The sequence below is a fragment of the Arachis hypogaea genome, chromosome 5, assembly GCF_003086295.3.
Source record: "Arachis hypogaea cultivar Tifrunner chromosome 5, arahy.Tifrunner.gnm2.J5K5, whole genome shotgun sequence".
Taxonomy (NCBI): Eukaryota; Viridiplantae; Streptophyta; class Magnoliopsida; order Fabales; family Fabaceae; genus Arachis; species Arachis hypogaea.
In genome coordinates this window covers 22832612-22976790 of record NC_092040.1, presented here as the reverse complement: position 1 = coordinate 22976790, position 144179 = coordinate 22832612, and the positions used below count along the sequence as shown (strand labels likewise).

Genomic DNA, 144179 nt, shown 5'->3' with positions numbered 1-144179 from the left:
AGGTTGAGAAGAATTGTGATTTTCAATTTCGTGCACAAAGTTTTTGGCGCCATTGCCGGGGATTGTTTGAGTTTGAACAACTAAAGGTTTATTTTGTTGCTTAGATTAGGAATAGAGTATTAATGCTATAGAGTCGTTAAATTTGAGTCCTTTAATTTCTCTTCAAAAATTTTTCAAAAATATCACTTTTCCTTATTAGTTTTTAATTTTTCGTGAGTTAGTGTCTTGTTCTAAGTTTGGTGTCAATTACATATTTTATATTTTCCTTTTAAATTTTTGAATTTATGTTCTTTGATCTTTAAGTTGTTCTTGTTTATTTTTCTTGTTTGATTTTTAGTTTTTCTTGTTCTGTGTCTTTTCTTGTTTTTCTTGTTCTTTTCCAAAGCATTAGTCTTCCAAAAAAAATACATATATATACCTCTTCAAAACAAGTGTTACCTTTACTGCCCAATTGGCTAGAGCGTTGGTCCATGTTCTTGATGATTGGGCACCGGTTCTTTTAAAAATCTTTTTCAAAAATAATTTTGCTTGATTTAATCTTGTGCCAAACTTTAAGTTTGGTGTTTTATTGTTAATCTTTTTATAATTTTCGAAAATTTTATTGAAATTTTCTAAAAATTTTAAGTTTGGTGTTCCTTGGTGTTTTCCCTCCAAAATTTTCGAAAACAAGGAGCATTAGATCTAAAAAATTTTAAGTCTTGTGTCTTTTGTGTGTTTTTCTCTTTCATCATAAAATTTAAAATTCAAAAAAATTATCTTTTCTAACTATTTTTAAGCTATATTTTCGAATTTTTTTTTAAAAATTCAGATTTCAATTTCAAAAATTTTCAAATCTTATCCTTTTTTAAAAAAATAAAAAATAAAAAATAATAATAAAAAATATCTTTTTCAAAAATATCATAACCACTTTCTCTCTCTTCAATTTTTCGAAAATCTTAACAAAATATTTTCAAATTTTTATTTTTTTATTTTTATTTTTATTTCATTTTTATTTTATCTTATTTTATTTTATTATTTCGAAAATAAATTTTTATATATAATAAAATAAATCCACGTTATCTCCCTTTCTCCAAAATGGACCTAAGTGGAAATGAACAGTCTAGAAGGACTCTGGGGTCATATGTTAACCCCACTACTGCTTCATATGGGAGTAGTATCTGTATACCCTCCATCGGAGTCAGTAGTTTTGAGTTGAATCCTCAGCTCATCATCATGGTGCAGCAAAGTTGCCAGTATTTCGGTCTTCCACAGGAAGAACCTACAAAGTTTCTGGCACAGTTTTTACAAATTGCTGACACAATACATGATAAGGAGGTAGATCAGGATGTCTACAGGCTATTACTGTTCCCATTTGCTGTAAAAGACCAAGCTAAGAGGTGGTTAAATAACCAACCTAAGGACAGCATAAAGACATGGAAACAGCTGTCAGAAAAATTCCTGAATCACTATTTTCCTCCAAAATGGATGACACAGCTAAGGCTAAGCATCCAAGGCTTCAAACAAGGAGATAATGAATCTCTTTATGATGCTTGGGAGAGATACAGAGAGATGCTAAGAAAATTCCCCTCTGAAATGTTTTCAGAGTGGGTGCAGTTAGACATCTTCTACTATGGGCTTATAGAAAGAGCTCAGATTTCTCTAGACCACTCAGCTAGTGGATCTATACACATGAGAAAAACAATAGAAGAAGCTCAAGAACTCACTGATACAGTTGCCAGAAATCAACATCTATACCTAAGCAGTGAACCTTCCATGAAAGAAGAGGTTAAGATAGTAACTGCTGAACTGAGTCCTACAGAACAAGTTACTGAATTCAATCAGCAACTGGATTTTCTAACAAAACAGCTAGCCGAATTCAAGGAAATACTACAAGAAACAAGAATGGCTAATATAAATATGGAAGTACAGTTAAAGCAAACAGAACAGTAGTTATCAAAACAAATAACAGAAGAGTGCCAAGCAGTTCAATTAAGAAGTGGGAAAACATTAAATACCTCACTTCAAGATAGCAGGAAGCCAAGAAATGAGCAAACTAACCAAAATTCCTCTGAGGACAGTAAGAACCCAGAGAGAAATAATTTTGGCGCTCAAACACCAGAGAATGGGTGGAAAGCTGGCGTTGAACGCCCAAACCATGCTCAGTCCTGGCGTTCAACGCCAGAAACAAGCAAGGATTTGGCGCTGAACGCCCAAAAGGAGCACAGTTCTGGCATTCAGTCGCCAGAAACAAGTTAGGAGTTGGCGTCTAACGCCACTCCAGCTTCCACCCCTGGCATTCAAATGCCAGTGGGGGATCAGACACATACTAGTGCTGATAATAACCCTTCTAAAAAGGCTTACCAACCCACATCTATAGGCAATAAACCTGCAGCAACTAAGGTTGAGGAATACAAAGCCAAAATGCCTTATCCTCAGAAACTCCACCAAGCGGAACAGGATAAGCAATTTGCCCGCTTTGCAGACTATCTCAGGACTCTTGAAATAAAGATTCCATTTGCAGAGGCACTTGAGCAAATACCCTCTTATGCTAAGTTCATGAAAGAGATCTTAAGTCATAAGAAGGATTGGAGGGAAACTGAAAAAGTTTACCTTATTGAAGAATGCAGTGCAGTCATTTTGAAAAGCTTACCTGAGAAGCTTAAAGATCCGGGAAGCTTAATGATACCATGCACATTAGAAGGTACTTGTACCAAGCAAGCTCTATGTGATCTTGGGGCAAGTATTAACCTAATACCTGTAGCTATTATCAAAAAGCTTGGGTTGACTAATGAAGTTAAACCAACTTAGATATGTCTCCAACTTGCTGATGGCTCCATTAAATACCCATCAGGCGTGATTGAAGACATGATTGTCAAGGTTGGGCCATTTGCCTTTCCCACTGACTTTGTGGTGCTGGAAATGGAGGAGCATAAGAGTGCAACTCTCATTCTGGGAAGACCTTTCCTAGCAACTGGCCGAACCCTTATTGATGTTCAAAAAGGGGAAGTAACCCTGAAAGTCAATGAGGATGAGTTCAAGTTGAATGTTGTCAAAGCCATGCAGCATCCAGACACCCAAAATGACTGCATGAGCGTTGATATTATTGACTCTCTGGTAAAAAAAGTCAATATGGTTGAGAGTCTCGAATCAGAGCTAGAGGATATCTTTAAAGATGTTCAACATGATCTAGAGGAGCCAGAGAGAATAATAGAACCTCTGAAAATCCCTTGGAAAGAGGAGAAACCTCCCAAACCCAAGCTCAAACCATTACCACCATCCTTGAAATATGCATTTCTGGGAGAAGGTGATACCTTTCCTGTAATCATAAGCTCTACCTTAGAGCCACAGGAAGAGGAAGCACTAATTCAAGTGCTAAGGACACACAAGACAGCTCTTAGGTGGTCCATCAGGGATCTTAAGGGCATTAGCCCAGCCAGATGCATGCACAAGATCCTATTGGAGGGTGACGCTAAGCCAGTGGTTCAACCACAAAGGCGGCTGAATCCAGCCATGAAGGAGGTGGTGCAGAAAGAGGTCACTAAATTACTAGAGGCTGGGATTATCTATCCTATTTCTGATAGCCCCTGGGTAAGCCCTGTCCAAGTCGTCCCTAAGAAAGGCGGCATGACAGTGGTCTATAATGAAAAAAATGAACTGGTTCCTACAAGAACAATTACAGGGTGGCGTATGTGTATTGATTACAGAAGGCTCAATACAGCCACCAGAAAGGATCATTTTCCTTTACCGTTTATAGAGCAGATGCTAGAAAGACTGGCAGGTCATGAATACTACTGCTTCCTGGATGGATAGATCCCCAAGATCAAGAAAAAACAGCATTCACATGTCCATCCGGAGTATTTGCATAAAGAAGGATGCCATTTGGTCTGTGTAATACACCTGCAACCTTTCAAAGGTGCATGCTCTCTATTTTCTCTGATATGGTGGAAAAATTTCTGGAAGTCTTCATGGATGACTTTTCAGTATTTGGAGACTCATTCAGCTCCTGTCTTGACCATCTAGCACTTGTTCTAAAGAGGTGCCAAGAGACTAACCTGGTTTTAAACGTGGAAAATGTCACTTTATGGTGACTGAAGGAATTGTCCTTGGGCATAAAATTTCGAACTAGGGAATATAGGTGGATCAAGCTAAGGTAGAGGTAATTGAAAAATTACCACCGCCTGCCAATGTTAAGGCAATCAGAAACTTTCTAGGGCATGCAGAATTTTATAGGAGGTTTATAAAGGATTTCTCAAAAATTGCCAAACCTCTAAGTAATCTGCTAGCTGCTGACACGCCATTTATCTTTGATAAGGAGTGTCTGCAGGCATTTGAGACTCTGAAAGCTAAATTGGTCACAGCACCAATCATCTCTACACCAAACTAGACATTACTATTTGAACTGATGTGTGATGCCAGTGACCATGCCATTGTTGCAGTGTTGGGACAGAGGCATGACAAGCTTCTGGACGTCATTTACTATGCCAGTCGTATTTTAAATGATGCATAGAAGAACTACACTACCACAGAAAAAGAGCTACTTGTAGTGGTTTACGCCATCGACAAGTTCATATCCTATTTAGTGGGATCAAAAGTGATTGTGTACACTGACCATGCCGCTCTTAAATATCTACTCACAAAGCAGGATTCAAAACCCAGAATCATAAGATGGGTGTTGCTTCTGCAAGAGTTTGATATAGAAATAAGAGATAGAAAAGGGACAGAGAACCAAGTAGCAGATCACATGTCCCGAATAGAACTAGTAGAAGGGGCGTCCCTCCCTCTTACTGAGATTTCTGAAACCTTTCCGGATGAGCAACTCTTTGCCATCCAGGAAGTGCCATGATTTGCAGATATTACAAACTACAAGGCAGTAAGATTCATACCCAAAGAGTACAGTAGGCAGCAAACAAAGAAATTAATTACGGATGCAAAGTACTATCTTTGGGATGAACCATATCTCTTCAAGAGATGTGCAAACGGAGTAATCCATAGATGTGTGCCTAAAGAAGAAGCACAGAAGATCCTCTAGCACTGCCATGGATCACAGTATGGAGGACATTTTGGAAGTGAGTGAACAGCCACAAGAGTCCTCCAATGTGGCTTCTACTGGCCTACTCTCTGTAAAGACTCCCGAGTATTTGTACTTAACTGTAACAGTTGCCAAAGATATGGCAATATGCCTCACAGTTATGCCATGCTTCAACAATGGATCTTGGAGATTGAGTTGTTTGATGTATGGGGTGATGTGTGGAAAACGATCCAACACAAAACTCACCGGCAAGTGTACCGGGTCGCATCAAGTAATAATAACTCACATGAGTGAGGTCGATCCCACAGGGATTGAAGGATTGAGCAATTTTAGTTTAGTGGTTGATTTAGTCAAGCGAATTAAGTTTTGGTTGAGTGGGTTGTATTTAACAGAAGCTAAATTGCTTGGAATGTAAAGGGAGAGGGGAGAATTGCAGTAAATTAAAAGACAGGAAAGTAAAATAGGCTGAATCTTAAAGGACAAGAAATTAAATGACTGAAACTTAAAATGCAAGAAATGTAAATTGTAGTAACTTAAATGGCAAGAAATGTAAATTGCTTGAATATAAAAGGGATTTGAGGACTGGGATTGCAGAATCTAAACAGAGAGAAATTGAATTGCCACAGTTAATAGAGCAGAAATTGAATTAGAAGCAATTAGAACTCAAACAGTAAAGAAATTAAATGCAGCAAAGGTTCATAGAAGAACCAAAAGGAAATTGGGATCTCAGGACTCAAGAGACTAGAAAGCAACGTCTACATCTCAATTGCCTTCCCAGATCCAAGTTCACAAAGCAATTAACAAGAAATTGAAGAAGAAGCAGTAAAGGAATTGTAATTAAACTCAATTATGCAGAAGAGGAATTAAAGAGATTTTGAATGGAGATTGAGACAGAATTTCCTCAATTCTTCACACCCAAAACTCAAAACAAGAAAATTAAAAGTGCCCAAGCAAGAACGAGGAAGAAGAGAAATCAATTCTCCTTCCCAATTCTCTGAAATCTCGGTCCAGTCTCTCAAAGAAAGGTTGCAAAAATTCAAAGCTCAAAGAAGGTGCAAAATTCAAAAGTCAAGTAAAAGGTCCTAATTACATCAAACTAGCTCCTATTTATACACTTTCTATTCTTGGATTTTGGGATTTGGATGGGCTTTTGATTTGGTGAAGAAATGAATTAAATTGGATTTTTAATTCAATTTTTGGCCCAAAAATAATAGCTTCCAGGAGGCTGCCCTGCCCTTGTGGAGGGCAGGGCAGGATTTGATGCTTGGTGCGTGCGTGGTGCGGCGTGGTGCAGGCTTGGTGCGCAGGATGCTGCCCTGCCCTCGCGGAGGGCAGGGCAGAAAAAGTTGGTGCGCCAGAATTGTGCTGTGGTGCGCTGCTGGTGCTGCCAGAATCGTGCCTTGGTGCGCCAGATTCATGCCACAACAAAATGCTGCCCTGCCCTCGCGGAGGGCAGGGCAGTGTTTCCACTTTGACGTCCCGAGTTCGAAACTTGGATGCTACACACGCTACCCATTTTCCTTGGCTTTCTTGGTACCAAAGTGAGGCTTAATTCCTTGCTTCCTCATGGTCCCGTGTTCAACTCTTGTGGCAAGCATTGTAGGCATTTTCCTTTTGATTTTTTTTCCTTGGTGAGCCCGATACTGCCCTTGTGGAGGGCAGGGCAAGGTTTTGTTCCTCTTGATTCCAAGGCACAGATTTGTGCTCTGCCCTTGTAGTGGGCAGGGCAGAGTTGCCCTATGTTGCTTTGTTCCCTTATGTTGCCCTCCTAGAGGGCAGTGTGCCCTTGTGGAGGGCAATGCTTGCCTCCCCTCTTTACATGCGGCACACTTCTCCTTTTTTTGACCACGTTTTCTTCTCCTTTGGTCACGCTTTCTTAGGCCACGCTTTTCTCTTTTATTCTTTTCTTCACCTACATTAAACCAAAACAACCACTCCAAGTATCACTAAATTCACAAGGCTTATAAATCAATTAAAATTCAATTAAAATTAGCTTAAACCTCATGAGTTAACATCAATTTCATGGTGGTTGTTTGATTTAAAGAAGTTATGCATTTTCACTCCAAATCACTTACTTAGGATGCAAGAAAGTGCATAAAGACTAATAAAACAAGTGAAATTAGCTTGAAAAATGGGTATATGATGACTTGTCATCACAACACCAAACTTAAATCTTGCTTGTCCCCAAGCAAGCATCAAAATTAAGAGCAATTGAAATGAATTAAGAAAAGAACACATATCCTTATTAGGCATATAGCAGAACTTGATTTATGGGATCTTTATGCAGACAATGATAACTCAATTATTGTTGCTGTTACATAATATACATCTTTCTTCAAAGGCTTGCTAAACTTGCTGTTATAAGACTCACTTTTTAATTATTCCATTGCTAACTTTTCTTGGCTTATAATGCTTAACAAGCTTATTATTCTTTTAGAGGTTTGGTGTCTAATGTTGCAGTAATAGCCTTTGGCTTTATTTTTTTTTCTTTTACTCAACATGTTTCCACCACAGACATATGGCTCACTAATTCTTCCTAGGATCATTGATGCCCAGCCTCTCTTTGGATAACTAAATGTTCTGTATCTAAGTTGCTCTTTATTGTGGACTTTCAATTGGCCATCCCAAATCAGTTGATCTAAGTGACCGGGTTTTAAAATACCCCTTAGAATTTACTCATCCAAGCATATCTTAGTACAAGAACACCACAGGCATATGTCCTAGGGTCCAAGCTATTGGTGTCCAACCTTTATTCTTTGTTTTTCTTGCCACTTTGGCTTTTTCTTCTTCCATTTCTTTCTGTTTTTGTTCTCAAGGGCTTTTTTCTTTATTGATGAGAGTCTTTATATCAGCAAGCTAACTCACACTTTAATGAAAATGATGTTATGCAACAATTATTTCATGAGTCATGCATTTAATCAAACACATATACCACCATTAACTTCCATTCTTACTTATGCAACATTAGATATTTCACTTTTCAATTCAAACAAATATCTTTTATTTAAGCATGTGGGAAACAAAACAAAATTTCAAGCTAAGTGATGGATAGCAAGCATTATGCAGATTTAGCATTTCTCTAGCTATTTATTAAATAACTAAAATAAAAACAAAGAACAAAAATTGCATGAAGTAAAAAGACATAAACGATGGAGGCATATCATGTTTCAGACATGCATCTCCTTATTAGGGTCATGAAAGAGGAATTATGAAAGAACTTTGCCACCTTCTAATGATCGTGACTGCTGCTTGATTCTCCCTTTTTCTTCTGTCTCTTCCCTAGCTTGGAATAATCTCGGATCTCTTCACCAGGACATCTTCTACCCCAAACAGAATCTAAGAGTCCCGAGAGCCCAACCTCTTCTAATCTTTTAAAAGTTGCCTCAGTATAGTGATGAGACCTTGCCTGTTGCTTGGCTACAAATTCAGGGCATTGCTCAAATGGCTTGATCTGAGGATTGAGTGTTGGCAAATTATGGGTCAAGTACTCCAACCTTGCTTGCATGTTTTCATCATTCTCCATTCTTTGTGCATATCTAACTTCTCCCATAGTGTGATGAATATTCTTCCATTGATACATGTTGTGACTATATTCCCCTGCTTTAGCTTGACTAAAATACAGCTTATCATATGATTCTTTGAATTCTTTATATTGCTGTTTTTGTCCTTCAAGAATCTGTGCTTGAAATTCTTGCTGCTGAGTCATCATTTGTTGTTGCCATCTCTCTTGTTTCTCCTCCATTTGATGCTGCCAAGCTTCTCGTTCCTCTTTATCTTTCAAATATTGCTCTCTAAATTCTGGATAGGGCTCTAGATATTTCTCTTGGCCCCCCTGATTTTGGCCTTGTTGAGCCTGCATGAGTTGCTGAGATAGTTCTTCAATTGATCTTTGTAATTGGCTCATGTCTATGGCATCATGAGCTTGATTTCGTCCTTCCTCTCTTTGTGATCTCCTTTGTCTAGGAGCTACCACCCCTTCTTGATCTTCTTCTTCATTCATTCCCTCCATACTCTTCTTGGTGATTCCTTTTTCCTTTTTCACTTTTTCTGTGTCCTCATCTTCAAAGATTACTCTAGCTTTGTCACATAGCCTGAGGATGGTACTTGGATGTCCAAGACTACTTGATTTGCTTGTGCTATTGGCCATCTCTTGAATACTGTCGGCTATGAGTTGTGCGAGGTTGATTTCACCTCCATGTAAGATGCAGTATGTCAAGAGTGCTCGTTTGATTGTGACCCAAGAGGCGTTTCCAGTAGGAAGGATAGATCTCCTCATTATTTCATACCATCCCTTGGCTACGGGAGTAAGATTTATCCTTCTCAAGTGACTTGGAACTCCCTTTGAATCTCTTTCCCAATCTGTATTCTCCACACATAACCCTTGCAAGATCTCATCAGGATTGTTTTCCATCTGCAATCTGGTTTCATAACTGGGCTCTGCATAAGTTATGGTTCTCAACTTGAGGGCCCTTGTGATGGCAGCTGGGCTAAAACTCACTTCAACTCCTCTGACATAGCTTGTGTAAGGGGCACTATCTTTGTTTTCTTATACAGCATTTGCATAGAACTCCCTGATCATGACTGCACTGATGTCAACAAGAGGAGCACATAAAAGTTCCCACCTTCTTTCTTTAGTGATTTGCCTCATGATGGGGTATTCCCCGTCTCTCAACTCAAGGCCTTTCTCATAGATTACATTCTTTGTCTTCATGAACCTATGATATCTCCCTTCATGGAATTGGGATCTAAATTTGTTTGCATCAAATGATGGAGGTTCGGCTACCATAGGTTCCTTTCCCGGCCTTCTTTTTGAACTTGAGGAGGCCATTGGGTTTGAGGTGAGAAGAGAGGAAAAGTGAGAATAGAAGAAGTATGTGTTGTGTTTGGGATGAGTTTTGATTCGGTTCTGTTGTGTGAGATAAGGGAATTATGTTGGTTTTGGTAGTAGAGGGGGTTATGGTTTTCATGTGAAGGTAGCTTGAATGAGTGTGTGAACCGTTTAGTGCTACGGCTATTAATAGGCAGATTCTTCAAGTTTTCCAACAAAACCACAATGAATGAAGAAGGAGCTCGTTGGTGCTCATGAAGGGTTGAGATTGAGTTGTTCATCTAAGAGGTTCATGGAATGGACGGTCTGCATGCAGTGTTGAGGCTTTGACGAGGATCCTCCTCCCATTGGCTGCATGCATTTAGGCGTTCAATGATACATGCATGCATGTTCTGCTTCCCAAGGGGCACGTCTCCCTAGGCACATGTGACCATTCCTCTCTTAGCTTGTCCTAGCCGTGGCCCCTCCTCGCTTTTGTCGAGATCTACACAAACCAAAACAGCTAGCCTTAGATATTAATATAAACCTTAGCCATTGACTTGTAAAAAAAAAAATTGTTCTGTTTTGTTTAATTGTTATTTGATTTTTTTTTTTGATCAAATGTGTCCCTAAATAAAACTGCTAAAAGTTGGTGAACACCAAACTTATCTCTTGTTGAGGGGACGGCTTATCAATGCAAACCATTCTTCACAATTGATGTATTTTATGATAAAAACTTGATGCATGATCCCTTTCTGTATGGTTTTGATTCCGTAAATAGGGAACTAATCTGTAGAACAATATTACATATGTATACACCAAACTTAGTGTTTGGTCGTATGCTTTAGCAAGATGACATTTCATATGTTCTAAGAATAGCCCCCTTTCCTTTTTGAAAAGCAAAAGTTGAGTGTGCCTTAAGGAACACCAAACTTAAAAATTTGACTTATGCTCTAAGACACTGTATGCATTTATCAGGCATGAAAGTTCAAAATCATACTTCAGAGGAATCATAGCTTATTAAATGAAAGAGAAGACAGAAATCTTAAATCATGGGTTGCCTCCCATGAAGCGCTCTTTTATTGTCACTAGCTTGACATTGAACTCCCTTTAGGGTGGTTGATGTTGGTGATGTCTCAACTTGTCACCTCTCACTGTAAGCTTTCTCTGTGTGCCTTGATGCTCAATTTCCATATGCTCAAGAGAAAGTACTTGGTTGACAGTGTAATAATCTTCTGTTCCTAGCTGTTGATATACTAATTGTACTTTGTCACCTTTGGAAAATCCCTCAGTTGGAATTTTCTTGTTCTTCCACCCTTTGTGAGCCTTATTCTTGCTTTTCATCTTTTTCTTTCTTGTTGATCTTTCTTTCTTGACAGTGACTTGGGTTGTGATACCTTCCTTCTTGTTTATCACCCCTGCTTCCTTTTGAATTCCTTTTTCTTCTTGCATCTGCTTGTTTTTCTGTTCTACTGCCTTGTCGGTTGCTTGCTTTGGAAGGAAGTCACCACTTGTTTTGCTTGTTTCTTCATTCCTTTGTAATTCTGGAAAGACTTTCAAGATGATGCTCTCCTCATGCATCCTGAGGGTTAACTCTCCCTGCTCTATATCCACAATGGCTCTAGCAGTGGCCAAAAATGGTCGACCAAGTATTATGGAGTCATTTCCATTTTCTGAAGAATCCAGGATCACAAAATCTGCCGGATAGATGAACTTGTCAACCTTAACTAAAAGGTTCTCAATCAACCCTTTAGGATATACTACTGATTGGTCCACCAGTTCCAAGGTCATCTGTATTGGTTTCACCTCTTCTATGCCAAGCTTTTTCACTAAGGATGATGGGATTAGATTTATGCTTGCTCCTAAGTCACACATCCCCTTTTTGATGAATAGGCTTCCAATAGTGCAGGGTAGGAAGAAGCCTCCAGGATCTTCAACCTTGGGAGGGAGCCCTTTTTTGATTAGTGCACTACATTCTTCACTGAGCATTACAATCTCCTTCTCATTCCAACTTCTTTTCTTATTGATGAGCTTCTTCAAAAACTTGGCATACAGAGGCATTTGCTCCAATGCCTCAGCTAAAGGTATGTTGATTTCCAGCTTCTTGAAAGTCTCAAGAAATTTGTGGAAATGCTAATCCTTTGTCTCTTTGTGAAATCTCTGTGGATAAGGCAGTGGTGGTGTTGAGCTCTTCTCCACTTGATGTTGTTTTGGATTTGGTTCTTCCCTGATCTGCTTTCCTTTCTTTAGATTTTGTGGTTCATTGTTTTCCTCTATGAGTTTTTCTGGGACATTCTTGCTTAACATGTCCTTGTTGATGGCTTCATCATTCTTTGTTGGCTCATTGTCATTATTCTTGGTTGCTCCTTGGTTACCATCCACTAACATTTTTCCACTTCGTAGTTGCACGACCTTGCATTCTTCCTTTGGGTTGGGGATGGTGTCACTTGGTAGTGAGCTTGATGGTTTTTCAACAGAAATCTGTTTGGAGATTTGCCCAATTTGCCTTTCTAAGTTCTTCATGGAAGCTTCTTGGTTCTTTGTTGTCAATTCTTGGTTCTTCATCATTTTCTCCATGAGTAGCTCTAGATTAGTGATCCTCTGGGATTCTTGTGAAATTGGTTGGTTTTGGGTTGTTGATGGATGGTGATAGGTGTTTTGGTTTGTTGGGTGGTTATTAGGTGGATAATGATTAGAGTTGGGGTAATTATTTTGTGGTTTTCTGTATGTATTTTGGTTAGTGTTTGGCTGGGGGTTGTGGTTTGTGCTTTTCCAATTGTTCTGACTTGAGTTTCTTTGCCATGGTTGTTGGTTTTGATTATGGTTGTCTCCCCATCTGAGGTTGGGATGGTTCTTCCAAGATGGATTGTAAGTATCACCATAGACTTCATTTGTTTCAGGATTTTGGTTGTGCATGTACTGGACTTGCTCTTGCTGTTGTTCCTCTTGAGTTTCTTCACTTTGCACCCAAGTAGTTGGTGGTTGGCTTGTGGCACTCACTGATGCAACTTGCAAGCCATCAATCCTTTTGGCCATTTGCTCAAATTGTTGTTGAATCTGCTGCTGCATTATCTTGTTCTGAGCTAGAATTGAATCCACTCCTTCCAACTCCATTACTCCTCTTCTTTGTGATGGTTGGCGTTGTCTTTGATGAGCAAAGAAATATTGGTTATTGGCCACCATATCAATGAGGTTTTGAGCTTCCTCTGTAGTTTTCATGAGTTGCAAAGAGCCTCCAGCTGAATGATCAAGTGCTTCTTGAGCCTTAAGAGTGAGTCCTTCATAGAAGTTCTGCAACTTATCCCACTCAGTGAACATCTCTGGTGGACATTTCCTCAATAGTGCCTTATATCTTTCCCATGCTTCATATAAGTTTTCAGCCTCCGTTTGAGTGAATGTCTGCACCTCAGTCTTCAATCTTATGATCCTTTGAGGGGGATAAAATTTGGCAAGGAACTTGCTTACCAAGTCATCCCATGTGTTGATGCTCTCCTTTGGAAATGTCTCTAGCCATTGAGTGGCTTTGTCTCTGAGAGAAAATGGAAAGAGCAACAACTTGTAGCTGTCAGGAGGCACACCATTGGTTTTCACAGTATCACAAATCCTCAAGAAGGTAGATAAGTGTTGATTTGGGTCCTCCAATGGCCCTCCTCCAAAAGAACAGTTGTTTTGAACCAAAGTGATGAGTTGTGGCTTTAGTTCAAAATTGTTTGCATTGACATTAGGAGGAAGAATGCTACTTCCACAGTGTCTAGCATTTGCAAATGTGTATGAGGCCAGGACTCTTCTTTGTTGTAGGTTATTGTTGGCCCCTCCTCCTGGTAAATTGAGATCTGATGGATCTCCTTCCATTTCTTGGAATTCCTCCTCAGATTCTTCCTCTCCAATAACGTTCTTCCCCCTTTCAGCTTTTCTTATTCTTCGAAGAGTTCTTTGGTCAATTTCAGAGAGGATAGGGGAAGATCTTCCTGTACCTGACATACAAACACACAACAATAAACACATAGACCCAGAAAACCAATGAAACTTCAATCTATAGCTAGAATGAAGTTTTAGTTAGTTTAAGCAAAAATTCAAATAGTTAGTGTGTTAGCCAAAAACAATAGAAAAGAAAAAGTGCTTGATCTAGACCTCCACTTCACTTAATCATTGTCAATCTATTTCAATCCCCGGCAATGGCGCCAAAAACTTGATGTGTGGAAAACGATCCAACACAAAACTCACCGGCAAGTGTACCGGGTCGCATCAAGTAATAATAACTCACATGAGTGAGGTCGATCCCACAGGGATTGAAGGATTGAGCAATTTTAGTTTAGTGGTTGATTTAGTCAAGCGAATTAAGTTTTGGTTGAGTGGGTTGTATTTAACAGAAGCTAAATTGCTTGGAATGTAAAGGGAGAGGGGAGAATTGTAGTAAATTAAAAGACAGGAAAGTAAAATAGGCTGAATCTTAAAGGACAAGAAATTAAATGACTAAAACATAAAATGCAAGAAATGTAAATTACAGTAACTTAAATGGCAAGAAATGTAAATTGCTTGAATATAAAAGGGATTTGAGGACTGGGATTGCAAAATCTAAACAGAGAGAAATTGAATTGCCACAGTTAATAGAGCAGAAATTGAATTAGAAGCAATTAGAACTCAAACAGTAAAGAAATTAAATGCAGCAAAGGTTCATAGAAGAACCAAAAGGAAATTGGGATCTCAGGACTCAAGAGACTAGAAAGCAATGTCTAGATCTCAATTGCCTTCCCAGATCCAAGTTCACAAAGCAATTAACAAGAAATTGAAGAAGAAGCAGTAAAGGAATTGTAATTAAACTCAATTATGCAGAAGAGGAATTAAAGAGATTTTGAATGGAGATTGAGACAGAATTTCCTCAATTCTTCACACCGAAAACTCAAAACAAGAAAATTAAAAGTGCCCAAGCAAGAACGAGGAAGAAGAGAGATCAATTCTCCTTCCTAATTCTCTGAAATCTCGGTCCAGTCTCTCAAAGAAAGGTTGCCAAAATTCAAAGCTCAAAGAAGGTGCAAAATTCAAACGTCAAGTAAAAGGTCCTAATTACATCAAACTAGCTCCTATTTATACACTTTCTATTCTTGGATTTTGGGATTTGGATGGGCTTTTGATTTGGTGAAGAAATGAATTAAATTGGATTTTTAATTCAATTTTTGGCCCAAAAATAATAGCTTCCAGGAGGCTGCCCTGCCCTTGTGGAGGGCAGGGCAGGATTTGATGCTTGGTGCGTGCGTGGTGCGGCGTGGTGCAGGCTTGGTGCGCAGGATGCTGCCCTGCCCTCGCGGAGGGCAGGGCAGAAAAAGTTGGTGCGCCAGAATTGTGCTGTGGTGCGCTGCTGGTGCTGCCAGAATTGTGCCTTGGTGTGCCAGAATCGTGCCTTGGTGTGCCAGATTCATGCCACAACAAAATGCTGCCCTGCCCTCGCGGAGGGCAGGGCAGTGTTTCCACTTTGACGTCCCGAGTTCGAAACTTGGATGCTACACACGCTACCCATTTTCCTTGGCTTTCTTGGTACCAAAGTGAGGCTTAATTCCTTGCTTCCTCATGGTCCCGTGTTCAACTCTTGTGGCAAGAATTGTAGGCATTTTCCTTTTGATTTTTTTTCCTTGGTGAGCCCGATACTGCCCTTGTGGAGGGCAGGGCAAGGTTTTGTTCCTCTTGATTCCAAGGCACAGATTTGTGCTCTGCCCTTGTAGTGGGCAGGGCAGAGTTGCCCTATGTTGCTTTGTTCCCTTATGTTGCCCTCCTAGAGGGCAGTGTGCCCTTGTGGAGGGCAATGCTTGCCTCCCCTCTTTACATGCGGCACACTTCTCCTTCTTTTGACCACGTTTTCTTCTCCTTTGGTCACGCTTTCTTAGGCCACGCTTTTCTCTTTTATTCTTTTCTTCACCTACATTAAACCAAAACAACCACTCCAAGTATCACTAAATTCACAAGGCTTATAAATCAATTAAAATTCAATTAAAATTAGCTTAAACCTCATGAGTTAACATCAATTTTAGTGCATATAAGCACCTCTGCTGCACAGGTGTTGTGTCATCAAGCTGCTGAGTGAGCAGCTTGACTGCACCAGACACCTCTCCTAATCTAAGCAAGCATGTCGCGAAAAGTTGCGTTTTTAAACAACTTCGGGTCCGAATTTCAAAATTCTGATTTTCGTGGTTAGTCTCATTGTGACGAGCCAGTCTCGAATTTCGAGAGAAAAATTATATTAATATAATATTCATATATTATTATTTTATTCGGAATATTGTATTATTATTTCCTCTACTATGATTAATGTTGATCTATATTTAGTAATATAATAACTGAGCTAGAATTCTACCGGTAATGGATAATACCGGCATTCTTAGATGAACTTAGCAATGCTAATGCTTCATCATATATCGTTTATTCTCATGATTATCATGTTACTAGTATCATTTATACTAGTAAAGCTCATGCTTATCCTTTAGTAGTGTAATCTGATGTATCTAGTTTTAGTAATTATCTTCAGAATGATATTTTATTATTAAATTCTGATTAGTCAGCACCCTGTGATACGTGGCACTCCTAGAGTTAGCCACCACATGTTTTCTTTCTTGCTCTCCAAGAAAAGGTTCTTTAAGAAAAAGTAAGAAACACTTGTATTCTAATACATCTAGCTTTAGTAATTATCCTTTCTTGAGATATTTTTTACACCAAACTTTAGAATAATGCTTATCCTAACCCCATGGGTCCCAAGACTCATCAATACCATCACCTTTTCTTCCAAGACAAGCCAAAATTCGAAAATTCCATGAAAGCTTCAAGCTTCAACCTCCGTTCTTTCTCAAACTAAAACCCCTATAAAAAATCTAATCCGACCAAAATGTTCATCTCTTCCTCCTCTTTATTTCTATATCAATTTTCATGGATTAAATCAAGGCATGATGGCTGCTCCTCCTCCTTGAAGTTTCATCCATGGTGGAAACTCAAGCTGATGATGTTTTCTCCATGTTTTCTCTTAGGATCTCTTGTTCAATCACCATAGGCTCTAAGAAAATGTGATTTCTAGATGCCTTGAGGTGAGGAAAACCTTCTTTTCATTATCATGAAGCTTCATCCTTCATGGTTCATATGGTTCTAAAGTTATTTTTGATGTTAAAATAGGCGTAAAAGTGCTTTTGAAAGCTTATTTTTGGTTCAACTTTTGGTAGAAGCAAAGGAGGTAAGGTTTGGTAAATTAATCAATGATTGGCTGTTTTTTTGAAGTGTGAAATCAGATCTTGTTGCTTGAGGCTTGATTTTGAGTGTTTGTGTGATGGTTTGATCATAAGATCTTGTTTAATGCTTGGAAATCAAGTTTTTTATTGTTCTGAAGTTGTTGTTGTTGCTGCTTGAAAATGTGGCTTTCCAGCCATGAAATTCATGATATTTGATGTATTTTTGATGTATATTTGATGGCTGAAATGTTTCTCTTTGGTTTGGTCAAAATCGGGTAAAAATTGGTTACCGAAAAGATTAAAAAACTAGCTGAAAATCGAATGGAAATCTGATGAACTTTTGGAAAAATGTTTTTGGTTTCTGGAAGGATGAGAAACGTTTGGTTTTGGAAGATTTTGGGGTTAAATTATAATTATTAAAAAGTTTGGGGTTGAAAGTTAATTAATGAAAAGTTTAGGGGCCAAAGTGCAAATATTAAAAGTTTAAGGTCAAAATGCAATTTTTGAAAGTTGAATAAAATATTATTATTTTAATATTAAAATATTAAAATATTATTTTATTAATAATATTCTTTTATTATTAATAATAAAATATTGACAAAAAGGCAGTTTTCTCTAAGAGATTTAGGAAAGCAGTTTTGAGTCTAGAATTTTCTAATTTTCTTTATTAAATACCTAAGAAAAGATATAAGAAAGGGTATAGAAGTATGTGAAGTAATGAAACAAGATTTAGAAGCTTGTAACCATCTTAGAAAGAGAGGAAGTTAAAAGCTAAATAGTAGTGTGCTGTTGTAATATTGTGATGTATACAGAGAATTATGAAATGAGATCACTGAGATGTTGTGATGCTTGATTTATGATTGTGGAAAGTTGATAAAAAAGATAAAAGTGCAGAATCAAAAGTCAAAGAGAAGAGAGGAAAAGAGGATAAAGATAAAGAGTTAAGTCTTATGGTATGATATTCTATTGTATGTTCATCTGCTGCTTTTCCGTTGGACCTAGCGGTCTTGTAGGCCGAAGTTCACCTACAGAGCATTGTTATTCCTGTAGGCCAAAGTTCACCTACAATGAATATCAATTGTGTATCTCAGGGTGTTGCTTCTGTAGGCTGAAGTTCAGCTACAGAGAGTTGTGATACCTGTAAGCCAAAGTTCACTTACAGGGGCGCCGTTTCTGTAAGCCGAAGTTTACTTACAGAGGTGCCATTTCTATAGGCCGAAGTTCACCTATAGAAAGTTGTTGTGTCGTGATTGAACTATTCCTATAAGCCGAAGTTCACTTACAGGAGTGCTATTTCTGTAGGCCAAATTCACCTATAGAGATGAAGTCATATCTAGGACTAGTTCTTAGGTAATGTCGGGCTGTAGGGTGTAAACCGACACGTGAGCTCATGGCTTGCATAGGACAGACATGCATCATACTTGGTTGTGCATTTCCTCTGGTATGATTGTTGTATGAATGTGTGATTTCTTTATTTGTATTATATTCTTTGTGTCTGTGTTTTATTTTCTTGTATTCTTTGTTGTGTTTTGCTTTCTAATTTCTTAACTCCTTTATTTATATGTATCTTCTGTTTATTGCTTCTCTGTATTCTACTATTTTCCTACTAAGCAACGCAGAAATTAATGAACTTAACTAATAACCCCGGCCTTACTAAGAACTCCCTAGTTCTTACCCCTTCTCTCTCCCTTCTCCCTTCAAATGGAAGCATGAGTACCCTTCCGTAGTTCGCTGATGATGCTCTACCTGACTTGAGTTTTGAAGACCTAGAATGTACTTTCCCTCACATTAGTAGTTTAGAAGGACTAGGCAAGTGAAGAGTCTAGGCTAGCCTGGACGCTAGCTTAGGGACTTCTTGAACAGGTCAGAGCCTGGGATGTTGTATGTAGATATATGTATATAGTTATATCTAGGGGTGTTCTAACTAAAAGTCTTTACCCAAATAAAGGCTAGATAACTGAATGTTGTTAACTGTTTGAAATATGTATAAGTGTGGTTGTTTATAATTGTTGTTTCTGTTATTATTTGAGAATTGATTGTGAATGATTTCTGTTTATTACTCCAAACGTTTTCAAAAAAAATTACCCCGCAAAATAACAACATTTTTTTTAGCAATGAATCAGGCTCATATAATAAGTAATAGTTAATAATTAGGAAGACAAGTTGGTAACGCTCAGTTTCCGGTATGATCTAGACATACTGAAAATTGGGTCGTTACAACCCCATTCTTCAATGGAAAGAACTACAGTTATTGGAAAGAAAGAATGAAGATAATCTTGGAAGGTCCACAATTTCCAACCACTACAGGAGCTGATGGTGCGGTTACTCTCAAAGGTGAAACCGATTGGAATGAAGAAGACAGAAAGAAAGTAGAACTCAATGCCAAAGCAGTCAACTTGCTCAACTGTGCGCTCAGCTCTGAGGAATACCAACGGGTATCAAGATGCACAACAACAAAGGAAATCTGGGACAAACTTCAACACTTCTAAACCCTAAACTCAAGTTAAGAGATCCAGAATAGACATGCTGAATAGAGAATACGAAATGTTCTTAATGAAGGAAGGAGAGACGATAGATGAACTGTTTGAAAGATTCAACATCATCGTCACTAGCTTGGATGCTATCGGGGATCACATATTCTGAATTTGTACTTGTGAGGAGAATATTGAGATGTCTCACAAAAGAATGGAAAACCAAAGCAATCATGATAACTGAGAGTAGTAACATTGATACTATGACCTATGATGATTTGAGAAGAAATTTACTTACTTTTGAAAACACATTTTTGAAAAAAGATACAAAAAAGAAAGGAATTGCTCTTAAATCTGTTACTGAACCTCTGGATAATGAATCCAGTGATAACTCATCTGAAAATGATTTTGTTTTGTTTACTAAGAAATTTAAAAAAATGGTGAAGCTAAAGGAACGAAACAAAGGAGGCAGCTTGGTGGACGAAATTGTGATAAAAGAGTTCCAGGCACTGTTAGAGAAGCTCACAACTCCGTTCAACTTAACCAGCAAGTGTACTGGGTCATCCAAGTAATACCTTACGTGAGTAAGGGTCAATCCCACAGAGATTGTTGGTATGAAGCAAGCTATGGTCATCTTGTAAATCTCAGTTAAGTGGATTCATAGGGTCAAATGTAATTGGATTAGATAATTAAAAGATAAATAAAATAAAGGGATAGAAATACTTATGTATATCAATAGTGGGAATTTCAGATAGGCATGTGAAGATGCTAGAATCCTTTCGAATCTCTACTTTCTTATTGCTTTCATCCAATTTTTCTTACTCATTTCCAGGGCAAGCTGTATGTAGGGCATCACTGTCATCCATGGCTACTTTTAATCCTCTCGGGAAAATGGTCCTATGCGCTATCACTGCACGGCTAATCGTCTGGAGGCATCACCCTTGACAATGGCTACATCCCATCCTCTCAGTGAAAATGGTCCAAATGCTCTGTCACAGCACGGCTAATCAGCTGTTGGTTCTCGATCATATTGGAATAGGATCCATTGATCCTTTTGCATTTGTCATCACGCCCAGCAATCGCGAGTTTGAAGCTCGTCACAGTCATTCAATACCGGAATCCTACTCGGAATACCACGGACAAGGTTAGACTTTCCGGATTCCCGGGATCCTACTCAGAATACCACAGACAAGGTTAGACTTTTCGGATCCCCATGAATGCCGCCATCTATCTAGCTTATACCACGAAGATTCTGTTGGGGAATCTAAGAGATATGCGCCCGGCCTAGAGTAGAACGGAAGTGGTTGTCAGTCACGCACGTTCATAGGTGAGAATGATGATGAGTGTCACGGATCATCACATTCATTAAAGTGTTGTGCAACATATATCTTGGAATAAGAATAAAAGAGAATTGAATAGAAAGTAATAGTAATTGTATTGAAACTTGAGGTACAGCAGAGCTCCACACCCTTAATCTATGGTGTGCAGAAACTCCACTATTGAAAATACATAAGTGAAAGGATCAGGCATGGCCGAATGGCCAGCCCCCTGAATGATCAAAAGACCGAATGATCAAAGACTAGAACAGTCAAAGATTAAACTATCAAAAGATGTCTAATACAATAGTAACTTATCCTATTTATACTAGACTAGCTACTAGGGTTTACATGAGTAAGTAATTGATGCATAAATTCACTTCCGGGGCCCACTTGGTGTATGCTTGGGCTGAGCTTGATGTATCCACGAGCTGAGGCTTTTCTTGGAGTTGAACTCCAAGTTATAGTGTGTTTTGGGCGTTCAACTCCGGATCATGACGTGTTTCTGGCGTTTAACTCCAGACAACAGCATGTACTTGGCGTTCAACGCCAAATTACGTCGTCAATTTCCGAATAAAGTATGGACTATTATATATTGCTGGAAAGCTCTGGATGTCTACTTTCCAACGCCATTGAGAGCTCGCTAATTGGAGTTCTGTATCTCCAGAAAATCCATTTCGAGTGCAGGGAGGTCAGATTCCAACAGCATCAGCAGTCCTTTTGTCAGCCTTTTTCAGAGTTTTGCTCAAGTCCCTCAATTTCAGCCAGAAATTACCTGAAATCACAGAAAAACACACAAACTCATAGTAAAGTCCATAAATGTGAATTTAACATAAAAACTAATGAAAACATCCCTAAAAGTAGCTTGAACTTACTAAAAACTACCTAAAAACAATGCCAAAAAGCGTATAAATTATCCGCTCATCACAGCTTAAAGAAGCCAAAGAAGGATCTCAGTAAAGTGATCTGTTACAACTGTAAAGAAGCTGGTCACTTCAAGTATGATTGTCCAAAACTGAAGAAGGAGGACAATCTAAAACGGGGAAAGAAGAAAGGTCTCATGGCATCTTGGGAAGACTTGGAAAATGACACTGATGAAGATGAAGAATCAAAAACCAAGTCTCAGACCTGTCTCATGGCTGACCACATAGAGCATGTAGTATTTCTTGATCCTTCCACTGAAGACCTTCATCTTATAATTGATCATCTTTTTGAAAAGATTAAATGTTTCTTAAGTGAAAACCAAGATCTTGAGTCTCAAATAGAAATACTAAAAGATGAAAAATGATTTTTCTTAAAGATAAATTAAGGGAAGCCAAAATTGCTGTTGATCTTATTGAAGAAAACAAGCGGTTAAAAGCTGAACTTAAGAGCTGTGAACACCATCATTTTGTGACTACAAATCTGAATTATTTTGAGGAAAATGAGTGGCTGCATAAAGAGATAAAAAGACTTAAATAAGACTTAGCCAACTTTGCTCAAAATTCTGAAAAATTTAAATCAACTTTTGGCTAGTCAAAAACCTCTTTATGATAAAGCTGGTTTGTGTTTTCATAAATCTGCAAAATTTATTGAAATACCTTCTTTTACGAACATGGATTCATCTTCAAATGACATAAGGTTTCAAAACCCAACAAGCTTTATAAAAACAACAACTCAAAAATTTTGTAGATCATGTAATCGGAATGGACATTTCCCCATTCAGTGCTTCATAAGTGAAAGGATGATTGGAGATAAGGTTTACAAAATTATTTGTGATTATAATGGCTTGGGACAAATAAGATGGTTTGACATCAAAGAATCCAAAAGGATTTGGATACCTAAGGTCACTTAAGCTTGTTTTGTAGGTTTGCCTAGCATCCAAGAAAAAGGACAACATGTGGTATATGGATAGTGGGTGCTCTAGGCATATGACCAGAAAGTCAATGTTCTTCATCAAGCTTGATGAGTATGATGGAGGATTCGTTACTTTCGATGACAATGGGAAAGAAAAAATAGTGGCCATAGGTAAAGTTGGTAAGAATTTCTCTCCTTTCATTAATGATGTTTTACTTGTTGATGGATTAAAGCACAACCTACTAAGCATTAGCCAATCGTGTTATCTTGGTTATGAGGTTATTTTTAAAAAATTGGATTGCTTGGTTATTTGTGAAAAATCTGGTGAAATTTTGTTTGAAGCAAAAAGATGTAACAATGTGTATGGATTAACTCTAGAGGACTTAAAGGATAAAAAAGTAACATGTTTTACCTCTCTTGAATCTGAAAAATGGCTTTGGCATAAGAAATTGGGTCATGCAAGCATGTACCAAATTTCTAAACTTGTTAAAAAGAATTTGGTTAGAAGAATTCCTAATATTAAATTTAATAAGGATATTACTTGTGATGCTTGTCAACTAGGCAAACAAGTAAGATCCTCTTTTAAACCAAAAGATGGAAATTCCACTAAGAGGCCATTAGAAATGTTGCATATTGATCTTTTTGGTCCAACTAGAACTCAAAGTTTGGGTGGTAAACACTATGGTTTGGTGGTGGTGGATGATTACTCTAGATTCGGTTGGGTTCCTTTTTTTAGCTCGTAAGAATGATGCATTTGATGCTTTTTCCACTATTTGTAAAAAGATTTGAAAATTGCTCACTTGAGAAGTGATCATGGAAAGTGTTCATGCCTTGGGTCGAGTTGTTTGAACTGGGCTGATAGAAGACAAAGTCGACTGACCACTTCAGGTCAGGATCACCCGACCTCTTCCCAAAGAGTTCGACCAAATCTCTACAAAGGCCCAAGTAGGCCCAAACAAAGGAACACGGCCCAAATCTAAAGGCAGCCAAAGCCTAGAAAGATAAGGCGGTTTCCCTAAAAAGATAAGATGACTTCACTCAAAGATAAGATAAGATAACTATCTTATCTCCAGAAAGGTCACTCTACACCATTATAAATACACTGGAGCACCCAGGTATAACTCATACTCTGATTCTACTAAAAATCCTGCTTAAAGCTCATGCTAACTTAAGCATCGGAGTCTCTTGCAAGTACCACCACCCTTCGGTGACGAAGGATCAGCTGCACCATCAAGTCCAACAAGTCAGACACGTCAGCTCCGACCACCACCACAGATCTCGTCTGAGATCGACCTACAGTTTTAGGTAACCCTCGAAACATTGGCGCCATTGCCGGGGAACCTAGAAGTCATCCCATCATCATGGCGGACAACATTGACAACGACCATGACTCTGATCTAGAGAATAGCACGCCGCATAAGAATGCAAACACCACACCAAAAGATGCATCTCAAATAAATAAAGACAAGAACACGCCAAATACAAAAATCATGGAAGCACTACAAGCTCAACAAGACCGTCTTAAACAGCTTAAAAAAGAGGTCGAGCATCAACGGGAAGCCGAGAAGGACCTTCGAAGGGAAACTAGGCGACGCCAAGAGTTAGAGGATAAGCTCTTAAAGCTCGAAGCCGATCTCAAAACCAAGACTACTCGATCCAGTCATGAGGATAGCCCCCATAAAGATCAAGACCCATTCATCAAAGAGATCATGAAAGCCAAAGTCCCAAAGGACTTCAAAGCTCCCGACATGATCCCGTACGACGGCACATCGGATCCAAGCCATCATCTCAGTAAATTCAGAAGCAGAATGTATCTTACAGACACCTCGGATGCCATTCGTTGCAAAGCATTCCCAACAACCCTGACAAAAACAATGATTAAGTGGTGTGACAGTTTGCCCCCCAGATCCATCAAAAGTTTTGACGATTTAGCCAAGAAATTTCTTGCCAGATTTTCCATCCAAAAGGACAAATTTAAACACGCCCCAACCTTATTAGGAAGCAAGCAGGCAGATCAGGAAAGTCTTCGATCTTACATGGAAGGATTTAACAAAGCATGCCTAGATATACAAAGCCTACCAACAAAAGCAGCTATTACGGGTCTCATCAATGGCCTACGAGATGGAGCCTTTAGTCACTCCATATCAAAGAAACACCCCACATCTCTGAATGAAGTACAAGAACGAGCAAAAAAGTACATCAACATAGAGGAAAACTCTCGACTAGGAGAGACCTCGAAATCTGGATTTTCTTACTCTTTCCGAGATAAGGATAAAGAATCCAAGAAGAAAGAAGAAGATCAACACGGAGAGAAACCTAAAAAATACCACAACTACACCCCGCTTCAGGTGTCTCTTGTGGATGTTTACTGAGAAGTATGCCATACTGAGAAGATCCCACCACCTCGCCCACTCAAAAGCAAGAAAGGAGGGAGAGATCGGACAGAATACTGCGAGTACCTTCGAATCTATGGACATCCCACCAACGAGTGCTTCGACCTAAAAAATGTCATAGAAAAATTAGTAAGAGAAGGGCGACTAGACCGATACTTAACTAACAAAGCAGATGAACCTAGAAAAAGAAGAAGGGATAAAGAGGTCGGACGAACTGAGCGACCACTTCACACCCAGAGAGGTTCGTTCACATGATAAACAGAAGATTCGCAGGAGGGGGATCTCAAAATCATCTCGCAAAAGGCACCTTAAGGAAGTATACCACGTAGGAGGAGCAGAAGGATCGCCCGACCTCCCTACTATTACTTTCACCCAAAAAGACGCAGCAGGCATCATCCCGGGACATGACGATCCCATGGTCATCACTATCATATTGGTGAACGCTAATCTCCACCGCACACTGGTGGACTAAGGAAGCTCGGCGGATATCTTGTTTAAATCTGCCTTCGACAAACTCGGCCTATAGGAAAAAGAGCTCAAAGCATATCCAAACAGCGTGTTTGGATTAGGAGTCACCCCAATCCAACCGCTTGGATACATCTCACTACACACAACCTTCGAAAAAGGAACCCGATCAAAGACACTCAACATAGACTACATTGTAGTCGAAGTAAGCTTAGCCTATAACGCCCTGATAGGTCGGGCAACATTGAACTAAGTCGCCGCAATAGTTTCATCTCCACATCTATGCACGAAGTTCCCAACTCCAGAAGGGATTGCTACAATAAAAGGAGACCAGAAAATAGCGCGACGCTATTACAACGAAAGCCTGAATCTTAGGGGCAAAGGAGAAGAATTCCACACCATCAAACTCAGGGGAGTCCGAGGTCAGGAAGAACTTCATCCACAACCTGGGGGCGAGATTGAAGAAGTTCAGATCGGAGATGTCCTGGAAAAAACAACAATTATTAGGGCAACCTTAGATGGAGACGTAAAGGAGCCTCTGATTCAGTTCTTAAGGAATAATGTCGACCTCTTCGCATGGAAAGCCGTAGACATGCGGGGCATGGACCCCAAACTAATGTGCCACAAGCTGGCGGTATACCCAGGATTTCGGCCAGTACAACAGAAGCATAGGAAACTCGGACCTGAAAGATCCCAAGTTGTGGAAGAACATGTACAAGCTCTACTAGAGGCAAGATTCATAAGAGAAGTCAAATACCCACTGTGGTTAGCTAACGTTGTCTTAGTGAAAAAGTCAAATGGAAAGTGGCGAATGTGCACCGACTACAGCAATCTCAACAAAGCTTGCCCAAAAGATCCCTATCCACTCCCAAGTATCGACACTCTAGTGGATGCCTCCTCCGGATACAAATATCCCTCATTCATGGACGCTTATTCAGGATACAATCAAATCCCAATGTATCCATCCGATCAGGAAAAGACCTCATTCCTAAACCCAAAGGCAAACTACTGTTATGTGGTCATGCCATTCGGACTCAAAAATGCAGGAGCTACCTACCAAAGATTAATGAACAAGATCTTTACAGACGATGTCAGGAAACTCATGGAGGTATATGTGGATGACATGTTAGTAAAAAACACAAAGTGAGGAGTCACTACTGTCCGACCTCGCCCAAGTGTTCGACACCATAAGAAAGTATGGTATGCGACTTAACCCTGCAAAGTGCACCTTCACGGTAGAAGCTGGCAAATTCCTGGGTTTCATGTTAACACAACAAGGAATTGAGGCGAATCCGGATAAATGCCGGGCCATACTTGACATGAAGAGTCTGACCTGTGTCAAAAGCTCAACGGAAGACTGACAGCCTTATCCAGATTTTTAGCCGGATCGTCTATAAGATCTCTCCCCTTCTACGCCACTTTAAGGAAGGGAAAGTGGTTTGAGTGGACAACAGAGTGCGAGCAGGCTTTCCAGGATTTCAAAAGGTTCCTGGGACAACCACCTATTTTAACTCGACCACGGGAAGGAGAACCACTAGTATTGTACCTCGTAGTAGGAAATCGGGCAATAGCCTCAGCACTAGTCAGAGAGGACAAAAGTGGACAACAACCCATCTACTTCATCAGCAAAGCCCTACACGGGTCCAAATTGAGCTACCAAAAAATAGAAAAGTTCGCCTATGCTCTCATACTAACCTCTCGATGACTCCGCCCATATTTTCAAGCCCATACCATCAAAGTTCAGACCAACCAGCCTATAAAAGGCATTTTGCAAAAGACACACTTAGCTGGAAGAATTCTACAGTAGGTAGTCGAGCTATCTGAATTCGATTTACAATATGAAGCTCGGACGGACATCAAGTCACAATATTTGGCCGATTTCATCGCTGAGTACACCGACACCACGGGGACTCCTATAAAATGAAATCTTTATGTAGACGGCTCTTTAAACAAAACCAGAAGTGGTGCGGGGGTGATAACAGAAAGTGACCAGGAAACCCAAATCGAACTCTCCCTAAAATTTGAGTTCCCTGCTTCAAATAACCAGGCCGAATACGAGGCATTACTAGCTGGTTTGAGGATGGCTATAGCGGTGGGAGTTCAAAAGCTTATCATCTTCAGTGATTCACAAGTAGTCACCTCACAAATAGAAGGAAGCTACCAAGCTAAAGACTCCACCATGAAAAAGTACCTGGACAAAACCAGGAAACATCTCAGACAACTCGGGGAATATGAGGTCTGTCATATACCTCGGGAACAAAATGCTCGAGCTGATGCACTCTCAAAACTTGCCAGCACCAAACCAGGGGACAATAATAAAAGCCTCATCCAGGAAATATTACAAAGTCCGTTAATTTCAGAGAAAGAAAAGGTCCTAGCCATATCAGGACAGGATCCTGGATGGATGACCCCCATAATCAACTACCTCAAATCGGAGACACTCCCTACAGACAAGAAGGAGGCGAAGAGACTAAGACGAGAAGCACAACACTACACCATCATAAACAGCAGTTTATACAAAAGAGGGATCTCGACACCCCTATTAAAATGTGTGCCGACCTCCAACACAAAAGAGGTCTTGGAAGAAATAAACAGTGGCATATGTGGCAATCATCTCGGAGCCCGAGCTCTCTCCAAAAAAGTACTCCAAGTCAGATTCTTCTGGTTGACTTTACAAAAGGAAGCAACAGAGTTCATAAAGACATGTCCACCATGTCAGAAACATGCTAACTACCATATCGCCTCACCAGAGGAGCTCATTACCGTAACATCACCTTGGCCATTTGCAAAGTGGGGACTCGACCTCCTGGGACCCTTTTCCCAAGGATCAGGACAAGTTAAGTTTCTCATTGTATGGGTCGATTACTTCACAAAGTAGATTGAGGCAGAGCCCCTAGCCAATGCCACTGCTCAAAGAAGTCGGAAGTTCTTATACAGAAATATTGTCACAAGGTTTGGGGTTCCCCACTCCATCACCACAGACAATGGCACTCAATTTACAGACGCAGGCTTCAGGAAGTTGGTAGCTAACTTGAAAATAAAGCACCAATACACATCCATAGAACACCCCCAGGCTAATGGACAAGCAGAAGCTGCCAATAAAGTCATACTAGCCGGGTTAAAACGGAGACTACAGGACGCAAAAGGAGCCTAGGCTGAAGAGCTCCCACAAGTCCTATGGGCATATCGGACAATGCCACACTCCACGATGAGGGAATCACCCTTCCGACTAGCTTACGGAATGGAGGTAATGATCCCAGTGGAAATCGAAGAAGGATCCCCCAGAATGATCTTCTATAGTGAATAGGCCAACTCCCAACTTCAAAGGGAAGAGCTCGACCTACTTCCAGAAATCCAAGAAAGAGCTCAGATCAGGGAGGAGGCATTAAAATGCCGAATGGCCTCAAGATACAATCAAAAGGTAGTACAGCAAAGTTTTTCCAACAACGACCTCATCCTAATCCGAAATGATATCGGAATAAGTTGACCAGGAGAGGGGAAGCTAGCAGCCAACTGGAAAGGACCCTACCGAGTCACAGAAGTACTGGGAAAAGGCTACTACAAGGTGTCCGAACTCGAGGGGCGAGAGCTACCAAGGTCATGGCATGCCTGCAACCTAAGAAGGTATTATAATTAGGATCTTAGGCCAAGGTGCACTCTTTTTCCTGAAAAGGTTTTTTAACGAGGCACCAAACCTAGATCTAGAAGGGTAAGCACCCACATGTATATATTTTTATGCCGATATGTCTATTTTCTACTTGAATAAAACTTTTTAGATTCGCTACAAAATCTCACTACCAAGACGCATTAATCTGAAACACAAAAATTTATCACCCGATTACAGAGCTACAGGTCGGCAAGGTGAAAACCAAATTCACCGCCCGATCACGATGAAAATAGAATTCATCGTCTGATTTCGACAAAGGTCGGCAAGGTGAAAACCAAATTCACCGCCTGACTTTGACAAGGTCGTCCAAGTGAGAACCAAACTCACCGCCCGATTTGTAGAAAATCGGCAAGATGAAAAAGCGATAAGAATAGATTAATGCAAAAAGTTATAAAAGGTAACCCATAAAAAGGAATTACTAAAAATAACTTCGAATGGACCGACATGAAGAAGTCAGAGCAATTGACACGAAAGCTACAAAAGTTATAAAAAGTAATCCATAGAAAGAGGCCTGACGAGGTCTGAGAAAAAATGGACTGATAAAAATAACTTAAGATGGACCGACATGAAGAAGTCGAACCAGACGGATTAAAGCGACAAAAGTTATAAAAAGTAATCCATAGGAAGAGGCCTGGCCGGCCCTGACTAAAAATGGATTACTAGAAATAACTTAGAAGGGACCGACATGAAGAAGTCGGCCCAAGCCGATAAAAGCTACAAAGTTATAAAAAGTAATCCATGAAAAGAGACCCGGGGAGGTCCAAATAAAAATGGATTACTAGAAATAACTTGAGAAGGTTTGACAAAAGAAGTTAACCAGCAGAAGGCGTTCGCTAGAAGGACACAGCTCGACCCAAAAAGCCATGACCTCACCCAAATCGGTTTACAAGTGTTCTATGAGAATACTAAAAAGAATAGTCGAATAAAGCTAGGCTCAAAGGTCACTTCGACTAACGCAGGAAATAAATAAACATAAAAGGCAATCAAAAAGAGGTCAGACAACAAAACTCCAACACTCTTATGATTCCTGGAAGTGCCAAAAGATTGCAAACAAACATATCAAGAGAAACAAAGATGCTATAAAGACTCAAAGAGTTCCAAAGCGTTTTGTTTTTCCTAAATAAAGTTGCTAAGAAAAGCAACTAAAATTGTCAACACCGGGCTCAATTACAAAAAACCAGAGTTCAAAGACCCACAAGCCGGGCCATTAAGATACAAAAATAAATCAGAAACTACAAAGGATTCAAAGACTCCCTAGTGGTGGCATCTCGAGGTGAAGTAGGACGAGCTGCGAGTGGGAAAATATCAACAGTTCCATCCGGCCGATTCAGAATCTGAACATCAGGATCCGACTCAGGATGGCCGACCTCAAGAGTTGGAGAAGTCCGGGCAACAGAAGCTTTGACTGATGGCGCAGGAGGAGGGTTTACATTGTCATCATCTTCATCTGGGGCAGGGATGATCTTACCATTCTCCACAATATTGTCCAAACTAAAGAGAGCCAGGTCAAGCTAAGGTGCAAGGACTCGAACCTGAGCCTTCAAATTCTCATAGGCAGCAGTCACACTGCCCATGAGATGGCCCTGGAGCTTGGTATAATCAACTTGATCAGATTCTAAGCTCTCCCTGACCTACATCAACTCACCATAAGTCTAGACATAGCTCTCCTTATGCTTTTGCACCATCTCCTCAGCCAAAGTTGCAGAAGCCACCGCAGCAGTAGCCCGAGTCTTCTCATTTTCCAAATCTTTCTCCAGCTTTGCCACCTTTGCATCAAGTTCCTCCTTCAAACCTTTGATCCTATCATACTCTGACTTGGCCTCCTCCATAAAAGCCTTCGTCGCATGAACCAGAACATCCTGAGCAGTCCGGAATAAGGCTACTCCCATGTGTGCCATCTTAACACTACTTCAGGTAATAAAGTCCAGATGGCGAAGAATGGATACATCATCCATAGGAATAACACCATAAGGAGCAATTTGATCGTCGACAAACCCCATAGCATCAAAGTCAGGGGCATCCAAATCAAAGGGTTCAACAGCTTTCTGTCTTTTTGGTGGAGGGCCAGCAGTGGGAGAAAAGGTAGCACCAGAAGTTGATCGGGGATGATCAACCAAATAGACCTGAGGAGTAGGGATAACCTTCCTGGACTTAGGACCACCGGAGGTCTATTTCTTAGGGAGAACTGAAAGAGGTAAAGAAAGAGGGTTTGAGAAGCCTTGACATCCAATTCTTGACACAACAACTGAAAGATCTTAATGAAGCCCCATGAGTTCGAATAGAGTTGGGATGGAGCTACATTACAGGACCACAACAAGTCAATCTCGAAGGAGGTAAAAGGAACGGTAATGTTCATTTGGCTAAAAAAGTAGTCATAAGCAAAAAAGAAGGGACGTTCCCCCTGGGTCGGAGAAGGAAAACAAACCCTCTCGTCAGGGTCAGACGCTACCAACTCGTAGTTCTTCTCCTGATCTCTACTACTACAAATTAAATGATGTTTCCTAAGCTGCACATAGTATTCAGAGTTAACCACTGAAACACACATCAAGACGAGGGTGTCCAGCCAGTCAGATATGCCCTCGGGGACTTTGGAGGATGTCTCGACAATATTTTTGCGAGAAGACATGGGTCAACTAGTCCTACAGTAAGAAAAAGGAAAAATGGGTTACTAATCAACAGCTCGGGAAAATCAAGAGAATAGCTCGGACAAATATGGATATAACTCAAACTAAAGCATACAAATGTTAGAAGTCAGAGACAGCAGCAAAAGGAGACCCCAAGACTCACACCAAAGTCCAGGAGCATCCTTTGGAGGCAGTAACAGAGTAGGGATTCAGGAAAAATCTATAGCGTACGCTTTGACATCTATCAACAAGAAAACAACCCTCCTTCAACAGCGACACTCCGAAGAGAAAGTCACAAATCACAAAAAGACATCAAAAGTTACCATCTTTTCACAATTTATCAGCAAAAGGGATCTTGTAAAGGAAATCATACATGCCATACAAAACATAAAGCCAGTGACATCAAACATGCTACGCAAAAGTCATAAAAAAGACACAACCTTTGATACAGTCCATTACTCCAAACTTCAAACAAAAAAAGATCTACGTAAAAGGAGGCAAAAACAAGTGGTAAATCGAAGAAGCCCTAAAACAGCATAAATTGCAGTAATGATCAAACACAGCAAATGTAGAAAGATTCAAACTTTCTTCCAAGCAAGATCAAAATTTCCTCAGAGTCAGACATGAAAAGAACGACGTGGAAAGTAAAAAAGGAAAGAGAGAAGAAGACGACCAAACTGCAGTAAGGAGGAGATGATAAATGCTCAAAGACTGAAGCAACGACAAAGCAACACCAATGATCGCCTTCTCAAGTATAGGAAAAAGAAAGCAACGATGAGCCTATCCCAAAAATTGCCTTCGGACGGAAGTCAAAAGCTCAGGAGCAAGAGAAAGTGTAGCACCACGAACAAACCAGAAAACGAAGAAGAAAGGTGAAAGAAGAAACTGAAGCAAAGCCTTTAGGAATTCAAAATGAAAAGCAGAGGAGGGAAACGGCAAGAAAAGAGTTAAATGAGCTTTAAAACCCTTGCACATTTCCAAGTAGAAATGCGGATACCCAAAAACGTGTGTGGCAGTTAAAAAGAGCAAAACGGAACGTTCCGCATTCAAAAGCCACTAAAAAGGAGTTCTACAGAAACCAACAAAGAATGCTCAAGCTCAGCTTCTCCAAAAGAGGTTAAAAGTCGGCCAAAAGACACGACCTCAGAAGAGAGACCAACCTCAAGCAGGGGCACTGTTCATGCCCTGGGTTGAGTTGTTTGACCCGGGCTGATAGAAGACAAGGTCGACCAACCTCTTCAGGTCAGGATCACCCGACCTCTTCCCAAAGAGTTCAGCCAAATCGCTACAAAGGCCCAAGTAGGCCCAAACAAAAGAACATGGCCCAAATATAAAGGCAACCAAAACCTAGAAAGATAAGGCGGTTCCCCTAAAAGGATAAGATGACTTCACTCAAAGATAAGATAAGATAACTATCTTATCTCCAGAAAGGTCACTCTACACCATTATAAATACACTGGAGCACCCAGGTATAACTCATACTTTGATTCTTCTAAAAAACCTACTTAAAGCCCATGCTAACTTAAGCATCAGAGTCTCTTGCAGATACCACCACCCTTCGGTGACGAAGGATCAGCTGTACATCAAGTCCAACAAGTCGGACACATCAGCTCCGACCATCACCACAGATCTTGTTCGAGATCGACCTACAGTTTCAGGTAATCTTCGGAACACTCATAAACCAACTATTTTCCAGTTTAAATCTCTTTCAAAAGACTCAAGAAAATCATTTATTTTAAATTTACGTAATACATTACTCTTCTTAATAAATCAAAATCAAATAATATAATTCTTGAATCCAAACTTTTCTAAATAACACTTCAAACCAAATCTCCAATTTTTATAGAAATTTCAGCAGCATCTCCTATAAAATTCAGACTATTGCCACCCTTTAAGGGTCCCAACTATACCAGTTCTCAAGCTCTTTTCAAATCATTTCCAAAATCCGACCATTTCCAATATCTCAAAATGATTCCAATTCTCAAAATCATTTCTGATAAATCAAACAAAACCAATTCCAACAATGACCTACTCAACAAACAAAATCAACAAATCAGAATAACTAGCTTCCTCAATAATTTAATAAATTAAACTCGTTTCCAATATCAAAATATTTACAACTCTCAAATCATTTCAGCAACCCCCAATTTAATAAAATTAATCAATAAATTAGAATTTTTTGTGACTCTATCACAATTAAGAAACCAGCATAGCCAAACAAGCGACCAATTCACCAACAACCAATCAGGCAAACAATTACATTTATTCAAAGCAACTCAGTTCAATACATAAGACTCACATAATCACCAAAAATATATTATTTGCATCAATATCAATTTATAACAATTCTTGGGAATAAAATGAGTTTAATGAAAACACCACTACCTCAAATAGTCGAACCCATAAGCCAAACGCGTCAAAGAAATCCTTTTCTCTTGTCCCAAAATAAGCAGTAGTCATCAAACGCGCCATGCAATAACTGGAACTCGATGCTACATTACCAAAAGCTCAAAAACATATACAGAAAAGAGACTAAAAGATTTTTCGAAGCAAAAGCAACTTACTGCACACAAAAAAACCCTAGAGCGGAGTAGTTGCAGCTCTGGTGACAACTTCTAGAGAGCAGAACGGTGACTGAGCTCAGACAGGGGTACTTTCACTGAAGGCAGAGGCAACCACCATGGTGGCAGTGCAGCAGCTCAGGACAGCAAGCAGCGGCACCGGAGGAAGCTCCAGCAGTGACGGTGACATGGCTAGTAGCGATTTTGTCTCTCTTTCCCCATGTGTCTCCTCTATCCTCGCACTTCTCTCTCTCTCTCTCTCTCTCTCTCTCTCTCTCTCTCTTCGCAAATGGCGGTAGCAACAATGTGGAGCTTCGACAGTGAGGCATGGCGGCGATGGTCTTCTTCTCTCCCCCTCTCTCCTTCCTTCCGGGTCTCCCTTTCTCCCTCTGCTCTTCCCTATTCTCTCTTCACCCTTTCTTTCTTTCTTTCTTACGTTGGGGCATGGGGGTGGCTAGGGTTTGGTGAGGTGAGTGTGTGTTTTGGGCTAGGGTTAGGGGTAGTTTAGGTATTTTTAATAAAAAATTGGAATAATATAGTAATTAAAAACTAATTTTAATCCAACGAAATTATATTTAAAAGAAAATACTATTTATTCATAAACTTACAAATTAGTTTCAAATAATTACTCTAAATCAAGAATTAGAGATAATAAAAAAACAATTTCCTTTAAAATCATGAGATAAAGTTAAAAAATTAATTATTCAAATTGAAGCATATAAAATCCTTATCATTATTCAATTACTAAAGTTTTAAATCATAAATAAGAAATTCCTTAATTTATATATTAAAATCTCTTAAAAATATAATATTAAATAAATATAATAAATCATAAATAATTTCTTATTTAATTTTCAAAAATCTGAGGTCTTACAAAGGTCGTGTGGAGGAGGAAAGGGCTGTTGAGTGTCACCGTTCCACCATCATCATCGGGAGTTAGAACGTGAAGGAGGAGCTTCTGTTTCACGCCACCGTGCTTCCGGCGCTGCCAATCCATCATCCCTGCTGCCGGGTTGTCATTGCTGTTTTATCCGCCGAGCTACTGCCAAGGGAGCCACCACCGCTGACGTGAAGAGGAGTGGAGTAGGAGCTGCTCTGTCGCTGTTTTTGCGATGGGCTTCGAAGGAGGAAAAGACATGTGGCAGGGGAGAGAGAGTTGCTCCTGCCAATGTTGAACTACACTGCTACTGTTGTTGCCATCTAGGTTGTCACCGGTAGAAGCCGCTACTGTTGGATCTTGTCAGAACCACCACTGGAGCTGCCCCTGCTTCGTTCTTGGTTTCTTTTTCTGTGAGGTGAGTTATTTTGCTCCGAAAGCTCTTTTTATCGCTATTTCGATATATGTTGCTGAGGTTCTTAAGACGTTACTGCAATATGGTTGAGTTTCAGTTCTTGCATATTGCATTTGGAGTTGTTGTTGCTGTTGCGAAAGTGATACGGAGTTGTGGTTATGGCTGCCACTGCTGCAGGCCGGTAGAAAAAAGGTGTTTTGCACGTTTTATAGCTTTCAGGTTTTGACTATTTGAGATAGGAGCGATTTCTTAAACTCAATTTACTATCAAGAATTGTTACAAGTCGATATTAATGCAAAAAAATTGTATTTTTATGATTTTTGTAAGTTTTATAGATTGGATTGAATTATTTTGGATGACTCTAATCATTTATTTGATTGAATTATTGATTGGTTGTGGTGGTTAGAAATTATGACTTTTAATTGATTATGTTAGAGTTGGTTTAGATTGTAATTTACTGGAACTAGTTTGATTTTGCTGGTAATGAATTAAGGTTTGGAAATAATTTGAAAAAAGTTTGAGAAATGGTTTGGATTGGACCCGAGAAGGGTGGCAAAGTCTGAGTTTTAGGAGAGGGGCTACCGAAATTTTATGTGAATTTTGGGATTTTGGTTAATTTGGGTTGAAGAATTATTTTATTTGATTTTGATTTATTTAAGAAAAGAATGAATTATGTTTTGAGTTTAAATTATTGAGAAAAGACTTAAGGTTTGAGTTTGATTAAGAAATAACATTTGAAGGAATTTTAGTGAATTTTAAAAGTAATTAGTTTCTGATTGAATAATTTTGTTTTGTGACATTTTGAAATAGTTGAAGTATTCGAATTTTGATTTAGCAAAATGGGACAAACTTCGAGCCTTTGGCAATGTTTTAAATTTAAGAATAAAACTGAAATTGGTTTTGGTTAAATGATTTGATTTTGAAATTAGTTCGGAATCTTTGGGTTTACATAATTTGGTTTTGATTTTAATAATTTGATTTTAGTTTAAATGATTTGGTTTTGGTTTAAATTTTATTTTTATTGATTCAAATTGAGAAGCTATAATTTTAAGGAATTTTAACGAATTTAAGAAAATGAGATTGGTTGTCACTCTCCTAATGTCCAGAGGCCTTGCCGAGGAGTTTAACTAATAAATGATTTTCTTTTGTCTTTTAAAAGAAGAATTGGTTTTTAGTGAAATTGTTTTGAAGGTTTTGGAGAATGTCACAAAGAGGTGATATTGGATTTAAAGAAAAAGGGATTTGAGATTTGAATTACCTGGGTAAGATGCAAGGATTGTGGTCTGTCCCACTTGCTCCGGGTCAAGATTTTAAAAGATTGTGGTTTTGAATGTGAGCTTTGACCTGACAAGGATCGTGGTGGTATACCACTTGTCTAGTGTCTCAATGTTTGTGTGGATCGTGATTATTTACCACCCATGGGTGTGTATTTTCCAATTGAAAATCTTGCAAGGATCATGGTGGTGTACCTCTTGCAAAAGTGGGAATCATGGTGGAGTACCACCCACCGATTTTCTAGAGGACGATATTTGGGTTAGCTACCGAATGTATCGGTTTCTAGCAAAGTAACCAACACATGATCTCACGGCCAGTAGGACAGGCATGCATCATGTTGCATTTGTTTGCTTTGTTTGGGTGTGCTTAAGTGTTTTGGTTTGTCTATCTGATAAATTTTGTTTAATTGGTAACTGTGATACTTGCTGTAATTATTCTTTAAATGTGTTTGCCTTGCATTATTTGTGCCTGTGGTTGATTCTATCTTTGGGATTGAGTTTTGATGGTGATTTGTTTTGAATTAGGTTGGAGGCCGAGTTGATTTAATTTGGGCTAGAGGCCAAGTTTATTTGATTTGGGACAGAGGTCTTGATTGGTTGGATCAGTGGTAAGTTTTGGTTAAAATGGTTTCTTAGTAAGTAGTAAAATATATGGAATGTTATTTTGCATGAAATTTTTATAAGAAAAATATGTTTTAAAAATTTGGATAATGAACCAACGATCATTGCGATTGAAAATAGTTGTATTTAAAATATCTTATGACAATTCTCAAAATCCCTCTAGTGAGAACTTACGAGGATGATGTTCTCACCCCCCTACAGACTTCTCTTTTAAGGATGGACGAGGAAGCTGATGAAGTTTTTGCTAAGTCCTTAGTTGTACTATTTCTATTTGTATATATATTAATCATATTTTTTCCTCTTCTTTGTCATTATAATTTTATAAAAGGGATAAGAGTTGTATGATTTGTATGTATATAATATATATATAAGTTACTTGTGTGAGAAGTTTTGTATATATGTATATGTATGTTGTTAAAAATTAAAAAGTATTTTTGGTTTTTCCAAGAAAACAGCGATACAGTTTCGAGTTAAAGGCTCATATCTTATTATTAAATATATTAAAGTTGTCATAATATTCTCGCTATCAGAGTGGCACAGGTAAAAGCGTGACATTCTGATAGTGAGGATGTTACAAAGTATGTGAATTCTAAGATTGCGTATGGTTTAGAACCTGCACACTAGGATTGAAAGCTTTATGTCACCACTGTTTAAAAGAGATATGTAACTCACTCATCTTAGTGTGCTCGAGATACATGGAAAGAAAACTTGTAGGTTAAGATAAACGAACAAGCAATAAAAGAGCATAAAAGCACTCAATCAAGAGTCAAGGAATTGTGAAATGGATAATGAATGAAAATTGGTTGATGTGCAAGGGAACTTAATGACCAAATGAAATATGGAACTCACATATCAATCAATGACACATTTTGAGTTTTTGTTCGCATCACCTAATTGACATAAGGTGGAGAACATGGGTGCTATGCATCTTATTAAAAGAGAGATATAAGTTGAAATCAATCACATAGCAATCATGGTCCTTATAGCTTGAAAAGCACAAAAAGATGTCACTAGGTAAGCTTACATTCCAGTTTCACAATTCCACAATTTCAATACATCAACTTGGTGATGTAAATGAAAACCAAAATTTCACCTAACAACAAATGCATCGATTATACACAATTTGCCTAATAATGGATAGTAAATTTAAATTACATGGTGGCTAGCTACAACATGCAATTTAGGAATCCAAAATCATTCTTAAAGGCATTTTCATAAGTACTTGGTATGCACAAATATCAAGCATGAAAAACTCAATACAAAGAAATAAATTATAACCTCAATGTGGATCCAATAATGAACATTGACAATGACAATGCTAAAATAGTATCATGCCAGTAATTAGCAGCAATTCTCAGCAGAAACAGTAAACCAGATCAATAATCTAACACTTTTCACCAAAACTAATATATCCTAAACACCCAATCTACAAAAATAGAAAATTAAACTAACTAACTAGCTAACTATAATCAAACTAAGGTATTAAAACTACCAAAACAAATATTGCAAGAATATGACGCTTCTGGCTGCGCCACTTTAATAGCAAGAATATTACGACGACTTCCATGTATATTTAATAACAAGATATGAGCCTTTAACTCGAAATTATATAGCTATTTTGTTTAGAAATCAAAAATACTTTTTATTTTAATCAAACATATATATAACCAAAATTAATATATATATATATATATATATATATATGTAAACGTACCAACCAAAATTACACTCCATATATATATATATATATATGTAAACGTACCAGACTTCTTATACACGTAATTTACAATTATACATACATGCATATCAATACAAATTAGGATTTCTATCCCTCTTAAAAAAATATAATAATAACAAAGGCAAGGAAAAAGTGATAACTAAGCTAATACAAGAATATCATATAAGCAAAAACGTAAAGATCTCTTCATAAACTTCTTCGTATGTTTCCTGAAAAAAGAAGTCTGTAGGGAGTGAGAACATCGTCCTCGAAAGGCTTCTCAGTAAGGAATTTTTAAGAATTGTCATAAAAAAATACGTATAAGAAAAGAATTAATTTCAACTTTAGTGATTATAGATCGTCTTATGAATCTATTGAAAACATTAACAATTTGTTATCCAAAAAATTCAAAGTTCATTTCTTTAGTTAAAAGAATTTCAAAACTCAATTAATATCTCATAACAAAACCAATTTCAGCCTCCGACCCAACATATAATAATATCTCATTATGACCTCCGGCCCAAATCAAAATTAACTCGGCCTCCGGCCCAAAACAAGTCAAGACACAATCTCCGACCCAACTCAAATCAAAATAACATCAATAGTATGTCTCAAAATAAAATCAATTATCGGTATCAAATGGTACAACACAATACACTCAGAGAATAATTTCGGCCAGTATCACATCAGGAACAACCCTCAATGGCACCACCACTAGCATAAGAGATCTTTCAGTTGTTCAAACACAATAAAAAGAATACAAGATATACACAAACAGAGAGGACAGTTACAGCAGTTACTTCAACTGGCATATAGATACAATTATTCAAATAGGCAAGCCAAACACATGATGCACACCCAAATAACACACACAAATGTAAATGATGCATACCTGCCCTATGGCCAATGAGCTCATCTATCGGTTATACAGCCAAACCCGACACATTCGGTAGCTAACCTAGATATCGTCTATCTACATGAAGGGAATCCTTAACTTTCCAGGAGAGAATCCTCAACCTTCCAATCCGAAAGAGACTGTGATGTAATGATAGAGAATCCTCAACCTAACTTACTCACACCACAACCAGCATTGAATCAAAGGAAATCCTCAACCTTCTCCATTCAATTTCCTAATGTAGCAAGAGAGAAAATCCTCAACCCCGCTTGCCCACCGTAACAAGAGAGGAAATCCTCAACCTCAACTTGTCTATCGCAATGAGAGAAAATTATCAGTTTCAACTTGCCTATTCCTGAGTGGGACAAAGCCACCGCCCTCACCACATCAATTCAAATATCATTTCAATCAAACATAATCAAACATAACCAAGAATCAAATTAATATTATAGAATTGAACCGAAGGGAATCTTCAATCTTCTATCCAACTCCTTGATGCGACAAGAGAGAGAATCCTCAACCTCAATTTTGTCCACCGCAACAAATGAGGGAATCCTCAACCTCAACTTGTTTATCACAGCAAGTGAGAGAATCCTCAATCTCAACTTGCCTATTCATTTTCTCAGTCAATTTCATATTTAATTAGTTTACTGCTCATAAGCTCTCATCATTAATTTAGATTAATTCAATAAAACTCATTTTCACCAAATCAAAAGTCTCAAATTAACCTCGATAATCCATTCTTCAATTCCGTTTGAAATTCTCAAAAGCATAACCCACAAATTGGAAATAATTGCATAAAAATCACCTTCAACTTTATTCTCAAGTCCAATAATTTTCCAAAGAACCAAAGTCATCTTCCTTCATCAATCGAGTTCAAATACTATAAATTCACCAAAACTTCTAAAAAAGAGATTCTTTAATCAAGCTCAGAACATAATCATTTTCTTAATGAATCAAACTCAAAACAAAAATCCTTTTCTTAATAAATCAAACTCAAATCATAATTCTTTTCTTAATGATTCAAATTCAAAACAAAATCCTTATCTCAATAAATTAAACTCAAAACATAATACTTTTCTTAATAAATCAAACTCAAAATATAATTCCTTAATAAATAAATAAAACTAAAAACATAATTCTTTTCTCAATAAATCGAACTGAAAATATGACTCTTTCCATAATAAATCAAAATTAGATAATATGATTCGTAAATCAAATTTTCTTTTAAATAATGCTTCAAACAAAGCCTCAGAGTTTTATAGAAATTTTTGGCAACAACTTCTCTATAATTCGGACCCTTGAAGGGTCCAACCAAACCAACCCAAACATTTCTCATTTATTCAAATCACTTTCAATAAACCGTTATCACAACAACATCATTCAACATAAGAAAAACAACAAAATCTAAAATTCATTCATTTAATCACATCAATTCCAATTTAAACCAATTTCAGTAGCGACTGTAATCGCAATAGGCAATGACCGGAACTCAATCCTATGTTACCAAAACCTCAGGACTTTTAACAACTTAGAATAGAATACTAATTTCAAGTGTTTTGAAAATGAAAATGCTTACCGTATTAAGGAGTAACGACTGAACCAAGTAGCCACAATCCCGATAGTGGTTCCGGTAGCCACGTCGACTTTTTCAGCTGCCAAGCATGACCATGAGGCTTTATCCTCCCCGTCAATGACAGTGGTGGAATGGTAGCTCCAACGATGGCGTCGGAATAGCGACGACAAGCTCGACGGTGACTAGGAACACAGTGAACACCGTGACAGCCACGGTAGCAGTGGCATTGCAGTAGCGAGCTCCACTTCACGGTGACCCAACTGCGGTGGCTATGAAGGAATGATGATGGTAGAGGGTGACTCGATGGCAATGAGGCAGAATGGCGGTAGTCCTCTCACGACAGCGACATGACAGCCTCCTGCTCCCTCCTTGTCATGGTCTCCTTATCTCTCCGTTGCGATTCCTCGGTGGCGTTCTCTGGTAGTGAGGACGGCTTCGTGCAGCTCCAAAGGTGGCGACAATTGTAGCGGCAACAGAGCTAGCGGTGGCACGAGTTGGACGCAATTTGGGCGGCGGTGTGGCGCAGGACGGTGCGACGGCTCCCTCTCTTCACGATCTCACTTATATCTCCTCTGCACTCTCTGTTCTCTTTCTTTCATGGGTGAGGAGAGGTCCCCGTTTGTGTGTGTGTCTGTGTGTGATGAGGGTGACGACAATGAGTAATAGGGAAATAAAGTTTTCAGTGCTAGTTTAGGGTTAGGATTTCTTTGAATTAAAAAAGGAGTAAGGGTAATTTTAGTAATTTTAATAAAATTAAGAGTAGTAGAGTAATTGAAAAATCAATTTTAGTTCAATATTAATATTTATAAAAAAATTATTGGTTCATCAATTTACAAAATATTTTTAAATAAATACTCTAATCCAAAAATTAGAGATATATAATTAATTTTCTTTATTCATAAAATTTAAAGTATTAAATTTCAAAATCTCAATTATTTAAATTGAATTATATAAAATTCTTATTATGTTAGAATTACTAAACTTTATAATATAAATATAAAAATTATCCAATAATTATAAAATTAGATAAAAAATATAATTTAATTATCAAAATTTGATTTAATTAATTTTAGGGTAAAGTATACTTTTCGTCCCTGAAGTTTGGCAAAAATAAAAAATACCCCGAAGTTTTATTTTGTTTCAATTTTGTCCCAGAAGTTTTCAATTTGCATCAAATATATCCTCGACGGCTAAATTTTTAAAAAATTTAAGAACAATCTAACAATAATGCTTGAAAATTATGCTTGATTTGCTTGTGTTAAGGGTTGCTCTTATGAATTTGTTGTTGAATCGGTCTTAAATTTTTTGAAAATTTAGCCATAAGGGGTATATTTGATGGAAATTGATAACTTTTGGGATAAAATTGAAAAAAAATAAAACTTAGGGGTATTTTTAAAATTTTTATCAAACTTTAGGGACAAAAAGTATACTTTACTCTTAATTTTAATAAAATAACTCCTGTAATTCAAGTCTTTAATGAATAAATAAATTGAAGTTGAGTCATAATAAGATATTTCAAAAGTTCTAGGTCTTACATTTGAGAGTATTGGTGTTGGAAGGATAGTGGTTCTAAGTGTGACTCATATGGTTGTTCATGAGGCACATAATATTTGTGGCATGGTGGATATGAAGTTAGATTATATAGAGGTGGTTGATGGTAGTGTGGGGCTTGAGAGTTTTGTAGTTGAGGGCTATGTTGAGGGTATGGTTTATAGGCATATAGTGGTGGAGGTTCATAACAATGAGGATCACCATATCCATTGGATTGGTATGCACCATGGGGTGATTGTGCTTATAGTAGTCCTGAGGAGGTTGTTGTCCTGAAGGTTGTCCATATGCATGTGACTCCTCCTTCCATTAATTTTTTCTCCCATAATGCGAACCGAAATTAAAGTTACAATTCCCTACGGTATAGTTACAACGGAACTCCAAGTCAAAAGGGTGAGAATTCATAGAAAAGATAGAAAATAAAAACAAAAAATATCAAGAAACAAGAAAAACACAACCCTAACTACTAATAATAACAAGAAAATAACAAAAAAGCAAACTATTCAGAATATTCACATATTCACAATAGCCAATAACAAGCACACAATTGTAATTTTTCGGCAACAGTGCCAAAAACTTGATGAGGGCCAAACGTCGGTTTAGAATTTCTTAAAAAGAATTGCTTCATCAATAGTATAGTTCCAAGTCAACAAATGATATTAATCAAAATTTAAATGATTGTCACAATTCAAATCAATAAGAACTTGGAGTTTTAAGTCCCAAGTTATTCTCCCACGGAATTGGAGTGAGTTGCACGGAAATGTAAATAGTAAGAAATTAAATGAGTGAGTAATAACTAAATGGCAAAGGGAACTAAATTAAGACAATTAAGGAAATTAACTAAGAAAGATCTTGGCAAGGGTTGATGGGATCACTATCCTTGTCAGTAGCCACAACATGATAATTACAAAGAGCAAACCCAATTCGTCAACCTCTAAACGATGCGGAAAGTCAACCGGGCTTAGCAAATCCCCTCATTTGCTAATGCGTAGCATCCCCTCATTTGGACCTCTATAGCTCAAGTTATGATCTATTTAGTACGAAAAGGTCAGGATTGATAGCTTTGCAAATCCTTTGCTTCTTCATTAATTCTTCCATTTTGCATATTTTTCTTCTACTTCTTCAAGTCATCCTTGCCTATTAGTCTTGAAAATCACTTAACAAATATATCAAAGCATCAACTGAAAAAAAAAATAGAATTAATTTAACAATTTAAAGCATAAAAAGGATGTTTCTAACAATTTAGCCCAATTAAGAGAGAATTCACAAAAGCATGCTATTTCAATGAATAAGTTTAAGTTCATGTGATAAAATTCACTCATTTCAAGCAAAAAAATTATCATCAAATATGGATTCATCAAGTGCTGAAATATTAATGAAATGAGGATTATATATCATGGTCTAGGGTTTAATGAGGCCCGGTATAATTTAAGCCTATTGGCCCTACCTAGGGCCAAAATCTTTAAGGATAAGTTTTCGGATTTTTTATTCAAAAATATATTTTTCTTGTCATTCATAGAATAAAGTTCAAAATCTCAAATAATTTATAATGTAATTTTCAAAAATCTGGGATCTTACAAGAAAAAGAGAAATTAGTTATCTCATGAGGATGATTTACTTAACGAAAAATCATTTATAAATTGAATTTTCCTGAATTTTTTCATCAAGTCATTCAAAGTGAAAAATATGAGTTTTTTTTATTAATTTTTCTTACATATTTAGAGAGAATATATTCTCTTTTTGTTAAGAGAGAGAGTTATTATAATCTCTTTATAGTAAAAAAAATATTATAATTTTCAATAAATTTTTTAGTTCTTTCAATATTATATTTATTTGATACCTAATATGTAACTCCTGCACTTCAAATCAGTAAACACCATTTTTATATATTTCTGGATTCACTCGATTAAGATTTTTGAGAGTTTTCTTTGGTTATAGAATCATGCTACGATAAATGCCTTAAGCAACTCATCAGAGAGTTACATTTGCTACATTGATGCAAGCTTGATCATCAATTAGTTTATTTGTTTGATTCGAAAAATTCAAACAAAACAAATTGTCTCGATTCATTACCTATAGGCCAGAATTGGCCGTAGACCACATCATCAACATTTTGAACATCTCCAAATTATCACTGATGTGGTCGACAGCATCCAATATTTACCACGATGAGTCAAATTTCCACACTTTGTGATCACTATATGATTATCATAAATCAACCTATATATCACTTTATCATGATGAACAGGTATCAAATAGTCCTTTTAGACATAACTTGTCGAATCCATGAGGCAAATTACCGTAGTGTATACGTAATTGCATATGGATAATGGATAAATATCTCTCCCCACATTAATTTTGGTAAATGCCGATCTTGTCATGTCAATAAACAATTAATCATTATTCATGGCTGCATAAATAGATAAGGCATTTCGAAAGTGAGTGGAAAATAATCAAAATAGTTTTTGACAAACAATGATGTTTTAATATATGCACTCAGTTTGCGCCTCGTGCATTAAATGATCAAAATAATTGATTTTGAGTAAGAATTACAATTTTAATCGTAAACAATACCCGCATAATCATAGCTCAACGATTAAGGCCTTTGTAGCAAAGGTCGCGATTAGTTTCATTAGATTTTAGGCCATATTTTTGAATGATGACTATTATGAAATTAGTAAAAGTACATAAGAAGATAATTGAATTGTGTGTCTGAATTTCTTTAAATTTAAAATAATAATTTCAAAATTTTTCAAATTTTAAGATTTGTATATAGAAAAAAATATTAGAGCATAAGCTTGAAAGATTTATATAAGATTATTTAAAACAGATACAAAATATCAAAATTTTAGAGTACACCTTTTAAGATTTAGATTGATTTTAAAAAGTTTTTAAAAGCTTTCTGAAGTATGGGAAGCAAAATTGAAACTCACTTAATATAAATAATAAGCTTTAAAATAAAGAAATTATTAGAATGAGTATATAATGGATATTTTAGATTATTTACATCAGAAGATATATACAGGTAATATATCTTGGTTCCGCTAAAAATACTACAAGATAAACATTAAATTGCGGTAGAAAATTGTGGGCGGTTTCTTGAACCGTCGCCAATTGATGGAATAGCAGCGGTTCTGATATTGAACACATGTTCCATTGAAAACTGATGAAAATAGCGGCTATTTGGTTTCCAACCGCTGCAAATAACATTTTGGAAGATTTTATTAAAATTTTTGGCAAAAAGATAAACGGCGCCATTCTTCACGTTTTCGTGTGAACCATAGGGGAGCAAAGGTGCTAATCACCATCTCTGAGATACCCCACTATTGTGACTCTTTCCTCCGTCAGTTCTAGCCACTATGTCCGTGTCGTCGTTCTTCCCCGTCACTTGTCTGCTTCTTCCGCCGTGTAGCTCCCAGGCGCAAAATGAAAGTGGAAGGGGTCATCCAATATCTTCTCACTCCGCCATGCACGTCCATGTCATCATCGGCTTCCTTTCCATCCATCCGTCCTGGTGTCGTCGTCGGCATCTGATAAATTCAGGGGATTTTATCTTGTGTTAAATTCAGGGGATTTTATCAACTTTTCCCTTATTTATTCAATGAAATAGCACGGTTTTGTGAATTTCTCCTAATTTGTGCTTAAGAGTAAAAACATGTTTTTTAAGCCTTTAAATCGCTAATTTTAGTTTATTTTAGTTCCATTCGATGCCTTGATATGTTTGTTAAGTGATTTCAGAATTAGAAGGCAAAGATTGGGTTGAATGAATGAAGAAAAGGCATCCAAAAATGAAGAATTCATGAAGAAATGAAGATTTGTTGAACCCAAGGCCACGCACACGCGTCTCCCATTCGTACGCGTGAGAAGGAGATTCGCCAGCAACGAGCACGCATCACCTACGCGTACGCGTGACAAGAAATTTTTCCAGTGACGTGTACGCGTGACCCATGCGTACGCGTGACAAGCAGCACGTGACCTCACTAAAGACAATAGGCTGGGGGCGATTTCTGAGCTCAAGGAAGCCTAAATCCAACTCATTTCTGATGCTTTTGAACCCAACGATTGCAAGGGAATGGAGGGGGGAACTAGTCATAGTATAGTTTTTCATCATATTTTAGGTTAGAATTCTAGAGAGAGAAGCTCTGCCTTCTTTCTTGAATCTAGGGTAGTTTATGTTAAATTTTCTTAGAACCAAGTTTTAATTCTTGTTTCATTTTAGTTTTCCTTTACTTTTATTTGTTCTAGCACTTTGGTTTATCTACTTCTCTTGTTAATTTCTCATTTTGCTCTCTTTTATGTTTATGAACACTTGTTGTTTTCAATTTGCTTTTAATGCAATTTATTGTTTCCATGCACTTTTATGTTTATCTTGATTGCTATTGTCAAATTCTTGCTTATGTTAATTATGGATTTCATTAATTCTTGCATTTTATTATGTTTACTTTTTATTGCACTTTAGGCGTTTGATAAAATGTTTTCACTAGTTTTAGAGTAGTTTTCTATACTCTTGGTCTAGGCTAAGGGAATTGAGTGATCTTGAGTCATTGGGTCTCATTGAATTGGTGATTTGAGAATCCTTAGTGGTCACTTTGATAACCATTAACGCTATCCTACTACTAAGTTAATTAGTAGCTATGTTAGGACTTATGGATTGATGTTGATCAAGCCTACTTGACGTACTTCAAGCGTTGAAGTAGACTTTTGACGTACTTCAAGTATAGAAGTAGACTTGATGGGTTGGTACCTCATAACTGTCAATATATGATTTGTAGACAAGGATGGTGATCTCAATTTCCATGCCTTAGCCAAGGGTCCTTTTCCTTTTCTTTATTAGTTAATTGTTATTCACTTTCTTGTTATTTACTTTTCTTGTCAATCATCAAATCAAACTCCCATTGTTATTCCTTCGTAGCCAATAATTGATCACTTCATTGCAATTTCTTGTAAGACGACCCGAGGTTTGAATACTTCGGTTTATTTTTATTGGGGTTCGTACTTGTGACAGCCAATATTAAAATGTGATTGAGAGTTATTAGTTGGTTTGGAACTATGCTTACAATGAAGTTCTTTTTCTATTGAGAAATTCTAGACCAACGATAAATTCTTCACAGCAAATTTTCGGCGCTGTTGCTAGGGACGACGCGTACGCGTCACTGGTCTTTTTCACACACCCACGCGTCAGTGTGAGTGACGCGTACGTGTTGAAAAGCTGATGTTGGGACTTTTTGTACAAAAACCAGAGAGTTGCACTGGAGTGGTGCTGCGTTTGTGCGAAGAGCACAATTTAGCCCCACGCGTACACGCGGCTAACGCGTACGCGTCGCCCTTTCTTTTCTACATCACATGCGTGTGTGGGGGACGCTTACACGTCACTTGCCTCCCCTGCTTTTTGCCGCATACAGGTGGACGAAGCGCGCGCATCGCCTTCGCGCCCTGTTTTTCCCCTGTTTTTGTTCCTTTCTTCTTCTTTCTTCCTGTCTCCTTCTTCTTTCCTTCTTCTTTCTTTTTACTTTCTTCTTCCTTTCTTACTTCCTTCTTCTCACTCTCTTCAAAATTCCACTTCTCATTTTTCTTATTTTTCGTTTTCTTTTTTATGTTGCATTTGCCTATTTTCATTCATTGCATTTTAATTTTGTTTTTATAACTTGTTCTTATTTTCTATTCTATTTTTCTTATTTTAATATTGGTGTTGAATTCTCCTATTCAATTATTGAGAATTTCCTAGATTATTTTGGTGCTTCTTGACTTGTTTGATATTGATGGGTGATGAAATTTCCAAGTCAATGCTTAACCTTTGATGATTCTTGCATCCTTTGTGCATTGCTATGAACTTGCATGTCTTTCATGACCTACTCTTTCTTGTTTGAACTTGATGCTCAACATGCTCCTCATGTCATTTACTTGTGCTCTGATTTTACTCTTGCATCAAGTATTCAAGTAGTAGTTGATATGCCATTCGCTTACATTGCTTTCTCACTTACATGTTGTAGCTACCAAGTAGTTGAAAACCCTACTCTTATTTGGCATTATCCCCTGCATATATTCTATTTGCTTTGATATCTTTGTTGCGGGCTTAATTTTCTTTCTTTTTCTCTCCTTTTAGGCTGGCCACCGAGAAGGGAATGGAAAAAGCTTCAAAATGGGGTGACAAACAAGTCCCTCCGCATAATCCTTTGTTGAAGCTCATCAGTTGTAAAAACCCACCTTGGAGGAGTCCGACTTTCCGTACCCACTCCTTGCTCTTCTTTGCATGCATCGAGGATGGTGCAATCTTTAAGTATGGAGAGGTTGAGGACCGACCTCCGTGGGTGACTACTTCCTTTTCCAACACCAATTCTTAATTTTTTTTGTTAGATTAGTTGTTGCATTGCATGATAAGTTGCATGATAGTTAAAGTTTGTATATATATTCCACCACTTCCTTCTTTTTAGGACTACTTGGTTAGAGTGATGATTTCTTTTCCAAGAAAACTGTTTTAGGGCACCCCACCAATTTGAAAAAAAAATTGTTGAACTTGCTTGAAGAATTTATTTTGGAGCATGATTTTTGAGCTAAGACCACAAGCATGTGAGTTTTGAGCCCAATTGTGTATTTATATCATATAACCACTTATTTTCATTATTGTGTGTGTTATTCTCTTTCTATGATTGTAATCTTTGATTTGTTTGATTCTATATGTCCATTATTTTTTGTATGAATGCATTTATATGATTGAGGCCATCATTTTATTTAGCTCACTTACCCAAATAGCCTACCTTTCATCAACCATTGTTAGCCAATTTTGAGCCTATTCAATCCCTTTTGTTCTTAATTTTAGCACATCACTACCCCTAAGTGAAAAACAATAAATGTCCCTTAATTTGGATCTTTGATTAGCTTAGGCTAGGGAGAGTATTTATCATTTGGGTATGGGAAACTTGGAAACAATGGTTGAGATAAAAGTGTATTTTGTATTTTTGTTGAAAATTATGGGAGTGGGTACATATTCATGCACTAAATGTTTCAACCATATGCATTAATACTCTTGTATATATTTTATCTTGAAAAAAATAATAGAAAAAAAGAAGAAAAATAAAAGAAAAATAAAATAATGTATAAAAGAAAAAAATATAATAAAATAAAAAGAAAAAAATATAAAGAAAAAAGAAAGAAAAAAAGCAATAAAAAGGGACAAAAATGCCCCAAAGTAAAGTAATAATAACAATGCATATGGAATGTGAATTAAAGAGAATGCATGAGTGTGTGAAAAAAAATGGGGAAATCATGGGTAGCTAGGTGATGTATTCGAATTGTATAGGTTGTTATATGTGTTTGGTGAGAGCTTAGGTTAATCAAAGATTCAAATTTCAAGCTCACTTGGCCATATACATCCTTACCTTCACCCTAGACCCATTACAACCTATGAATAAGTCCTCATGATAAATGTATGCATGCATTGAATAATTGTTGATTGTTAGATGAAAAACAAATCTTGAAAAGCATGATTAGAAAAGAATTGACTGAATCAACCCTATACACTTGAGCGACTAGAGCGGATACACTTCCGGTGAGGGTTCGATGCTCAATTCCTCATTCCCGACTTTCATGAGCTTTCTTCTTGCAAGTCTATTTGAATTTCATTCTGATATTTGAATTAGTAGGATTCATGAATCATCATATTACTTAGCCCTACATGTTCATATACGTTCTTGGAGAATTGATTTACTTTTAACCAAATAGGTAGAATCATTTTGCATTTAGTTGCATGCATGTAGATAGGTGCATATAGTTTATTTGCATTGAATAAATGTTCATACCCCATTTCTTGTCTTTCTTGGTTTAGCATGAGGACATGCTTAGTTTAAGTGTGGGGAGGTTTGATAAACCCCAATTTTGTGATTTATCTTGTGTTAAATTCGGGGAATTTTATCAACTTTTTTCACATTTATTCAATGAAATAGCATGGTTTTGTAAATCTCTCCTAATTTGTAGTTAAGAGTAAAAACATGCTTTTTAGGCCTTTAAATCGCTAATTTTAATTTATTTTAATTCCATTCGATGCCTTGATATGTTTGTTAAGTGATTTTAGAATTAGAAGGCAAATATTGGGTTGAAGGAATGAAGAAAAAGCATGCAAAAATGGAAAATTCATGAAGAAATGAAGATTTGCTGAACCCAAGGGCACGCGCACGCGTCACCCATGCGTACGCATGAGAAGGAGATTCGCTAGTGACACGCACGCGTCACCCGCGCGTACGCGTGAAGAGGAATTTTGCCAATGACACGTATGCGTGACCCATGCGTATGCGTGACAAGCGGCACGTATCCTCACTAAAGGCAATATGTTGGGGGCGATTTCTGAGCTCAAGGAGGTCCAAATCCAACTCATTTATGATGCTTTTGAACCCAAGGATTGCAAGGGAATTGGGAGGGACTAGTCATAGTATAGTTTTTCATCATGTTTTAGGTTAGAATTCTAGAGAGAGAAGCTCTCTCTTCTCTCTAGAATCTAGGGTAGTTTAGGTTAAATTTTCTTAGATCCAAATTTTAATTCTTGTTTCATTTTAGTTTTCCTTTACTTTTATTTGTTCTATCACTTTGGTTTATCTACTTCTCTTGTTAATTTCTCATTTTGCTCTCTTTTATGTTTATGAACCCTTGTTGGTTTTAATTTTCTTTTAATGTAATTTATTGTTTCCATGCAGTTTTATGTTTATCTTCATTGCTATTGTTGAATTCTCGCTTATGTTAGCTATGTGCTTCATTAATTCTTGCATTTTATGATGTTTACTTTTGTTGTACTCTAGGTGTTTGATAAAATGGTTTCACTAGTTTTAGAGTAGTTTTTATAATCTTGGTCTAGGCTAAGGGAATTGAGTGACCTTGAGTCATTGCATCTCATTGAATTGGTGATTTGAGAACCCTTAGTGGTCAATTTGATAACCATTAATGCTATCTTACTACCAAGTCAATTAGTAGCTAGGTTAGGACCTATGGTTTCATGTTAATCAAGCCTATTTAACATACTTCAAGCGTTGAAGTAGACTTGATGGGTTGGTCCCTCATAATTATCAATATATGGTTTGTAGACAAGGATAGTGATTTCAATTTTCATGCCTTAGCCAAGAGTCCTTTTCCTTTTCTTTATTAGTTAATTGTTACTTACTTTCTTGTTATTTACTTTTCTTGTCAATCATCAAATCAAACCCCCGTTGTTCCTTCGTAGCGAATAATTGATCACTTCTTTGTAATTCCTTGTGAGACGACCCGAGGTTTGAATACTTAGATTTATTTTTGTTGGGGTTTGTACTTGTGACAACCAATATTAAAATTTGATTGAGAGTTATTAGTTGGTTTGGAACTATGCTTACAGCGAAGTTCTTTTTCTATTGAGAAATTCAAGACCAACGATAAATTTTTCACATCAGCATCCTCCCTCGTTGCCTTGTTGTGCGCTGCTCGGTCGCTCCCTCTTCCCTCTCTCTGGTTCATTTTTCCCGCTTCTCTTTTTGTCCCAATTTAATTTTGTTCCAATTTTGCTGCTCTGAATTTCACCCCAAATCTGCTAGGGGTGAATTAACTGCATTGGTGGCCCTCATGTGTATAACTAGGCATAGATACAATTATTGTAAAAATGCACAAAATGATAATGAATGATAATATTTTTTGCTTTACTCTCAATTTACAATTCATCTTCTAACTTCTGAGAATGTACTAATTTGTGATGAAGTTTCTTTCTGTTCTTTTATTTCATTTCAAATAATTCATAGTTGTTAAAAACCTTTATACTGGATGTCAATAACTTACTCTGTAGTGTCATTTTTTTCAACTTCATTCATAGGACTTCATAAATTCTCAAGGGAAGAGATTAAAATGTAATGTGAGGTATCATGCCAGTTTTGATGGTATCTTTTCTGAGGTATCAATTTCTTTTACTAAAAGAAATCTAGGCCCTGCCTCTGCTTTGGCAGCAGATATTGTTGGGATTGGTGACTCATGGCTTACATTTGCCATTAAAAAAAGCTATAATTGAGCCAATAAAGGATGTAGAAGATCAGGATTGATTTAAAGGATTAGATGAGAAATGGAAGGTAACAATAAATATTATGTTTCTTATTAAATCACGATGTGTTACTCTTGACTACTTGTGCAAAGTTATTCTTTAAAAGGCGATTTTTTTTTGTTTTCTGAGCTTATTATAGTTGAAATAATGATTCTGCAATCATAAAGAAACATTTTTGAGTACCTTTATTCCAGAAGTAAATCTCTTGAAAGTATAGTTTTATGTTTCTCTTACAATATTTTAGGTATATCTATGCAGGAACTGTGAAGGAGAAATTGATCCCAAAGGTGACATATGGGTGACTCTATATAGATGGGGCTGTATGGTAATAGCGTACAAGGCAAATAAATTTCAAAAGCATAAGTTGGCACCTATATAGGTGAGTTGTCATTTAATAGACCCGTTAAAACTCTTTAAAGGTATTTATGGGCTTACATAAACTTCAATTACATGACTGGGAAGATCTGTAACGGCCTGATCATGTAGGGATAAATTTTCTCTGATAATTTTAAAATTTTCTTTTTCAATTTTTATAGTTTTTTCCTTGATTTGTAATGAGCAAGCAAATGAGGATTAATGGAAGTTAATTTATTTAAGGATGGATGACTCTTGTCTGCTTTATGGTGTTTTCTATGTCTTAATAGGCAATGGGATTAATTGGCTTTTATTGATAGAAATAAATAAAGATTCATTATTTGTTTATTTTTTAATTTATATTTTTTAAAGAAAAAGAAAAAGAACTTGCCTTCTCTTCAATTTATGTGAGGGTAAATTGTTTGTTTCTCCCCTAAAGTAGTATGTGCCCGGAAGTAGAAAAAATGAAAGATAATTCCTTGCCAATAATTTATTCTTTTCCATAGGATATGTAACACCCTACCATACAGAGTCTTATGCTTAAGTCATAATTCAGAGATGGCAAGGTATTACGACCTCTAAAATAAAAATTTAGTACATATAGTAGTATGAATGATTGATTATAACTAGGAGCCTTTGTAGAAAAAGGGGTAAACAAAAACCATCGCAACTCTAAAGCGCAACACCGATCGACAACGTAACGAATAAGGATAAACCAACGCGAGAATTATATATATACAAAGGAGTGTCAAAAATAGGAATATCAAGACTCAAGATCCGGCTGCGAAGATAACCGGTCCGAGCATAGCAATATATACATATGATAAAATAAGGAAACCCCAAAGGAAACCCAAAGGGACACAAATACATAAAACCTATTCTCCAAATTCTCCCATAAGAGGAGTCATCACAGTTTGTATTATTTAATGGAGATAAAAGTATCTAAGCAAAACATATAAACCAAAACATAGTCCCCAAGAACAAGGAATCTTCGCAAATCTAGAAGTCTCCAGCATGCCTCAGCGGGAAACCGTACGTCCTGCATCTGAAAACCACAAAATCCGCATGGGTGAGAACCAGAGGTCCCCAGCATGGTAACAGCTTCCACATATATAATACATAATAATGGAGGAAAGCCAAAGGCAATCCTAGAACTTCCTCCAGATAATATCAAAGCTTATAAACAAGCTAAACCATAAAGGGCATCTGACTAAAGATTCTTCAGTCTAACTAATACTTCCCTTTCCAATTCCTTCAAACCTCCCAACCACCAGCAGGAGTATAGTGTAGCAATCACAGTTATATCAAACAAGGAATACACAAATAGGAACAAGTAAAGCATTTAGACAATTAGCAAGTAATGTGCAGTCAAATAGGCAATCTCAAACAATTCATATAGTATGCATATGATGAATGCCTGTCCCTAGTGGCTGATGATATCATCTGTCGGTTATAGAGCCAACTCGACAAGTCCTGGTAGCTAACCATTGGACTGTCCCTCTGTCACGCATCCCCAACTCGAGTTATACTCGTCATAAACATGATCATAATCATGATCTATATCCATCACCTTCACTGGTGAATATTTACGGGGGCGAGCTCATCCGGGTCTTTCACAGTGCCCGGCCACACTTATGACATAGGGTCAAAAGAGCTTCGAGTCTTAACCTGGAGCACGTGGTGGCTAGCCACTGCTACTACCCAGGGAAACTCGTATCTCCGATAGTGGAAGTGCAAATCACAATTATCAATAATTCAGCATAAACATGCATGAATTCTCATCCGTGGATCAACATCCATATCAGCCATCCGGCTCACGGTTAAATCCATAACCAGCCAATATTCATAGCATACACAGCTATTCCGGCTCACGGTTCAATCCAGAACCAGCCAATATTCATAAACAATTACGGCCCTTCGGCCAATGGCATACAAGCACTTCCACCACCATCCTCCACATCTCACATAATCATCAATGATCCTCATTGATCATTCATTTTCCCTTGCTTCACTCGCAAGTTACCACATTCACTAGCCTTTCTTCTCATAGCTAGACATATCATAATGATTTAAGATATAAGTGGTGAGATCGGAGGCTTAGAAGTATGAGATTTGACTTTTAAAACTCAAAAATCAACTTTGGGATGAAAACAGGTCCACGCGTACGCGCACTCCACGCGCACGCGTGAATGGCCTCAAAAACTCATCGACGCGCAAGCGTCATGCACGCTAACGCGTGGATTAAAAATTTGCCAATCGGCGCGTACGCGTCAACCACGCGTACGCGTGGGTGTTCTCGTGCCCCAGGCACAACACTGGCACAGTTATGGCATAACTCTCTGGAAAATGGCTGGGCATTGGGTGCAGCACAATCGGCGCGCACGCGCACATCACGCGCACGCGTGGATGGCGCTCTCTGGAAGATCGGCGCATACGCGCCAAGTGCGCCTACGCGCAAGGGGTTATTCTGCTAAAAATTTTCTAAGTTAAAAGCTGCAGAATTCACAGATTTAAACCCCAATCTTCCAACGGACATAACTTCTTCATTTTAAATCGTTTTTCACCCGTTCTTCGAACGGCATGGACTTCCCGGATCCAATTTCATTTCTAAACAGGTTTGACACAAAACAGAGATCCGTAGTTCAAGTTATGTCCCACCAAAGTATGCCCAAAAAACATATTTTCATACAAAACCACAATATGCCATTTTCAAAACAAGCCATTTTCAACTCTTTTCAAAATCAATCAAAACATGCCAATTTCATCCCTTTTCTTTGAAATCAATCAAAATATATCAAATTCAACATCAAGCCTCCTCAACTCACACATTGACACTTTACCACAAATTATAGAATCACTATCTCATCATTTTAACCCACTTCACCCAAGTGGCTCAAACTCAAACATATTGACATATCATATACTCTTACTCATGCCAATTCTCAACAACACCAATTCCAATAAATCATCATTGTACACAATCAACATCATACTCACCATAAACATGGTTCAACCCACAATTCAACCATAACTAATCATCAAGCATATATCACAACATGCATATTTCTCATACCTCATACCACCAAGGCATCATTAATCATCATTACATATATGACCACATCATATATATCAATAATTCAACAACATTAACCATTCAATGCCTATCTTAGGGCCTCTAGCCTAAGTATTTCCTACCACATTGCATATTTGATACGGAAAACCGAAACCATACCTTAGCCGATTTTCCCAAGCTCCACCGGAGCACTTCCAAACCACTTATCCACAAGCTCTCAAGGCCTCAAAACCTCTAAAAACAGATTTTTCACCACCAAACCCTTTCCAAGCTTTTCAAAATCACCAATCAAGCTCCAATATCCACACATACACAACCTAAGCTACAACCATCATACCCATACACAACATCTCAAAACCCAAACATCATAAAACAACAAAATACACTAGGGTTGAGAATTTTACCACACCCAAGGTCCAAGGAGACAAGATTAACCTTCTCCTTCAAGAGAGTTGGGTCCTATAACATCAAAGAACCCAAAATCTCAACATTTCACCCATGAAACTCGAAAATAAGGGCTGGAATTTCGAACAGAAACTTGTGGCTTACCTCAAGATTGATTGTATGGGTTTTGTAGAGCTCTTCGCGGTGAACGCGTGGCCGCAAATGGAGCGGCAATCGGAGCTCTAGATCAAAAGTTATGGTGGTTTGAAGATCAAGTGAGAGAATGAAGTTGAGAGAGAGTTCTTCCCTTCCTCTCCACCATTTCAGCGTGTTTGAGTGTGTTGTGAGGAGAGAGAGTGCTGAAAACTAGGGTTTTGGTTTAGTTTAGTTGGGCCAAGGGCCCACATTGGGTCCGGTTGGCCCGGTTTGGCCCGTTCGGTCCAATCTTGGTCCGATTTCTATAAAATTGGTACCGAAATTCTTGTCTCAATCTCCTCTATCATATTTAGCCACAAAAATCACATTTTGGGCTTTCTAGAATAAATTCTCATTTATGGGTTAATTAGCCGTTAATTAACCGGGTTTTACATTCTACCCACCTAATTGGGAATTTTGCCCACAAAATTCAAATGCAATTACCTGAGAATAAATGCGGATAGTCCGTTCGCATCTCCGACTCAAGTTCCCAAGTGTGTTCCTCAACACCGCCTCGACTCCATGCCACTTTGACTAATGAAACCTCTTTTCCACGCAACCGTTTGATACTAATATCATCAATTCTGACTGGAGCCACTGGAAGCATCAAATCTTCCCTTAACTGAACCGACTCAGGTTCCAACACATGGCTAGCATCAGGAGTGTACTTCCGAAGCTGCGACACGTGAAACACATCGTGCAGATTCGAAAGATGAGGTGGTAGAGCCATCCGATACGCCACCGGCCCAATCCTTTCCAGGATCTGAAATGGACCAATGTATCGAGGATTCAACTTCTTTGCCTTAATCGCCCTACCTACTCCCGTGGTCGGAGTAACCTTAAGGAAAACATGATCTCCTTCCTCAAATTCTAAGGGCTTTCGCCTCTGATCGGCGTAACTCTTTTGACGACTCTGCACCGTAAGCATCCTATCTCGAATTTTCTTGACTTGTTCAGTAGTCTCAGCTATCATTTCCGGCCCTAACAAGCTTTTCTCTCCAGCTTCATACCAACATAGCGGAGATTGACATTTCCTCCCATACAAGGCCTCATACGGAGCCATTCCGATGCTCGCATGATAACTATTATTGTATACAAACTCCACTAATGGCATAAACCGATCCCAACTCGCCGGTTGGTCCAAAACACAAGCTCTCAACATATCCTCTAGTGTTTGGATTGTCCTCTCGGATTGACCATCTGTTTGAGGATGGTAAGCCGTGCTCAAGCTTAATTGGGTTCCAAAAGCTTTCTGAAATACACCCCAAAACCTTGAAGTGAAACGAGGATCTCTATCAGAGATTATAGTAGCAGGTACACCATGAAGTCTCACAATCTCCTTTATGTATAACCGTGCTAGCTTCTCAAGGGTGTAAGTCATCTGAATGGGCAAAAAGTGAGTTGACTTCGTCAATCGGTTCACAATCACCCAAATAGCATCAAAACCAGTCCTAGTCCTTGGTAATCTAGACACAAAGTCCATTGCAATACTTTCCCACTTCCATTGTGGAATCTCTAAAGGTTGCAACATCCCGGAAGGTCTTTGATGTTCAATCTTCACCTTTTGACAAGTTAAGCACTTTGAAACATATTCCGCCACATCATTCTTCATACCCGGCCACCAGAACATTGCCTTTAAATCATGGTACATCTTAGTACTTCCCGGGTGAATGGAGAATCCGCTTTTGTGTGCCTCCTTTAAAATATCTTGCCTCAAAGTGCCCACATCCGGCACAATGATCCTACCCTTGAATCTCCATAACCCATCTTTTTCTTCCGACACTCTCCATTGTTTTCCTTGCTCCATAGCCGGTAACACCTTCCATAACGCTTCATCATTTTGATGAGCCTTTAGGAGTTCAGACTTAAAATCACTTGAGATCTCTAATCGGCTCAAACACAAAGTTTCGGATATTTCTCGAGTACCAATTTTTAGACTCTCAAATCCCTTGAGCAACTTCTCCTCTTGAAGCATCATCCAAGCCGCATATAACGACTTCCGACTTAACGCATCCGCCACTACGTTCGCCTTTCCCGGATGGTAATGCAACTCAAAGTCGTAGTCCTTCAACAATTCCATCCACCTTCTCTGTCTTATATTAAGCTCTTTCTGATCAAAGAGGTACTTCAAGCTCTTATGATCAGAGAAAACTTGGAACTTAACCCCATAGAGGTAATGCCTCCACACCTTCAAGGCAAACACAACTGCAGCGAGTTCCAAATCGTGCGTAGGGTAACTAACTTCATGAGGTCTCAACTGTCGTGAGGCATACGCCACCACATTACGATGCTGCATCAGCACGCACCCTAGACCCTTCAATGAGGCATCACAATACACCTCAAATGGCTCATTTGGCTCAGGTAACACTAACACAGGTGCAGTGGTCAACTTTTTCTTCAATGTCTGAAAGCTCTCCTCGCACTCAGGAGTCCAAACAAACGGAGTGTCTTTGCGGGTTAACTTTGTCATTGGCAAAGCTATCTGTGAGAAGCCCTTGATAAACCTTCGGTAATAGCCAGCTAAACCCAGAAAACTCCTTATCTCTGTTACGGTGGTTGGTTGCTTCCAATCCATCACAGCCTCCACCTTAGTTGGATCTATGGCTATTCCCTTCTTACTCACCACATGGCCCAAAAACTTCACCTCACTCTTCCAAAACTCACACTTCGATAGTTTTGCATAGAGTTTCTTCTCTTTTAGAATCTGCAACACGGTCCTCAAGTGTTCCGCATGCTCTTTTTCAGTCTTGGAGTAAATCAGTATGTCATCAATGAAGACAACAACAAATTTATCCAGAAACGGACGGAAAACTCTATTCATGTAATCCATGAACACCGCAGGAGCGTTCGTCAACCCGAAAGACATTACAGTGTACTCGTAATGACCATAACGAGTCCTGAAAGCGGTCTTAGGGATATCCTCATCCCTCACCCTTATCTGGTGATAACCGGATCGCAAATCGATCTTGGAGAAAACTCCAGCTCCTTGTAACTGATCCATGAGATCATCAATTCTCGGCAATGGGTACTTATTCTTTATTGTAACCTTGTTCAGCTGTCTGTAATCCACACAGAGTCGCATACTCCCATCCTTCTTCTTTACTAGTAATACTGGAGCACCCCACGGAGAGACACTTGGTCGTATAAAATTCTTTCCAAACAAATCCTCTAACTGAGACTTTAGCTCGTTCATCTCTAACGGTGACATCCTATAAGGAGCACTTGAGATTGGTCCCGCCCCGGGCACCAATTCAATAGCAAACTCAACCTCTCGGTTAGGTGGAAACTCATCAATATCATCAGGAAATACTTCCGGAAACTCACACACAACTGGAATCTGTTCCAACCTTTGATCATCACCCGAAACACCCGCGGTTAACAACAGGATACCCTGACATTCGGTTCCGGAACAGTTCACCATCATCGAATTCAAGTAATAATTATTCACCACGACCGGCCCTTCCGTATCTCCCGGCATAAAGTACACTGACTTTGTAGAACAATCTAGCAGAACATGGTTCTTAGATAACCAGTCCAATCCCAAGATAAGATCAAGACCAATCATCGGTAAGCAGATTAAATTATGAACAAAATCACGCTGCTTGAACCTAAAGGAAACTTCCGGGCATCCTAGCCTAGTTACCATGGCTTCATGGGTAGCATTGTACACTCTTAGATCATAACCTAAAGTTACAATCTTCAACCCTAACTCATGGGCTTTCTCAAATGCAATGAATGAATGCGATGCTCCCGAATCAAATAAAGCATTTAAAGTTTGACCAGCCATTTCACAATTACCTCGAATAAGTGTCTCGGATCCCTCAGCTCCTACAGCTGAAGTGGTGAACACCCGACCAGGCTGTTGTGCTGTCCCAGCACCTTGTTTCTGCTTCTCAGGACAATTTGCGGCTTTATGCCCCGCCTTTCCAGAAGTGTAGCACAAACCCCATCCGGCCTTGCATGGTGCTCCCGGATGGTGACTTCCACACCTAGTACAAGCTTGATCATCCTGAGGTTGTTTCCCAAACTTCTTCCTTTGGAAATTGTTGTTGTTGTTGGGCCTCCTGAAAGAGCTTCCCCTCTTGAAAGATGGGCCTCTAGGTGCAAAGCTCTTTCTTCGATTCTGTGGGAATGAACCTTTGTGAATCCCTTTCTCAGCGGTTGCCCTCGTCACACACTCTTCAGCAACCCTACACTTGTTTACCAACTCGGAGAAAGTCCTAATCTCCATTGGTCCCACTGAAATGAAAATGTCACTCCGGAGTCCTCCTTCATACTTAACACACTTCCATTCCTCATATTCCACCGAAGTCCCTTGGCACATACGAGAGAACCTGAACAGCTCCTCAAACCTGTCAGTATACTCTGATATGGACATAGTACCCTGCTTCAACTGTAACAATTCAAGTTCCTTAGCCGTCCTAGCAGAAGTCAGAAAGTACTTATAGAACTCCTCTTGGAAGACATTCCAAGTGATATAGTCATCACCCTGCTGCAAAAGACGTCGGATACCTTGCCACCAATGCGACGCTTCACCTGTAAGCATATAGGTAGCAAACTCAACACGTTGCCCTTCAGGCACCACTTGTGCTTGCAGTGCTCGCTCTATAGCCTGAAACCACGTATCAGCCTCAGTCGGACTAGTAGTCCCCTTGAACTTAGGTGGATTAACCTTTAAAAAGTTTGCTAGTGTCATCGGACCCTGAACTCCACATCCATCATTACCATGGTTGTTCATCTGTTGACCAAGAGCCTCAGCAGTGGCTTGCAAAGCAACAGCCATGTTCTCCAACGCAGTCATAAAGTTCACCGGGTCATTAGGGTTATTCTCCGGCGCACGAGCATTCGTACGACCTCTCGCACTACCTCTACCACGTCCACGAGGCGCCATCTGGTTGATATACACACCAAACAATCGATATTAAGTTGATCAGTCTCAATATCGGAAGTCTAGTGCTTCAAAGTCCCAAATGCATGCTCATGAACGTTTATGCCAATTATATCAAGCAGATATACTAATAGCACATAACACACACACACACACAGAGAATGCACAGAAGCATAATCAGTCCATCCCTCAGGCTCTACAGGAACGAACTGCTCTGATACCATAATGTAACACCCTACCATACAGAGTCTTATGCTTAAGTCATAATTCAGAGATGGCAAGGTATTATGACCTCTAAAATAAAAATTTAGTACATATAGTAGTATGAATGATTGATTATAACTAGGAGCCTTTGTAGAAAAAGGGGTAAACAAAAACCATCGCAACTCTAAAGCGCAACACTCCGATCGACAACGTAACGAATAAGGATAAACCAACGCGAGAATTATATATATACAAAGGAGTGTCAAAAATAGGAATATCAAGACTCAAGATCCGGCTGCGAAGATAACCGGTCCGAGCATAGCAATATATACATATGATAAAATAAGGAAACCCCAAAGGAAACCCAAAGGGACACAAATACATAAAACCTATTCTCCAAAATCTCCCATAAGAGGCGTCATCACAGTTTGTATTATTTAATGGAGATAAAAGTATCTAAGCAAAACATATAAACCAAAACATAGTCCCCAAGAACAAGGAATCTTCGCAAATCTAGAAGTCTCCAGCATGCCTCAGCGGGAAACCGTACGTCCTGCATCTGAAAACCACAAAATTCGCATGGGTGAGAACCAGATGTCCCCAGCATGGTAACAGCTTCCACATATATAATACATAATAATAGAGGAAAGCCAAAGGCAATCCTAGAACTTCCTCCAGATAATATCAAAGCTTATAAACAAGCTAAACCATAAAGGGCATCTGACTAAAGATTCTTCAGTCTAACTAATACTTCCCTTTCCAATTCCTTCAAACCTCCCAACCACCAGCAGGAGTATAGTGTAGCAATCACAGTTATATCAAACAAGGAATACACAAATAGGAACAAGTAAAGCATTTAGACAATTAGCAAGTAATGTGCAGTCAAATAGGCAATCTCAAACAATTCATATAGTATGCATATGATGAATGCCTGTCCCTAGTGGCTGATGATATCATCTGTCGGTTATAGAGCCATCCCAACAACTCCTGGTAGCTAACCATTGGACTGTCCCTCTGTCACGCATCCCCAACTCGAGTTATACTCGTCATAAACTTGATCATAATCATGATCTATATCCATCACCTTCACTGGTGAATATTTACTGGGGCGAGCTCATCCGGGTCTTTCACAGTGCCCGGCCACACTTATGACATAGGGTCAAAAGAGCTTCGAGTCTCAACCTGGAGCACGTGGTGGCTAGCCACTGCTACTACCCAGGGAAACTCGTATCTCCGATAGTGGAAGTGCAAATCACAATTATCAATAATTCAGCATAAACATACATGAATTCTCATCCATGGATCAACATCCATATCAGCCATCCGGCTCACGGTTAAATCCATAACCAGCCAATATTCATAGCATACACAGCTATTCCGACTTACGGTTCAATCCAGAACCAGCCAATATTCATAAATAATTACGGCCCTTCGGCCAATGGCATACAAGCACTTCCACCACCATCCTCCACATCTCACATAATCATCAATGATCCTCATTGATCATTCATTTTCCCTTGCTTCACTCGCAAGTTACCACATTCACTAGCCGTTCTTCTCATAGCTAGACATATCATAATGATTTAAGATATAAGTGGTGAGATCGGAGGCTTAGAAGTATGAGATTTGACTTTTAAAACTCAAAAATCAACTTTGGGAAGAAAACAGGTCCACGCGTACGCGCACTCCACGCGCACGCGTGGATGGCCTCAAAAACTCATCGACGCGCAAGCGTCATGCACGCTAACGCGTGGATTAAAAATTTGCCAATCGGCGCGTACGCATCAACCACGCGTACGCGTGGGTGTTCTCATGCCCCAAGCACAACACTGGCACAGTTATGGCATAACTCTCTGGAAAATGGCTGGGCATTGGGTGCAGCACAATCGGCGCGCCCGCGCACATCACGCGCACGTGTGGATGGCGCTCTCTGGAAGATCGGCGCATACGCGCCAAGTGCGTCTACGCGCAAGGGGTTATTCTGCTAAAAATTTTCTAAGTTAAAAGCTGCAGAATTCACAGATTTAAACCCCAATCTTCCAACAGACATAACTTCTTCATTTTAAATCGTTTTTCACCCGTTCTTCGAACGGCATGGACTTCCCGGATCCAATTTCATTTCTAAACAGGTTTGACACAAAACAGAGATCCGTAGTCCAAGTTATGTCCCACCAAAGTATGCCCAAAAACCATATTTTCATACAAAACCACAATATGCCATTTTCAGAACAAGCCATTTTCAACTCTTTTCAAAATCAATCAAAACATGCCAATTTCATCCCTTTTCTTTGAAATCAATCAAAATATATCAAATTCAACATCAAGCCTCCTCAACTCACACATTGACACTTTACCACAAATTACAGAATCACTATCTCATCATTTTAACCCACTTCACCCAAGTGGCTCAAACTCAAACATATTGACATATCATATACTCTTACTCATGCCAATTCTCAACAACACCAATTCCAATAAATCATCATTGTACACAATCAACATCATACTCACCATAAACATGGTTCAACCCACAATTCAACCATAACTAATCATCAAGCATATATCACAACATGCATATTTCTCATACCTCATACCACCAAGGCATCATTAATCATCATTACATATATGACCACATCATATATATCAATAATTCAACAACATCAACCATTCAATGCCTATCTTAGGGCCTCTAGCCTAAGTATTTCCTACCACATTACATATTTGATACGGAAAATCGAAACCATACCTTAGCCGATTTTCCCAAGCTCCACTGGAGCACTTCCAAACCACTTATCCACAAGCTCTCAAGGCCTCAAAACCTCTAAGAACAGATTTTTCACCACCAAACCCTTTCCAAGCTTTTCAAAATCACCAATCAAGCTCCAATATCCACACATACACAACCTAAGCCACAACCATCATACCCATACACAACATCTCAAAACCCAAACATCATAAAACAACAAAATACACTAGGGTTGAGAATCTTACCACACCAAGGTCCAAGGAGACAAGATTAACCTTCTCCTTCAAGAGAGTTGGGTCCTATAACATCAAAGAACCCAAAATCTCAACATTTCACCCATGAAACTCGAAAATAAGGGCTGGAATTTCGAACAGAAACTTGTGGCTTACCTCAAGATTGATTGTATAGGTTTTGTAGAGCTCTCCGCGGTGAACGCGTGGCCGCAAACGGAGCGGCAATCGGAGCTCTAGATCAAAAGTTATGGTGGTTTGAAGATCAAGTGAGAGAAAGAAGTTGAGAGAGAGTTCTTCCCTTCCTCTCCACCATTTCAGCGTGTTTGAGTGTGTTGTGAGGAGAGAGAGTGCTGAAAACTAGGGTTTTGGTTTAGTTTAGTTGGGCCAAGGGCCCACTTTGGGTCCGGTTGGCCCGGTTTGGCCCGTTCGGTCCAATCTTGGTCCGATTTCTATAAAATTGGTACCGAAATTCTCGTCTCAATCTCCTCTATCATATTTAGCCACAAAAATCACATTTTGGGCTTTCTAGAATAAATTCTCATTTATGGGTTAATTAGCCGTTAATTAACCAGGTTTTACATTCTACCCACCTAATTGGGAATTTTGCCCACAAAATTCAAATGCAATTACCTGAGAATAAATGCGGATAGTCCGTTCGCATCTCCGACTCAAGTTCCCAAGTGTGTTCCTCAACACCGCCTCGACTCCATGCCACTTTGACTAATGAAACCTCTTTTCCACGCAACTGTTTGATACTAATATCATCAATTCTGGCTGGAGCCACTGGAAGCGTCAAATCTTCCCTTAACTGAACCGACTCAGGTTCCAACACATGGCTAGCATCAGGAGTGTACTTCCGAAGCTGTGACACGTGAAACACATCGTGCAGATTCGAAAGATGAGGTGGTAGAGCCATCCAATACGCCACCGGCCCAATCCTTTCCAGGATCTGAAATGGACCAATGTATCGAGGATTCAACTTATTTGCCTTAATCGCCCTACCTACTCCCGTGGTCGGAGTAACCTTAAGGAAAACATGATCTCCTTCCTCAAATTCTAAGGGCTTTCGCCTCTGATCGGCGTAACTCTTTTGACGACTCTGCACCGTAAGCATCCTATCTCGGATTTTCTTAACTTGTTCAGTAGTCTCAGCTATCATTTCCAGCCCTAACAAGCTTTTCTCTCCAACTTCATACCAACATAGCGGAGATTGACATTTCCTCCCATACAAGGCCTCATACGGAGCCATTCCGATGCTCGCATGATAACTATTATTGTATGCAAACTCCACTAATGGCATATACCGATCCCAACTCGCCGATTGGTCCAACACACAAGCTCTCAACATATCCTCTAGTGTTTGGATTGTCCTCTCGGATTGACCATCTGTTTGAGGATGGTAAGCCGTGCTCAAGCTTAATTGGGTTCCAAAAGCTTTCTGAAATGCACCCCAAAACCTTGAAGTGAAACGAGGATCTCTATCAGAGATTATAGTAGCAGGTACACCATGAAGTCTCACAATCTCCTTTATGTATAACCGTGCTAGCTCCTCAAGGGTGTAAGTCATCTGAATGGGCAAAAAGTGAGCCGACTTCGTCAGTCGGTCCACAATCACCCAAATAGCATCAAAACCAGTCCTAGTCCTTGGTAATCCAGACACAAAGTCCATTGCAATACTTTCCCACTTCCATTGTGGAATCTCTAAAGGTTGCAACATCCCGGAAGGTCTTTGATGTTCAATCTTCACCTTTTGACAAGTTAAGCACTTTGAAACATATTCCGCCACATCATTCTTCATACCCGGCCACCAGAACATTGCCTTTAAATCATGGTACATCTTAGTACTTCCCGGGTGAATGGAGAATCCGCTTTTGTGTGCCTCCTTTAAAATATCTTGCCTCAAAGTGCCCACATCCGGCACAATGATCCTACCCTTGAATCTCCATAACCCATCTTTTTCTTCCGACACTCTCCATTGTTTTCCTTGCTCCATAGCCGGTAACACCTTCCATAACGCTTCATCATTTTGATGAGCCTTTAGGAGTTCGGACTTAAAATCACTTGAGATCTCTAATCGGCTCAAACACAAAGTTCCGGATACTTCTCGAGTACCAATTTTTAGACTCTCAAATCCCTTGAGCAACTTCTCCTCTTGAAGCATCATCCAAGCCGCATATAACGACTTCCGACTTAACGCATCCGCCACTACGTTCGCCTTTCCCGGATGGTAATGCAACTCAAAGTCGTAGTCCTTCAACAATTCCATCCACCTTCTCTGTCTCATATTAAGCTCTTTCTGATCAAAGAGGTACTTCAAGCTCTTATGATCAGAGAAAACTTGGAACTTAACCCCATAGAGGTAATGCCTCCACACCTTCAAGGCAAACACAACTGCAGCGAGTTCCAAATCATGCGTAGGGTAACTAACTTCATGAGGTCTCAACTGTCGTGAGGCATACGCCACCACATTACGATGCTACATCAGTACGCACCCTAGACCCTTCAATAAGGCATCACAATACACCTCAAATGGCTCATTCGGCTCAGGTAACACTAACACAGGTGCAGTGGTCAACTTTTTCTTCAATGTCTGAAAGCTATCCTCGCACTCAGGAGTCCAAACAAATGGAGTGTCTTTGCGGGTTAACTTTGTCATTGGCAAAACTATCTGTGAGAAGCCCTTGATAAACCTTCGGTAATAGCCAGCTAAACCCAGAAAACTCCTTATCTCTGTTACGGTGGTTGGTTGCTTCTAGGGGTGTCAGGCGGGGAAGCCCGCCCCGCCCCGCCCCGCCGGAAGCCCGCTCTCTGGCGGGCTGACCCGCCCCGCCCCGCCTATTCAGGCGGTCCCAAAATCCTAGCCCGCCCCGCCTAATGGCGGGCTGGCGGGCTGGCGGGCTAAGCCCGCCTAATTAGTTTTTTTTTTAATAAGAAAAAGTATCTTCTATTTAAATCAATATAAATCGGACTAAGCCCGCCTAATTAATTGTTTTTTTTAGAAGAACATATCTAATATCTTCTATTTAAATCAATATAAATACAAATATTAAATATAAATAGTCTTCAAAGGATATAAATAGTCTTCAAAGTAAATAAACATAATCCAATTATCCAAAATACTCAAGTCATAGTTATAAATAGTCCCATAGACAAAATAAATATATAATCCAAAGTCCAAAAACATAATTATAAATAGTCTTCAAAGCAAATTAAACTTAATTCAATACACTTAATTTTCATCTTCATCTTCATATAAGTCAATAACATCATTGGAACCAACTCCTGAAGAATAGCCTTCTCCTTTTGCAATATCTTCCTGATCTTTATCTTCCTCTAGAAAAAAGTAAATAAATATATTAGCAAAATAGTACATAATAATGTTCAAAATCACTCAAGTATGTATGTCATAAATATAATATACCAAAATCATCATATCCACGAATCCAATTTCTGGTGCAAATCACCGCTTCAACATTATCTGACAACAAACGACTTCTATACTTATTCAAAACATGAGAACCCATGCTAAATGCAAATTCTGAAGCCACAGTAGTAATAGGAATGCTCAACAAATCTCGTGCCATTAGTGATAGGGTTGGAAAACGATGATGGTTGTCTTTCCACCATTGCAAAACATCAATGATTGCATCATTACAAAATAATGTTGCCTCACTCAAATAAATATCCAGTTGGTTCTTTCCACTTTTCACTTCAGCTTCTTGATTACGGGACATCAAATCCTTTGCATTACAAACAATATATGAATCAAAAAGCATGAAAAATAAAAAACACATATAATCAAGTAGATAAAAATACTTACACCAACAATTTTAATAAGTTGAGTTCCAATTGCAGAAGATGTTGCTTGAGAAAAATTACTTGAAAGTTGGGAAGAACTCTCTACAGTTGTAGAGGAATTTTGATCATAAACCTCAAACAGCTTGTATAACTTACTCTTCACAAGCTCCACTTTGTCTTTAGCACTAATAGGATCAATCTCATTATAGCAATGAACCAAAGTGTTGAGTTTAAATCTAGGATCAAGAACTGCCCCAAATGCAAGAACAACACTGTATTCTTCCCAATATTTATTGAACTTAATCATCATTTTTTCTCCCATGTTCCTTATAAGCACTTCATCATTCTTCAAACTATTCATTAAAATCAGCTGGATTTGCCAAACTTGTAAAAAATACAAGTTGGATGTTGGGTAAGAAGTTCCAGACATCAACTTGGTAGTTTCATAAAATGGTAACAAGAAATCACATATTTTTTCAGTTCTTCTCCACTCATCTGATGAAGGACAAAACTCCCTAAACCCAGCTTCTTTTACTTTATACATTTCAAAAGCTTTCTTATAAGGAATAGCACTTGCAAGCATTGCATAAAGTGAATTCCACCTAGTAGGAACATCTAAACATAATGCAGTCGTATACTCAAGTCCCTCAATATCTTCAAAACATTCTTTAAACTTAACCATTCGACTTTCAGATTTTCTCAGAAACTTAATACCCTCTCTAATCTTAGACACTGCATCACCACATATTTTCATTCCATCTTGGACAATAAGATTTAAAATATGAGCAGAGCAACGAACATGAAAGAATTCACCACCACACAACAATGAACCATGCACATCCAAAGTACTTTTCAAGTGTTCAACACAAGTATCATTAGAAGAAGCATTATCCAAAGTAATGGAAAAAATCTTTTTATCAACTTTCCACTCAGTCAAAAGCGTAAAGATTTTAGAAGACAATTCAAATCCTGTGTGAGGAGGAGGCATATGACAAAAATTGAGAATTTTACTCTGTAATTTCCAGTTCTCATCAACAAAATGTGCAGTCAAACATATAAACCCCTCATTGGTACTGGAAGTCCAAAGATCAGATGTTAAGCAAATTCTATTTGGAATGGAAACTAAAATTTTTTTAAGTTTCGCAGCTTCTCTCTTGTAAACTTTCACTATGTCAGCTTTAACCGTATTCTTAGAAGGAAGTTTCAAAGTTGGACTAATATATTTCACCCAATTTCTAAATCTCCTATCATCAACCATATTAAAAGGCTTATCCCCAGCAACTACATACCCATCAAACATATCTCTAGCCACTCCTGAATCAATCTTAAGTGAACCCATTTTAAGTTGCAATTCTGCTATAGTCTGACCAATATCTTCATGCTTAATTTGAGTACAACTATCAAGATGCCGTTTTATAGTAGAAGTGCCATATCGCTTACCTCCAGCTTTAAACACTTTCTTGCATCCTTTACACTCAGCACGTTCTACTCCATCCTTATCTGGACCGAGCTTTTTGAAAAAATTCCAAACATCAGAGGTTGCTGGTCTCAGCCTTTTCGAACTAGGTTCATCAACCTCGACCGGAGCAGCCTCAGAACCAACTCCAGTGGTAACAAGGTTACTCACAGTTTCAGAATTCATATTTCCTGAAATAAAAGTAAAATGTAAATTGTTTATATGAACTAGGTTTTTCAACCATTAGCAAATCATACAAAAAACAGCAAGTATTCAGTCATAATCAAAACTCAACCATTATGAAGTATATTCAAAACTCAACCATTATCAAATTCAAGCATTTAACCAACAATCAACCATTATCAAGTATATTTAAAAATTGAATACTCATCTAGTTAGAACAATTTAGCACATTAACTTAAATGCATATTTTAACAACGAAATAAATTGTTGTCCCGCAATCAATGTATAGTCAAAGACTGTTATTTTTCTTAAGAACTGGTACCACCCTCAAATCTCAATTACAACCAGTTGAAAAATATTAAAATAGGAGGAAAAATATTAAAAGAAAAATAATCTCCAACTGTGAGATTCTAACAAATTTAGAACTGAATTATATGAAAACAACATCCAATCAAAGTTTAATTTATTGGGAACTAAATTTCAAAGACTCTGTATTCTAACAACAATCATAAAGGATTAAGTACCTTGGAGCCAAGTTTGGATCTGCAAGTGTTGAATAGCAAGTGTTGAACCCAGAGAAGTGACCAATTCAACAAGAATATGATTGGAAAACAAGCTTTAGTTTAATAATTGAGAATAGGATGAATGAATGTCTAATCAAATGGCCTAGGATAAAGATTTAGATGCAAAATAATGATATAGATGAATAATGGAACAACATATTTAACATTCTTGAAGCTGAAGTTTCTTATATAACAAGATTAAGCTGTCTATAATGAGAGTATGGCAGATCATGAATACTTGTGATTAAAGAAAAGTTGGAAGTTTAAAAAACTTACTGCTTGACCTGACACTCATAATCAAAACTCAACCATTATGAAGTATATTCAAAACTCAACCATTATCAAATTCAAGTATTTAACCAACAATCAACCATTATCAAGTATATTTAAAAATTGAATACATGATGGATCCATAAAAATTGAGCAATTAGTCTATTATCAAATTCACCACTTGGGTGCTAAAAACTGCACTAACAACTGCATAGACAGCTGCATTTGATGTAACAATAGAACAAAAAAAAAGGATTAGTTGCATATAAATTGAAAGAAGATGTACAATAGGTATGATTTAACCACCAGAATGACAAATTCAAGGAATATGTCTTCTGTTTTTTTTTATAATGACAGTGAGCTCAATAACTCAGATATTTCTTCTCATCAATAAAATTGTTCAATTCTCTTAAGATAACTCCACCCTTTTTCTGTACATAATAAATAACAACAGTACAACACCATGCACCTTCACTTAGCAACACACACTATAAATTACATTCATCAAGTATATCATATATCAACTTGTGTTAATAATTTGAAAACAAAGAATTAGTTACAAATATATGTTCAGGACTTCAGGTAATAGCATTAGCAAAGGTTAGAGTTATGCAGACCTTGAAGGATCAGCCGTGACCGAGAGGTGGAGTAGCCGTGACCGAGAACGAGGAGCAGTCGTGACCGAGAGCGAGGAGCAGCAGATTCAGAGGACAAGCCACGAGCCCACGACTCACAAGACCCAGGAGCACAGGACCGAGACCAGCAGGCAGCAGCGACGACGGCCAGACAGAGGTGAGGATGTAACTCTGAAGTTCGAGCTGAGGTCGCTGGACGATGGAATTGAGAGACTGAGAGTGACGGTGAGGAGCTTAGGATGACCGAGTGAGAGACTGAGAGTGGCGGTGAGGAACTGAGGAACTGAGGAACTGAGACTAAGGAACCGAGTGAGAGGCTGAGATCCGTCGAGGAGACTGGAGAGTGGAGACGAGACGACTGAGATCCTGGGTGGCGCTGCCGTCTGCCGAGGAACTGAGAGGAGAGGACCGAGGAGTGAGACTGTGAGAGTGAGGCAGCTGCAATGGGGATTAGGGATTGGGGAATGGCCGAATGGGGGGAGGGATTCAATTTAGGGTTTCAGGCTTTCAGCCGTTTAGGTGGGTGGGGAATGGGGATTGGGTCGGGTCGGGTCGGTTGGGGTGGGTTCATGGGTTCTGGGTCTGGGTTCATGGGTGATGGGTTCAGCCCAAAAAAAAAAAACCTTCAGCCCGCTGGGCCAGCCCGCCCCGCCCCGCCAAAGCCCGCCAAAGCCCACGATTTAAACGGTTTGGGTTAGGCGGGCTTTTGTCTTACGGCGGTCCCAAATTTCTAGCCCAGCCCGCCTTTTTTGGCGGGTTACGCGGGCCGGCCCGGCGGATTAAGGCCCATTTGCCACCCCTAGTTGCTTCCAATCCATCACAGCCTCCACCTTAGTTGGATCTATGGCTATTCCCTTCTTACTCACCACATGGCCCAAAAACTTCACCTCACTCTTCCAAAACTCACACTTCGATAGTTTTGCATAGAGTTTCTTCTCTTTTAGAATCTGCAACACGGTCCTCAAGTGTTCCGCATGCTCTTTTTCAGTCTTGGAGTAAATCAGTATGTCATCAATGAAGACAACAACAAATTTATCCAGAAACGGACGGAAAACTCTATTCATGTAATCCATGAACACCGCAGGAGCGTTCGTCAACTCGAAAGACATTACAGTGTACTCGTAATGACCATAACGAGTCCTGAAAGCGGTCTTAGGGATATCCTCATCCCTCACCCTTATCTGGTGATAACCGGATCGCAAATCGATCTTGGAGAAAACTCCAGCTCCTTGTAACTGATCCATGAGATCATCAATTCTCGGCAATGGGTACTTATTCTTTATTGTAACCTTGTTCAGCTGTCTGTAATCCACACAGAGTCGCATACTCCCATCCTTCTTCTTTACCAGTAATACTGGAGCACCCCACGGAGAGACACTTGGTCGTATAAAATTCTTTCCCAACAAATCCTCTAACTGAGACTTTAGCTCGTTCATCTCTAACGGTGACATCCTATAAGGAGCACTTGAGATTGGTCCCGCCCTGGGCACCAATTCAATAGCAAACTCAACCTCTCGGTTAGGTGGAAACTCATCAATATCATCAGGAAATACTTCCGGAAACTCACACACAACTGGAATCTGTTCCAACCTTTGATCATCACCCGAAACACCCGCGGTTAACAACAGGATACCCTGACATTCGGTTCCGGAACAGTTCACCATCATCGAATTCAAGTAATAATTATTCACCACGACCGGCCCTTCCGTATCTCCCGGCATAAAGTACACCGACTTTGTAGAACAATCTAGCAGAACATGGTTCTTAGATAACCAGTCCAATCCCAAGATAAGATCAAGACCAATCATCGGTAAGCAGATTAAATTATGAACAAAATCACGCTGCTTGAACCTAAAGGAAACTTCCGGGCATCCTAGCCTAGTTACCATGGCTTCATGGGTAGCATTGTACACTCTTAGATCATAACCTAAAGTTACAATCTTCAACCCTAACTCATGGGCTTTCTCAAATGGATTGAATGAATGCGATGCTCCCGAATCAAATAAAGCATTTAAAGTTTGACCAGCCATTTCACAATTACCTCGAATAAGTGTCTCGGATCCCTCAGCTCCTACAGCTGAAGTGGTGAACACCCGACCAGGCTGTTGTGCTGTCCCAGCACCTTGTTTCTGCTTCTCAGGACAATTTGCGGCTTTATGCCCCGCCTTTCCAGAAGTGTAGCACAAATCCCATCCGGCCTTGCATGGTGCTCCCGGATGGTGACTTCCACACCTAGTACAAGCTTGATCATCCTGAGGTTGTTTCCCAAACTTCCTCCCTTGGAAATTGTTGTTGTTGTTGGGCCTCCTGAAAGAGCTTCCCCTCTTGAAAGATGGGCCTCTAGGTGCAAAGCTCTTCCTTCGATTCTGTGGGAATGAACCTTTGTGAATCCCTTTCTCAGCGGTTGCCCTCTTCACACACTCTTCAGCAACCCTACACTTGTTTACCAACTCGGAGAAAGTCCTAATCTCCATTGGTCCCACTGAACTGAAAATGTCACTCCGGAGTCCTCCTTCATACTTAACACACTTCCATTCCTCATATTCCACCGGAGTCCCTTGGCACATACGAGAGAACCTGAACAGCTCCTCAAACCTGTCAGTATACTCTGATATGGACATAGTACCCTGCTTCAACTGTAACAATTCAAGTTCCTTAGCCGTCCTAGCAGAAGTCAGAAAGTACTTCTTATAGAACTCCTCTTGGAAGACATTCCAAGTGATATAGTCATCACCGTGCTGCAGAAGACGTCGGATACCTTGCCACCAATGCGACGCTTCACCTGTAAGCATATAGGTAGCAAACTCAACACGCTGCCCTTCAGGCACCACTTGTGCTTGCAGTGCTCGCTCTATAGCCTGAAACCATGTATCAGCCTCAGTCGGACTAGTAGTCCCCTTGAACTTAGGTGGATTAACCTTTAAAAAGTTTGCTAGTGTCATCGGGCCCTGAACTCCATCTCCATCATTACCATGGTTGTTCATCTGTTGACCAAGAGCCTCAGCAGTGGCTTGCATAGCAGCAGCCATGTTCTCCAACGCAGTCATAAAGTTCACCGGGTCATTAGGGTTATTCTCCGGTGCACGAGCATTCGTACGACCTCTCGCACTACCTCTACCGCATCCATGAGGCGCCATCTGGTTCCTATACACACCAAACAATCGATATTAAGTTGATCAGTCTCAATATCGGAAGTCTAGTGCTTCAAAGTCCCAAATGCATGCTCATGAACGTTTATGCCAATTATATCAAGCAGATATACTAATAGCACATAACACACACACACACACAGGGAATGCACAGAAGCATAATCAGTCCATCCCTCAGGCTCTACAGGAACGAACTGCTCTGATACCATAATGTAACACCCTACCATACAGAGTCTTATGCTTAAGTCATAATTCAGAGATGGCAAGGTATTACGACCTCTAAAATAAAAATTTAGTACATATAGTAGTATGAATGATTGATTATAACTAGGAGCCTTTGTAGAAAAAGGGGTAAACAAAAACCATCGCAACTCTAAAGCGCAACACTCCGATCGACAACGTAACGAATAAGGATAAACCAACGCGAGAATTATATATATACAAAGGAGTGTCAAAAATAGGAATATCAAGACTCAAGATCCGGCTGCGAAGATAACCGGTCCGAGCATAGCAATATATACATATGATAAAATAAGGAAACCCCAAAGGAAACCCAAAGGGACACAAATACATAAAACCTATTCTCCAAAATCTCCCATAAGAGGAGTCATCACAGTTTGTATTATTTAATGGAGATAAAAGTATCTAAGCAAAACATATAAACCAAAACATAGTCCCCAAGAACAAGGAATCTTCGCAAATCTAGAAGTCTCCAGCATGCCTCAGCGGGAAACCGTACGTCCTGCATCTGAAAACCACAAAATCTGCATGGGTGAGAACCAGAGGTCCCCAGCATGGTAACAGCTTCTACATATATAATACATAATAATGGAGGAAAGCCAAAGGCAATCCTAGAACTTCCTCCAGATAATATCAAAGCTTATAAACAAGCTAAACCATAAAGGGCATCTGACTAAAGATTTTTCAGTCTAACTAATACTTCCCTTTCCAATTCCTTCAAACCTCCCAACCACCAGCAGGAGTATAGTGTAGCAATCACAGTTATATCAAACAAGGAATACACAAATAGGAACAAGTAAAGCATTTAGACAATTAGCAAGTAATGTACAGTCAAATAGGCAATCTCAAACAATTCATATAGTATGCATATGATGAATGCCTGTCCCTAGTGGCTGATGATATCATCTGTCGGTTATAGAGCCAACCCGACAAGTCCTGGTAGCTAACCATTGGACTGTCCCTCTGTCACGCATCCCCAACTCGAGTTATACTCGTCATAAACTTGATCATAATCATGATCTATATCCATCACCTTCACTGGTGAATATTTACGGGGGCGAGCTCATCCGGGTCTTTCACAGTGCCCGGCCATACTTATGACATAGGGTCAAAAGAGCTTCGAGTCTCAACCTGGAGCACGTGGTGGCTAGCCACTGCTACTACCCAGGGAAACTCGTATCTCCGATAGTGAAAGTGCAAATCACAATTATCAATAATTCAGCATAAACATGCATGAATTCTCATCCATGGATCAACATCCATATCAGCCATCCGGCTCACGGTTAAATCCATAACCAGCCAATATTCATAGCATACACAGCTATTCCGGCTCACGGTTCAATCCAGAACCAGCCAATATTCATAAATAATTACGGCCCTTCGGCCAATGGCATACAAGCACTTCCACCACCATCCTCCACATCTCACATAATCATCAATGATCCTCATTGATCATTCATTTTCCCTTGCTTCACTCGCAAGTTACCACATTCACTAGCCTTTCTTCTCATAGCTAGACATATCATAATGATTTAAGATATAAGTGGTGAGATCGGAGGCTTAGAAGTATGAGATTTGACTTTAAAACTCAAAAATCAACTTTGGGATGAAAACAGGTCCACGCGTACGCGCACTCCACGCGCACGCGTGGATGGCCTCAAAACTCATCGACGCGCAAGCGTCATGCACGCTAACGCGTGGATTAAAAATTTGCCAATCATCGCATACGCGTCAACCACGCGTACGCGTGGGTGTTCTCGTGCCCCAGGCACAACACTGGCACAGTTATGGCATAACTCTCTGGAAAATGGCTGGGCATTGGGTGCAGCACAATCGGCGCGCCCACGCACATCACGCGCACGCGTGGATGGCGCTCTCTGGAAGATCGGCGCATACGCGCCAAGTGCGCCTACGCGCAAGAGGTTATTCTGCTAAAAATTTTCTAAGTTAAAAGCTGCAGAATTCACAGATTTAAACCCCAATCTTCCAACGGACATAACTTCCTCATTTTAAATCATTTTTCACCCGTTCTTCGAATGGCATGGACTTCCCGGATCCAATTTCATTTCTAAACAGATTTGACACAAAACAGAGATCCGTAGTCCAAGTTATGTCCCACCAAAGTATGTCCAAAAACCATATTTTCATACAAAACAACAATATGCCATTTTCAAAACAAGCCATTTTCAACTCTTTTCAAAATCAATCAAAACATGCCAATTTCATCCCTTTTCTTTGAAATCAATCAAAATATATCAAATTCAACATCAAGCCTCCTCAACTCACACATTGACACTTTACCACAAATTACAGAATCACTATCTCATCATTTTAACCCACTTCACCCAAGTGGCTTAAACTCAAACATATTGACATATCATATACTCTTACTCATGCCAATTCTCAACAACACCAATTCCAATAAATCATCATTGTACACAATCAACATCATACTCACCATAAACATGGTTCAACCCACAATTCAACCATAACTAATCATCAAGCATATATCACAACATGCATACTTCTCATACCTCATACCACCAAGGCATCATTAATCATCATTACATATATGACCACATCATATATATCAATAATTCAACAACATCAACCATTCAATGCCTATCTTAGGGCCTCTAGCCTAAGTATTTCCTACCACATTACATATTAGATACGGGAAACCGAAACCATACCTTAGCCGATTTTCCCAAGCTCCACCGGAGCACTTCCAAACCACTTATCCACATGCTCTCAAGGCCTCAAAACCTCTAAGAACAGATTTTTCACCACCAAATCCTTTCCAAGCTTTTCAAAATCACCAATCAAGCTCCAATATCCACACATACACAACCTAAGCCACAACCATCATACCCATACACAACATCTCAAAATCCAAACATCATAAAACAACAAAATACACTAGGGTTGAGAATCTTACCACACCCAAGGTCCAAGGAGACAAGATTAACCTTCTCCTTCAAGAGAGTTGGGTCCTATAACATCAAAGAACCCAAAATCTCAACATTTCACCCATGAAACTCGAAAATAAGGGCTGGAATTTCGAACAGAAACTTGTGGCTTACCTCAAGATTGATTGTATGGGTTTTGTAGAGCTCTCCGCGGTGAACGCGTGGCCACAAACGGAGCGGCAATCGGAGCTCTAGATCAAAAGTTATGGTGGTTTAAAGATCAAGTGAGAGAAAGAAGTTGAGAGAGAGTTCTTCCCTTCCTCTCCACCATTTCAGCGTGTTTGAGTGTGTTCTGAGGAGAGAGAGTGCTGAAAACTAGGGTTTTGGTTTAGTTTAGTTGGGCCAAGGGCCCACTTTGGGTCCGGTTGGCCCGGTTTGGCCCGTTCGGTCCAATCTTGGTCCGATTTCTATAAAATTGGTACCGAAATTCTCGTCTCAATCTCCTCTATCATATTTAGCCACAAAAATCACATTTTGGGCTTTCTAGAATAAATTCTCATTTATGGGTTAATTAACCGTTAATTAACCGGGTTTTACATGGTATTGTCTCTTGAAGAAAATGTTGATGAGTTAAAGGATAGATGCTAGAAGCTGTTCAAAAGATATAAGAGATTAATGTAAGTTCTTTATGGTATTCCTATATTAGATCTACTATTGTGTTAATCAATTATTACCATTGTTATGCAAAAACAGTCTGCCCGAGATTTCAAAGCTACAACTTTATACATGAGTGTTTTTTTTTTGCATATAAAGAAGAAATATGAGCTTTTTCTCCTCTGTTCATGATTGGTTCAATTGAATTTCTATCAATCATATGCAAAAAAATTAAATATTTTATTGCATTTGTGGGAGTATAATTTGTGTTTTATTTTAATAATTCTTTTTGAGCAAATTTCTTATCCTACTCTCAGTTATCCTTGCTCATCTCTTTGTGAATAAATATGCATATATGTAATATGAATATTTTTATTGTACATTTGGTTAATGATGTATCAACTATGTTTAACTATAGTGACATCAATTTTAAGAAAATTTAACTTGGCTTTTGATTTTAAGTTTTTCTGTAGTTTAATTTAGTAAACTGCTAGATCGTTTAGAATAATGACTTGTTGTTTGGTCTTTTAAGTGAAAGGTTACTACTGAATGATTATGGTATCTAAAATACGTGGTTTAGCCCATCAGACTATTTTGTAATTGCAAATTAGAAAGTTGTTAATTTTTTATTTGTATCTCCTCAAAACAGCTTTGGCGGAAGCATATAATGGAAAAATTGGCTTTGTTGATTCGTTAGAAATATTTGGCGGTGGCCTAGATGACCCTGGTAGTGTGTCAATTGGAGGTTGTTAAAAATCATGATTTTACATTTATTATGTCTTAAAGGTTCATGTTCTGTATTCTATATAAGTGCTATATTTTTGTAAGTGTAAGTATTATAGAATCTATTTGCTTTCTCTGTTATCTCTTTTTCAAGACCGGTCATATTTAGATTTGTTATTACATTACATGAGATAGCTACTTTTAAAGAGCTTCTTCGTTTGCAGGTAAGCCAATGAACATAATGCTACACCTTTTCTAGAGATGTCATGTAGAGATCAAAACTTTCCTTATGCTAGGTTTGTTTTATCATGAATGCAACGATTTCAGGTATTTTATTTACTAGCTTAGATCTATTTAGGGGGTTGTGTGTGTGTGTGTGTGTGTGTGTGTGTGTGTGTGTGTATCTTTTAAATATCAAAGCAAAAACTTGCCATATACATTTAATCATAGTAAGTGTGCCAGGATGATAAGTTGGTTTGTAGTAGTGAAGTATCCATTTACTGATGGTATGCAAAGATCTTTTCATGAATGTAGTAGTGGTAAAATGGTTGTTACTTTGTTTTGTGTGAGATGTGTCATGCCAAAAGCAGGCCTCACTTGAAGATATAAAAAAATAAATGAAAATTTCTCTAAAAATTTGGAAAATAAATGAAACTTAAATATTTACATAAAGACAAAATGTTTTAAAGGTTCAAGAAGTGTTTTGTTTGAAAAATAAACTAAAGTAGAGATTTGAGAATTCATTCTTTGTTTAAGTGTATTATCTCAGGATATAATCTCTGTATGCAAACTTGTCGTTCATGTATTATCTCAATAACAATGAATGCTCTGCTTACGGAACACATTATGCTAGTCGCCGTTCTTTGAGTGTTGATCTGAAATATGATGTCCTTGTTGGTGCTTTATATCTAGAGTATTAAGAAGTATGAGAAAGAGGTATGAGTTGACCTATGTTTACTATGTAATTTGACCATGTGAAAAAATTGACTATTGCTACTATTGTGTTCTCTGCTTCCTGTACAACTAAATTATTTTCTTTTATTGGTGTTATCAATTAGTTTTCTTTTTTCAAATATACAAAATTATGGTTTTATCTATTTAGTCCTCTTATATACACATATCTTAAGTTTAATCAATTATGACGTAAAAAAAATAAGTTATAATAAAGAAAAATGGTACAATATATTGTAGTCCATCAATTATTTTTTTAAAATTTAGTGTAGAAGATTGCAACGGGTTGAAAACTGCTGAATTTTTTAAAAAAAACACCTATCAGAATTAGCAAAGGAAATAGCGGCGGTTTAAAACCATTGCTAAATCAACTAACCCTATATATTGATTTTGCGGCGGTTGTGCCAGAGGTTCATAAAAATCACCACAAAATCAAATTGCCATGCCTTAAACTACAATGGTTATAGAACCGCTGGTATGTCATTTTGCGGCAATTTAATCCCCTAGAAAAAACTGCTGGTATTTTCCAATTTCCTAGTAATAAAATACTTATGTCTAGTTTTTAAAGTAGTTTGAAAGTTCCATTATTAGAACGAGTGTACAATGGATATTCTTTCATCAACCCTTCTTAGACTAAGCTTTGACACAAATTGGATCACAATCTAACCTAAGAATATTAGATATAAATATTATTTCCTCAAATCTTGTTAGGTTTACGAAATTACTTAGATTAACTCATCACTAACCTAAGAATTTTAGATACTATTCTTTATACAAGTATTCTCAAGACCAGCAATGACTCGGATTGAATTCCCTACTAATCTAATAACTTTATATATTCGACTGATCTTTTTAAAGAAGACTCGGAATAGATATCCCACCAATCTAGGAACTTTATATATTTTTTCTTAAACCTTCCTAAAACTAAAAATCACTATTGAATTAGTTTACAAAAAAGACATGTAAAGTACAAAGACTTTACACTATTCACACAAGAGTGTTGAGAAATTTGAAAACTTAACAATTCTGTTCAAAAACCTATACTCGTTTCAAGTTAGTTAAAAAATGTTATCATATGAACTTGAACTATCTTCATATTTACAATCTAACCTTAAAACTTTGAATAACCTTATAAGAAAGAAGAGTTACAAAAGAATTATATTAAATATCATACTTTGAACTTATATTAAGCTATTTACTTATAGCAGTTGGAGAGAAATCTGAAAAAGATGGAAATAAATTCATGTGAAATTTACTTAGAAAGTTATGAAAATATGATCCAAATTATATCTTTTATGAACTAAAATATTCTCAAAAGGAATACTTTTTGTGCCGGTCATTGTTCTAAGCCCAATTTAGGAGCTTAGATATAACAAGATATTCAGAAAAGAGATTGAATAAAACTTAAATACAAGATATCATACTCAAATAACGCATGCAAGATATAATCATTAAACTTTAAACTCAATTGTACCATCAAATTATCTTAATGTATTATATGTCGTTCATTTTCATGACAAGATTTTATCCAATGAAAGATGAACAGAAAAGAAAACAGAAAAGGGGATTAAACATTGATAATAATAATAAATTTCATTAAAGTCCTTCATGCACAAAGTCACCAAAGTCTAATGTGGCAGTATGTTGTGTCAAATTCAATTATTATCTAAATTACATTAGATGTATCTCACGATTTTGGACACATGCATAATGTTTATAGCCTAAGGCGCTAGCTTAAGTTGAGAAGAGATCATATTTTTAGAAAATTGTCCATTGTTATGGTGTCACGTATTACATTGCAACATTGATTTGATAACATTGAGAGCATTATTGGAAACAATGAAATATACTAAAATTGTATGAATATGAAAATTGTATTGAATTGATCACATGCATGCATGCATGTTGTTACAATTACAAGAATTTACATTTTACATAATGCAAAGTGTAGTAGTTAATAGACATGGACATGGTATAAGATTGAATTAAAAATAAACTAATTGTCATCATCATGATCTATCTTATATTATCTTTCGTATTATTTCAGTAACTCAAAGTTGTTAGACATATTTTATTAAGAATAGGTGTGGCTTTGTAGGTTGCTTTATATTCTCTCAACTATTATACTAACTAAAAGTGATGAGTTAAACTGCTTTAGATAATTACTTTCTTTCGCAAAAATATGATAAATTATAACCAGATCTTGAAGAACTTTGCATCTTATAAATTTGAAGCCAATAATATCAAAGTTAATTAGGAATTAATTTAATGTGACTTAAATCTTACCATAACATAATTGTATGTTTACTTTACTAATTTGTTAATTACAAATCTTTGCAAGATTTTTTTTTTCTATTTTTTTTACATGCTATTCCCCAACTTTTCCAACTCAATAATATTAACTCGTGAATCTAAACTCTATTTAAAAGTTTGTTACAGACCAAACCAATAGGTTACTATATATACACAATATATTATTCGAATCCCAATCCCTGTTTAATCAAACAAGTGAGGAAATAACACTAAGATTTGTGTTTACTAACTCTATAATCTTCTCTATACAATGACAATTTTTTATATTGGTAGTGTTTGACACAAAACAAGAGGTAGAGAATGTTGATTAAAGCTAATCCAGCAATGAGAAAGTAGTAATAATCAAACCTTCTAAGATTCAAATCATTATTCAACCAATCCCTTCTACTCTTCCCATTCTTACTTCACTTATAACATTCACCATAAAGTGCCAACATAAGTTGACCCTACCATTACAACAAAATGCAAAGAGTTACTAACACTCCTTATTTTTATAGATGACTCACTTATGTAAAATTCAATGTTTCCAACAATAGCAAACACGTCACAAAACCCAGTAACACATACTGAGGCCAGCCACATCGCAGACATAATTAACTATTTTGCTCTTGCTCTTCTCTTCGATTCCACTAAGCTAGTAGTTACCCATGTTAGAACCAAGAATATGTTACCAATTACAATATTTTGAAGACTTGTGAGGCCTTGTTCATTCCTGGTGATTTTTGTTAGAAATTTTTGAACATAGAGGTCGTACCATCATAGAATGGGAGCCATAAAGAAATGGTGAGAAGGGAAACTACGTTGAAGGATAAGGCGAGAATTTTGAAGTTGGGTCCGAGGTGTCCATCCATTTTCAAGGCCTGTGAGACGGGAAAGGTTCCTTGTTGGATTATTGGGATCATGCAAAAGATTCCAGAAGCCCAAATTAGGAGAATTTTGATCAAGCATTTTACTTCTTCAACTTGTTGAATGGTGCATAGACTCCATGACTTTTTATGCAATTTTTGTCATTTTGACTCATTCTCTTGTATCATATCAGTTTTATTCAAACACCTATGCAAATAAAAATAAATGATATGCACAGCTCACTAGTAAGACTTCAATTAAGTAACTAATTATTTTCGCTCAATATTCAATCAATATTATTTAATCATGCTAGGTCTAATCAAAATCTCCCACTAAAAATCAGTTACTATGTATTTGTGTATATATTTTTTCACAAGTATATATTTTCTAATTTTAGTAGTTAATTTTAGTGTACGTCTAGTATTTTTAGCTTAATAATTATCATATATTAGGTTAACATCAAAATCCATCACTAGTACAAAATATTTGTTGAAATACAAAATACACATAAAAAATGATTTAAACAACATATATTTATAAATAAATATATAGTTGATGATTTAGTGACTAATTTTAGATTACAATTAACATTGTTGAATAATTATATAGTTGCTCAACATAAAACTTCATGTAATTAGAAACCAAAAACTTATAGGATAAATCTATACATTTTAAAATAAATTTTAAAAAATTGATTTATACACTTTTAAAATTAAAAGACTTAATACAGAAGATGTCATAAAATATATTTAGAAGATAGATAAAAATATACACTATGTTGTCTAAATAAAATATTAGAAAAAGTATATTTTTGTCCTTATCATTTATGATTTTTTTTATCAAAAATACCTTTTATTTTTAATTTAATTTAATTTTCTCCCGAGCGTTTTCAATTTGTGTCAAAATCACTCCTAAAAGTTTTTAATTTTGTCCCTAAAATTTACATGTAATTAATTAATATTCAGGGGTAATTTTGACACAAATCGAAAACGTTAAGAACGAAATTGAATCTAGTTTAATATTAAAAATATTTTTTTAAAAAATCACAAATGTCAAGGATAAAAATATACTTTACCCTAAAAATTATTTATGAAGTTAGGTTGAGGTACATTACTTAAGTTGCTCGCTTACATTAATCTTTGGTGTTTTATCATCCTTGGATGGAGGATCATAATAGACACCTTCCTCTTCATTTGCAACATCTTGAAGATGATGCTTCTTATAAGATGCAACAAACACTTGTACAATACTAGAAAATGTGCTCCCTTCTCCTGGAATATCAAAGTAAATTCTCCTTCTACAAAGGAATATGATTATTGCACATAACAACAGCACACTTGTTATGTCAAAACCTATGACCCAATTCTTATTTTGAACATAGACTAACAATGTGCAACTAATCAAATTGGCTGTTAATGTTAGCATAACGTCACCCTAATAATTGATTAATCCCCAACAAAAGATAGGTTAATTGAAATCTATGTGTATGTATTCAATATGTTATAATATTAATGCAATAGTTTAAATTCACTTTATATTACTTTAGAAATATCTCACTTCTGTCAAGAGCCAGGTCTTTTCCTATGGTTTATATCACTTGATGAAATTGATTTTGTTATCATGCACATAGTTGTCAAAACTGAATCAGTGATTGAACCAGTCACGCTACTGAGTCACTGGGTCACTAGTTCAATCGGTCAATCACTGGTTCAACTGGTTAACCCAATCACACATAAGTAAAACATATAAAATAACCAAAAACTTAAAAATTAAAATTTAGAAAATATATCTTGAAAAACATTTTTATAAACATTAAGTCTCAAATCCTAAAAATAAGTAATACCAAATTAAACATAAAATTTGTTAGTACTATTACATTAGTATCTCAATTTAACACAATGAAAATAACAACCTATGGATTATATCCAAGGAGTAATTTCAAAGTCTGGATATCTTTTTTCATCTGACAAATCTAGAGCTACATCCTGATTATTTGATTCTGATTTGCATTTTTTACATAATTATTATTAGCTTCATCTTCATCTCGATCATCTTCCAAATTCAATTGATCTAGTATTTTAATAATGTTTCACAAATCATAATCAATAATAAGGCAAAATATTTGGTTAAATCATTACAAAATCATCTCTAACAAAAATATATCCAAATCATCTAAAGCTGATTGAAGAGACATATTTACAAGATCATTCCGTAAAGCATCAACTTCTTTAGGAGTTAAAAATGGTGGTGAATCTTCTATTATCCATTCCGAATGATCCTCAAATGCATCGAGACAAATTGGATCATAACTTTGCTTTCTCATTCAGGTTCTATATTATCAATTAACTTGATTATTCTTATTATGACTAAAAGTTTAAAATAATGCCTTCAAGAAAGAATAATAAAAAGTACCTTTATTGTAGCCTTAAGTTGTAATGAACATAAACAAGATCATTAAGCTTTTGGTGCTCTAACCGATTCTTTTTCTTTGAGTGAATGTGTTAAAAATGCTCCAGTTACGCTGATGAGCAGATATCTCAAACGCTTTTTGGCATTATTTTCATATTGTTTTTAGTATGTTTTGTTTAGTTTTTATTAAGATTTTATAGGTTTTAGTGCTAAATTCACATTTTTGGATTCTACTTTGAGTTTGTGTATTTTTATGCAATTTTATATATTTTCTGGTTGAAAATGACGAGGTGGAGCAAAAGTCTAATTCAGAGACAGAGAAAGCACTGCAGATGCTATCAGGATCTGGCCTCCTTGCATTCGAAAGAGCTTTTTTGGAGCTACAAAAGTCCAGATAGAGCGTTATCAATAACTAGTGAAAGCTGACTTCAAAAGCTTTACAGAAATGTATAATAGTCCATATTTTGCTTTGGATTAGAAGGCCCAAAACTGGTGTCCAATGCCAGCCTCCTGCCCCCTTCCAGGAGTCCAATGCCCAAGGAGTAGAGACTAGTATCCAAACACCCATAGAGGACCCCCTAGCAACCGTTCAATGCCCTAGAGGTCTCCTAGCACATGGATCTCATCAAAGCTCATCCCAAACACTCACTAAGTGTGCCCCATAAGTGGATTTTAGCACTAAAAAGATTGTTTTACCCTTACTAGTAATTAGTTTAGTATTTAAAGAAGAAGATCACTCTTTGTTAAGGATCTTCGCCTATCATTAAGCATTTTTTCGTTTACCATTGTATTTTTTCTATCAGTATGAGTTTCTAAACCTCCTAGGTTGAGGGGAGGAGTCCTGTTGAGTCCTATGAATTAATAAAAGTATTATTTTTTCTCTTCTATCTGTGGTTGATTTAATTCTAAGATGTATACTCGTCCTTCAACATGGTGAATAAGATGATCAGTGACAATCATCTCTGTTCATCATACTAAGACAGCGTGCCTGACAAACACCAGTGTCTACTTGGGTTCATATAATACGTGACTAGAAAGTGCGAACTGCCAGCTATGTTTATACATCTCTCAGACGGCTAATCCACGAATTCGTTGGAGGCTTCTCGAGACACCAGTTCAGCCGATTTCCGGAGAGATTAGGGTCTCTGTGGTAGAGGCTAGAACTCAAAGAAGCAGCATTCTCTAATTTGGAATATTCGACCTTGTCTGTGGCCTTTTGAGTAGGATCGCCAAGAGAATGAACTGCTAGAGCTTCACCCTCCATTAGATTGAATGACCACGGCCAATGGCGTTTGATCTGGAGCAGAGGAGATTGATGACCACGGCCCATGGCATTGATCACATACAGCCTGCCATAGAAGAAATCACTCACAAGCAAAGAAGACAGTGATACTAGAGTTAATTCAGAAAGACAAAGCAACTCCAAGCTTTAACCATATTCCTATTACTGATTGCCCTTATCTAAATCCAACAACCTTCTAATTTGCCTAACTAAGACATGCAAGATAACCATAGCTTGCTTCAAACCACAATCCTCGTGGGATCGACCCTGACTCGCTCAGGTATTATTTGGATGACCCAGTGCACTTACTGGAACAGCTGTACGGAGTGTGGGGATTCGTGCACCAAGTTTTTGGCGTTGTTGCCTGGGATTATTGAGTTTGGACAACTGACGGATTGTCTTGCTTCCTAGATCAGGTAATTTTTTTATTATTATTTTTAGTCCTTTATTTTTATTTTCTTCTCTATTTTCGAAAAATAAAAAAATAGTTTTCAATTTTTTTTTATTTTCTTTGTTTAATCTTTGTTCTTGTTTTGAGTCTTTGTTTTTGTTTTTGTTGGGGTTTTCGAAAATCTTGAGTCGTTTTTCTAAAATTCTTTTAAAATTAGTGTCTTTTTTGTTTGAGTCTTGTTTCAAATCTTTAAGTTTGGTGTCTTCTTTTGTTTTTCTTTATATTTTTCAAAAATTTATGTTTGGTTTTCCAAAAATTTTAAGTTTGGTGTTCTTTGTGTGTTCTTGTGTTCTTTAAATTTCTTGAGTCTTGTTCTGTGTGTTCTTGTTAGTCTTCAAAGTTTCTTGTGTTTTCTTTTTATTTTGATCTTAAAATTTTTAAGTTTGGTGTCCCATTGTGTTTTTCCTTCAAATTTTCGAAAACTTGGGGTGCTAGATCTAAAAATTTTAAGTTTTGTGTCTTTTACTTGTTTTTCTCTTTCCTCATTAAATTCAAAAATAAAAAATATCTTTTCTATCTTAAAACTAACTTAATTTTCAAAAATTATATTAAAAATTCAGATTTTAATTTTAAAATTTTTATCTTATCTTATTTTAGTTTTAAATTTTAAAAGTCAAATCTTTTCAAAATTAAAAATCATATCTTTTTCAAAAATCTTATCTTTTTCAAAATCTTACCTTATCCTTCTTCAAAATTCAAAAATTTTATCATATCTTTTTCAAATTTCAAATTTTAAAATTAAATCTTTTTCAAAATCAAATTTCAAATCATATCTTTTTCAAATCTTTTTCTTATCTTTTCTAACTTAAAATTTTTAAATCAAATCTTTTTCCGAAAGAGAGAGAAGGTAAGTGATTATCTTTTCAAAATTAATTTTCAAATCTTTTTAATTTAGATGGTATCTTTCTTAACCTCTTTTCATATCTCTATCTTATCTCTCTCTTCTTTTTCCAAACTTCCTAACTAACTCTTCTCTCTCAATTTTTGAAAACTATCCTCTTCTTCTCTCTCATCTATTTTCGAAAATTCACTAACTAATTTTTAATTCTTTTTAAATTATTAACCTTAATTTTTGAAAATAATTAATAAATAAAAATAAATATATTTTAATTCTTATTTATCTCTTTTATTTATAATTCTTTTATTTTCTACTTCTATTTCTTCGAACTCTACTCCTCTCCCATCCTACATCTACACTTTTCTATCTTTTTCTTCTTTCTTCACATCTCACTGGGAGTCTTTGTAACACCCTAATTAGCCTAAGCCTTACCTCGCGTCGTAAATCAAAAGTTAATCACAGGTTACGACAGTTCTAAGCTTATACATATATTATATAGAAGGAATTAGTATTATCTAGAAGCCCGATGAAGAGTGTGGCTCAAAAACAGGATTTAAAAAGCGCAGAACATACTAGCAAGGATACTGACTTAAAGCATAAGGAACATGTATAAAATAACAAAACATCGTAGTATAATAGTATAATATCATAAGACGCTAGCCATAACTCGCGGAGTTTAAGCCGACTAGCCAGATACAGACCATATATGAAACCAGACAGTGAAAACAGCTTATACAAGTTTTGTTCTCTCAAATACAAGCCTCTAGGTCAATCAAATTACAAAAGTGAGAGACATATATATATATATATATATATATATATATATATATATATAATAATAATAATAAATCAAAAGGACTCCAAAAGATATCCAGATCCTCCTCTCCTGTCACCAACCAGACAACTCACCGAGGTGGGTTGCGATCTGCATCTGAAAAACACAATAGAAATATGGTGTGAGAACCAGAGGTTCTCACTGTGGTAACAATTCCCAATGATGTAGGATATAAGACCCCGGGACGCCAAAGAAAATCCTAGACTCCATATCCATCACAAGATTCAAGCTTAAAGCATTCTAAAACAAAACAGTATAATAGGTAATTCTTTAATACAACTTAAGTCGTAGTATCATAAAAGGGTAATCTATCTTAAGGAATTTCTAATCTAATCAAATACAGCTGTCCCACAGCTTTCACCAACCGATCCGCCCTGCGACCCCATCACCACTGCCTTTCAAACCTCCTCAACCACAGTAAAAGCACAAGTATATACAATACAAGTAAAACACAAGTAGAAGCACATAGAGCAATTAATACAAATAGCAATTAGACATGTTATACAGATAGGGAAAACAATATCAAGTCGGTAAAGCATATAAATAGGTAGAAAATGCATATAATGAATGCGTGTCCTATTGGCTGTGATATCACATTGTTAGTTCAATTGCCAACCCGATACATCCCCATGGAGATGTTGCCCTTTGGAATCATGGTGTAGGAACCCCCGAGATATAGTGCTCGGATCACTATCCAGGGTTTTGCGTCTGTACGCTCTGATGATCCGAAGGGATGTGAGCGGGATCTCTTGCCTCCGTCCTCACATCTAAGTGCAAGCGGGATTAACCACCGTCCTTACGCCGCCGCCGCTACCTCGACAGGCGGGATTAACCACCGTCCCTACAGGGCGCATAGCGTCTCAAAATCTTAGTATAAAATAATAGTACAATGGTTTTCAAAATCATTTTAGTACAAAATGGATCCATCACTTCATTCAGAGTCCTCGACTCTTTTCAACCATTATCCCTTTACATTTCAGTTCCTTGATCTCGCATCTCATTCAGCAACCATTCATCACACATCATCAAACCTTCCCCAATACAACAGAAATCTAGTCCTCAATCTGCTAACTTTTCCAAAATAATAGTATATAAAACCCTTAAACTATTTCCCATGTTTGAGCATCCAAAAAAATGTCCAAAAGTCTTTAAAAGGTGTTGTGGAAGATTACAACCTCATTGGGAAGGTGAAATAGTTGAAAACAAAACAAAATTTGAGAAACAGGGCGTGTGCGTCCGCACAGGGGTGTGCGTGCGCATGCCCAGGAAATTTTTAAAAGGGTGCATACGCACAGGGTTGTGCGTACGCACAGGTACCAAAAATTTCAAAAGTTATGATAAAACAAAGTTATGATCAAACAAAGTTCCCCAAAATTTCACTTTTACCCAAAATCACAACTTTCACGATTCTTTGTAAAACTCAACCAAAACTAACCCAAACCATTCCAAACCCCAATTCTCATCAAAATCAACATTTTATGCCATATTTCACCAAACTTACCACATTTTCCCTCATCGTTCCTCATCCACAAAATCCATATCAATTTATCTCATATATCAAACTTCATTAACAATTTTTCCAACTATATTACCAATTATTCAACACCAATATCACATGTATCAACATATTCATTACTCCATTTCACAATTCATTTATTTTCATCATATTACTATTAATCAACAATCTCAACTCAAAATCATCATTTCATCAAACATCATCATACAATAACATCCAACAACTCATCAACCATTCAAATCCAATCCTATCCTGTGGCTCACTAGCCTAAGTATCCATGAATATTATATACTACATAGAGGAAACCGTAACCATACCTTGGCCGATTCCCAATATGAACCAAATGAGCTTTCACCCAAAATCCAACCACCAATAGAGCTCCAACAAACACCAACAAGCTCCAAACTCACAATAATCAAGCTATATACATATAAATCACCACAAAAAAATCAACCTAGGGCTCAACATAAATTAAAAGATTACAAGAGATCAAAGCCTCTTACCTTTCCCAACAGATTTGGATGGCAAAACCCAAAGCTAAGCAAGGATTAGAGTGAACCTAAACATCAAGAATCACAAAAACTAACTTAATCCAAACCCTAGGTACCCGAAATTTTGGAGAGAAGGACTGAGGAGATTTCGAGCTTACCACTAGGGTTTCTTGGATGGTTTTTGTAGAGCTCTTCACAAGGAACGCGTAGTCACTGACGGCACACAAATCAGAGCTCTAGAACACAAGATATGAGCTTGAGAAGATTGAGGTGATTAGGGTTTAACCTCTTCTTCTCTCCCTCTTTCAAATCTGAAGTGTGTGTGTGTTTATGAGACTAAGGTTCACTAAATGAACCTTTATATATGTTGACTTGGGCCCGGTTCAACCCGTTAGCATTTTTAGCCCGTTTGGCCCAACTATAGGCCAAACCTTAAAATTAATGCTTGGTTTTCCATTTCTACTATTTTTCTAAGGTTTTTGACTGTTTCCACTTTTTCTCGCGCAGCACCGGGCAGACTTGAACCGGTTCAATTGCCGATTCACTGTTTTTCACGGTTTTTCACAGAAAACATATTTTCTGGCTCGGATAAACCCACTGAGTCCAAAAATGATGTTTAAAACCTCAAATTCTCACTCTAACTTTTCGAAATCAAATTTGGGCAATATAACCACTTAATTAACAGGTTCAATTAATTGCGGTTCTTACATTCTCCCCACCAAATAAGAAAATTTTCCCTCAAAACTTGAATTACCTGAGAAAAGTCAGGATAGTCCTTTCGCATCTCGGATTCCAATTCCCAAGTATGCTCTTTAACTCCTGCTCGCTTCCAAACAACTTTGACCGGTCTCACTTGGAAAGTCAAGTTTTTCCTCAACTCAACCGTCTCAGGCTCCAACACATGAGTCGCGTCTGCCGTGTACTTATAGAGTTGTGACACGTGGAACACGTCATGTAGGTTAGATAGGTGAGGTGGCAACGCCACTTGGTATGCCACCGGCCCGAAACGCCTTAGGATCTGAAACAGTCCAATATACCTCGGATTCAACTTCTTGGTGTTGATTGCTCTTCCAATCCCAGCTGTGGGGGTAACTCGTAGAAATACATGTTCTCCCACTTCAAACTCCAACGATTTTCTTCTCTGGTCTGCATAACTCTTTTGTCGACTCTGAGCAGTCAAAATCCTTTATCATATTTTCTTAATATTCTCCATAATCTCTGCTACCACATCTGGACCCAAAATACTTGCTTTGCCCGATTCATACCAACAAAGCAGAGACTGGCACTTCCGTCCATACAAAGCCTCATACAGAGCCATCCCAATGCTCGCATGAAAGCTATTGTTGTACGCAAACTCCACCAATGGCATGTAGCGGTCCCAACTTCCAGGTTGGTCCAAAACACACGCTCTCAGCATATCTTTCAACGTCTGAATAATCCTTTCTGACTATCCATCTATTTGTGGATGATACGCCGTACTAAGACATAGCTTTGTACCGAAAGCCTTTTGAAAAGCTCCCCAAAACCTTAATGTGAATCGGGGCTCACGGTTCGACACTATGCTCGACGGCACACCATGCAACCTTACTATCTCTTTTATATACAACCTTGCTAACTCTTCCATGGAACAGTTTACTCGAATAGGTAGAAAGTGAGCAGAATTGGTTAAGCGATCCACGATCACCCAAATCGCATCAAATCCTGACCTAGTCCTTGGTAAATTGGTCACAAAATCCATTGCAATACCTTCCCACTTCCATTGAGGTATTTCAAGTGGTTGAAGCATTCCCGATGGCTTCTGATGTTCTATCTTCACCTTCTGACACGCCAGACACCTTGAGACATGTTCTGCCACATCCTTCTTCATACCAGGCCACCAGAACATAGTCTTCAGATCATGGTACATCTTAGTACTTCCCGGGTGAATAGAAAATCCGCTCTTTTGCGCTTCTCTCAATATATCTTGTCGCAACGTCCCCACATCTGGCACAATGACTCTTCCCTTGAATTTCTATAATCTGTCTTGATCCCATGACACTCTCCATTGCTTCCCTTGTTCGATGGCTGGCAATACTTTTGGTAACACGTCATCGTTCTGATGAGCCTTTAGGAGTTCAGATTTAAAGTCACTTGAGATTTGTAACTGATTTAAGCAGACTCTTCTGACATCCTCACCAATATCCAACTTAAGATCCACGAACTTCTCCATCAGCTTCTCTTCCATGAGTCTCATCCAGGCTATTGTCAAGGATTTTTGACTCAAAGCGTCTGCCCCTACATTCGCCTTTCCAAGGTGATAACTGATGAGCGGATAATTTGTACGCTTTTTGGCATTGTTTTTAGTATGTTTTCAGTATGATCTAGTTAGTTTTTAGTATATTTTTATTAGTTTTTAGTTAAAATTCACTTTTCTGGGCTTTACTATGAGTTTGTGTGTTTTTCTGTGATTTCAGGTATTTTCTGGCTGAAATTGAGGGACCTGAGCAAAAATCTGATTCAGAGACTGAAAAGGACTGCAGATGCTGTTGGATTCTGACCTCCCTGCACTCAAAGTGGATTTTCTGGAGCTACAGAAGCCCAATTGGCGCGCTCTCAACGGCGTTGGAAAGTAGACATCCTGGGCTTTCCAGAAATATATGATAGTCCATACTTTGCTCAAGATTTGATGGCCCAAACCGGCGTTCAAAGTCACCCTCAGAAATCCCAGCGTTAAACTCCGGAACTGGCACCAAAATGGGAGTTAAACGCCCAAACTGGCATAAAAGCTGGCGTTTAACTCCAAGAGGAGTCTCTACACGAAAATGCTTCAATGCTCAGCCCAAGCACACACCAAGTGGGCCCGGAAGTGGATTTTTATGTCTTTTACTCATCTCTGTACACCCTAGGCTACTAGTTTTCTACAAGTAGGACCTTTTACTATTGTATTGATATATCTGGGTAGCTATCTTCATTTTTATGCTATCTTAGATCATTGGGAGGCTGGCCATTTGGCCATGCCTAGACCCTGTACTTATGTATTTTCAACGGTGGAGTTTCTACACACCATAGATTAAGGTGTGGAGCTCTGCTGTACCTCGAGTATTAATGCAATTACTATTGTTCTTCTATTCAATTCCGCTTGTTCTTGTTCTAAGATATCACTTGTTCTTCAACTTGATGAATGTGATGATCCGTGACACTCATCATCATTCTCACCTATGAACGTGTGACTGACAACCACCTCCGTTCTACCTTCGATTGGGTGAATATCTCTTGGATTCCTGATACACGATGCATGGTTGATCGCCTGACAACCGAGTGCTCGCCTGACAACCGAGCCAGCCATTCCGTGAGATCAGAGTCTTCGTGGTATAGGCTAGAACTGATGGCGGCATTCAAGAGAATCCGGAAGGTCTAACCTTGTCTGTGGTATTCTGAGTAGGATTCAATGATTGAATGACTGTGACGTGCTTCAAACTCCTGAGGGTGGGGCGTTAGTGACAGACGCAAAAGAATCACTGGATTCTATTCTGGCCTGATCGAGAACCGACAGATGGATAGCCGTGCCGTGACAGGGTGCGTTGAACATTTCCACTGAGAGGATGGGAGGTAGCCACTGACAACGGTGAAACCCTTGCTTAAGCTTGCCATGGAAAGGAGGAAGAAGGATGGATGAAGACAGTAGGAACGCAGAGAGACGGAAGGGAAGGCATCTTCATACGCTTATCTGAAGTTCCTACCAATGAATTACATAAGTATCTCTATCTTTATCTTTATGTTTTATGCGTTTATCACCATACCCATTTGAGTTTGCCTGACTGAGATTTACAAGGTGACCATAGCTTGCTTCATACCAACAATCTCTGTGGGATCGACCCTTACTCGCGTAAGGTTTATTACTTGGACGACCCAGTACACTTGCTGGTTAGTTGTGCGAAGTTGTGTTTATGCCATGGTATTGAACACCAAGTTTTTGGTTTCATTACCGGGGATTATTTGATTTGTGAAAAGTATTGATCACAATTTCGTGCACCAAGTTTTTGGCGCCGTTGCCGGGGATTGTTGAGTTTGGACAACTGACGGTTCATCTTGTTGCTTAGATTAGGTATTTTTTTTCGGAATTCTTGAAGATGAATTCTAGAGTTTCATGATGATTTGTTGAAGTCTGGCTGGCTGAGAGGCCATGTCTGATTTCATTGGACCGAGGTTTCAACTTATCATCACAAGAGCTTGTTGATTTCTATCAATCTTGCTTTTGGAGTAGTGATCTGCTAAGGCTTGGCTGGCCATTGGCCATGTCTAGTGTTTTGGACCGAAGCTTTCTTTGAAAGCTTGGCTGGCTGTGAAGCCATGTCTAATTCCTGGACCGGAGTCTTAGACTAAACATTGCATGATTCCTGGAATTCTCATTAAGAATTTTGATACCTTTTTCCACTTAATTTTCGAAAAACACAAAAAAAATATACAAAATCATAAAATCCAAAAATATTTCTTGTTTGAGTTTAGTGTCTCATGTTAAGTTTGGTGTCAATTGCATGCATTCATTCATGTGTCGTAAGGATCTTCAAATAATTCTTGATGATTTCTTACTCTGATCTTTGAATTCTATTGACTTGAGTGTTTCGTGTGTCTCATGTGCATTCTCATTAGTGTCAGTAGTGTACAAACTGCTAAGTTTGGTGTCTTGCATGCATTGTTCTTTTGATTTTAGTTGCATTTTGATTTTTCCTTATTATTAAAAATCCAAAAATATTTTTAATTTGTGTCTTCTCAAGTCAATAATACAGAGAATTGAAGATTCAGAACATACAGTAGATGAATTGCACAGAAAAAGCTGGGCGTTCAAAACGCCCAGTGAAGAAGGACAGACTGGCGTTTAAACGCCAGCCAGGGTACCTGGTTGGGCGTTTAACGCCCAAAAAGGTAGTGTTTTGGGCGTTAAACGCCAGAATGTGCACCATTCTGGGCGTTTAACGTCAGGATGGCACAAGAGGGAAGATTCTGTTTTTCAATGCAAATTTTTTTTTTAGGTTTTCAAAATTTTTCAAAATCAAATCTTTTTCAAATCATATCTTTTCAATCATATGTTTTCAAAATCAATTTCTTTCTATTTTTAAAAAAAATTACTTGCTATCAATCAATGATTTGATTCAACATTTCAAGTATGTTGCCTTTTCTGTTGAGAAAGGTTTAATGTTTGAATCATATCTTTTCTTGATAGCCAAGTCATTAATTTTCAAAATCAAATCTTTTAAAATGTTTTCCAAATCATATCTTCTCAATCACATCCTTTTAAACTAATCATATCTTCTTAACCACGTCTTTTTCAAAATAGTTTTCAATCAAATCTTTTTGATTTCTAATTTCAAATTCATTTTCAAAAATCACTTGATTTCTTTTCCACTTTCATTTTCGAAAATCAATTAGTGTTTTTCAAAATGTTTTCAAAATCTTTTACTTAATTTTCAAAAATTACTTCCCTTCTTCTCACATCCTTCTATTTATGGACTAACACTATTCCTTAATGCAAAATTCGAACTCCATCCTTCTTTGATAAGTTCGAATTTTCTATTTCTGTCTTCTACTTTTCTTTTCCTCTGACACCTCAAGGAATCTCTATACTGTGACATAGAGGATTCTACATTTTCTTGTTCTCTTCTCTTTCTTATGAGCAGGAGCAAGGACAAAAACATTCTTGTTGAGGCTGATCTTGAACCTGAAAGGACCTTGAAGCGAAAGCTAAGAGAAGCTAAGGCACAACTCTCTGTAGAGGACCTAACCGAATTCTTCAAAGAAGAAGAACACATGGCAGCCGAAAACAACAACAATGCCAACAATGCAAGGAAGGTGCTGGGTGACTTTACTGCACCTACTCCCGACTTTTATGGGAGAAGCATCTCTATCCCTGCCATTGGAGCAAACAACTTTGAGCTTAAGCCTCAATTAGTTTCTCTAATGCAACAGAATTGCAAGTTCCATGGACTTCCATTGGAAGATCCTCATCAGTTTTTAGCTGAGTTCTTGCAAATCTGTGACACTATCAAGACTAATGGGGTTGACCCTGAGGTCTATAGACTTATGCTATTCCCTTTTGCTGTAAGAGACAGAGCTAGGACATGGTTGGACTCACAACCTAAAGAAAGCCTGGACTCTTGGGAAAAGCTAGTCAATGCCTTCTTGGCAAAGTTCTTTCCACCTCAAAAATTGAGTAAGCTTAGAGTGGAAGTCCAAACCTTCAGACAGAAGGAAGGAGAATCCCTCTATGAAGCTTGGGAAAGATACAAACAATTAATCAGAAAGTGTCCTTCTGATATGCTTTCTGAATGGAGCATCATAGGTATTTTCTATGATGGTCTCTCTGAACTATCCAAAATATCTTTGGATAGCTCTGCTGGAGGCTCTCTTCATCTGAAGAAGATGCCTACAGAAGCTCAAGAGCTGATTGAAATGGTTGCAAATAACCAATTCATGTACACTTCTGAAAGGAATCCTATGAACAATGGGACTAGTCAGAAGAAAGGAGTTCTTGAGATTGACACTCTGAATGCCATATTGGCTCAGAACAAAATATTGACTCAACAAGTCAATATGATTTCTCAAAGTCTGTCTGGAATGCAAAATGCACCAAGCAGTACTAAGGAAGCTTCATCTGAGGAAGAAGCTTATGATCCTGAGAACCCTTCAATGGAATAGGTGAATTACATGGGAGAACCCTATGGAAACACCTATAATCCTTCATGGAGAAATCATCCAAATTTTTCATGGAAGGATCAACAGAGACCTCAACAAGGTTTCAACAATAATAATGGTGGAAGAAACAGGTTTAGCAATAGCAAACCTTTTCCATCATCTTCTCAGCAACAGACAGAGAGTTCTAAGCAGAATAACTCTGACTTAGCAACCATGGTCTCTGATCTAATCAAAACCACTCAAAGTTTCATAACTGAAACAAGGTCCTCTATTAGAAATTTGGAGGGACAAGTGGGTCAGCTGAGCAAGAAAATTACTGAACTCCCTCCTAGTACTCTTCCAAGCAATACAGAAGGAAATCCAAAAGGAGAGTGCAAGGCCATCAACATGGCCGAATTTTGGGAGGAAAAAAAGGCAGTGAACGCCACTGAGGAAGACCTCAATGGACGTCCACTGGCCTCCAATGAGTTCCCCAAGGAGGAACCATGGGAATCTGAGGCTCAAAATGAGACCATAGAGATTCTATTGGACTTACTTCTGCCATTCATGAGCTCTGATGAGTATTCTTCCTCTGAAGAGGATGAGTATGTCACTGAAGAGCAAGTTGCTAAATACCTTGGAGCAATCATGAAGCTAAATGACAAGTTGTTTGGAAATGAGACTTGGGAGGATGAAGCTCCTTTGCTGACCAAAGAACTGGATAACTTGTCTATGCAGAAACTGCCTCAAAAGAGACAGGATCCTGGGAAGTTTTCAATACCTTGTACCATAGGCACCATGACCTTCAAGAGGGCCTTGTGTGACTTAGGGTCAAGTGTAAAGCTCATGCCTCTCTCTGTAGTGGAGAAGTTAAGGATTCTTGAGGTGCAAGCTGCAAAAATCTCACTAGAGATGGCAGACAATTCAAGAAAACAAGCCTATGGACTTGTAGAGGATGTTCTGGTAAAAGTTGAAGGCCATTACATCCCTACTAATTTCATAGTCCTAGAGACTGGGAAGTGCATGGATGAATCCATCATCCTTGGCAGACCCTTCCTAGCCACAGCAAAGGCTGTGATTGATGTTGATAGAGGAGAGTTGATCATTCAAGTGAATAAGGAATCCTTGATGTTTAAGGCTCAAGGATATCCCTCTGTCATCATGGAGAGGAAGCATGAAGAGCTTCTCTCAAAACAGAGCCAAACAGAGCCCCCACAGTCAAACTCTAAGTTTGGTGTTGGGAGGCCACAACCAAACTCTAAGTTTGGTGTTGAACCCCCACATTCAAACTCTAAGTTTGGTGTTGGGAGGTTCCAACATAGCTCTGAGCATTTCTGAGGCTCCATGAGAGCCCACTGTCAAGCTACTGACATTAAAGAAGCGCTTGTTGGGAGGTAACCCAATGTTTTATAATTAACTATTTTCTTTTGTTATTTTATGTTTTTTGTAGGTTGATGATCATGAGAAGTCACAAAATCAATGAAAAAAGAAAAAATAGAATGAAAAACAGAAAGAAAAATAGCACACCCTGGAGGAAGAACCCACTGGCGTTTAAACGCCAGTGAGGCTAGCTGTTGGGCGTTTAACGCCCAGTCTGGCACCATTCTGGGTGTTTAACGCCAGAAAGGGGCACCAGACTGGCGTTAAACGCCAGAAAAGGGCAAGAAGCTGGCGTTAAACGCCAGAAATGGGCACCAGCCCGGTGTTTAACGCCAGAATTGGCACAAAACGAGATTTTGCTTGCCATTTGGTGCAGGGATGACTTTTCCTTGACACCTTAGGATCTGTGGACCCCACAGGATCCCTACCTACCCCACCACTCTCTCTCTTCTTCACCCATTCACCAATCACCTCAACACCTCTTCCCCAAAAACCCTTCACCTATCAAATCCCATCTTTCTCTTCACCACTCACATCCATCCTTCATAAAACCCTCCTTCACTCCTTCATTTTCACACAACCTAAACACTACTTCTTCCCCTTCTTGGCCGAAAACAAAAGCCATTCCCATCTCCTTCATTTCTTCTTCTTTTACTCTCTTCTTTCTTCTTTTGCTCGAGGACGAGCAAACATATTAAGTTTGGTGTGGTAAAAGCATTGCTTTTTGTTTTTCCATAACCATTTATGGCATCCAAGGCCGGAGAAACCTCTAGAAAGAGGAAAGGGAAGGCAAAAGCTTCCACCTCCGAGTCATGGGAGATGGAGAGATTCATCTCAAGGGTGCATCAAGACCACTTCTATGAAGTTGTGGCCTTGAAGAAGGTGATCCCCGAGGTCCCTTTTTCACTCAAAAAGAGTGAATATCCGGAGATCCGACATGAGATCCGAAGAAGAGGTTGGGAAATTCTTACCAACCCCATTCAACAAGTCGGAATCTTAATGGTTCAAGAGTTCTATGCCAATGCATGGATCACCAAGAACCATGACCAAAGTATGAACCCGGATCCAAAGAATTATCTTACTATGGTTCGGGGGAAATACTTGGATTTTAGTCCGGAAAGTGTAAGGGTGGCATTCAATTTGCCCATGATGCAAGGAGATGAACATCCTTACACTAGAAGGGTCAACTTTGATCAAAGGTTGGACCAAGTCCTCACAGTCATATGTGAAGAGGGCGCCCAATGGAAGAGAGATTCAAGAGGGAAGCCGGTTCAATTGAGAAGGCATGACCTCAAACCCGTGGCTAGAGGATGGTTGGAGTTTATCCAACGCTCAATCATTCCCACTAGCAACCGGTTTGAAGTTACCATAGACCGGGCTATCATGATTCATAGTATCATGATTGGAGAAGAAATAGAAGTTCATAAGGTTATAGCTCAAGAACTCTATAAGGTGGTGGACAAGTCCTCTACCTTGGCAAGGTTAGCCTTTCCTCATCTCATTTGTCACCTCTGTTATTCAGTTGGAGTTGACATAGAGGGAGACATCCCTATTGATGAGGACAAGCCCATCACTAAGAAGAGGATGGAGCACACAAGAGACCCCACTCATCATGAGATCCCTGAGATACCTCAAGGGATGCACTTTCCTCCACAAAACTATTGGGAGCAACTAAACACCTCCCTAGGAGAATTGAGTTCCAACATGGGACAACTAAGGGTGGAGCATCAAGAACACTCCATCATCCTCCATGAAATTAGAGAAGATCAAAGAATCATGAGAGAGGAGCAACAAAGACAAGGAAGAGATATTGAGGAGCTCAAGCACTCCATAGGATCTTCAAGAGGAAGAAAGAGCCGCCATCACTAAGGTGGACCCGTTCCTTAATTTTCTTGTTCTTTATTTTCCTGTTTTTCGAATTTTAGTGCTTATGTTTGTCTATGTTTGTGTCTTGTGATCATTAGTGTCTTAGTGTCTATGCCTTAAAGTTATGAATGTCCTATGAATCCATCACCTTTCTTAAATGAAAAATGTTCTTAATTGAAAAAGAAAAGAATTGCATGAATTTTGAATTTTATAACAGTTTAATTATTTTGATGTGGTGGCAATATTTTTGTCTTCTGAATGTATGCTTAAACAGTGCATATGTCTTTTGAATTTGTGGTTCATGAATGTTGGCTCTTGAAAGAATGATGAAAAAGGAGACATGTTACTGAGGATCTGAAAAATCATAAAAATGATTCTTGAAGCAAGAAAAAGCAGTGAATACAAAAAAAAAATCCGAAAAAAAAAGAGAGAGAAAAGAAAACGAAAAAAAAGAGAAAAATAAAGAAATAAAGTTGTGATCCAAGGCAAAAAGAGTGTGCTTAAGAACCCTGGACACCTCTAATTGGGGACTCTAGCAAAGCTGAGTCACAATCTGAAAAGGTTCACCCAATTATGTGTCTGTGGCATGTATGTATCCGGTGGTAATACTGGAAGACATAGTGCTTTGGGCCACGGCCAAGACTCAATAAGTAGCTGTGTTCAAGAATCATCTTACTTAACTAGGAGAATCAATAACACTATCTGGATTCTGAGTTCCTAAAGAAGCCAATCATTCTGAATTTCAAAGGATAGAGTGAGATGCCAAAACTGTTCAGAGGCAAAAAGCTAAAAGCCCCGCTCATCTAATTAATACTGATCTTCATAGATGTTTTTGGAATTCATTGCATATTCTCTTCTTTTTATCTTATTTGATTTTCAGTTGCTTGAGGACAAGCAACAATTTAAGTTTGGTGTTGTGATGAGCGGATAATTTGTACGCTTTTTGGCATTGTTTTTAGTATGTTTTCAGTATGATCTAGTTAGTTTTTAGTATATTTTTATTAGTTTTTAGTTAAAATTCACTTTTCTGGGCTTTACTATGAGTTTGTGTGTTTTTCTGTGATTTCAGGTATTTTCTGGCTGAAATTGAGGGACCTGAGCAAAAATCTGATTCAGAGACTGAAAAGGACTGCAGATGCTGTTGGATTCTGACCTCCCTGCACTCGAAGTGGATTTTCTGGAGCTACAGAAACCCAATTGGCGCTCTCTTAACGGCGTTGGAAAGTAGACATCCTGGGCTTTCCAGCAATATATGATAGTCTATACTTTGCTCAGGATTTGATGGCCCAAACCGGCGTGCAAAATCACCCTCAGAAATCCCAGCGTTAAACGCCGGAACTGGCACCAAAATGGGAGTTAAACGCCCAAACTGGCATAAAAGCTGGCGTTTACCTCCAAGAGGAGTCTCTACACGAAAAAGCTTCAGTGCTCAGCCCAAGCACACACCAAGTGGGCCCGGAAGTGGATTTTTATGTCTTTTACTCATCTCTGTACACCCTAGGCTACTAGTTTTCTATAAGTAGGACCTTTTACTATTGTATTGATATATCTGGGTAGCTATCTTCATTTTTATGCTATCTTAGATCATTGGGAGGCTGGCCATTCGGCCATGCCTAGACCCTGTACTTATGTATTTTCAACGGTGGAGGTTTTACACACCATAGATTAAGGTGTGGAGCTCTGCTGTACCTCGAGTATTAATGCAATTACTATTGTTCTTATATTCAATTCCGCTTGTTCTTGTTCTAAGATATCACTTGTTCTTCAACTTGATGAATGTGATGATCCGTGACACTCATCATCATTCTCACATATGAACGTGTGACTGACAACCACCTCCGTTCTACCTTCGATTGGGTGAATATCTCTTGGATTCCTGATACACGATGCATGGTTGATCGCCTGACAACCGAGTGCTCGCCTGACAACCAAGCCAGCCATTCCGTGAGATCAGAGTCTTCGTGGTATAGGCTAGAACTGATGGCGGCATTCAAGAGAATCTGGAAGGTCTAACCTTGTCTGTGGTATTCTGAGTAGGATTCAATGATTGAATGACTGTGACGTGCTTCAAACTCCTGAGGGCGGGGCGTTAGTGACAGACGCAAAAGAATCACTGGATTCTATTCCGGCCTGATCGAGAACCGACAGATGGATAGCTGTGCCGTGACAGGGTGCGTTGAACATTTCCACTGAGAGGATGGGAGGTAGCCACTGACAACGATGAAACCCTTGCTTAAGCTTGCCATGGAAAGGAGGAAGAAAGATTGGATGAAGACAGTAGGAAAGCAGAGAGACGGAAGGGAAGGCATCTTCATACGCTTATCTGAAGTTCCTACCAATGAATTACATAAGTATCTCTATCTTTATCTTTATGTTTTATGCGTTTATCACCATACCCATTTGAGTTTGCCTGACTGCGATTTACAAGGTGACCATAGCTTGCTTCATACCAACAATCTCTGTGGGATCGACCCTTACTCGCGTAAGGTTTATTACTTGGACGTCCCAGTACACTTGCTGGTTAGTTGTGCGAAGTTGTGTTTATGCCATGGTATTGAACACCAAGTTTTTGGTTTCATTACCGGGGATTATTTGATTTGTGAAAAGTATTGATCACAATTTCGTGCACCAATAACTCAGTTCAAAATCATAATCCTTAAGCAATTCCATCCACCTCCTCTGACGCATATTTAGCTCCTTCTGATCAAAGACGTATTTGAGACTTCTATGATCAGAAAAGACGCTAAACCTCACTCCGTACAAATGGTGTCTCCAAATCTTCAATGCAAACACAATCGCCGCCAATTCCAAGTCATGAGTTGGGTAATTCACTTCACGCGGTCTCAGCTGATGTGATGCGTAAGCCACCACGTTCCAGTGTTGCATCAACACGCAACCCAAACCCTTCAAGGAAGTGTCACAGTATACTTCAAACGGTTCATGCGGTTCTGGCAAGATCAAAACAGGTGCTGAAGTTAACCTCTATTTCAAAGTCTGAAAACTCTCTTCACACTCCGACGTCCAAACAAAAGGCGCTTCCTTTCTTGTCAACTTGGTCATTGGTAGCGCAAGCCGGGAAAATCCTTCGATAAATCTCCGGTAATATTCGGCTAACCCCAAGAAGCTCCTGACTTCCATCATCGTCGTCGGTCTTTCCCATTCCATCACCGCTTCTACCTTAGAAGGATCCACCGCTATACCTCCTTTGCTCACCACGTGACCTAGGAACTTTACTTTCTACTTCCAGAACTCGCACTTCGACAACTTAGCATACAACTTTCGCTTTTTCAGGATTTGCAGCACAATCCTCAAATGCTCCTCATGTTCCTTCGCTGTCTTGGAGTAAACTAAGATGTCGTTTATGAAAACCACCACGAACTTGTCCAGAAAGGGACGAAAGACTCTGTTCATATAATCCATAAAGACAGTAGGTGTATTCGTTAACCCAAAGGACATCACCGCAAACTCGTAGTGTCCATAACATGTTCTAAACACGGTCTTAGGGAGGTCATCCTCTTTCACCCTTATCTGATGGTAACTAGATCTCAAATCAATCTTGGAAAATACTCCAGCTCTTTGCAGTTGATCCATCAAGTCATCTATCCTTGGCAGCGGGTACTTATTTTTCATAGTCACTTTATTCAACTGACGGTACTCCACACACAGTCGTATTCATCCATCCTTCTTCTTCACCAATAAAACTGGTGCTCCCTATGGTGACACACTCAGTCGAATGAACCTCTTGTTCAGAAGCTCCTCCAACTGGACCTTTAACTCAGCCAGCTCTTTTGGGGCCATCCTATACTGCACAATCGACACTGGTCCAGCTCCCGACACTAATTCAATCGCAAACTCAATCTCTCTTTGTGGTGGGAATTTAGGAATATCCTCCAGAAATACCTCCGAAAAATCCCTAACTACCAGTATCAGTTAACAAGATGTAACCCTGACACTCTTCCCCACCACAATGCACTATAATAGAGTTCAGGTAATATCCTGCGGTTATCACTGCCCCACTCTCTCCTTCCGGCATAAATTGAATAGTCTGTTCAAACCAATCCAACAAAACTCGATTTTTTTACAACCAATCAAACTCCAAAATCATCTCCAACCCAACCATAGGTAAACAGATCAAATCATGTATAAAATCTCTACCCTCAAGCTTGAAACCTACTTGTCTACAACCTGATCTAGTTAAAATTGTCTGATGCGGAGTATGTACATGCAGATCAAACGGCAACTCTGACACTTACAAGCCTAACTCTTCAACTTTAGCAACGAGATAAAAGAATGCATTGCTCCAGTATCATATAGTGCAATTAAAGTCTTATCACCAAATAAATAAATACCTTTCATCAACGGATCTACCTTGGAAGCATCCTTGGCATTCACAGCAAAAACTCGCCCCTGGTGCTGACTTTGACCCACAGTCGGGTTCTTCCCACGAGTGCAATCCCTCACAATATGACCAGGCAAACCACAGTTGAAACAACAACCTAAACCAATCTTGCATGATTCATAAGGGTGAAAATGCCCACAACGCACACAAGTCAAATCTGGGAAATTTTTACTCTGATTTCCTCTCCCCTTAGCATATTGAAACTGATTCTGAGTATTCTTTCTGAAACCTCCTTGACTTTGATGCGCATTTCCTCCACTCTTAAAGCTTTGACCTCTTGGATGATAATACTTGCCATGCCCTTTACTACTACTTCCTCCATGAGTGTCCTTGGATGCAGCCACCGCTCTTGCTTTGTTCACCAAGTCGGAGAAGACACGGATCTCCATAGGAGCCATAGCAGTCATAATACTGTCCTTCAAACCCCTTTGATACTTAATACACCTACAGCTCTCGAAGGTCTCCGGGTCACCCTGACACACCCGAGAAATTCTACAAAGCTCTTTAAACTTGTTGGTGTACTCAGCCATAAACATGGAACCTTGTTTCAGCTGCATTAGTTCTATCTCCTTCTCTTCCCTTGCAGACTCAGGGAAGTTTCTTCTTAAAAAAGGCCGTTCAGAACACATCTCATGGAACCTCAGCGTTCTAAAGCTGTAGCAAGTGACACTCTGCTTGCCACTAGGGCTGGGCCTCTCCCGCAAGCTGATAAGTGGAAAACTCCACAAACTAATTGTATGGAACATGTTGTGCCTGTAATGCACGCTCCATGGCCTGGAACCAGTGGTCCACTTCAGTAGGATTAGTTGATCCTCAGAATGTTGGCAGATAAACCTTGAGAAAGGTTGCCAAAGTCATCGGAATGCCTCCCATGTTATCTCTATTTTCTTCAGTGTTAGCATAAGCATTCCCTTTGCCGTTCATATTTCCGTTGCCGTTCCCGGCCGGTTGGCCTAGCCTCTGTACAGCTTGTACAGTCACAGCAGCATTCACCTCCATAATGTTGGCCAGGTTCACCATTGCCGCCATGAATTCGGCATGGTTATCCGCCGGTTGCTCATTCCTACTCTCACGTGAACGTGCGCGACCTCGTCCGTGAGTGGCCATGTAGGATTTCTGTCTACACCAAACAATCGATATCAAAGTGATCAGTCTCAATATCAAAAGTCTAGTGCTTTAATTTATCCCAAACAGGCACTCACAAACAAGCATGCTATGCATATATCAGACAGATAGCCTAATAGCATCAAAGAAAAGACACACAGAGTATGCAATGAAGTACAATCGGTCCAACTTTCAGGCTCAAGAGGACGAACCGCTCTGATACCACTAAATGAAGCACCCTAATTAGCCTAAGCCTTACCTTGCTTCGTAAAGCAAAGGTTAATCAAAGGTTATGACAGTTCTAAACTTATACATATATTATATAAAAGGAATTAATACTATCTAGAAGTCCGATGAAGAGTGTGGCTCAAAAACAGGATTTAAAAAGTGCAGAACGTACTAGCGAAGCTACTAACTTAAAGCATAAGGACCATGTATAAAATAACAAAACATCATAGTATAATTGTATAATATCATAAGACGCTAGTCATAACTCGCAGAGTTTAAGCCGACTAGCTAGATACAAACCATATATGAAACTAGACAGTGAAAACAGCTTATACAGGTTTTGTTCTCTCAAATACAAGCCTCTAGGCCAATCCAAGTACAAAAGTGATAGACATATATATAAAATAAATCAAAAGAACTCCAAAAGATATCCAGATCCTCCGCTCCTATCACCAACCAGACAACTCACCGAGGTGGGTTGCGACCTGCATCTAAAAAACACAACAGAAATATGGTATGAGAACCGGAGGTTCTCAGTATGGTAATAGTTCCCAATGATGTAGGAGAGAAGACCTCGGGATGCCAAAGGCAATCCTAGACTCCATATCCATCACAAGATTCAAGCTTAAAGCATTCTAAAACAAAACAGCATAATAGATAATTCTTTAATACAACTTAAGCCGTAGTACCATAAAAGGGTAATCTATCTTAAGAGATTTCTAATCTAATCAAACGCTGCTGAAGAGCGGGTTTTTCGCACGGTCTATAATTTCCACAAATAAATCCTTGTTGAAAGTATAGCTTCTAGACTGACAAAGAATCTATTTCGTGCAAAAGTTTTGGTTGTCACAAGTAACAAACCCCTAATAAAATTGATAACCGAAGTATTTAAACCTCGGGTCGTCTCTCAAGGAATTGCAACGAAGTGTTCTTATTATTGGTTATGAGTTGTGTAAATTGGGGTTTTGGGGATGAGAAATAAGAAGAGTAAATTGTAGAGAAAATAGAATGATAACAATAAAAACTCTTGGCAAGGTATGAGAATTGGAAGTCTTATCCTAGTTATCATTATCAATTATGATGAGAGTTGTCCGTTGCTCCCGCTTGGTCAACCTCTAATTATGAAGGTAAGTCAAGTAGATAAATCAATATGAATCCTCAGGTCCTAGTCAACTCCCAAGGAAAGACTAGAGTTAGTGGAATTCAAATCAACTAGCAAACATAACAATTATCCATCAACAAAGGAGTTTGATAACTCAAGTGTCACCAATTACTCAACGAAAGCCAAAAGTAGAAAAATCTACTCTAGAACTCTCCCAAGTATTTTATCAAACACTTGGAAGGCACAACACAAAAGCACAGAAAAGTAATAGCATCCAAATAACCAATCTCAAATATCAGCAACATAGATCAAAAGGGAGCAATGTTGAATATGAAACACCTCAAATTATATTAAAATAGAGAATTCAATCAGAAAAGGAATGTATAGATCAAAGTATTAGAATCAATAAGAGTGGAAGAGAATTAAGTCACAGAAAATTAAACCTAGGATTGAGAAGAGATAATCCTAAATCCTAAAACCTAAGAGAGAGAAGAGAGCCTCTCTCTCTCTAAAGCTACATCTAAAACCTAAAATTATGAAAAGTGAGACGTGTCCTTGATTCCTCCACTCTGCATCTTTAATCTGTGTTTTCTGGGCCGAGAACTAGGTCAAAAACAGCCTAGAAATCGCTGGGGACGATTTCTGGGTCGCTAAATTTTCTACAGAACAATGCGTGTGCGTCACTTAGCTGTATGGCCACTATTGCAAATTATATATTATTTCAAAGCCCAGACGTTAGCTTTCCAACGCAACTAGAACTGCCTCATTTGGACCTCTGTAGCCCAAGTTATGACCGATTGAATGCGAAGAGGTCAGGGCTAACAGCATTAGCAATTCCTTCAGCTTCTTGTATCCCTTCAACTTTTGCATGCTTCCTTTCTATCTTCTAAGCCATTCCTACCCTATAAACCCTGAAATCACTTAACACACATATCAAGGAATCGAATGGAAATAAGAAAGGATTAAAATTTGCAAAATTAAGGCCAAAGAAGCATGTTTCCAATCATAGCACAAAATCAAGAAGGAAAATATAAAACATGCGAATTGTATGAATAAGTGTGAGAATAATAGATAAAATCCACTAGATTAAATACAGGATAAACCCTAAAAATGGGGTTTATCAGCCGCTATCCCACAGCCTTCACCAACCGATCCGCCATGCGACCCCATCGCCACCGCCTTCCGAACCTCCTCAACCCCAGTAAAAGCACAAGTATATGCAATACAAGAAAAACACAAGTAGAAGCATATAGAGCAATTAATACAAGTAGCAATTAGACATGTTATACAGATAGGGAAAACAATATAAAGTCGGCAAAGCATACAAATAGGTAGAAAATGCATATGATGAATGCCTGCCCTATTGACTGTGATATCACATTGTCGGTTCAACTGCAAACCCGACACATCCCCATGGAGATGTTGCCCTTCGAAATCATGGTGTGGGAACCCCCGAGATATAGTGCTCGGATCACTATTGATGCACGAAATTTGAATCCCAATATCAAAATCAAGATTTCTTATGATCTCGTACCACTAACCAGCAAGTGCACTGGGTCGTCCAAGTAATACCTTACGTGAGTAAGGGTCGATCCCACGGAGATTATTGGTTTGAAGCAAGCTATGTTTATTTTATTATTCTTAGTCAGGATATCAATTAAAATTATCAGTTTGAATTATTAGAAGAATAAAAGAGCATAAAATAAATAATTGTTACTTTAATAATGGAGAATTTGTTGGAATTTTTAGAGATGCTTTGTCTGCTTTATTTCAGCTTTTCTCTTGTAATCCTCTTCCCACATGCAAGGCTCCTTCCATGGCAAGCTCTATGTAGGGTGTCACCGTTGTCAATGGCTACTTCCCATCCTCTCAGTGAAAACGGTCCAAATGCTCTGTCACAGCACGGCTAATCATCTGTCGGTTCTCAATCAGGTTGGAATAGAATCCAATGATTCTTTTGCGTCTGTCACTAATGCCTAGCCTTCAGGAGTTTGAAGCTCATCACAGTCATCCAATCCCAGAATCTTACTCGGAATACCACAAACAAGGTTTAGACTTTCCGGATTCTCATGAATGCCGCCATCAATCCGGCTTATACCACGAAGATTCTGATTAAGGAATCTAAGAGATACTCATTCAATCTGATGTAGAACGGAGGTGGTTGTTTTGCACACGTTCATGGATTGAGGAAGGTGATGAGTGTCACGGATCATCACCTTTTTCATAGTTAAGCGCGAATGAACATCTTAGATAAGAACAAACGTGTTTGAATGGAAAACAGAAGTAATTGCATTAGTTCATCGAGACGCTGCAGAGCTCCTCACCCCCAACAATGGAGTTTAGAGACTCATGCCGTCAAAGAGTATAAAATTCAGATCTAAAAATGTCATGAGGTACCAAATAAGTCTCTAAAAGTTGTTTAAATACTAAACTAGTAACCTAGGTTTAGAGAGAATGATTAAACTAAGATAATTGGTGCAGAGATCCACTTCTGGGGCCCACTTGGTGTGTGCTGGGGCTGAGACTTAAGCCTCTCACGTGCTTGGGCTGTTTCTGGAGTTGAACGCCAGGTTGTAACGTGTTTTGGGCGTTGAACTCCAACTTGTAACCTGTTTCTGGCGCTGGACGCCAGACTGCAACATGGAACTGGCGTTGAATGCCAGTTTACGTCATCTATCTTCGCGCAAAGTATGGACTATTATATATTTCTGGAAAGCCCTGGATGTCTACTTTGCAACCCAATTGAGAGCGCGTCAATTGGACTTCTGTAGCTCCAAAAAATCCATTCCGAGTGCAGGGAGGTCAGGATCCAACAGAATCAGCAGTCCTTTTTCAGCCTAACTCAGATTTTTGCTCAGCTCCCTTAATTTCAGCCAGAAAATACCTGAAATCACGGGAAAACAAACAAACTCATAGTAAAGTCCAGAAATATGATTTTTGCTTAAAAACTAATAAAATTCTATTAAAAACTAATAAAAACATGCTAACATCTACATAAAATTACCCCCAAAAAGCGTATAAAATATCCGCTCATCACAACACCAAATTAAACTGTTGCTTGTCCTCAAGCAACTAGATAGATAAAATAGGATGAAAAGAAATTAAGAAGCAATAATATTAAGAGTTTTAAGTGGAGCTCAGATTCTTATCTAGATGAGCGGGGCTAGTAGCTTTTTGACTTCCGAACAGTTTTGGCATCTCACTTTATCCTTTGAAATTCAGAATGATTGGCATCCATAGGAACTCAGAGTTCAGATAGTATTATTGATTCTCCTAGTGTAGTATGTTGATTCTTGAACACAGTTACTTTATGAGTCTTGGCCGTGACCCTAAGCACTTTGTTTTCCAGTATTACCACCGGATACATAAATGCCACAGACACATAATTGGGTGAACCTTTTCAGATTGTGACTTAGCTTTGCTAAAGTCCCCAATTAGAGGTGTCCAGAGTTCTTAAGCACACTCTTTTGCCTTGGATCACGACTTTAACCACTCAGTCTCAAGCTTTTCACTTGGACCTGCATGCCACAAGCACATAGTTAGGGACAACTTGATTTAGCCGCTTAGGCCTGGAATTACTTCCTTGGGCCCTCCTATCCACTGATGCTCAAAGCCTTGGATCCTTTTCACCCTTGCCTTTTGGTTTTAAGGGCTATTGGCTTTTTTTTTTCACTGCTTTTTCTTGCTTCAAGAATCAAATTCATGATTTTTCAGATCATCAATAATATTTTTCTTGTTCCTCATTCTTTCAGGAGCCAACAATTTTAACATTCATGAAATTCAAGATAAAAAATATGCACTGTTCAAGCATTCATTTAGAAGACAAAAAGTATTGCCACCACATATAATTAATTGTAATTTTTTTCTTATTAAGAACTCGAAAAATATAAATTACTTCTTTATTCTAAAAATCTACTATTTTATTCATGTTTGATGATGATGGAAAAAATAAATTATAACTTAATTGGAAATAAAACCAAAATAGATATGCTAATTACTACGACTCTTATATAACTTCTAAGGTAAATTTCTATAATAGCAATATCACAGAGTTAAAGATAAAATTAAAACTCAACAACCTGTATTTTGGGAGTGGATGTTCCTCTAGTCTGTGGGGTGCTTGGTCCTTCAAGAATTAATTTCTGACGCTTCAGCTCTCTCAAGTCACGCCCTTGCTCCTCTTGTTCCCTAAGTAATTTGCAAAGCATGCTACTTTGATTATTCTGTTCTTCCTTTATTTGGTTCATAGCTTCTTGTAATTTGGAAACAGATGCCTCAAGATGCTCCCAATATTCGAATTGAGGGAGTTCTGGGAGGAATTCTTGTGCTCTCCTCTTGATTGGGTCATCCTGCAACTGTTGTCTTTCCATTGATATTTTAGTGATTAGCCGCTCAACTGAGATATACTCAGTTATTCCCATCCTCACTCCAACATCTTTGCAGAGCATAGAAATTAAGCTTGGATAGGCCAATTTGGCATCTTTGGAGTTCTTGTTTGCTATTTTGTAGAGTTCACACGAAATTAGCTGATGAACCTCTACTTCTCTTCCCAACATGATGCAATGAATCATCACTGCTTTTTAACAGTGACTTCAGAACGGTTGCTGGTGGGCAATATAGAACGCCCAATGAAGTCCAGCCAGCCTCTGGCAACTGGTTTGAGATCTTCCCTCTTGAGTTGATTTGGGATGCCAGTGGTGCTGGTGGTCCACCTGGCTCCAGGGATGCATATATCCTCTAGAATCTTGTCCAGGCCTTTGTTTATCCTCATCATTCTCCTGTTAAAGGAGTCTGGGTCATCTTTCAGTTAAGGAAGCTTAAAGATCTCCTTGATTTTGTCAGGGTGGATGTGAACAATCTTTCCTCTGACCAAGGTTCGATAGTCATAGAGGGCAGTTCCAGTTATTCTTTGCCTGTCTGTTTGCCACAGATTAGCGTAGAACTCCTGAACCATATTCCTTCCCACTTTTGTTTCAGGATTAGCTAGGATTTCCCAGTTCCTGTTTCGAATTTGCTCTTGGATCTCCGGATATTCATCTTCTTTCAGATCGAACTTGACTTCCGGGATCACTGATCTTAGACCCATTATTTTGTAGTAATGGTCTGAATGTTCTTTGGTTAAGAACTTCCCTTAATTCCAAAGTGGTTTTGGAATATTCTCTTTCTTGCCTCTTGAAGTGGATTGTTTTCCTTTAGGAGCCATGATCTGAGTGATTATGTTTTTGTGATCACGGATAAATACACCAAACTTAGAGGTTTGCTTGTCTTCAAGCAAAAGAAAAGAAAGGAGAGGGATAGGAGGAGAGCAAGTGTGGAATGGTGGATGATGGGAGGGGCGCCGAATGTGGATATAAGGGGGGAGGGTGGGTTTCAAAAATAAGAAAAAAGATAAGATAGAAGATATGATTTATAAAAGATAAATATAATAAGAAAAAGATATAATTTAAAAATAAAAAGATGTTAATTATATTTGGAAAAGATAAATTTGAATTTTTATTTTGAAAGAAGATTTTAAAAGATAATTGAAATTAAAAAAAAAAGAGTTGGATTGAATTGGAAAAAAGATTTGTCTTTATGGATTAAGATACATTTGATATATTTGAAAAAGGGATTTTAGAAATTAGGGTTAAAATTTTTGGAATTGAAGGATGATATTTTGAAACATGTTTATGCAAGAAATCATGAATTGAAACATAAAAAGTAGAAAATTTGTGAAGAAAAACGAATTTTACCTCCTCCCCACCATTCCGGCGTTAAACGCCCAAACACTGCACGTTTTGGGCGTTTAACGCCCAATTGCTGCTTCTCCTGGGCGTTCAACGCCCAGCTGTTGCTTCTTTCTGGCGTTGAACGCCAGGAAGTCTTTTGTCACTGGGCGTTTTTCTGAACACCCAGGATGCTGCAAATCTGGCGTTGAACGCCCAGAAGGTGCTTCTTTCTGGCGTTCAACGCCCAGAAGATGCTCCTTTCTGGTGTTTAACGCCCAGATGGCTATCCTTACTGGCGTTGAACGCCCAGTAGGTGCTTCTTTTGGGCGTTCAACGTCCAAAATATTTCTTACTGGCTTTTTCACGCCAGTGAGCTTCCAAATTCCCTTGTAACTCTATGAATTCAATCAATTGCTATTTTACCTTGAAGATACTTGACATATACCTGTAAAAATCAATTAATTAAGAAATAAACTTTGTAAATAGCTGGGTTGCCTCCCTGCAAGCGCTTCTTTATTGTCTTTAGCTGGACTATTACTGAACTTTAATCAAGCCTCAGTTTTGAGCATTCTTGCTCAAAATTGCTTTCAAGATAATGTTTGACTCTCTGTCCATTAACAATGAACGTTTTATTAGAATCAGTATCCTGAAGCTCTACGTATCCATATGGTGACACGCTTGTAATCACATATGGTCCTCTCCACCGGAATTTTAATTTTCCGGGGAATAATCTGAGCCTAGAATTAAATAGCAGAACTTTCTGCCCTGGCTCAAAGACTCTGGATGACAATTTCTTATCATGCCATCTTTTTGCTTTCTCTTTATAAATTTTTGCATTCTCGAAAGCATTGAGTCTAAATTCCTCTAGCTCATTTAACTGGAGCAATCATTTTTCTCCAGCTAACTTGGCATCAAGGTTCAGGAATCTGGTTGCCCAGTAGGCCTTGTGTTCTAATTCTACTGGCAAGTGACATGCCTTTCCATACACAAGCTGGTATGGAGAGGTCCCTATAGGGGTCTTGAATGCTATTCTGTATGCCCACAAAGCATCATCCAAGCTTCTTGCCCAATCCCTTCTACGGTTAATTACAGTCCATTCCAGGATTCTTTTGAGTTCTCTATTTGAGACTTCAGCTTGCCCATTTGTCTGTGGGTAATATGGAGTGGCCACTCTGTGGCTAACTCCATAACAAACTAAAGTAGAGTAAAGCTGTTTATTGCAGAAATGAGTGCCCCCATCACTGATTAGTACTCTAGGGGTGCCAAATGTGCTGAAGATGTGTTTTTGGAGGAATTTTAACATTGTCTTAGTGTCATTAGTGGGTGTAGCAATGGCTTCCACCCATTTGGATACATAATCCACGGCCACCAGAATATAAGTGTTTGAATATGATGGTGGGAAAGGCCCCATGAAGTCAATACCCCATACATCAAACAACTCAATCTCCAAGATCCCTTGTTGAGGCATGGCATAACTGTGAGGCAGATTACCAGATCTTTGGAAACTGTCACAATTAAGTACAAACACTCGGGAATCTTTATAGAGAGTAGGCCAGTAGAAGCCACATTGGAGGACTCTTGTGGCTGTTCGCTCACTTCCAAAATATCCTCCATATTGTGATCCATGGCAATGCCATAGGATCTTCTGCGCTTCTTCTTTAGGCACACATCTACGGATTACTCCGTCTGCACATCTCTTGAAGAGATATGGTTCATCCCAAAGATAGTACGTTGCATCTGTGATCAATTTCTTTGATTGCTACCTACTGTACTCTTTGGGTATGAACCTCACTGCCTTGTAGTTCGCAATGTCTGTAAACCATGGCACTTCCTGGATGGCAAAGAGTTGCTCATCCGGAAAGGTTTCAGAGATCTCAGTAAGAGGGGGGACGCCCCTTCTACTGGTTCTATTCGGGACAGGTGATCTGTTACTTGGTTCTCTGTCCCTTTTCTGTCTCTTATTTCTGTATCAAACTCTTGTAGAAGCAACACCCATCTGATGAGTCTGGGTTTTGAATCCTGCTTTGTGAGTAGATATTTAAGAGCAGCATGATTAGTGTACACAATCACTTTTGATCCTACTAAATATGATCTAAACTTGTCAATGGCGTAAACCACTACAAGCAACTCTTTTTCTATGGTTGTGTAATTCTTCTGTGCGTCATTTAAAACACGACTGGCATAGTAAATGACGTGCAGAAGCTTGTCATGCCTTTGTCCCAACACTGCACCAATGGCATGGTCACTGGCATCACACATTAATTCAAATGGTAATGTCCAGTCTGGTGCAGAGATGACTGGTGCTGTGACCAGGTTAGCTTTCAGAGTCTCAAACACCTGCAGACACTCCTTATCAAAGATAAATGGTGTGTCAGCAGCTAGCAGATTACTTAGAGGTTTGGCGATTTTTGAAAAATCCTTTATAAACCTCCTATAGAATCCTGCATGCCCCAGAAAGCTTCTGATTGCCTTAACATTGGCTGGTGGTGGTAATTTTTCAATTACCTCTACCTTAGCTTGATCCACCTCTATTCCCCTGTTCGAGATTTTGTGCCCAAGGACAATTCCTTCAGTCACCATAAAGTGACATTTTTCCCAGTTTAAAACCAGGTTAGTCTCTTGGCACCTTTTTAGAACAAGTGCTAGATGGTCAAGACAGGAGTTGAATGTGTCTCCAAATACTGAAAAGTTATCCATGAAGACTTCCAGAAATTTTTCCACCATATCAGAGAAAATTGAGAGCATGCACCTTTGAAAGGTTGCAGGTGCATTGCACAAGCCAAATGGCATCCTTCTGTATGCAAATACTCCATATGGACATGTGAATGTTATTTTCTCTTGATCCTGGGGATCTACTGCAATTTGATTATAACCTGAATATCCTTCCAGGAAGCAGTAGTATTCATGACCTGCTAGTCTTTCCAGCATCTGGTCTATGAATGGTAAAGGAAATGATCATTTCTGGTAGCTGTATTGAGCCTTCTATAATTAATACACATATGCCACCCTGTAACTGTTCTTGTAGGAACCAATTCATTTTTTTCATTATGAACCACTGTCATGCCACCTTTCTTAGGGACGACTTGGACAGGGCTTACCCAGGGGCTATCAGAAATAGGATAAATAATCCCAGCCTCTAGTAATTTAGTGACCTCTTTCTGCACCACTTCCTTCATGGCTGGATTCAGCCGCCTTTGTGGTTGAACCACTGGCTTGGCGTCACCCTCCAATAGGATTTTGTGCATGCATCTGGCTAGGCTAATGCCCTTAAGATCACTGATGGACCATCCAAGAGCTGTCTTGTGTGTCCTTAGCACTTGAATTAGTGCTTCCTCTTCCTGTGGCTCTAAGGTAGAGCTTATGATTACAGGAAAGGTATCACCTTCTCCTAGAAATGCATATTTCAGGGATGGTAGTAATGGTTTGAGCTCGGGTTTGGGAGGTTTCTCCTCTTCCTGAGGGATTTTCAGAGGTTCTATTATTCTCTCTGGTTCCTCCAGATCAGGCAAAACATCTTTAAGGATATTCTCTAGCTCTGATTCGAGACTCTCAGCCATATTGACCTCTTTTACCAGAGAGTCAATAATATCAACGCTCATGCAGTCATTTTGGGTGTCTGGATGTTGCATGGCTTTGATAAAATTCAACTTGAACTCCTCCTCATTGACTTTCAGGGTTACTTTCCCTTTTTGGACATCAATAAGGGTTCGGCCAGTTGCTAGGAAAGGTCTTCCTAGAATGAGAGTTGCACTCTTGTGCTCCTCCATTTCCAGCACCACAAATCAGTAGGAAAGGCAAATGGCCCAACCTTGACAATCATGTCTTCAATTACGTCTGATGGGTATTTAATGGAACCATCAGCAAGTTGGAGACATATCCGGGTTGGTTTGACTTCTTCAGTCAAACCAAGCTTTGTGATAATAGATGCAGGTATTAGGTTGATACTTACCCCAAGATCACATAGAGCTTGCATGGTACAAGTACCCTCTAATGTGCATGGTATCATAAAACTTCCAGGATCTTTAAGCTTCTCAGGTAAGCTTTTCAGAATGACTGCACTGCATTCTTCAGTGAGGTAAACTTTTTCAGTTTTCCTCCAATCCTTCTTATGACTTAAGATCTCTTTCATGAACTTAGCATAAGAGGGTATTTTCTCAAGTGCCTCTACAAATGGAATCTTTATTTCGAGAGTCCTGAGATAGTCTGCAAAGCGGGCAAATTGCTTATCCTGTTTCGCTTGGCAGTGTTTTTGAGGATAAGGCATTTTGGCTTTGTATTCCTCAACCTTAGTTGCTGTAGGTTTATTGCCTACAGATGTGGGTTGGTAAGCCTTTTTAGAAGGGTTATTATCAGCACTTGTATGTGTCTGATTCCCCACTGGCGTTTGAATGCCAAGGGGTGGAAGCTGGAATGGCGATAGACGCTAACTCCTTACCTGTTTCTGGCATTTGAACGCCAGAACTATGCTTTCTTTGGGCATTCAACGCTAAATCATTGCTTGTTTCTGGCGTTGAACGCCAGGACTGAGCATGGTCTGGGCGTTCAGCGCCAACTTTCCACCCATTTTCTGGCGTTTGGGCGCCAGAGTCATTCCTCTCTGGGCTCTGATTGTCCTCATATGGATTTTGGGTGGTCTGCTTATTTCTTGGCTTCCTGCTACCTTGAAGTGAGGTATTTAATATTTTCCCACTCCTTAATTGAACTGCTTGGCATTCTTCTGTTATTTGTTTTGATAACTGCTGTTCTGTTTGCTTCAACTGTATTTCCATATTCATATTAGCCATTCTTGTCTCTAGTAGTATCTCCTTGAATTCGGCTAACTGTTTTGTTAGAAAATCTAATTGCTGATTGAATTCAGCAGCTTGATCTGCAAGACTGAGTTCAGCAGTTACTGTTTTAGCCTCTTCCTTCTTGGGAAGTTCACTGCTTAGGTACAGGTGTTGATTCCTGGCAACTGTATCAATAAGCTCTTGAGCTTCTTCAATTGTTTTTCTCATGTGTATAGATCCACTAGCTGAGTGGTCTAGAGAAATCTGAGCTCTCTCTGTAAGCCCATAATAGAAGATGTCTAATTGCACCCACTCTGAAAACATTTCAGAGGGGGCATTTTCTTAGCATCTCTCTGTATATCTCCCAGGCATTATAAAGGGATTCATTATCTCCTTGTTTGAAGCCTTGGATGCTTAGCCTTAGCTGTGCCATCCGTTTTGGAGGAAAATAGTGACTCAGGAATTTTTCTGACAGCTGTTTCCATGTCTTTATGCTGTTTTTGGGTTGGTTATTTAACCACCTCTTAGCTTGGTCTTTTACAGCAAATGGAAACAGTAATAATCTGTAGACATCCTGATCTACTTTCTTATCATGTACTGTGTCAGCAATTTGTAAAAATTGTGCCAGAAATTCTGTAGGTTCTTCTTGTGGAAGACCGGAATACTGGCAACTTTGCTGCACCATGATAATGAGCTGAGGATTCAACTCAAAACTACTAACTCCAGTGGAGGGTATAAATATACTACTCCCATATGAAGCAGTAGTGGGGTTAGCATATGACCCCAGAGTCCTTCTGAACTGTTCATTTCCACTTAGTTCCATGATGGAGCAAGGGAGATGGTATGGATGTTGATATTGTTTATTTTATTAAATATAAAAATTTATTTTCGAAATAGTAAAATAAAGTAAAATAAGATAAAATAAAAAAACGAAATAAAAATAAAAATAGAAATTTGAAAATGTTTTGTGAAGATTTTCGAAAAAATTGGGGAGAGAGAGAAAGTGGTTAGGATATTTTTGAAAAAGATAATAAAATAAATTTTTTTTTACTTGACAACTAAGATATGATAAGTGTTCCGAGGGTTTGCCTGAAACGTGTAGCTCGGTCGTCTTGGAGAAGCCCGAGGTGGGGGTTCGGTGACCCGAGCTTGATATGCGGAATGGTTGGTGGTTGTACCTGCAATGACACTCCGATGCTTAAGTTAGCATGGGTCCAAGCAGATATGTGTAGATGTGGAATGAATGCCATACCTGGGTGCTCCAGTGTATTTATAGTAGTTGGCCGTGATCTTCCCTGGATAAGATATTCTTATCTTATCTTATCTTTGGGAGTTTTATCTCTATCTTTGTGGAACCGCCGTTTCTAGGCCTTTTCGGCCTTTAGGTTTGGGCTGCGTTCCTTTTGATGGGCCTTCCTTGCTCTTTGTTCGAGGTCCGACCTTTAGGTGTGAGCTTTGGGACAAGGTCGGACCTCTTACGAATTTGCCGAGTTGGAGGACCTCGGTCAGGGTATGAACAGTGCCCCTGCCCGAGTTCGTCCTTTTTGGGAGGTCGTGCTCGGGCATAGTAGTTTTTCAAAATTCAAAAATGGCCGTTCCTGCATTTATTGCATTTTACCATTTTTCCTCGATTTCCGTTCGGGCTCTGTGAAGGCTTTATTTATTTGCTCCCTTCCTCTTTTCTGCGTTTTGTTTTTCTTATGCTTTTACGAGCACCGCTTCTTCTTTCTCTTTGTTCTGCTTTCCCGAATCTTTCTGTGTGTCTTTCCGGGGTTTCCTCTGTGCCGTCGTTTCGTTCTCCTTGCTTCGGAGCTCTTCGTCTTCGTTTCTTCTTCCAGGTTTGTTCCCATGTTTCTCTTTTCTTGTGATCATATGCTTCTGTTCTTTGTGTGGCTCTTTTTTGTTTCTTTTTCTTTATGCCTGGGTTGCCCCCAAAAAGAGGCGCCGCTCTTTTTTGTTTCTTTTTCTTTATGCCTGGGTTGCCCCCAAAAAGAGGCGCCGCCATTGCTGTTGTTTGTATTTGGGGGGGGCTCTTTTTTTGTTCTTCTGGTGTTTTTGTTCCGGGTTGCCCCATTTTCTTCGTGGGGTTTTTGTTTCTTGCTTTGCTGAATGGGTTTTCGCTGTCTTCTTTATGTGATTTTTGCTTGCTGTTGTATTCTTCTTTGTAGGTAAGAATTTTATGTCTCGAAAGGTTCTTCAAGCGATGTCGACTAAAATTCCATGTGGTCTTGATTGGGTAGACCCTCTTCCTCTAAGAGTCCCTTCTGTGGTAGATTCTGAGTATTTAGTTAGGTTCCGTAGGCATTGTAGCATATGTGAAAATAGAGAGTCTGAGAGGGATTATGAACTAGTAGCCCCGGATTCCGAGGAGAGAGTGTGCTTCCCGCCCCTAGATAGTTCCGAGAAGCTCTTCTTTTATGCTTATGATTGTTTTTTCTCTAAGCTGAGTGTCCGACTTCCCTTTACCGATCTGGAGTCCGAGGTGTTATGGTCTTGTAATCTTGCTCCTACGCAGCTCCATCCAAATTCTTGGGCGTTTTTAAAGCTGTTTCAACTTTTGTGTCAGTTTTTGGGCGTTGCTCCCTCTATTTCTCTTTTTTCCTATTTGTTTGTGTTGACGAAGCCGGGGTCGGGTGGAGGGAAGGTATCTTGGGTCTCTTTTAGGGCTAACCAGGGAAGGAAGTTTTGTACCCTGTATGATGAGTCCTTTCATGATTTTAAGAACTTTTATTTCAAGGTCCGGGCTACTGGAGACGTCCGACCTTTCTTTCTAGATGAGAGTGGGGAGCCTTCTTTTCCTCTTTGTTGGCAGGAGAATGTAGTGTCTACTAAGTATACCCTTGAGGGTCTAGATGAGGTGGAGCAGGCTTTTGTGGGTGTGGTAAGCAGTTTATGGGGTCGGGCACCTCACTTGGACACGAAGAAAATGTTGGGAGATCCAAGCCTTCTCCGTTCCGAGTTAGGTAGTTCCCGACCTCTCCGAGATTCATCTTTTTTTAGTACTTTGGCTTTGCTTGTTTTGGTGGAATTTCTGTTGTGGTAATCCTTTTCTTTTATTTCTGCAGAGATGTCTTCTCAGGCGGATTCCATGAAGTACCTTCGTCGGACGAAGAAGTCTGTGGCTGCTCGAAATATCGAGGCTGGGGAGGCTTCTGCCCGATCTTCTCCGAAGAAGACTACTGTGGGTGTCACTACTCGGTCGAAGACTATTCCGACTCCCCAGTTCCGACCTATAAATCAAGATCCTCCAACCTCTGGACCCGGAAACTCTTCTCCGCCTTCGTCCTCGGGTCCTCCTCCCAAGAGGCAGAAGACCTCTCAAGAGCTTGCGGGTTTTAATGATAAGGATTTTGATGCTCTTGGTTGGGTTGAACAGCATATTCTCCCTCAGACTTTTATTTCTACTGATGATGTGTCTATGGAGCACCATTTTCAGTATATGGCGCGGAGCTGTGTCCGGATGGCTAGTCTTCATGCCGCTATTGCCCGGGAGTTCAAGAAATCCCCCCTTGGTGCGACCAGTTCCCGACTTGAGAAGGCTCAGTCTGAGTTCGAGAGGATTAGTGAACTGAAGGCTGCTAGGATTACTGAGCTGGAGGCATCTTTGGAGAAAGAGAAAGCTAAAGCTACCGCGGCTGTGGCGGCAGCGAATGCATCTGAGGAGATGGCGAAGGCGGCGAGGGAGAGTTATACTCGGACATATGCTGAGCTTGTGGAGACAAAGGAGAGATTGCAATCCGCTCAGGATGATTTTTACGAGCTAGAAGGTCATGTGGCTAAGGGTATGGATGCTATGTTTGAAAATTTGAAGGCTCAGGTCCGGGTTCTTGCTCCTGACCTGGATCTGAGCTTATTCAGTACGGATAACGTTGTTGTGGAGGGAAAGATTGTTCCTGCTCCCAACGAGGATGAGGTTCCGGTGTCTGACCCCAAGGTTCCGGTTGCGAACCCGACTTTACCTTTGGCCGGGGATGGATCTGGTGTGGAGGTTTTAAACCGAGATGACGGGGCCGTCAATGCTATCCCGATTTCTATGTTTCCTCCGCAGCCTTCTACCGATGTGGAGTCCGGAAAGGATCTTGATTCTCTGTAATCCTTTTATCTTTGGTTTTTTGCCCGGCCTGTGGGCTCTTTTTTTGGATGGTTTCTGCGAATGCTTTGGACACCTTTTTGCTATTAGCTACTTGTAGTAACTTTTTTAGCTTATTATGCGGTGTTTGTTCGCGTTTTGACTTTTTGTTCCGCTTTTATGCTTTTTAGTTGTTTTTGGATAACAACCTTTTAGCTAGCGCTTTTTTTTTTTTTTGAAACTTTGTTTTACCCTTTCCTTTGATTTCGTTTTTTCGCTTGTACTTTTTAGTTGTTTTTGTATAGCAACTTTTTAGTAAGCGTTTTCGAAATCTTTGTTTTCGCCGTTTTAAGGCTTCTTTCTCGGATCCGGGCTTTTTCTCGGACCTCGGGGGGCGGTCGAGTACTTCCCTTTGTTGGGTCCGACCTTGTCGTTGGTCGGCCTTTTAAGTTATTTTTGTAATCTCTTTTTATTTGGCTTTTTGAGCCTTTTCAGAGTTGCTTTATAACTTCTCACATTAATTTGAACCTCGTCGCTTTATCTTTGCCGACCTTGTGTGGTCTCTTGGCAATGATTTTTTGCGTTTTGCCGAGCATAAATTAATGCGCCTTGGCGGGGTACTTTCCAGGATTTGTTTCATCATGAGGAAGAAGAAGGAGAAAGAAAAGAGAAAAATTTGATTAGTATTAAAAAAGAAAGAATATTTACAGAGTGTTTACCCTTGGCTAGGTCGGGTGCCTTTCTTGACCGGGTGTCTCATTAAAAAACCCTTGTAGGAAAAAGAGTACACCTCGGGTTATATTTTTCTAGCTGTAGTATCGTCTTAGATTACAGGCGTGCCAGGCCCTGGGCAGCTCATTGCCTTCTAGGTCGGATACTTTGTAATAGCCTGTTCCTAAGACTTCTGTTACCTTGTAGGGTCCTTTCCAATTTGCAGCTAGCTTTCCTTCTCCCGACTTTTGTGTTCCGATGTCATTTCGGATTAGAATCAGGTCGTGAATGGAGAAGCTTCGCTTTATTACTTTCTGATTGTATCTGAGGGCCGTTCGCCGTTTTAAGGCTTCTTCTCGGATCCGGGCTCTTTCTCGGACCTCGGGGAGGAGGTCGAGTTCTTCCTTTTGTGCCTGCGGGTTACCTTCTTCGTTGTAGAAGATGACTCTGGGTGACCCTTCATCTATTTCGATAGGAATCATTGCCTCCATCCCGTAAGCTAGTCGGAATGGCGATTTTCCCGTTGTAGAGTGTGGAGTTGTCCGATATGCCCATAGTACCTGGGGGAGCTCCTCGGCCCATGCCCCTTTGGCCTCTTGGAGTCTTCGTTTTAACCTGGCCAAGATGACTTTATTTGCGGCCTCTGCTTGTCCATTGGCTTGTGGGTGCTCGACTGAGGTGAATTGCTGTTTGATTTTTAGCTCGGCCACCAAGTTCCGAAAACTTGTGTCTGTGAATTGTGTTCCATTGTCTGTGGTGAGGGAGTAGGGGACTCCGAACCTTGTGACGATGTTTTTGTATAGGAATTTGCGGCTTTTCTGAGCCGTGATGGTGGCTAAGGGTTCAGCTTCGATCCACTTTGTGAAGTAGTCGACCCCTACTATGAGGTATTTGACTTGCCCCGGTCCTTGGGGGAACGGGCCGAGTAGGTCAAGTCCCCATTTTGCGAAGGGCCATGGTGCGGTGACGCTGATAAGGTCTTCGGGTGGTGCTTTGTGAAAATTGGCGTGTTTTTGGCAGGGGGGCATATTTTCACAAATTCCGTTGCGTCTCTTTGCAGAGTCGGCCAGTAGAACCCGGCTCGGACTACTTTCTTGGATAATGCTCGAGCTCCGAGGTGGTTCCCACACATGCCTCCGTGGACTTCTTCGAGGACGCTCTTTGTTTCTGAGGTCGGGATACACCTAAGGAGGGGGTTTGAGAATCCTCTTCTGTATAATATGTCGTGAATCAGTGTATAATTCTGGGCGTCTTTCGTGAGTCTTCTAGCTTCCTTCCTTTCGGAGGGGAGAGTTCCCGATTTCAGGTAGTTGAGTATGGGGGTCATCCATCCTTGCTGTTGGTTAGATATGTTTAGCGCTTCTTCCTTTCTTAACACGGAGGGGGATTGTAAGGTTTCCTGGAGGAGACTTCTGTTGTTGCCTCCGGGCTTGGTGCTGGCAAGCTTCGAGAGGGCGTCTGCCCGGGCGTTTTGTTCCCGAGGTATGTGTTGAATCTGTATTTCTGAAAAGTGGCGTAATTGTGCCTGTGTTTGGTCTAGGTATTTTTTCATAGTTGGGTCTTTGGCCTGGTAACTTCCATTTACTTGTGATGTGACGACCTGGGAGTCGCTGAAGATCGTGATTTTCTGGGCTCCGACCTCTTCGGCTAGCTTTAGACCTGCTAGTAGGGCCTCGTATTCGGCTTGGTTGTTCGAAGCCTGGAACTCGAATTTTAGGGATAGTTCTATCCGCGTTCCTTGGTCGCTTTCGAGTATAACCCCGGCTCCGCTTCCAGTTTTGTTTGAGGACCCGTCGACATACAGGTTCCATGAGAGTGGGGTTCCAGGGGTCTCAGTGTATTCTGCGATGAAGTCGGCTAGATACTGAGATTTTATGGCAGTCCGGGTTTCATAGTGGAGGTCGAACTCGGACAGTTCCACCGCCCATTGCAGTATTCGTCCTGCCAGGTCTGTTTTTTGGAGGATGTGTCTCATGGGTTGGTTTGTCCGGACTTTGATGGTGTGGGCTTGAAAGTAGGGACGGAGCCTCCGAGCTGTGAACACTAGGGCGTAGGCGAATTTTTCTATCTTCTGATAGTTTAATTCGGCCCCTTGTAGTGCCTTGCTTACAAAGTATATGGGGTGTTGTCCTCGGTCATTTTCTCGTATTAACGCTGAAGCGACTGCTCGATTTCCAACCGAGAGGTATAGTACGAGTTCTTCTCCTTTTAAAGGTCGGGTTAGGATTGGTGGCTGCCCGAGGAATTCCTTGAATTCTTGAAAGGCTTTTTCGCACTCCGGGGTCCATGAGAAGGGTTTCCCTTTCTTTAGGAGTGAGTAGAGAGGTAGTGACTTTATTGCTGATCCTGCCAAGAATCTTGATAGGGCGACTAGCCTTCCATTTAGTTGTTGTACTTCTTTGACACACGTCGGGCTCTTCATATTGAGTATCGCTTGGCATTTGTCCGGGGATGCTTCGATGCCCCTTTGAGTCAGCATGAAGCCTAAGAACTTTCCGGCTTCTGCGGCGAAGGTGCACTTTGTCGGGTTAAGTCTCATGTTGTGTTTTCTGAGGGTGCCGAAGATACTGGTGAGGTCGGTCAGCAAGTTTCTGTCTTCTTGTGTCTTTACCAGCATGTCGTCGATGTACACCTCCAGCTGTAGTCCGATGTGCTCTGAGAACACTTTGTTCATTAGCCTCTGGTAGGTTGCCCCTGCGTTCTTCAGCCCGAAGGGCATTACTACGTAGCAGTAGTTTGCCCTTGGGGTTATGAACGAGGTCTTTTCTTGGTCGGGTCCGTACATCAGGATTTGATTGTATCCCGAGTACGCGTCCATGAAGGAGAGATATCTATAGCCTGAGGCTGCGTCTACTAATGCGTCGATGTTTGGTAGTGGATATGGGTTTTTGGGGCAGGCTTTGTTGAGATCCGTGTAATCGACGCACATCCTCCATTTTCCGTTGGGCTTTTTTACCAGGACCACGTTTGCGAGCCATAGGGGGTATTTTACTTCCCTAATGAACCCTGCATCTAGCAGTGCTTGTACTTGTTCTTCTATTGCTTGCATGCGCTCGGGTCCGAGCTTCCGGCGTCTTTGTTGGACAGGTCGGGATCCCGGGTAAACTGATAGCTTATGGCACATCAGGTCGGGGCTTATGCCTGGCATGTCGGAGGCTTTCCAGGCGAAGAGGTCGGAATTCTCTCTTAAGAGGGTTATGAGTTTCTCTTTTAGGCCCGTTTCGAGGTTTGCTCCTATGTTTGTTATTTTTTCAGGTGTGTTCCCAATCTGGACTTTTTCGGTTTCTCCCTCTGGTTGTGGCCGAAGATCTTCTCGGGATTGAACTCGTCCGAGTTCTATTGTGTTGACCTCTTTCCCTTTTAGGCTCAGGCTTTCGTTGTAGCATCGCCGCGCTAGTTTTTGGTCGCCTTTTAGGGTAGCGATTCCTTTTGCGGTAGGGAACTTCATACAGAGGTGTGGGGTCGAGACTATAGCCGCCAGTCTGTTTAGGGTCGGTCGCCCAATGAGGGCATTGTATGCTGAAGTGACGTCGACTATAATGTAGTCGATGCTTAATGTTTTAGATTGCTCGCCTCTTCCAAAGGTAGTGTGTAGCGAGATGTATCCTAAGGGATGGATCGGAGTATCCCCTAGTCCAAATAGGTCGGTGGGATAGGCCTTTAGTTCTTTTTCTTCAAGTCCGAGCTTGTCGAAGGCCGTTTTGAACAGGATATCTGCTGAGCTTCCCTGGTCAATCAGGGTTCGATGTAAGTTGGCGTTTGCTAGGATAATGGTGATTACCATTGGATCGTCGTGTCCGGGAATTATCCCTTGAGCATCTTCTCGGGTAAATGAGATAGTAGGTAATTCGGGCAGGGGACTGTCTTCTCGGACGTGATAGACTTCTTTGAGGTGTCTTTTTCGCGAGGATTTGGATGTTCCTCCGCCTGCAAAACCTCCATTTATCATGTGAACATGTCTTTCAGGGGTTCGCGGGGTTTGTTCGGCCCGATCTTCGTTGTCTCCCCGCCTTCTCTTCCTGGTCTCTTCTCCTTTCTCTGCTATGTATCTGTCGAGTTTTCCTTCTCTGGCTAGCTTTTCTATAACATTTTTTAGGTCGTAGCAGTCGTTAGTAGAATGACCGTAGAGCTTGTGATATTCACAGTATTCGGACCGATCTCTCCCCGCTTTCTTGTGTTTTAGCGGTCGGGGCGGTGGGATCTTTTTGGTGTGGCATACTTCTCTGTAGACGTCTACCAGGGAGACTTGGAGGGGGGGTGTAGTTGTGGTACTTCCGTGGCTTGTCCGAGTTGGGTTCTTCTTTCTTCTTCTGTTCCCGATCCCGGTCTCGGAGTGGGTAGGTTGGTTCCTTCCTAGAAGAGTCTCTTAGCTGGGAGGTTTCCTCCATGTTGATATATTTTTCTGCCCGCTCCTGCACCTCGTATAGGGAGGTCGGGTATCGTTTGGATAGAGATTGGCTAAACGGTCCCTCTTTTAGGCCGTTTGCTAGTCCCATGATGGCTGCTTCAGTGGGCAAGTGTTGTATGTCCAGGCAGGCTTTGTTGAATCGCTCCATGTATTCTCGGAGAGTTTCTTGGTTACCTTGTTTGATCCCGAGTAGACTGGGGGCATGTTTTGTCTTGTCCTTTTGAATAGAGAATCTTGTTAGGAATTTTTTGGTTAGGTCTTCGAAGCTGGTGATTGATCTTGGTGGCAGGTTGTCGAACCACTTCATGGCTGACTTGGTGAGAGTGGTGGGGAAGGCTTTGCACCGAATCGCGTCGGAGGCGTCGACTAGGTACATTCTGCTTCTGAAGTTGCTGAGGTGATGACGTGGATCGGTGGTGCCGTCGTAGAGGTCCATATCGGGTGGTTTGAAGTTTCGCGGTACCTTCTCCTTCATGATCTCTTGCGTGAAGGGATCGTGGTTGCCCTCGATGGTGGTGCCGCGTTCTGTCCGGTCTTTCAGGTTGGCCTCTATTTTCCGCAGTTTTTCTTCTAATTCTCTGCGCTTTTGAGCTTCCCTTTTCAGATCTTGTTCAGTTTCTTTCTGCTTTTTTATGTCCTCTTCGAGTTGTTTTAGTCGGTCTTGTTGTGCTCGGACTGCTTCTAGAATTTCCGAGCTCTTCTCTTTTTCGGAATTTTGTGGATCTTTGTTTGGGAGTGATGTTTTTGGGCGATTCTGTTTGTTTCCTCCTGGAGTGCGTGGTGATAGAGGGCTGTCCGGTCGTTCTCCGGTGTCAATTTCGTCCTCTTGTTCAGATGCAGCGTGGTCATTGTTGAGAGGGTCGTCCGCCATGGTAGAGGGATGACTTCCAGGTCCCCGGCAACGGCGCCAATGTTCCGAGGGTTTGCCTGAAACGTGTAGCTCGGTCGTCTTGGAGAAGCCCGAGGTGGGGGTTCGGTGACCCGAGCTTGATATGCGGAATGGTTGGTGGTTGTACCTGCAATGACACTCCGATGCTTAAGTTAGCATGGGTCCAAGCAGATATGTGTAGATGTGGAATGAATGCCATACCTGGGTGCTCCAGTGTATTTATAGTAGTTGGCCGTGATCTTCCCTGGATAAGATATTCTTATCTTATCTTATCTTTGGGAGTTTTATCTCTATCTTTGTGGAACCGCCTTTTCTAGGCCTTTTCGGCCTTTAGGTTTGGGCTGCGTTCCTTTTGATGGGCCTTCCTTGCTCTTTGTCCGAGGTCCGACCTTTAGGTGTGAGCTTTGGGACAAGGTCGGACCTCTTACGAATTTGCCGAGTTGGAGGACCTCGGTCAGGGTATGAACAATAAGATAAAATTTTGAAATTGAAATTTGAAAAATAAAAAAAATTCAAAAATATGCTTAAAAATAGTTAGAAAAGATATTTTTTTTTAATTTAAATTTTTTGATGAAAGAGAAAAACACACAAAAGACACCGGACTTAAAATTTTTAGATCTAATGCTCCTTGTTTTCGAAAATTTTTGGAGGGAAAACACCAAGGAACACCAAACTTAAAAATTTTAAGATCAAAACACAAAGAAGACTCAAGAACACTTTAAAGATTCACAAGAACAACAAGAACAAAAGAAAGAACACCAAACTTAAAATTTTTAGAAAACTTTAATAAGATTTTTGAAAATTATGAAAAGATTAACAAGAAAACACCAAACTTAAAGTTTGGCACAAGATTAAATCAAGAAAAATTATTTTTGAAAAAGATTTAAAAAGAAGATACCCAATTGCCAAGAGCATAAGCCAACACTCTAGCCAACTGAGCTATAAATTTAATGTGCTTTTAAAGATGTATTATAATTATAGATAAAAATAAATTCTTGAAAACTAATGTTTTAAAAAAAAGCACAAGAAAAAAAGAAAAGACACAGAACAAGACAAACCAAAGATCAAACAAGAAAAATTGACAAGAACAATTTGAAGATCAAGGAAAAACAAAGAACTCTAATTAAAAAATTTAAAGGAAAATACAAAATATGCAATTGACACCAAACTTAGAACAAGACACTAAACTCACGAAAAAAATTTAAAATTTGATAAAGAAAAATAATATTTTTGAAAAAAATTTTTGAAAAGGGAATAAAGGACTCAGAATTTAATGACTCTATAGCAACAAAAATAAATTATTCCTAATCTAAGCAACAAAATAAACCTTTAGTTGTTCAAACTCAAATAATCCCCGGCAACGGCACCAAAAACTTGATGCACGAAATTTGAATCCCAATATCAAAATCAAGATTTCTTATGATCTCGTACCACTAACCAGCAAGTGCACTGGGTCGTCCAAGTAATACCTTACGTGAGTAAGGGTCGATCCCACGGAGATTATTGGTTTGAAGCAAGCTATATTTATTTTATTATTCTTAGTCAGGATATCAATTAAAATTATCAGTTTGAATTATTAGAAGAATAAAAGAGCATAAAATAAATAATTGTTACTTTAATAATGGAGAATATGTTGGAGTTTTTAGAGATGCTTTGTCTACTTTATTTCAGCTTTTCTCTTGTAATCCTCTTCCCACATGCAAGGCTCCTTCTATGGCAAGCTCTATATAGGGTGTCACCGTTGTCAATGGCTACTTCCCATCCTCTTAGTGAAAACGGTCCAAATGCTCTGTCACAGCACGGCTAATCATCTATCGGTTCTCAATCAGGTTGGAATAAAATCCAATGATTCTTTTGCGTCTCTCACTAACGCCCAGCCTTCAGGAGTTTGAAACTTGTCACAGTCATCCAATCCCAGAATCCTACTCAGAATACCACAGACAAGGTTTAGACTTTCAGATTCTCATGAATGCCGCCATCAATCCGGCTTATACCACGAAGATTCTGATTAAAGAATCTAAGAGATACTCATTCAATCTGATGTAGCACGGAGGTGGTTGTCAGGCACACGTTCATGGATTGAGGAAGGTGATGAGTGTCACGGATCATCACCTTCTTCATAGTTAAGCGCGAATGAACATCTTAGATAAGAACAAAAGTGTTTGAATGAAAAACAGAAGTAATTGCATTAATTCATCGAGACGCTGCAGAGCTCCTCACCCCCAACAATGGAGTTTAGAGACTCATGCCGTCAAAGAGTATAAAATTCAGATCTAAAAATGTCATGAGGTACCAAATAAGTCTCTAAAAGTTGTTTAAATACTAAACTAGTAACCTAGGTTTACAGAGAATGAGTAAAAGAAGATAATTGGTGCAGAGATCCACTTCTGGGGCCCACTTGGTATGTACTGGGGCTGAGACTTAAGCCTTTCACGTGCTTGGGCTGTTTCTGGAGTTGAACGCCAGGTTGTAACGTGTTTTGGGCGTTGAACTCCAACTTGTAACCTGTTTCTGGCGCTGGACGCCAGACTGCAACATGGAACAGGCGTTGAACGCCAGTTTACGTCATTTATCTTCGCGAAAAGTATGGACTATTATATATTTCTGGAAAGCCCTCGATGTCTACTTTCCAACCCAATTGAGAGCGCGTCAATTGGACTCCTGTAGCTTCAATAAATCCATTCCGAGTGCACGGAGGTCAGGATCCAACAGCATCAGCAGTCCTTTTTCAGCCTAACTCAGATTTTTGCTCAGCTCCCTCAATTTCAGCCAGAAAATACCTGAAATCATGGTAAAACACACAAACTCATAGTAAAGTCCAGAAATATGATTTTTGCTTAAAAACTAATAAAATTCTATTAAAAACTAATAAAAACATGCTAACATCTACATGAAATTATCCCCAAAAAGCGTATAAAATATCCGCTCATCAACTATCCAGGATTTTACGCCTGTACGCTCTGATGATCTGAAGGGATGTGAGCGGGATCTCTTGCCTCTCTCCTCACATCTAAGCGCAAGCAATATTAACCACCGTCCTTACGCCGCCGCCGCTACCTTGACAGGCGGGATTATCCATCGTCTCTGCCGGGCGCATAGGGTCTCATAATCTCAGTATAAAATAGTAGTACAGTGATTTTCAAAAACATTTTAGTACAAAATGGATCCATCACTTCATTCAAAGTCCTTGACTCTTTTCAACCACTGTCCCTTTACATTTCAGTTCCTTGATCTCGCATCTCATTCAGGAACCATTCATCACACATCATCAAACCTTCCCCAATAGAACAGAAACCTAGTCCTCCGTCTGCGAACTTTTCCAAAATAATAGTATATAAAACCCTTAAACTATTTCCCATGTTTGAGCACCCAAAAAAATGCCCAAAAGTCTTAAAAAGGTGTTATGGAGGACTACAACCTCATTGGGAAGGTGAAATAGTTGAAAACAAAGCAAAATTTGAGAAACAGGGCGTGTGCGTCTGCACAAGAGTGTGCGTACGCACAGGTACCAAAACTTTCAAAAGCTATTCATTCGCACAAGCTGTGCGAGCATCCCCAACAAACGATCCTTCCCAACGTGTGCGTGCGCACAGGTCTGTGCTGATGCCAGGTGATGAGTGGATAATTTGTACGCTTTTTGGCATTGTTTTTAGTATGTTTTTAGTATGATCTAGTTAGTTTTTAGTATATTTTTATTAGTTTTTTGTTAAAATTCACTTTTCTGGACTTTACTATGAGTTTGTGTGTTTTTCTGTGATTTCAGGTATTTTCTGGCTGAAATTGAGGGACCTGAGCAAAAATCTGATTCAGAGACTAAAAAGGACTGCAGATGCTGTTGGATTCTGACCTCCCTGCACTCGAAGTGGATTTTCTGGAGCTACAGAAGCCCAATTGGCGCGCTCTTAAAATCGTTGGAAAGTAGACATCCTGGGCTTTCCAGCAATATATGATAGTCCATACTTTGCCCAATATTTGATGGCCCAAATCGGCGTTCAAAGTCACCCTCAGAAATCCCAGCGTTAAACGCCGGAACTGGCACCAAAATGGGAGTTAAACGCCCAAACTGGCACTAAAGCTGGCGTTTAACTCCAAGAGGAGTCTCTACACGAAAATGCTTCATTGCTCAGCCCAAGCACACACCAAGTGGGCCCGGAAGTGGATTTTTATGTCATTTACTCATCTCTGTAAACCCTAGGCTACTAGTTCTCTATAAGTAGGACCTTTTACTATTGTATTTTCATCTTTGGACATCTAGTTCTAAGATCATTGGGAGGCTGGCCATTCAGCCATGCCTAGACCTTGTTCTTATGTATTTTCAACGGTGGAGTTTCTACACACCATAGATTAAGGTGTGGAGCTCTGCTGTACCTCGAGTATTAATGCAATTACTATTGTTCTTCTATTCAATTCCGCTTGTTCTTGTTCTAAGATATCACTTGTTCTTCAACTTGATGAATGTGATGATCCGTGACACTCATTATCATTCTCACCTATGAACGTGTGACTGACAACCACCTCCGTTCTACCTTCGATTGGGTGAATATCTCTTGGATTCCTGATACACGATGCATGGTTGATCGCCTGACAACCGAGCGCTCGCCTGACAAACAAGCCAGCCATTCCGTGAGATCAGAGTCTTCGTGGTATAGGCTAGAACTGATGGCGGCATTCAAGAGAATTCGGAAGGTCTAACCTTGTCTGTGGTATTCTGAGTAGGATTCAATGATTGAATGACTGTGACGTGCTTCAAACTCCTGAGGGCGGGGCGTTAGTGACAGACGCAAAAGAATCACTGGATTCTATTCCGGCCTGATCGAGAACCGACAGATGGATAGCCGTGCCGTGACAAGGTGCGTTGAACATTTCCACTGAGAGGATGGGAGGTAGCCACTGACAACGGTGAAACCCTTGCTTAAGCTTGCCATGGAAAGGAGGAAGAAGGATTGGATGAAAACAGTAGGAAAGCAGAGAGACGGAAGGGAAGGCATCTTCATACGCTTATCTGAAGTTCCTACCAATGAATTACATAAGTATCACTATCTTTATCTTTATGTTTTATGCGTTTATCACCATACCCATTTGAGTTTGCCTGACTAAGATTTACAAGGTTACCATAGCTTGCTTCATACCAACAATCTCTGTGGGATCGACCCTTACTCGCGTAAGGTTTATTACTTGGACGACCCAGTACACTTGCTGGTTAGTTGTGCGAAGTTGTGTTTATGCCATGGTATTGAGCACCAAGTTTTTGGGGCCATTACTAGGGATTATTTGAGTTGTGAAAAAGTATTGATCACAATTTCGTGCACTAAGTTTTTGGCGCCGTTGCCGGGAATTGTTGAGTTTGGACAACTGACGGTTCATCTTGTTGCTTAGATTAGGTATTTTTTTTTCGGAATTCTTGATGATGAATTCTAAAGTTTCATGATGATTTGTTGAAGTCTGGCTGGCTGAGAGGCCATGTCTAATTTCATTGGACCGAGGTTTCAACTTATCATCACAAGAGCTTGTTGATTTCTATCAATCTTGCTTTTGGAGCAGTGATCTGCTAAGGCTTGGCTGGCCATTGGCCATGTCTAGTGTTTTGGACAGAAGCTTTCTTTGAAAGCTTGGCTAGCTGTGAAGCCATGTCTAATTCCTGGACCGGAGTCTTAGACTAAACATTGCATGATTCCTGGAATTCTCATTAAGAATTTTGATATCTTTTTCCACTTTATTTTCGAAAAACACAAAAAAAAAAGGATACAAAATCATAAAATCCAAAAATATTTCTTGTTTGAGTTTAGTGTCTCATGTTAAGTTTGGTGTCAATTGCATGCATTCATTCATGTGTCTTAAGGATCTTCAAATAATTCTTGATGATTTCTTACTCTGATCTTTGAATTCTATTGACTTGAGTGTTTCGTGTGTCTCATGTGCATTCTCATTAGTGTCAGTAGTGTACAAACTGCTAAGTTTGGTGTCTTGCATGCATTGTTCTTTTGATTTTAGTTGCATTTTGAGTTTTCCTTATTATTAAAAATCCAAAAATATTTTTAATTTGTGTCTTCTCAAGTCAATAATACAGAGAATTGAAGATTCAGAACATACAGCAGAGGAGTTGCACAGAAAAAGCTGGGCGTTCAAAACGCCCAGTGAAGAAGGACAGACTGGCGTTTAAACGCCAGCCAGGGTACCTGGTTGGGCGTTTAATGCCCAAAAGGGTATAGTTTTGGGCGTTAAACGCCAGAATGTGCACCATTCTGGGCGTTTAACGCCAGGATGGCACAAGAGGGAAGATTTTGTTTTCAATGCAAATTTTTTTCAAGTTTTCAAAAGTTTTCAAAATCAAATCTTTTTCAAATCAAATCTTTTCAATCAAATCTTTTTCAAATTCAATTTCTTTCCTTTTTCAAAGATACTTGCTATCAATTAATGATTTGATTCAACATTTCAAGTATGTTGCCTTTTCTGTTGAGAAAGGTTTAATGTTTGAATCATATCTTTTCTTGATAGCCAAGTCATTAATTTTCAAAATCAAATCTTCTTAAAATGTTTTTCAAATCATATCTTCTCAATCACATCTTTTTTAAAACTAATCATATCTTCTTAACCACATCTTTTTCAAAATAGTTTTCAATCAAATCTTTTTGATTTCTAATTTCAAAATCTTTTTCAAAAATCACTTGATTTCTTTTCCACTTTCATTTTCGAAAATCAATTAGTGTTTTTCAAAAATGTTTTCAAAATCTTTTCCTTAATTTTCGAAAATTACTTCCCTTCTTCTCACATCCTTCTATTTATGGACTAACACTATTCCTTAATGCAAAATTCGAACTCCATCTTCTTTGATAAGTTCGAATTTTCTATTTCTGTCTTCTACTTTTCTTCTCCTCTGACACCTAAAGGAATCTCTATACTGTGACATAGAGGATTCCACATTTTCTTGTTCCCTTCTCCTTCTTATGAGCAGGAGCAAAGACAAAAGCATTCTTGTTGAGGCTGATCCTGAACCTGAAAGGACCTTGAAGAGAAAGCTAAGAGAGGCCAAAGCACAACTCTCTGTAGAGGACCTAACAGAAATCTTCAAAGAAGAAGAACCTATGGCAGCCGAAAACAACAACAATGCCAACAATGCAAGGAAGGTGCTGGGTGACTTTACTGCACCTACTCCCGACTTTTATGGGAGAAGCATCTCTATCCCTGCCATTGGAGCAAACAACTTTGAGCTTAAGCCTCAATTAGTTTCTCTAATGCAACAGAATTGCAAGTTCCATGGACTTTCATTGGAAGATCCTCATCAGTTTTTAGCTGAGTTCTTGCAAATCTGTGACACTGTCAAGACTAATGGGGTTGACCCTGAGGTCTACAGACTTATGCTATTCCTTTTTGCTGTAAGAGACAGAGCTAGGACATGGTTGGACTCACAACCTAAAGAAAGCCTGGACTCTTGGAAAAAGCTAGTCAATGCCTTCTTGGCAAAGTTCTTTCCACCTCAAAAATTGAGTAAGCTTAGAGTGGAAGTCCAAACCTTCAGACAGAAGGAAGGAGAATCCCTCTATGAAGCTTGGGAAAGATACAAACAATTAATCAGAAAGTGTCCTTCTGATATGCTTTCTGAATAGAGCATCATAGGTATTTTCTATGATGGTCTCTCTGAACTATCCAAAATGTCTTTGGATAGCTCTGCTGGAGGCTCTCTTCATCTGAAGAAGACGCCTACAGAAGCTCAAGAGCTGATTGAAATGGTTGCAAATAACCAATTCATGTACACTTCTGAAAGAAATCCTGTGAACAATGGGACTAGTCAGAAGAAAGGAGTTCTTGAGATTGACACTCTGAATACTATATTGGCTCAGAATAAAATATTGACCCAACAAGTCAATATGATTTCTCAAAGTCTGTCTGGAATGCAAAATGCACCAAGCAGTACTAAGGAGGCTTCATCTGAGGAAGAAGCTTATGATCCTGAGAACCCTTCAATGGAAGAGGTGAATTACATGGGAGAACCCTATGGAAACACCTATAATCCTTCATGGAGAAATCATCCAAATTTTTCATGGAAGGATCAACAGAGACCTCAACAAGGCTTCAACAATAATAATGGTGGAAGAAACAGGTTTAGCAATAGCAAACCTTTTCCATCATCTTCTCAGCAACAGACAGAGAGTTCTAAGCAGAATAACTCTGACTTAGCAACCATGGTCTCTGATCTAATCAAAACCACTCAAAGTTTCATGACTGAAACAAGGTCCTCCATTAGAAATTTGGAGGGACAAGTGGGTCAGCTGAGCAAGAAAATTACTGAACTCCCTCATAGTACTCTTCCAAGCAATACAGAAGAAAATCCAAAAGGAGAGTGCAAGGCCATCAACATGGCCGAATTTTGGGAGGAAGAAGAGGCAGTGAATGCCACTGAGGAAGACCTCAATGGACGTCCACTGGCCTCCAACGAGTTCCCCAAGGAGGAACCATGGGAATCTGAGGCTCAAAATGAGACCATAGAGATTCCATTGGACTTACTTCTGCCATTCATGAGCTCTGATGAGTATTCTTCCTCTGAAGAGGATGAGTATGTCACTGAAGAGCAAGTTGCTAAATACCTTGGAGCAATCATGAAGCTAAATGACAAGTTGTTTGGAAATGAGACTTGGGAGGATGAAGCTCCTTTGCTCACCAAAGAACTGGATAACTTGTCTAGGCAGAAACTGCCTCAAAAGAGACAGGATCCTGGGAAGTTTTCAATACCTTGTACCATAGGCACGATGACCTTCAAGAGGGCCTTGTGTGACTTAGGGTCAAGTGTAAACCTCATGCCTCTCTCTGTAATGGAGAAGCTAGGGATCTTTGAGGTGCAAGCTGCAAAAATCTCACTAGAGATGGCAGACAATTCAAGAAAACAAGCCTATGGACTTGTAGAGGATGTTCTGGTAAAAGTTGAAGACCATTACATCCCTACTGATTTCATAGTCCTAGAGACTGGGAAGTGCATGGATGAATCCATCATCCTTGGCAGACCCTTCCTAGCCACAGCAAAGGCTGTGATTGATGTTGATAGAGGAGAGTTGATCATTCAAGTGAATGAAGAATCCTTGATGTTTAAGGCTCAAGGATATCCCTCTGTCATCATAGAGAGGAAGCATGAAGAGCTTCCCTCAAAACAGAGCCAAATAGAGCCCCCACAGTCAAGCTCTAAGTTTGGTGTTGGGAGGCCACAACAAAACTCTAAGTTTGGTGTTGAACCCCCACATTCAAACTCTAAGTTAGGTGTTGGGAGGTTCCAACATAGCTCTGAGCATTTCTGAGGCTCCATGAGAGTCCTCTGTCAAGCTACTGACATTAAAGAAGCGCTTGTTGGGAGGCAACCCAATATTATATTTTGACTATTTTTCTTTTGTTATTTTATGTTTTTTGTAGGTTGATGATCATGAGAAGTCACAAAATCAATGAAAAAAGCAAAAACAGAATGAAAAACAGAAAGAAAAACAGCACACCCTGGAGGACGCACCTACTGGCGTTTAAACGCCAGTGAGGTTAGCTGTTGGGCGTTTAACGCCCAGTCTGGCACCATTCTGGGCGTTTAACGCCAGAAAGGGGCACCAGACTGGCGTTAAACGCCAGAAAAGGGCAAGAAGCTGGCGTTAAACGCCAGAAATGGGCACCAGCCCGGCGTTTAACGCCAGAATTGGCACAAAACGAGATTTTGCTTGCCATTTGGTGCAGGGATAACTTTTCCTTGACACCTCAGGATCTGTGGACCCCACAGGATCCCTACCTACCCCACCACTCTCTCTCTTCTTCACCCATTCACCAATCACCTCAACACCTCTTCCCCAAAAACCCTTCACCTATCAAATCCATCTTTCTCTTCACCACTCACATCCATCCTTCATAAAACCCCACCTACCTCACCATTCAAATTCAAACCACTTTCCCACCCAAACCCACCCTCAATTGACCGAACCCTACCCTTCCCCCACTCCTATATAAACCCTCCTTCACTCCTTCATTTTCACAACCTAAACACTACTTCTTCCCCTTCTTGGCCGAAAACAAAAAGCCATTCCCATCTCCTTCATTTCGTCTTCTTCTACTCTCTTCTTTCTTCTTTTGCTCGAGGACGAGCAAACATTTTAATTTTGGTGTGGTAAAAGCATTGCTTTTTGTTTTTCCATAACCATTTATGGCATCCAAGGCCGGAGAAACCTCTAGAAAGAGGAAAGGGAAGGCAAAAGCTTCCACCTCTGAGTCATGGGAGATGAAAAGATTCATCTCAAGGGTGCATCAAGACCACTTCTATGAAGTTGTGGCCTTGAAGAAGGTGATCCCCGAGGTCACTTTTTCACTCAAAAAGGGTGAATATCCGGAGATCCGACATGAGATCCGAAGAAGAGGTTGGGAAGTTCTTACCAACCCCATTCAACAAGTCGGAATCTTGATGGTTCAAGAGTTCTATGCCAATGCATGGATCACCAAGAACCATGATCAAAGTGTGAACCCGGATCCAAAGAATTATCTTACTATAGTTCGGGGGAAATACTTGGATTTTAGTCCGGAAAGTGTAAGGTTGGCATTCAATTTGCCCATGATGCAAGGAGATGAACATCCTTACACTAGAAGGGTCAACTTTGATCAAAGGTTGGACCAAGTCCTCACAGTCATATGTGAAGAGGGCGCCCAATGGAAGAGAGATTCAAGAGGGAAGCCGGTTCAATGAGAAGGCATGACCTCAAACCCGTAGCTAGAGGATGGTTAGAGTTTATCCAACGCTCAATCATTCCCACTAGCAACCGGTCCGAAGTTACCATAGACCGGGCTATCATGATTCATAGCATCATGATTGGAGAAGGAATAGAAGTTCATGAGGTTATAGCCCAAGAGCTTTATAAGGTGGCGGACAAGTCCTCTACCTTGGCAAGGTTAGCCTTCCCTCATCTCATTTGTCACCTCTGTTATTCAGTTGGAGTTGACATAGAGGGAGACACCCCTATTGATGAGGACAAGCCCATCACTAAGAAGAGGATGGAGCACACTAGAGACCCCACTCATCATGAGATCCTTGAGATTCCTCAAGGGATGCACTTTCCTCCACAAAACTATTGGGAGCAACTAAACACCTCCCTAGGAGAATTGAGTTCCAACATGGGACAACTAAGGGTGGAGCATCAAGAACACTCCATCATCCTCCATGAAATTAGAGAAGATCAAAGAATCATGAGAGAAGAGCAACAAAGACAAGGAAGAGACATTGAGGAGCTCAAGCACTCCATAGGATCTTCAAGAGGAAGAAAGAGCCGCCATCACTAAGGTGGACCCGTTCTTTAATCTCCTTGTTCTTTATTTTTCTGTTTTTCGAATTTTAGTGCTTATGTTTGTCTGTGTTTGTGTCTTGTGATCATTAGTGTCTTAGTGTCTATGCCTTAAAGTTATGAATGTCCTATGAATCCATCACCTTTCTTGAATGAAAAACGTGCTTAATTGAAAAAGAAAAAGAATTGCATGAATTTTGAATTTTATAACAGTTTAATTATTTTGATGTGGTGGCAATATTTTTGTCTTCTGAATGTATGCTTAAACAGTGCATATGTCTTTTGAATTTGTGGTTCATGAATGTTGGCTCTTGAAAGAATGATGAAAAAGGAGACATGTTACTGAGGATCTGAAAAATCATAAAAATGATTCTTGAAGCAAGAAAAAGCAGTGAATACAAAAAAAAAGAGAGAGAAAACGAAAAAAGAAGAAAAAGAAAGAAAAAGAAAGAAATAAAGTTGTGATCCAAGGCAATAAGAGTGTGCTTAAGAACCCTGGACACCTCTAATTGGGGACTCTAGCAAAGCTGAGTCACAATCTGAAAAGGTTCACCCAATTATGTGTCTGTGGCATGTATGTATCCGGTGGTAATACTGGAAGACAGAGTGCTTTGGGCCACGGCCAAGACTCAATAAAGTAGCTATGTTCAAGAATCATCATACTTAACTAGGAGAATCAATAACACTATCTGGACTCTGAGTTCCTAGAGAAGCCAATCATTCTGAATTTCAAAGGATAGAGTGAGATGCCAAAACTGTTCAGAGGCAAAAAGCTAAAAGCCCCGCTCATCTAATTGATACTGATCTTCATAGATGTTTTTGGAATTCATTGCATATTCTCTTCTTTTTATCTTATTTGATTTTCAGTTGCTTGAGGACAAGCAACAATTTAAGTTTGGTGTTGTGATGAGCGGATAATTTGTACGCTTTTTGGCATTGTTTTTAGTATGTTTTAGTATGATCTAGTTAGTTTTTAGTATATTTTTATTAGTTTTTAGTTAAAATTCACTTTTCTGGACTTTACTATGAGTTTGTGTGTTTTTTGTGATTTCAGGTATTTTCTGGCTGAAATTGAGGGACCTGAGCAAAAATCTGATTCAGAGACTAAAAAGGACTGCAAATGCTGTTGGATTCTGACCTCCCTGCACTCGAAGTGGATTTTCTGGAGCTACAGAAGCCCAATTGGCGCGCTCTCAACGGCGTTGGAAAGTAAACATCCTGGGCTTTCCAGCAATATATGATAGTCCATACTTTGCCCAAGATTTGATGGCCCAAATCGGCGTTCAAAGTCACCCTCAGAAATCCCAGCGTTAAACGCCGGAACTGGCACCAAAATGGGACTTAAACGCCCAAACTGGCACTAAAGCTGGTGTTTAACTCCAAGAGGAGTCTCTACACGAAAATGCTTCATTGCTCAGCCCAAGCACACACCAAGTGGGCCCGGAAGTGGATTTTTATGTCATTTACTCATCTCTGTAAACCCTAGGCTACTAGTTCTCTATAAGTAGGACCTTTTACTATTGTATGTTCATCTTTGGACATCTAGTTCTGAGATCATTGGGAGGCTGGCCATTCAGCCATGCCTAGACCTTGTTCTTATGTATTTTCAACGGTGGAGTTTCTACACACCATAGATTAAGGTGTGGAGCTCTGCTGTACCTCGAGTATTAATGCAATTACTATTGTTCTTCTATTCAATTCTGCTTGTTCTTGTTCTAAGATATCACTTGTTCTTCAACTTGATGAATATGATGATCCGTGACACTCATTATCATTCTCACCTATGAATGTGTGACTGACAACCACCTCCGTTCTACCTTCGATTGGGTGAATATCTCTTGGATTCCTGATACACGATGCATGGTTGATCGCCTGACAACGAGCGCTCACCTGACAAACGAGCCAGCCATTCCGTGAGATCAGAGTCTTCGTGGTATAGGCTAGAACTGATGGCGGCATTCAAGAGAATCTGGAAGGTCTAACCTTGTCTGTGGTATTCTGAGTAGGATTCAATGATTGAATGACTGTGACGTGCTTCAAACACCTGAGGGCGGGCGTTAGTGACAGACGCAAAAGAATCACTGGATTCTATTCCGGCCTGATCGAGAACCGACAGATGGATAGCCGTGCCGTGACAGGGTGCGTTGAACATTTCCACTGAGAGGATGGAGGTAGCCACTGACAACGGTGAAACCCTTGCTTAAGCTTGCCATGGAAAGGAGGAAGAAGGATTGGATGAAGACAGTAGGAAAGCAGAGAGACGGAAGGGAAGGCATCTTCATACGCTTATCTGAAGTTCCTACCAATGAATTACATAAGTATCTCTATCTTTATCTTTTATGTTTTTATGCATTTATCACCATACCCATTTGAGTTTGCCTGACTAAGATTTACAAGGTGACCATAGCTTGCTTCATACCAACAATCTCTGTGGATCGACCCTTACTCGCGTAAGGTTTATTACTTGGACGACCCAGTACACTTGCTGGTTAGTTGTGCGAAGTTATGTTTATGCCATGGTATTGAGCACCAAGTTTTTGGGGCCATTACTAGGATTATTTGAGTTGTGAAAAAGTATTGATCACAATTTCGTGCACCACCAGGGCATCTTGGCTAGTTTCACTGACCTTTCTTTACTGTTTTTAGGGTAGTTTCATGCATTTTCTTAGAAATAAGATAGTTTTGGGTGGATATTCACTTACATCTTGATTCAAGCATACATTGTGCACTTTACATGATTTCATGAGAATTTTGCATGAATTATATGACAAAATGGATGATGCATGACTCATGACTTGTACTAGAACTTTGATGCACTTTGTTGCTTGATTTCAGGACAAAGAAGCAAAGAAGAACCACGTTAGCAGCCACGTTAGTTTAGCTAACGTGACCTCTAACATGGAATGGGAGCTAGCTTGCAAAGTTAGTGAGAAAGGTAATCGCCAATAACGCCCTCGAAGCCATCATAGCCCACGTTAAGAGTCACGTTAACTAAGTTATCGTGAACTCTAACGTGGAAGAAGACAACAAGGCCAACGTTAGTGACACTCTCCTTTGTCACTAACGTTGGACCAAGCTCATAATTGCCACGTTAGTTGCCACGTTAACTGGTGCGCGAAATTGTGAACAATACTTTTCACAACTCTCATAATCCCCGGTCATGAACCCCAAAAACTTGGTGTTCAATACCATGGCATTACACAACTTCGCACAACTAACCAGAAGTGCACTGGGTCGTCCAAGTAATAAACCTTACGCGAGTAAGGGTCGATCCCCCAGAGATTGTTAGTATGAAGCAAGCTATGCTCATCTTGTAAATCTTAGTCAGGCAGACTCAATGGATGTATGATGATGAACGAAATAAACATAAAGGTAAAGATAGAGATACTTATGTAATTCATTGGTAGGAACTTCAGATAAGCGCATGAAGATGCCTTCCCTTCCATCTCTCTGCTTTCCTACTGTCTTCATCCAATCCTTCTTACTCCTTTCCATGGCAAGCTCATGTAGGGTTTCACCATTGTCAGTGGCTACCTCCATCCTCTCAGTGAAAACGTTGCCTATGCTCTGTCACAGCATGGGTAATCAGCTGTCGGTTCTCGGTCAGGCCGGAATAGAATCCATCGATTCTTTTGCGTCTGTCACTAACGCCCCGCCTGCTAGGAGTTTGAAGCATGTCACAGTCATTCAATCATTGAATCCT

The 144179-nt window shown here is 39.3% G+C and overlaps 2 protein-coding genes and 2 non-coding genes across 4 annotated transcripts; all 4 read right to left on the bottom strand.

The window, feature by feature from the left end:
• Positions 1 to 30400: 30400 nt before the first annotated feature.
• Positions 30401 to 86408, bottom strand: LOC140184848 (uncharacterized). The gene is given in 10 exon segments (XM_072238036.1): positions 30401 to 30640; positions 30701 to 30799; positions 30851 to 31073; positions 31164 to 31291; positions 31594 to 31674; positions 57953 to 60661; positions 66126 to 68144; positions 73098 to 73880; positions 85217 to 85382; positions 86224 to 86408. Coding segments are annotated over 10 exon segments (6633 nt in total).
• On the bottom strand, positions 68530 to 70835 carry LOC112800953 (zinc finger BED domain-containing protein RICESLEEPER 2-like). The gene is made up of 4 exons (XM_072236570.1): positions 70634 to 70835; positions 69216 to 69577; positions 68817 to 69135; positions 68530 to 68728 (listed from the first exon to the last, which is right to left on the bottom strand). The coding sequence occupies exons 1-4, from the start codon at positions 70833 to 70835 to the stop codon at positions 68625 to 68627; spliced, it is 987 nt and encodes a 328-aa protein (XP_072092671.1). The 3' UTR covers positions 68530 to 68624.
• An 11688-nt stretch (positions 86409 to 98096) lies between the features above and the next one.
• LOC112804825 (small nucleolar RNA R71) lies at positions 98097 to 98204 on the bottom strand. Its single transcript, XR_003203446.1, has one exon. It is a non-coding gene; the product is annotated as a small nucleolar RNA R71 (small nucleolar RNA).
• A 38471-nt stretch (positions 98205 to 136675) lies between these two features.
• Positions 136676 to 136783, bottom strand: LOC114927797 (small nucleolar RNA R71). Its single transcript, XR_003818893.1, has one exon. It is a non-coding gene; the product is annotated as a small nucleolar RNA R71 (small nucleolar RNA).
• Between the last annotated feature and the right edge of the window lie 7396 nt (positions 136784 to 144179).

What these genes read in the sequence shown, in the direction of transcription:
- LOC112800953 (XM_072236570.1), bottom strand. Translation starts at nt 70,835, where the DNA reads ATGAATTCTGAAACTGTGAGTAACCTTGTTACCACTGGAGTTGGTTCT. An exon ending in GAAAGTGTTTAAAGCTGGAG is followed by an intron (nt 69,578 to 70,633) that starts GTAAGCGATATG and finishes ATTTTTTACAAG; the next exon opens with TTTGGCAAATCCAGCTGATT. An exon ending in TCGTGGATATGATGATTTTG is followed by an intron (nt 68,729 to 68,816) that starts GTATATTATATT and finishes ACTTTTTTCTAG; the next exon opens with AGGAAGATAAAGATCAGGAA.